This window comes from Protopterus annectens, chromosome 9.part0, assembly GCF_019279795.1.
Source record: "Protopterus annectens isolate FY-2018-M chromosome 9.part0, PAN1.0, whole genome shotgun sequence".
Classification (NCBI taxonomy): domain Eukaryota; kingdom Metazoa; phylum Chordata; order Ceratodontiformes; family Protopteridae; genus Protopterus; species Protopterus annectens.
Genome location: NC_056743.1, coordinates 472875250 through 473019428, shown reverse-complemented (window position 1 = coordinate 473019428; position 144179 = coordinate 472875250).

The following is a 144179-nucleotide window of genomic DNA, read 5'->3' as shown; positions in this document are numbered from 1 at the left end:
AACATTGCAGGCCTGTCAGTACTGTCTCCCTCTAGGTACGATTGCTATTCAGACAGACAATATGTCAGTGGTTTGGTACATCAACAAACAGGGGAGAACCAGATCTTACCCCCCTTTGCTGAGAAGCAATGAGAGTCTGGTAGTGAGACACCTCTTCCAACCACTTTCTTGTAGCAATGCACATTCCAGGGAAATCCACCGTCTTAGCTGAAAAGCTCAGCAGATCCATCCCGATGCCACTCAAGTAGTCTCTCAATCCTGTAGTGATGGAAATGATTTTTCATTACTGGGGACAACCTTGCTGTGACCTCCTTGCCTCTCCCCTCAACAAGTGCAGCAGGTTCTTTGCCCTAATTCGCCTTCAGGAGGAGTCACCAAGACATGTTTTGGCCCCGTCTCCTGTATGCTTATCCTCCCCTTCCCTTAATACCCAAATTTCTCCAGAAAGCACAACGGTTGAAGAGCAAGGTAATCCTCACTGCTCCCTTACGGCTTTGGCAGGTATGGTTCCCATTCTTATGGTCTCGTCATCTGTGTCCACCATGGACTCTAGTCCAGATCTACAATCGCACCCATCAGGAACGATTCATCTGGACATTCAAGACCTTAAGTTAACTGCATACTTTCTCCAATTCCAGTGATGGTGAGAGTCCAGGATTTCCTCTCCAGTTTGTTGGATTTTATCCTCTTCTCAAAAACCTTCCATCCAGAAGATTTACAAGAGTAAATGGAAGAGATTTTTATACTGTGCAGAACAAAGAAAGATGGATCGATCTCTTCACAGCTCCAATTCCTGCTATATTAGATTTTCTGGCTTCAGTTTTTCATAACGGTGCCACCTTCTCCACTGTAAAGGTCCAGCTTGCAGCCACCTCTAATTACCATATAGGACATAATGTCTTCTCCCTAGCTTCTTCAAAAACTTGTAAGGCTTTTCTGAAGGGTACTCTTCTGCTTAGATTCCAGTAAGAGACCCTTCTCCACCCTGGGATCTCACTGTCTTGTTACAAACTTTAACCCAACCCCTCTTTGAATCTTCGGCTAAGTCAGACTTGAAATCTCTATCTTGGAAAACATTTTTTTCTTGTTGCCATTACATCAGCAAGGCAAGTTTCTGAACCCCAAGCACTCTCTTCAAAACATCCCTATTTGTTTTTTCACAAAAACAGAGTGACCTTATGTACAAACCCTTCCTTCCTGCCAAAAGTTGTTTCTGTGTCGAACATGAATCAAGTAATCAATTTACCAGTCTTCTTTCCAAATTTGACAACTTGGGAGAATACATGCTACATCTTTTAGTTGTACACAGACAACTTTGTTTATATCTCCATGGAACAAAATGATTTAAAAAAATGATAAATTGTTTGTTTCCTTTGCTAAAAACAAATTGGGAAAACCAGTATCTAAAGTCACCATAGCTAAATGGATAACAGATTGCATTTCCTTTGTATATTCCCTAGGAGGATTGTCCTTACCTAAACCTCCAAAGGCTCATTCCAATAGATCCATGGCTACAGCATCTGTTTTTTTTTTTTTTTAGCCAGAGCTTCAGTTGATGACATTTGTGCTGTGGCCACTTGGTTCAATTCCCATACTTTTATTGCTCATTACAAGATGGCCATCATATCCAGGAACAGGGCTGCTTTTGGCTCCGCGGTTCTCCGAAATATCCTTCCATGAGGGCCACCCAAGATTATCATAGCTGCGGACTCTGTCTCATACGTCGAGGAATGAATGAAAAGGACATCAGATATTAAAGTTAAGCACTCACCATAACTATGCATCTCTGTTGTCCGTTTTCATTCTTCCTCAAATCCCCACCCTCCTTATCCTTTGGGAGTGACCTGATGAGGTATATGGGAACCACTGTTTCCAGTTTGAGCCCCTACTCTGTTTCTATCCTGTGTTTTGTTATAATTATAGTTATTATTATAAGTATTTATTCCTTCTAGCATATTTAGCAGCAGCAAACTTGATCTGACAAGTAACGGGCATTATGGTTAAAGGGAGGAGCTTGAGAGTTAGATCCAAGAATCTAAAGAGATTGGCCGAGTCAGATCCATGAATCGGATGAGAGACCCATAAGCAGAGGAAGAATGAAAACGAACAACAGAGATGCATAGTTATGGTGAGCACATAACTTTAATTTTTTTCAGCTTTTAAAGCCTTACCACACTTAGCACTGCCTTACAGACAATGTTCAGAAGCATGGTGCAGCTGATTCTGAAACACCTGCAAAAGCCATAATAGACTTTGTATTGTTAACACAAAAAAAAACATGGCAGTCCACAGTGCATTAAAACATTTAAAGTTGTTTAACACATTTATGTTAAATTATGACTTCAGGCATAGCTACAGCTTTTAAAGTTGTTTTGAATTTCACACCACGGTTCCATGGCAGCTAGTGTTTATGCCTTAGCATTAAACTTGACCGTGTACTGGAAACTGAGAGAGTAAAAAAAAAGGTGAAAAACAACTGTGACATAAAATTTTAAAACAAAGCTCAATCATATGAAAAGAAAACGAAAAGAAAGCCTAATCAGAAAACAGTATGCAACTATTCAAGAAGCAAAAAGGCAAAAGGGAAGAGGTAATATACCCAAAGTACCTCGACAGCTACAGAAAACTAAACAGCAGCAGGGTGTTCCTAGAATTGAGAGCTAACAATCTCTGAGTAATTTATTTAATTTATAACTAATAAATGCTTTTTGCAGTAGGTTCATTGTTATCACTAGCATTAATAGTGTGTGCGTGTGTTAGAATTTCACATTCTGGTGCGACACATTTTTACATCTGCATGTTTATTCACCCATCCCTTTTCTGTACCACAGAATCTGAAGCATCTCCTGGTACAAAGTGAGAACCAGCTATGGATGGAGCATCAGTCTATTAAGGAGCACAGAGATTCACATATCAAATGCAGATCTGGTATAGGAAAAATTCAGTATCACCTATCATCTGCCAGCATGCCTTTGGAGTGCAGAAGGAATCTGAAGATATAAGTGGAACTCCATGTGAACAGGAATAGAACATGAAAGGTGTACACAGAAGACATCCAAGCTAAGAACTGAATCAGAGGGTCTCAGAGCTGTGAGGCAGCAATGCTAACAGTTGCACTAACTGTATTCACACTCTTTTTCCCTATTTACTGAGTTTAGTTTGGTTTTATTAGTGTGCTTGTATGCATAGCCACTAAATATACGACATTTTGAGCCCAATTTTTACAGTCCTAAGAGAATGTAAATGCTTTATAACCTACTGTTTCATTTTAAATTCTGACTTCCAGGGGCAGCTGGTGACTTAAAAGCAAGGGTGTCTGCAGGAATCAACTGAATGGATGAAGCTAAATGGAATGGGATTGAGCTATATTATGGTAGGTCAATGCCCATTTACCTGCTGTCACACAACAGATGGTATCAATCAGTTTAATCCTCAGATTGTCAAATTACCCACTAATTCTACCTACTTTATTGACTGTATACCCTCAGATGTCTTACTCTGTTCAACAAGGCTAGCCTTAGGTGATTTAAGTCCTAGCTAAAGGAGAGCATGGGACCCCACTGTTGCATACTGGTCTGTCCTGCACCCCTCTCCTATCTCCCCCATCCTGGTCCAACAGCATTCAGAATGTTTACTTCTTTCTTTCTTCTCTATTCTAGACATTGTCTTTTTTAGCTTTTTTATCCATCGTTCCAGAAAAACATCCTGTCAAAGCTTACAATTCACAGCTGAAAAAATATTTTCCAATAAACAGAAGATTAAGTGCTTGAAAGGACATATAAATCCTATATGCCTGCATTGCTCCCGCCACCTCCAAAAAAGAGAAAGACAGAATGAATCTCATCCAAAAATGGAAGCACTGAATCACGTCAGATGACAAAGCTACTCACTGTGCCAGTAATGATTTGCTGTTAATCATTTCTGTAATCACTTGTATACAATCCACACTTACAAACATCCGTGACTATAATTACAACCACCTGTATACCTGGTACACCTCAGATCTCTGCTTGCAATTAAATAAATAAATACACAAATAATATACACACACACACACACACTATACATCTCAAATGTTCCTGATTTTGGCTCAGATTTATTTTCTGTTCTTCCTAATCCCTCCTAAAATTGGAAATTTGGGTAGAAAAGGTGGACTACATTTAATAAATAATGACAGTTAATCTGATTTATTTCAGAAAATGTATGTTAATTGACGTTCTCATTTTCAACTTTTCAAGTTAATAGTACTAATATTTCCAAAAGTATCCCTAATATGCACTTTATTATTTATGGTCCTGTTAAATATGAGTAAATAAAACAAACTGAAAAAAATATATTACTCTCGAATTTGCAAACAAGGTCCCCGCCCACTTCTTTCCCCTTTATTTAGGAATTAGCCAGTATTTGTGTGTGTAGTTGCATGTGTGCGCGTTCCAATTCCCAGGAATGGGAACAACCACTATTTTTTTTTTTTACTTTAAATGAAAAAAAAAAATATTAAAAAGTAAAAAAAATGCACTACGCATTTGGAGGGGCTGCAGCCAGTGTGATGAGTCATCCTTGCTGGTTTCTACAAATCAAAATGACAACGATGTTTTACTAAGCTATATGCTCGAAATTACATGACAAGTTTCTTCATACCAAGTAGTGTTAGACCAAGTAGCCTGCCGTCTCACTTGTTCTGAAGGTAACAGAAAATAACAGGAACCACTGCAACTCTCTTACTGAACTGAATGTAACTTTTATTCAGTTTTTGTGAGTGCTTTCTTCAATTACAGAACTTTTATAAGGGACAAAAGTGTTTTTCTGTTATTTTATTATGTTTGCAGAGTCAGCTCTGTATTGTATAGGGCTTGCATTGATTTTATTTTCTTTTTATGATCTGTATTTTTTGTCTGGGTTTTGAGGATATGTTGCTGAGAAGTAATAATGTTAAAACAAACACGTCATTCTATAATACAGCTGGGTGCATTATGATACAAGATGGGCTGTTTAAATTTTAATAATGGTCTTGCATTGTGGCACTGCGGGTGCTTTCATCCTCCTACATATTAAACAACGGCAGTTTGTCACACAGTTTATATTCTTTTTTTATGAAGTGGCCAACCATTTTCCAGTGGGCTCATCCCAGGTAACTGCACATTTAAAAAAATATACTGCATAGGTACACAAATAATTTCAGCCACAGGCACCTTTATCCATGTCATTTGCATAAGGCCTCTTATAGCTGTGCAGCAAACCTCTTTCTTTCACACTCTACTGTGGCTTTTTTTATTTACAGTACAAAGAAACAAAAATAATATTAGCTAAGAGGGAAAAAATCTGCTAATAACTATCTAGCAAACAGACAAGAGAATATTTCTGTTGTGTAATGGTTACAAAGGAAAGATAAAGGGAGGTATGTGAAAGGTTATTGGAATTCCACTCCAAATTATATGGTAACAGCTATGTTAACATTCAATTGTACTACAGTAACTCTGACAAATACTTACTCGTATAGTGATCAAGCTACGATATTTTGACAGCCCCACCAACACACATATACACACACACACACACACACTGACCACATATTTTGAAAAGTTTCCACCTTTTTGTTGCTTCATCAGATCAAATGTCATAGGAGACAAAAGTAGTGTCTATCTGACTGCAAGAGCACTGCCAGCCTTAATACCATCACCTTCAATGATGTACTGCTGCAACATAGTACTTTAATATACAAGTACACCACAATGAGTGATGGATCACCTTCAATGATGTACTGCTACAACATAGTACTTTCATACTTGTATAAGTACATCACAGTGGGTGATGTAGTGGTACAACATGGTACTTTCATCTGTATACAAGTACATCACAATGGGTGATGGATCACCTTCAATGACGTAGTGGTACAACATGGTACTTTCATATGCAAGTACAGCACAAAGAGTGATGGATCACCTTCAATGATGTACTGCTACAACATGGTACTTTCATACATATATAAGTACATCACAACGGGTGATGGATCACCTTCAGTGATGTAGTGGTACAACATGGTACTTTCATATGCAAGTACAGCACAATGGATGATGGATCACCTTCAATGATGTACTGCTACAATATGACATTTTCATATACAAGTACACCACAATGGGTGACAGATCACCTTCAATGATGTAGTGGTATATCACTGTACTTTCATGCAGAGGTACACCACTATGGGTGATGGATCACCTTCAATGATGTACTACTACAACATGGATTTCATATATAAATTACACCATAATGGGTGATGGAACACTTTGAATGATGTACTGATGCAACATGGCGCTTTCATATACAAGTACAGCATGATGGGTGATCGATCACCTTCGGTGATGTAGTGGTACAACATGGCACAATGGGTGATGGATCAGTTTCAGTAATGTAGTGGTACAACATGGGACTTTCATTTATAAGTTCACCATGATGGGTGATGGATCACCCTCAGGTACATTACAATGGGTGATGGATCACCTTCAATGGTGTAGTGTTACAACATGGGACTTTCATATACAAGTACATCAGAATGAGTGACGGATCACCTTCAATGGTATACTGCTACAACATGGTACTTTCATTTATACGTACACCATGATGGGTGATGGATCAACTTCAGTGATGTAGTAGTACAACATGGGAATTTCATTTATAAGTTTATCATGATGGGTGATGGATCACCCTCAGTGATGTAGTCATACAAAATTGGGACTTTCATATATAAGTACACAGTAATGGGTGATGGATTACCTTCAGTGATGTAGTGGTTCAACATGGTACTTTCATGCACTTTCAAAAATAAGTATATCATAGGTTCATAGGTTGATAATAGGCTATCTGCCCTAGGGCATTTATAAGCCTAGCCAGAGTGTGTTTGGCTTTCGCCACCCTTTTAGATTAGTTGACTGTGCCTCTGTATAATAGGTCACAGAAGGTAGCCCTTTTAAGGTTAGTATACTGTACCTCTGTCAAGCAGGGACACAGAAGAGATCCCAGGGGTAAACGTACAATCTCCCATCCACTCGTCAAGATTTCTCTTGAAGAGTGTCAGTGAGGGGCTCTGCCTAACATGGATTGGGATTTTGTTCCAGAGTGAGGGGAGCCTCTGGGATATGAATCTGTCCCTCCAGCATGTCCTATTTATTTCTGTGCTGAGGTTCAAGTCCCTGGAGCATGCAGCTCTAAGGAATTTGAATTTCCTGAGGTGAAGCATGTCCATTAATTCTGGGTTGGACATGGCTTTATACGTTAGACGCAGATCGCCTCTGAGTAGGCGGTACGCAACTGAGTAGAGCTGGAGTTTCTTTAGCCGAACTGCATAGGGCATCTGTTTGAGCCCCTTGAATCTCTTGGTGAGATACTTCTGGGGTCTTTCCAGTTGCTGCAGGTGTCGGGTAAGGTACATCCCAAACAGGGCATTGTACTCAATTATGGGCCTGATAAGTGATGAGTAGAGGGGCACAATGACCACTCTTGATCTAGATGTGAACCCTTTCATGATAAGGTGGGCTATATAGGTCTTTCTAACCACTTTGGGAACGTGATTGTCAAAGGAGAGACTGCTATCTACTTGGGTCCCCAAGTCCCTAATTACTTCTTCTGTACTTAATGGATTACCACCTATGTGGTAATTTGTGGGCACTTTGATTTTTCCCAAAGGGGATGACTATGCACTTTTTGGCATTTAGCTTTAGGCCATGGCTCTGGCACCAGTTATCCGTCTCTGTGAGACCCTTTTGGAGGATGCTTGTGTCAGCCGGAGAGTCGATTATGGCACCCAGTTTGCAGTCATCTGCGAACTTGGTCAGCCAAAGTCCACCTGTGTTAGCCTGTACCTCAGAGAAATATATACAGAACAAGACAGGTCCCTGGACTGAGCCTTGTGGGACGCCACTTGTAACTGGTTTAGAGCCTGACATGGCACCTGCTATTCTGACCATGTGGGTTCTATCCCTGAGCCAGTTTGCAACCCATCTTGTGACATGGGGTGGATATTTAAGCTGGTGAGCTTATTTATGATGCCCGAGTGGGGTATTGTTTCGAAGGCTTTTGCAAGGTCCAGGTAGGCTGTGTGGACTACCTTCCCTTCATCTACGGCTTTGGTAACTGTTTCAAAGAAGTCGACCAGGTTCAAGAGGCAAGATCTGCCCTTAAAGCCGAATTGGGTAGGATCCAGTGTCTGGAGGTTCCTAATGTCTGTTTATAATTTCCATGATGATATGCTCCATAGTTTAACAGACCAGGCTAGTCAGGCTTGTAGGGTGATAGTTTCCAGGGTCTGTTGTGGCACCACCTTTGTGGAGTGGGACCACTGTTGCTGTACACCATTCCTTGGGTACATATCCTGTAGTAAGGCTGAGATTGAACAGTGACTTTATATGAGGGTTCAGTTCTTCTTGGAGCTCGTGTAAGACGCAGCCCGGGACACCGTCTGGTCCCATTGATGCTGCGTTTTTTGCTTTGGAGGGGGCAGCTCTTACCTGTGCATCTGTGATCTCAGGAAAGCTACACTCTATTGGGATAGACATTTGCTCTTTTGGGGGGGGTGAGGGGGGGAGAAGTTTGCACTGAACCTTTCTGCCAGGATGTTGGCAATGTCTGTGGGTTCAGTGTATTTTTTCTCATTTTGCACTAACTCAGAGCATATCTGGGAGTTGCCTCCCAGGTTTCTGACATAACTAAAGAAGCCCTTGTGATTATCTTTAGTGTCTTGTGCAATTTTCCTTTCGAAGCTGGCCTTAGATGATTTTATGAGGGATCGTAGTTTCTTGATAGTACTGATCAGTGACGCCTTCCCTTCTTAGGATTTTGCTCTGTCATGTAGTAGCTTTCTCCTTCTGTTGTATAGCTTACTTATGGCTGGGGTCCACCAGACAGGTCTCCTGCCTTTGGAGGAGTGAGTCTTGGTTTTATATGGGATAGCATGCTCCATGCATTCCTGTAGGTGTCCATAGAATGCCTTTGTAAAGGATTCTGCATTTTGGGCTGTATTTTCCACTGGCCCGGGGGCTTTGAAGGATTCCACCTCAGTTTTGAGAAGTGTGAAGTTTGCTTTTGAGAAGTTCTTCACTGTGATTTCCTTGGCTAGGGGTGGGGACGGAATATGGATGTCCATTGAGATTTGTTTATGGTCTGATCTTACCAATGAGGGGTATACCTCTGGTGTGGAACATAGAGACCCCATGTTGGTGATGACCAGATCCAATATGTTTTCCCCTCTTGTGGGAGTGGTGACCAATTGTTCCATAGCATTTGAGTTTATAAATTCTAGGAACCGTTGGGCGAGGGTGTTTGGGCTTGAGTAGTTTTCCCACTCGATGTTTGGGTAGTTGAAGTCACCCAATATAATAGTGTTTGGAGAGACCTTCATATTTTCCAGTGTTGTCAGGAAAGCCGAGTGAGGATCCTGTGTTTGGGAGGGTGGTCTGTAGCAGGCTACAAACTGAAAGGCAGTTTTACCCACTGTTAGTTGCACATGGATGGTCTCCGATGCTTCGTGCAGTGCCACTACCCAGGAAGTGTGGGTATCTTTGATAAATATGGATACTCCCCCTCCTTTTGTGGTTCAGTCCGAGTTTTGGGGCTGGAAAGCATAGTATGAAGTATAACCTGTTAGTGCTGGGGTGCTCTCGGGAGCCTTGAACCAGGTTTCTGTTACTGCACAGATATCAATATTCTCCATACTGAGGAGAGTCTCGAGTGCGTGCATCTTGAGGTTTAGATTTCTGGTGTTGAGCAGCATTACCCTTAGTTTTTTTTTCTTTGTGTTGTCTATGGGGGTGGGTTTGTCTTTTGAGCCTTGCCTAAAAAAGGCACTATGGGGGAGGGAAGAGCCTTTGCCAGTATTCAAAAACCCAGGGGTGACGGGTGCAAGCTGTCCCCAGCGAAGCAACGTGGCTTGTCGAGCATGTCATCCCAGGCTGACAGACACTGGATCCCCCTTGAATGACACCAATACTTTAGCCAGTTGTTAAAATTGATCATTTTGTCTTTATACTGTGGCATCATTCTTGGTGAGGGTAAGATGCTACTCAAGGTCAGGGTCATACCGGCCTGGGCTACATGATCAAAGAGCTCCTGTACGTCTTTTTTCATGTATTCCAGGGAGGTACGTCTCGGGTCATTCACACCAGCATGGACAATGACGGAGTCATATTTGTACTTGCTTTGGAGTGACCTGAGTGCTTGTGTTATGTGGCGGATCTGGCATCCAACAGGCAGCTTACAGTGACCTTCTCCTTGTTCAGCCTGATGAGTGGGATGTCAGTGTGTCTGACAATAGAGTAGGGATACCACCTGTCCCACTTTGGGAGGGTTAGTCCCTTTTTGGGCAGTTGTGTCCTGACCAAAAATATTAAAAATGGCAAATGTCCTGAGATTGTATGGCATAATTATGCTCCATATTTCATGTAATAGTTGCATAAAATTGTTATTTCTGTATGTAAAATACTTAAATGTTACAAGAAACAGAATAAGCAACTAAACTGCTACAAGAATAAGCTTTCATTTAGGCAAAAAAGTAAAGTTCTATCTTTTGTACTGACTGTGGGTATGTGTCAGCCTGTAAAATCTGATGTGTGTCCCAAAAATGTCCCAATTTGGCCATTTGAAAAGGTGGCAACCCTACAATAGAGTCACCTATTACAAGTGTATTAGGTGTGTTGTTAGCCTTAAGGGCTGTGACTGTGTGGCACACTGACTTTGTGAGCTATGTGTTACGTGGATCTTGTTTTGTGGTAGGTGTTGCTTGGATGTCTGCTTTGGAGGTCTCTGCTTAGGCAGATTTTTATTTAAAGCCTCCGAGTATGTTTTTGTGTGTTTATGTGTTTGGTTTGCTGATGTGATAAGTCTATGTGAGACTGGATTTGTGGTGTGTGTGTGTGTGTGGTTACCTTCTCCTCCTGACAGGCTGTGCCAGTACTGGGTTGAGAGAGCTTAGCCTCCAGTTTGGCTGTATAATTGCATCTCTCACATATATTTGAGCTTGTTGGGAGGAGGAGGGTGGTCTGCATACATAAGGCAGTTGTAACATTGCCTCAAGATTCCCAGATTCACCAGCTGGACTGGAGAGTAAACTCGAAACTGACCTTTGGACATGCCTGAATAATACAGGGAACTACTTACTGACTGATCAGAAAGAACCAATAGGGAGCAAGTGCTTAGGAGGAGTATAAGAGAATGTAGTGCTTTAGTTTGTGTTTACCTATGAGATTACTTATACGAGCAAGTGCAGGACTTTAGAATGAAAACAGAGTGCTTATTTATAGATTTAGAGTAGTTCTAAGGGAAAAAGTGAAGAGCAGACTTTGTGGAGCCGGGAATACTTTAAGCGGCGCTGCCCAACGCTGCTCTGTGCGCAAGACTGCGCAAAAAGAGAGTTGCAGGGTTTTAAGAGAGAGAGAGATCAAGGAGTTTGGAATTGACCCAAAATGGCCAATAAAACTACAGCTTCTAGGCAGTAACCACTCCTACAGGGACAGGCAGGCTGCTCAGTGTTAACCACTGCCACTGGTGAACACAGAGACTTCCCTTTAGCCCAAGCAAGCACTGGCCTCCAAGAAACTTACAAACAGTTCAGAACAGCAAATCTGTAAATGAACTTTGTTAAATTTCAGAAAGTGGGAAAAAAAGCAAGATTTTTTTTTTTAGTTTAAAGGTAGCAGAGATACACAAGTATTCACAACAGTGCAATAAATGACCCCACACTTGAGTGTTAGTCCAAAGTCAGGTAAAATGCAATTTTAAGAGAAAAAAACTATTTTAAATTAAGTGCAACACAGGAAATAAAGTAAACATACTCTAGATGTGTTCTAAATACTGTTTCTAATACAGATATAAACTTTAGCAAGCCGGAAAACGCCGAAAAGACGGCGGCAAAGCAGTAATTCTAAACAAAAAAAATCAGAAGAAAATACTTAAAATCTCAAAAGTGTCTCCTTTCTTCTCTCAGCGTTTTCTCCCCTTGGTAGGTGCTTCAGCAACAACTAACAAGCCTGGAAAGACGCCAAAACCACGAGGCAGCAGGGTTTTGATGATGGAGCCCCTTTCAATGATGTATGCTACAACATGGTATTTTCATAAGTACATCACAATGGGTGATGGTTCACCTTCAATGATATATGTAGTGGTACAACATGGGACATTCATATATAAATACACCACAATGGGTAATGAAAAATTATCTACAGCCTGCTTATTGTAGCAGACAAACTAAGTCAACATCATCTCCATCATCAACCTCCTTTTTCCTGTTTTCACCATGTCAACTGTCACTTCTCAATTCAGTGCCACTCTACCTTTTTCGACAGTTATGCCTGAATGCTGCAGATCTTTTCTCATGCAATCCACCCACCTATTTTTCTGGGCATCCCTATTTCCTCCTACCTTCTTCCTATCTCTCACAAAATCTTCAAATTGTCTTCTGTTTACTTTGTGACATGTGCCTGAACCACCATAATATCTTTGATCTTCTTCCTCTTTGATATTCTCTATCACTAGCAGCTACTTTGACTTCTGCTCTGACATCATTTCTTTGTCCGATGCACAATTTGCATTCTATCACCCATTTCAGGCACTTAATCTACATCACATCTAGCTTTGTCAACTCCTCTACCTTCACTGACCAGGTTTCTATATCATACTGTAGTAATGAAAGCATCACTGTTTTATACACCTTACTTTCCAGCTTCTTTTGCATTCTTCTATCACACACCATCCCTGACATTATGTGACAGTTGGCTGCAGCCCCTCTGATTCTAGCTTCAACCTCATCGGTCAGACCTCCCTTCTCCTCAAACCCCCCCCCCCCTCAGATACTTGATATTATTAACCTGGTCAACTATTTCCCTTCTGTCTCAATTTTCAGCTTCTTCTGATATTATCCATTTGCTGCCATGAGAACTCTTTCATCCTGTGTGTTTTTAGTTTTGCAGTCATTCCCTTATTACTTGGCTAAAGTTGAATCTGCATGTAATGCTGTATCATCTGAATACAGCATATTTGTTAATCTGTCCCCTCTGAACTGTTTGCTAATGCAGTCCATCACCAGTATGAACAGTGGGCTCAGTATATCTCCTCCCACTGGGAACCCTTTTGTGAATCCAAACACTGTTTGTTCTTGTACCATTCGGCACTTGTGCACAGCCTAGACTAATTCTACCAATGTTTACAGGACTTTGAACCTACACTGGACTACCCAAATAAGCTTTCTTCAGACCTTATCATATAGGAATGCCAGGTTGGACTCTTTCTTCATCTCTAGCTTCTTCTCCACTCTCAGTCTCATTGCAAACATTGGGTCAGTTGTGCTGCATCCTGATCTGAATTTGAACTGCTCGTTTCTTATCCCACTTTCCACTACTCTACATATTTATCAATCAGCCTCTCCAAAATTTTCATGTATTGTGACGGGAGTTTAATACCTCCATACTGCCCACAGAAAGACCCTTGTTCTTGTACACTGACACAAAAATGCTTACTGCTGAGTCATTTAGGAGACACCTTTCTCTCCATATTGTTGTGAATACTCCGAAGCCATTCCTACCTTAACTCACAGATCATTTTGATCATATCTGCATGACCTCATCTGAGCCTGCTACTTTCCCTAACTTAATTTCCTTAGTGCTATTCTTACTTCTTTCAGGGAAGATTCTTCTTCCTCTTTCATCACAGGCTGTGCTTGGGCCAGTACAGTTTTTGTGGGGGCTTTCTTCGTTCAGAATATGCTGGAAGTACTCATTCCATCTGCCTCTGATGTCATGTGAACTATTGAGCAGGCTGAAGACAAATAAGTTTGTACAGACAGGTCCTAAGATATGTGCCATAAGACCATATCTTATGAGCAGCAAAACACAGAATGTCTATATGGATTGCCTTGTCTCCTAGAGGTCTCCAACAATTAGTGTTTAGCTTGGCCCACCATACAAAATGCTGGACTTTAATAAGAGAACCGGCAATGCTGCCAGGGGCATCTTCTCATCTTCCAAGCTCAGAAGGTGTCCATTTCATTTGTGACAGATCAAATGGAGGCTTGTCCAAAATATGGGCTACATCTAAAATACAGTATGTACCCACAGTATCAGATGACAATTAATCTAGCAACACTTACTTCTGATATATTGGCTGAATATCTTTGCCTGTGCATCAGAATGTCTCACATGCACAAGGACCTCTTCATACTACTTATGGACACCAACATAATTTTATTTTACATTTGATTACTGGGGTGATACGCTGATCACAACTGACAATTTGCAGGTACTGCCCTGGTGAAATAATTCACAAAGAAAAAAAATGCATACATCAAAGAACAAAAAAGTAACAATATATAACAAAAACTGTACAGTAGGAGAAATGCAAATTTTACATTTCACATGTTTATACATCCGGTTTATATGATGGTGGAATTATTGTGTGGTAATGAGAGTCAAGTCAAGGGATGATGGAGGAGTTAGGAAGTGTGAATAGTTGAAGACAGTAATGCTAGACGTTGGCAGGCTCTAGTTATGTGGTAAATACAGTCTGATATGGTGTAGAGGAATTTTTTTAAGTTCATCTCTGAATGTGGAGAAGGGGGGATCGCAGTTCCTTTCAGTGGCTGAAAAGGAATTTACATATTTAAGGATCAAGAATGGAGAAAGAATGGTCTGTGCAGGATAACTTGATTTGTGGGGGGGTGCTTGGGAGAAGTGTCTGATGTAGTGTGTGTGTGTGTGTTTAGTATAACAATTTGCAGAAAGTGGTGAGAATGAGCTGTTGGAGAAGTCTGAAAATGAGACAGCCTGGTAGCAGGTCTACTCTGTGATGTACTGGGAACCATCTGGCTTTTTTAAGGGTGATGCAGTGAAGCTTATTAGAGGGGGAGATGACCACAGAAGGCCTGTGATCAAGAACCACGGAAGACCTGTGATTAGGACCACCACCACAAATAATCGTTTCTTCCTTCCTTTTGGTCAGTACACAGTAACTTCTGCTCAAAAACTTGCACAATCCCATAACTGTGTGGAGAGCTGCCCCACATAGCTAAGATGCCTGTTTAGATCCAGATGTGTTGGCCTGCACAAGCTGCTTTTGGTGATATGTAGTAAACAGAACTGTATTACCATCCTTTTTGACGTTGTTCCGCACAGAATGTCATTGACAGTGAAGAAAAAGAACTGTTAGAGAAGAGTCACTACTCCGTGGTGTCAGGACAAGGGTAAGTATGGATGTACAGGACTGCCTGATGGCAGTTGCACACAACTTGCAACTCTATAATGGCAGTCTTCAAGCAGATGAGATCTGTGTTACAGCCCAACAATGACTTCTGGTGGTATGATCTGCCCTATACTCTACATTCTGCTTCTCGTGTCGTAGAATAGTGAAGCAATGCAATAAAATTTGTGTGTCCCTACATTTCGATCAAAAGTGATTCTTCTCTGAGCAGCAGGTAAGGCAGTCACCTGTCTTTTTTAATTTCTCCAAGTCTTTTGGGTTCCTAATACTATGACAGGAATGGACCACATTCCTAAGTCAAAGTATGATTAAAGTTCATGAAATTAGTATTGTTTCAGTTTTTGATGTCAGCCAGTATTGCTCTTCACAGCACCCATAATGTGCCCTGTAATGACTCCTCCTGCAATTCATATGGAGTTACATATATTGGTAACATATCTAAATATGATTGTAAATTATCTTTTATAAGACCTGTTGCTCCTACTACTATTGGAACTGCCCGGGTATCTTTCTTCCACATTGCTCTTATTTCTGCCTGCAGATCTCTACGCAAGACACTGTAGTCACTGGGTGTGGCAATTTCAATGATCAATGCTACTCGTCTTTTTTTCTTGAACCACTATATCTGGTTTTCTAGCATCTATGTTTTGAACTGCTGGTAATGGATGATCCCATGTGATGTAAACTTTGTTTTCTATGATGCTTTGTGACTCATGTTTCCTGTGTTTTTCGGCCACTTCAATACCATAATATTTGCAACAGTCTTGCCTCGCCACATTATTATGCCTTTCAGTATACAGGCCTTCTGCCATTAGCATGTCACAACCAGCAACGAGGTGTGCAACTGTTTCCAATTCTGTTTTACAAAATCTACATTTGTCTGTTTCTCATCTTATCTGTAGTGTGTAGATTATATCTATTGTATATCCATACTGCTGTAGATTATATTTCTGTTGCAATATGCCACATGTACTTGTTTTCTGAATGGTTTCATAAAAACTTCCTCATCTTGGTAAATATGTTTCCTATCTTGGCTGTTAGCTTGAGTTTTTGCAGAATGTACACAACTACCTTATGCATCATCTTCTCATCATTTAAATGTACCATCAACCTTTATTTTGTCATATTTACCATACTGTAGTTCATACTAACTGTCTGCATAGATAATAACACTGAATAGGTGGTCATTTACATACAGACACTGCACTTAAGCATGAGAAGGAGGATGTATTCAATGCACCATAGGGCTACCCCTTAGTACTGCAACAAAGACTACAGGCAGTACAGAGGAGGACAAGAATACATATAAAACAGGCAAGAAGAGCTTAATATCTAATGTTTGGAAAGGAAAAGCACAAGGATATACACTTTAAAGTACCTGAAAGAAATGCAGAGACTCCAAACCATCTTGTTTACAAAGAGATGCATGTGAAGATGTGATCGCAATTTAAGGTTATAAGGCAGCTGGCTCAGGGGAGAAACAAAGGTATATTATTTCATAGACAGAGAGGGGTGAATGAATACAACTATCACAGCAATATACGGCAGTCACAAACTTTTAATGATGTTTGAGAATACATTTGCCAACATTTTCTGAGTCAGACCATAACAAATCTGTGAGCCCCACTTAAAACCTTATAAAACCTGCAGAAGGTGAGCTAAAATTTGTGACTGAATTTTAAACTGTTTTTTCAGTGGCATAAAAATATACAGGAACATGTGGACTTTTTTTTCTATCCAGTGTATAAAAAAGTATATTGAGTTTGTGATTGCCTTTTGCTGGGCAAATTTCAAGACCTGTGACTACTCCTTGGCCAGCAAGTTAACTCCAAAAGTGCACTCAGAAACTTCTGCTAGCCAAGAGAAGAATAGTTTTATCAGGTAGATATTAAATTATGCTTAACTGCATCTGGGAATTCTGTATGTAAAAGATATAAGTCAATTAGCTGAATGAACAAGTCAGACAAAAAGAGAAGGAACTACCATGGAGGTTGTGGTGTATAGATCTACGAGTTTGCTTCTGCTCTCATGTCTCTACCCTTCATGTCTTCTACAAATTCAGGCAGTGTAGCTTAGGGCTCAGTAATTCTCTTAAGAAATAGCAAGGAAAATTTGTGTGTGTGTATATGGATGTTTTTTCTTTCTTGAAATGAATTAGTTTGGAATGACTGTCCTCTGTTTTCTTTTTGGAAGTTTGTATTTCTCTGCATATTTATCAGTTAATCGTCCTGCATAACTAACTCTTCTTTATAGAAAATATATTTATCTACTCAGTTTTAAGTGTGTTGCTGATCATCTGTTTACTTATTTATAATTGATAACATAGTACTTACTGTTGAATGGTGCTACTGGTATCCACAGCCAGACTGAGTTGCTATACACCGTCATTTATGTTTATAATTATTTGACTTATTATCAAGAGTAGAAACAGTAACTGAGACTTACCCAGTCATGTAGTCTTGGTGAGCGGCAGTTCAATACTTTGGCTCAGAACAACTGGAAATGTTGAAGAATATTACCAGACTTTCCTAGAAATTAAAGTGTGTGTGTGTGTGTGTGTGTGTGTGTGTGTGTGTGTGTGTGTGTGTGTGAGAATCTAAGAGCATACTGAAACTATGGTTACTGTGGGCAGATCAGCACGGACGCCGACTGAGGGGGGGGGGTGAGAAAGGGTCTATGATGCTAAGCCAAAAACTCTGTTTGGTAGAGTGTTTTATTTGAAGACTATTTTTGACTATAGTATACGACCATAGACAGGGTAACGATGCAGGTTTCCTACATGCACTTGTGGCCAAGCTGCACATACTGAGTAGTTCAGGGATTCAGATTTATATGCCTTTACTTTTTTAAAACTTTAATCTGTTTATTACTAGTACTGACATCCCAAAGGCCACTCACCTGTTAGCGTTCAGATTTTTAGATTTAGATAATTTACTTGTGGGCAGTGGAGCAGATCCAATGACCATAGCTCCTCTCTACTGTATGTCACAGTGGTGAGCAATGAAGTGCATATTCTAATTGGGCTTCTTTAGCCTGTAAAGTAGTTTTCTTACCAAAGGAGTTTGTACTCTTGTAGTCACAAGGTAAATATGCAGAGCTACAGATTACATCACTACTGTTTTATTTTTTCAGTAAGAATAGTTTAGGAAATGGGCATAAATTAACTTTGAAGACTACACCAGGATGCCAGGCCCACAGCTGACTAAGGAGTGTAAAGGAATCCTACAGGTCAAGATGGCCAAAGAGGAACAGCTGGAATGTAGCCCACTAAAGATGCAACCCTGGCAGATGCTGTGGATTTGCAAAATGTAGGAAAAGGACAGTTCATTCCCTTCCAGGTGACCTCCAGTCACAGTTACAATTAAACAGACTTGAGCCAAAGATGAAACATCTGGAGCTTGAGGCAGCTAACAGAACATGACAGTTTCAGCTGCAAGATAAAAGCAAAACCAACATGAAAGGAAGTGCTGGTTCTTTCCCAAAGTTACATGATCCCCCTGGGTCCAACACACCACTTAAAAAGACAGTGGCCAACACACCATTTAAAAAGAGAGTGGCCAACACACCATTTAAAAAGAGAGGGAAAAGCAGAACCTTAGATACCAAGGTCAATGCAAAATTATTTCCACAGTATTCATTGGAATGACTTTGCTAGTTTCATTTGGGTTTTGAAATGGTGCATATTCAACACCAAATTGACTACAGAAAGACTGGACAGTAATAGAGGTTTTTAGCTCCTCTGCTCATGGGTAAGCCTACAAATGCTGTCTCAAAGTTAAATGACTCAAACTGTTTAAAGTTAAACTATGTTTACTTATATAAATTTTAAGCTGAATCCTGAAACATGTTTAAATAAATTCAGAAAGTGCAGATGAAAGGCAGCCAACAGTGTCGATTAAAGAAATAGTCACTTACTTTCATAGGTGGGATAGCAGATGTCAAGTCACTACATCTGAAAGGCTAGTAGACTTTTTGGTGTGGGAGTAAATGCTCGGTACTCTACCACAGGACATGAAAATCTGGTTGGGTGTGTAATGTTTAAGTTCAAGTTTATTTTAATGCTTGTTTTCTAAGCAAATTACAAAAAAACAGAAAATCAATGTTAATGGGCATGTCAAATCCAAAACAACAAAACGTAGTGAAATGCATTTGTCTCGTATAAATCTTCTCAAACATGAAAAATACCATAATAATAATTAAACACTGCACTATAAGCCATCACTGCTACAGTACTGTCAAAGCTAGCAAAATTCAAGGATGCCTTACTTCCTGGATATTACATTTAAAAACTGGCAAAACTAAAATAACAAATATGCCCAGTACCAAAACTGTTACAAGACCAGTCTATAAATAAGGTAAACTCAGTGGCCACAGTTCCTATAACAAAACAGGTTTAACAACACTATCAGAACATTTCAATCCTTGGAAGGTGATCTACAAATCCAAACACACAAAATGCTTCAAATTTTATCAGACTACCAAAATATTTCCACTGTCAATAATAATTGTTGAAGTGTTAAAATCTCCCCGATATGGTTGTGCAGTAATGCTCTCCTTCCCATGAACAATCAAATCACTGATTATCTCGGTCATCAACAGACCAGGATACAGTTCAAGAGGCTCAAAAATACACTGTTCTTCCAGGAAATAAAAAAGTCCATAATAAGTAGCCTGCTCACCTCACCAACCATAATCAAAACTCCATACTGACCTCTCCAACTCTGCAAATAATCAGTACTGAAAAAATGGTATCTTGAAATTTAAAATTAAGGCCTGAAAGGCACACTGATTTATGATTTGATAGAGCAGCTAGTGTAACTGACAGCTAAATCAGCTTAAGGAAAAAACTCAAAGCAAATATGAAATGAATAAACAAGTAAATGCACCCTGTTGCATAGTCTGGCAGCCACCTGCTGCCATTGTCAGGAGCAGAGCTACATAATGGAAGAAGGTGGGGAGGAATAGGGACCTCTTTTTAGTTGGCAGGCCCGAAATGCACATGAAGGGGTTCCCAGCACTACACGAGAGGAACTAGAAATCACAGGTTAAATCATCACAGCAAGTTTCAGTGGGAAAGGGAGAAGCCACCAGTTGTAGTACACATTTGGATCTGGGAGTCAAATATTTCCAGTGTAACCAAAGGGGGCATGTGCTACACCAATATCCACAGAGACAAGTGGGGACAAAAATCACAGGAGGCAGCAAACAGTGGTGGTTTGTCTGGAGAAAACCATCACACCAAACAAGTACAAGAATATGTACCCTATCCTGGCAGAGAGGAAACAGTAATCAAGAGGAATACAGTATCAAACACAGCTACTGTTAAGCCTGTAGTGGTAAAAAGGGAGCAATACTTACCTATGCAGCTTATTACAGTCAGGGCCTTGGGAGGTAGACCTTTTCAAGTACTACTGGACAGATTTTTACATTTAGATAATACATCTGCAAGCAGTGGAGTAAATCCAAGAGAAACAGCCTCTGCCCACTATATGCCCCTTAGTGAATGAGACATATAGTTAGTTAGCTTATCAATTCCTGATACAATTACAGTCATTCTTACTACCCATACAAATCACTGCTCAAATTTACAAAGTTGGCAACATCTGAGTGTCATCCCTCAGTAACAGTATCCTGGTCATTGCACTCAGACTGCTCTGACTACTCTCAAGATTGTGTGGACACTAGCAATAGTATGACCATGTATGTCTTATTAAATGAGCCATATTTAAATAGCCATTAAACAGAGAAATTGTTGGCTTTGGCATTGTCCTCAGTGCCATCCTGTGTACCTATCTTAAACAGACATTCTGCAAGGCCTGCATTTTAAGTATAATGTCCTGAGGAATAATTTTACAAATATAGCTTATTCTGGTATCTCACTCCTAAAAGTGCTGTATATAAACAGAATACCTTAGCATACAGTATCGTAATCAGGTCTTTTGTACAAATAAATGCACACTGCTTAAACTGTTTAAAGCTTGGTTACATTTCCAGTTGCCTTTATATACTTTCTTATATTTCCATGTACTGCATTATAAATCACTGCAAATATGCAATGTAATATCACCAACTCATATATTCCTCATATATAGTAATCATCACTGTCTGTGCATAGTATTCAAACAAACCAGTTTGGGGTCTCCAGCTCCACCCCATAGTGTTGTGCTGTACAATATGGCACAGTATTTATCACATTTTTATGCTCTGTTGTATTTGCACCACAAAGCATTCAGTTGAGGATGATGGCTGTGTGTTGATACTGGCAGGATATTATCTGCGTATACAACATGCTGTATTCATTACACTTCAAGTAACCTGCTTAAATTCACAGCCGGCAAGGCAAGGACCATTATAATAATCATTATAAAGGATCATTATAATCCTGACTAATAAACTGAAAAGTAATAATTGGTAGAATAATTTTAATCCATCAAAGCTGCTTTATGTATGCGTGAACTGTGACTGGGATTGAGAAGGGGCCACTGCTGATAAGCCCTAACATGGCCATTTTCCTGCTGGTGATGGCTCTTTCCAGTTCAAAAAGACAAGCACTCCATGGTGATTCTACATGGTTTGTAGAAACACTGCAGTGGGTTGTCTCCATAGCTGTACTCAACAGTAATGAGTAATTCCTGGGGAGCAGCCTATGCTAATCAGCAATGTGCTTCCCCCCGGAAATGCTGTGTAAATTAGCACTGCCAGCTGTGGGAATAAGCATAGCCAAAAGATGCATTCTCCCACAGTAGTCAACTGGGAGACCATATAAAAGGAAATATCAAATTAGCACTGCCAGCTGTGTGAATAAGCATTGCCAAAAGATGCATTCTCCCACAGTAGTCAATTGGGAGACCATATAAAAGGAAAGATCTAAGTGTCTGTCAAAAGGTAGTGGGGGCAGTGTGTGTATTTGTGTCAGTGTGTGCTTGTGTCTGTAGAGGTATAACTGAAATCAAGTGTGTGTGTGTGTGTGTGTGCGCGTGTGTGTGTATGACTGTGACAGCAGGTGTGTGTGTGTGTGTGTGTGTGTGTCGTGTATTGTGAAGAGTGTCTGTGTGTGTGTGTGTTTGTGTGAATGCTTGGATGTGTATGAATGTTTAAGTGTGTATGTGCATGTGCCTCACACCTCCCTCAACTCCCCTAGACTAACATGCAAAGCCGTTAATACTAGAGGGGTGTATTAGTATTACTAGAAGTTCATAATATGGTTAGAGGGCACTAGACATTATGAAAGTACATAATATAGGGCAGCAGACACCAGGGACACTTATTAAATATTAATGGAAGTCATTATGGGGGTGGGACTAAACACCAGGGATAGTCTCTCATATTATTCACAGTCACTTAAGAAGTTAATATAAGTACAGGTTTTGCAGCACAAAAGATGTAAAATGTATGGGGGACACTAGACTCCAGAGGCATTCTTTATTACCCTGAACTACTTAAAAGTTAATAGAAGAACAGGAATTATGGGGGGAACACTAAACACCAGGACACTCTTTAAATGTTACCCCAAGTCACTTGAAAAGTTAATAGAAAATGTTTTTTTTTTTCAGGGATGTAAAATGGTTCAGATCCTGATCATTGGCACAAGAAGCAGCTCGTTACCAAGTCAAAACGACACTGAGGACTTAGAGGAACAAGTCTTGCATCATGATGTATTTTCTGAAAACGAAAATAAATGAAACTCTTAATATGTCATTGAGTGATTGTAGTAGTCTGGGAATTACAAAGAACAGGGCAGATATAAGAGGCAAAATCAGGAATGCTCTGCAAATCATAGACAGCTGAGAGGGATGGGGGTGTCCATACCACTAAATGTCTCCCATTTGAAGAAAGCCAAGAGGAACACAATCACAGCAGAGAGAATTTTTACATATTACTCAGAAATTTATAAAGTTAATAGAATAATATTGGCTCCCGATTTTTGCTTCTGCCTCCAAGAAAAATGCTGCCACACTCCAGACTATCTCTAACAGCATCTGCTGATACATTACAAATTTGCCTCTCTGTGAGCATCACTGTATCACACTAGAAAATGCCAAATGACTACCCATAGAACAAATATCTAACCTACTTTTAGGATCCCAACTTTACAAACTACTCCAACTCCAGACATTTATTCTCCTTGCAACTAGACTTCATGAAAAAACCTCCTCATAAAACCTCAGACACTACTCACAAGCTACACCAACTTCATTACCCCAAGAACCAAACTCCACAGCACTGTACATTATTTCTCCTTTCAGGTACCTGCTCCTTGGCAAGCTCTTCTCATAGACATTAAGGAAATCAACACTTATTCCAAATTCAGAATGCAACTCAAAAAGCACTTCTTCATCCAAGCCAAAATGCTCCTGGTTCAACACAGGACATATCACCTAACCTATCTCCTTTCTGAATCTCTTCTCCTAAGACTCACAGAAAACTGACCCACTTCAGAAACTAAAGTACGTACTGTACATTACACTCTGCTCGATTGTTTGTTGAATTGTGTTTTTTCGCTAGACTGTATATACAGTTACTTCTATGCAATCAGTCTGAACTATTCAGTTATTGCTCACATTGCTGTATCTTTTGTTTTTGAAATGTTTTGCATTTCACCCAGGTTGAGTCTGAAATTTGTCAATACTGATCAGTGCACTATCCCAGTAATCAAATATAAATTAATTAATAAATAAACAAACAGGTCTTGCATCACAAAGCATTTTCTGAACAATAAGAACAATGAAGCTCTAATGTCAGGCATTATTAACTGACTGTAATCTTCCATGAGTTACAATGGGCGGGGAAAAAAATTAGACACTACATCAGCGAAGTTCTGTAATCCCAAGGACAGGTAATATGTATGGCGGTGTGCCACATTGTGTGTGTGTCTGTGTTTCTGAATGTGTGCATGTGCATAGCAGAATGTATGAGGAGGGTGCCTGTGCCAATGCCATGCACTGGTTGCCGGTAGTGATTACCACAGAAAAGTACTGATTGTCATTACCAGTAAACACCACACAATTCAGTGACGTGCAAATTAGCTGATGACGAGGTCTTTCCTCATTACAGACAACATATTTCTGAATCGCATTCCCTGTGATAGAAAAATTGCTACTTTTGGCTGCAGCAGTTTCCACAAGTGCAAGGAACCCTGTTTAAAGCTTGACCCATGTTTTCTGAAGGGACCTAAGAACAAACAAATACATGTGGCCATGCAGGTTAATATAGATGGTCTACCTATTTCTATATGGTTTGCATGTTCTTTACATTATTTATATCTATATGATCTATGTGCGAATTTGGGAATGAGATTCTTATACAATTAATGAAAAGCTGTCTAATAGTACAACTCTAAGCGATGACACTGAGCTGTAACCAGTGTTTTCATTTTTCTTCCCCTACCTCCAGCTAACTCTAGCAGACAGCCTCACCAGTTTATCTAAGACCTTTTAATTTCTGTGTTATTCTTCTCTCTTATAAGAAAAGATAAAATATTGGCATAATTTGTCTCTCACACATTTTTGAAGGTTGCAAAATCTTGAAAACCTTACCATCACCCACCTTTGATGTCATGCCAGTGGAATATATTAAACCATCTTTCCAGGGTAGAACACTGATCTCCTTGGACCTTTTTCAGATCAGCCCATGAGCAGTATCTGGTTAAGTGACTTGCTCAGAGTCACACAATTAGGCAATGGAAGCAGAGGGAATCAAGCCGAGCACCACTGGACCACAGGAAGCAGCTGGTTAACGGCTCTTTAATCCTCTAAGCCAACTGCCAGACAAATATTGCAAACTGCATGGCCTACCACGTTTCAAGAAATGTGAAAAGCATTATAAGTTTTAAAATAATATATAAAGTTTTGTTACTGGACAACCGAGTGAGGAGAGTCAGAGACAGTGAGAGAGAGAGTGGATCAGACAGAAATACACACACGCACACACACACACACACACACACACACACACACACACACACACACACACACACACACACACTAACATTCTGACAAACACTGAATCATTACCAGTCATAAGCTATTTACTGTTTCTGTGATAATGGCAAAGACAGATACTCCTATGGGGTGAAGGTGCTCACTTTGTCTTGCCATTGTCATAGTATACTCAGAGATATCTGGTATACAAGACTGTCTGACATTTGGTTAGCTTAATGGTATCCTAAAACATCCAGCACTGTATCTGCAAAACTAACTATAAAGATGATGAAGGAAAGAGAATTTAATTAAAAAAAAAAAAAACGTAAGTTACAGACCAAAATTAAGACAAAGGAAACATCCATACTTACAACCAGTGTTTGCTGCCAATAAACTGTGTAAAAGAACTGTTGAGCTTATAGCAAAATAAAACAGATGCTATCTCACATGCTCAATTGTTGCATTTCAAATGCAAATGAATTTAAAACTGTTATGCTCTTAATCAGTGACATTAACAATAAACACACTGGCCACTCTGATATCTGGCACTGCTACCTTTTTTGCTCAAGAGTTGACTGGTGCATCTATGGCATTAGTATTTTTTTTTCAACTAGTGATTTGCGATGTAAGAAACTTGGATTATGAACACACACAAGGAATCAGTCACTAGAACAGATGGACTCAAGTGATGAAGCATGCTGTTTCAATGAGCACATCTTCTGTAATAGAATAGGGGAATAAATTCACTGGTTGGCGACTTTTGCTTATCTGAATTTAGATAAAGCATGTGACAGAATAAGGAACAAGTGCACACCTATGGGATGTTTGCATTCATACCTGACAAAGAAAACCTGACAATGGTTCCATTTCCATCTGTGGCACAAAGAAGGGAAGACACACACACAGCTGACTGACTCCATTATTTATTAAAGCTTGGGTCTCCTGTAATGAATTGCAATGTCAGTCAAGATTATAAACATGCCTCAGTGCTCATTCCCATCACAGAATTTGCCCTCACAATCATACTGATTTAGTTTTCCTCTCTCCGAGCAGAAAAACAGAGAGAGTGAAAAAGTAGAAAAACGTGATGTACAAATTAACAGCTGAAGTTGTTAGGGGGAAGCTTTGCTCTTCACACAACAGCAAACTATCTTACCTCTGTAGTATAGGCACAGTTAATTTCAAGAGGCACTGTAAAATCAAAATGACATTTATTGGATTTAGCCTGGCCATGTATACATAGCTGTAGTACAACTATGGTTACTGTTACTGTTAACTAGATTGTTATGGATTACAATACCTGACATACTGGGATAAAAAAAAACAGAGCCACATACAGAAAGAGAAAGACAGAAATGGAAATAACAGAAAATACCAGATGTGTCTGTCCTTACTGAGCATGTAATCACAACCAAGATGCTATAAAAGTTCATTTCATATTTTATTTTTAATTTGTTTACTGAGAACACTTTTAAAGAGGGAAAAATATCAAGATGAGAACAGGAAAAAACACATTATACAGCAGAGTGGTGCAGCAGAAGCGTGCTGGGCCCATAACCAAGAGGTCAATGGATCAAAGCCATCCTCTGCAATGGGGAAAAAAATCTTTGGGGTTGAGGAAGTTGGTATTATGGTTAACGTGCACAAGATCCAAGGTTTGATTCTTACCCTTGAAAGGGAAACTAGTTAGGCTTAGAATAACTCACAAGAGCAGCCATTCTAGTGCTTTCCTATGAACCTATACAAACAATGCATTGATGCAACAAATGTAAACATGAAAATTAACTCGTGCAGAACCACAGGAAACAAAAGAACTAGGCAAAATGGTTTGTAATTGTGCATTATTAGTAGCAAATCTATTTTCTTGCTTTTCTTTTTAGAACTGCTAGACCTTCATCACTATAATTATAAAATTCACTTTATCCATTTGTACATTACCACACAGACGGCATTCATGCAGTTTGCCTACTCCCACAGCACATGTTGCACATACATGCACCCGTCTTTCCCTGTCCTGAGCAGTTATGAATCCTTCTGATACCTCGCACTATATCAGGGTCTCATGCAGCATACTTCCAAAATTCCATTACCCTCATTGTGAAGTAGAATGTTGTCAAGCCTGACTTAAAATACTTCCCCTCCCACCTACAACAGGTGTGCCCTTTTCTATTTGCCCTTTCTCTTCAGCTCCACCCCTTTAACTTGTCCTGAAACAAGGTACATTTGTATCATATTCTCCCTTTCACTTCTCTTTCCTATTGTATACATGACTACCTTTCTAAGTCTCTCAAATATGACAGTGTGGGATCCAGGAATTTACACATGGTAGGGGACGTAATCTGGAATATAGGTAAGCGGGGGGGTGGAGAGAAGAACATTAACTGGAGTTATGGAAAGATCAATAACAATTGAATAATTAGCATAATTTGCTAATCAAAGACAAAGTAATACATAATAATACCATACAAAGAACTACTGCAATTCCCCTTACAATAAACCAATACCAAAATTCAATTCCACAGAGCTTCTTTTTTCCTGATGTTAAAAAATTATACACAAATATGTATTACTGTTCTTTACATCCCTCCTGGCAATAATTCAGCTATACTGGACAATATCCTACATTGGATACCCATAACAATTCCACAAGAAATAATACTACTAGGTAATGGGAATATCAGTTAGTTGGACAAATTCTAACTCCCTTAAATCTAGCATGAACTTATTTGTTTTCACACAACTAAACAATTCCCTATTAGACTGGATCCTAGTATCAGACCCTAGAAAATATATCACCCTTTCCCACTAACTCATCACTCAAAAACACAATAAGTTTTAACTCTTATTTCATAGCTAGTATAGCATCTCTAACCAAGGATTTCTCAGTAACAAATGCTAAACCTGCCCAGCAGCCACATATCACCACATAGGTTCATAGATTAGTACTAAGCTAACTGCCCTTGCGAGCCATTTTAAGCCTAGCCAATTACCCCTTGTGAGACTCAAACCCTGCACCTTGTGTTTGTAAGGCAAACACCTTAACCATTAGGCCACCCTCCACTTTCATCTTCAAACCGGTGCCCACATCCTATATAAAACTACTCAAACTCAAACCATGCTCTACTTCAGCTGATGACCTTCCAAGTGAATACCTTAAAATAGCAGCCAACAGCATTGCTTACTCTGTCTCAATCCTTGTAAATAGGTCAGTCGAGGAATAACCATGTTCCCTCTCTCTGGAAAAAGTCACATTATCCCGTGTACAAAGGAGGAATTTCAACTGACTACTAACCTTACATCTATAGCAATCTTATCCCCTCGCTCCAAAATACTTGAAAAATGTATTCAAAAGCAACTACTAAATTATCTCCTGTAGGAAGAACTCCTATCCCCGACACAATAAGGCTTCCATCCTTCTCACAGTACCTATACTGCACTTCGAACCTACACAGATACTGTCAACAAAGCTAGAGATAATGGCAAACTGGTCTCCTCCTTATTTCTAGACTTGTCTAAAGCCTTTGACATAGTTTGTCACAGCAAACTTCTACTTCAAATGTCCTCATTAGCTCTCTCTCAGTCCACCCTTCTATGGTTCAAAAGCTACCTATCCAATAGGTATCAGTCAGTAAAATGGCACTCCACCCTGTAATCCATACCTCCCAGTCACCACCGGAGTACCACAAGGCTCTGTCCTTGGTTCTCTTTACTTTAACATTCTCACAAACACCCTCCATACGTCCATACAACAGGCCCCCCCAAATACAGCATGCAGATGACTCCACACTCATTTGCCCATCTGATAATGTGGCACACCTCCAAAAATAAATAATTACTCAGGAAGCTTTAACACCAACTGAAAAATGGTTCTATAGCTCAACTCATGCTCAACCTTAAGCAAACAAACTACTACTTTTTATCCAAATTCCTCTCCCATTTGTTTGTGTCTTTCGGCTTTTCCCAGTTAGAGGTCGCCACAGCGGAACTTCGGTCCGCTAATGATTGGCAGTAGAGTTTTACGTGCTGGCTTGCCGGGCCTAATGCACAACCTTCAACGAAGGAATGCCCGTTCATGCATGTCGCCACACAGAAGACCCTCTGACTGAGAATCGAACGGGCAACGTCTAACTGTGAGGCGACAACGCTACAGCAGCACCACCACCGCAGTGACAATTCAAATTCCTCTCCCATGAAAAAGCAAAATCTCTCTTTATGATTCAACCACTAAATTTACTTTTCATAAATTATTAGCTTCTTACCACCAATAAAATTATCCAGAATCTATCTGCTTGTCTGGCACTAAATAACATGTATGTTCCTAGTCAGTCGTTATGAACCAAAGAACAAAAATTCCTGTCTGTCCACAAACCTATCAAATCTGTTGGGCATTGTCTGTACTCATACCAGGTTTCTAAGGTCGGGAACTCCTTATCTCTACCAATCAGGTCAATACCCCCCATTCCATCCTTCAAAACCATTCTGAAAGACATCCTAGCCAAAAGCTGGGTCTGTTCCTCATACCAGGAAAAATTATATCCCTAAACGTGAGCAAATACCTATTCATACCTTACATCTCCTTCCTTTCCCTTTTTCACTCACTTCCTTATTTCTATCAATTTCACTCTCTGGCTTTCTCTCTAAATATATGATGAGCCTGCTTTTCTCTCACTTCGTATTGCAATTCCTGTTTGTACTATACAAACTGATCTTTAACTTCTCTATAAACTGGCTAAAATGTCTCTAACTATTAAATCATTGTCTGTTGAAGTGACACCTCGATTCCATGTGCAAAAATGGGAAAAAAGGCTGTGGATGGATGGATTTAAACAGTAACTGTTTTTTTTTTGTATTATTTTAAAGACTGTAAAATTATTGTTTTTAAAACGTTTTGTAATACTTTGGAGCTTTTATCCGTGGGCTATGGCTGAAAATCAGCTCCTACCTCGGACAGCCTGCAAAAGGGCCTCACTGAGACAGATACCTAGTGTCAAAGCCATGGCCTGAAGCTCAGTGCCAAAAAGTGCATTGTCATCCCTTTTGGTAAAAACTCTGTACCCATGAACTACCACATAGGCGGTAGTCTACTTAACACCGAAAGTGTGATAAGAGACCTTGGGACACAGGTGGACAGTAGTCTCTCCTTTGATAATCACATCGCCACAGTAGTCAGGAAATCCTTCTACGTGGCACACCATCACAAAAGGGTTTTCATCTAGGAAAAAAAAGAGGTCATTGTTCCCCTCTACTCATCACTCATTAGACCCATTATAGAGTACAACGCCCCTTTTGGTATGTACCTCACAAGACATCTACAACAACTGGAAAGGCCGCAGAAATACCTCACAAAGAGGATTACCGGCTTCAAACAGATGCCCTACGCAGACTGTCTCAAAAACTCCAGCTTTACTCTGTCGCATAGCGCTTACTCAAAGGCGATCTCTGCCTAACATACAAAGCTATGTCAAACCCAGAGCTGTTGGACATGCTCCACTTAAAGAAATCACAATCCCTCCGAGCTACATGCTCTAGGGACGTAAACTTTGTCACCACAATAAACAGAACATGCTGGAGAAATAGATTCCTGTCCCAAAGACTTCCCATACTCTGGAACAAACTACCTATCTGTATCAAACAAAGCTCCTCATTAGCACTCTTCAAGAAAAATCTTGATGACTGGATGGGAGATAGGAAATTCACCCCGGGGATCACTTCTTTGGCTCTGCTTGACAGGGGCACAGGAAACTAATTTTCTTGGGCTTATATAGGTCCTAGAGCCAATAGCCTAGTACCTACCTACGAACCCAGATGTTCCCAGTAATCAAATGTCAATAAATAAATAAAAAATAATACTAGGCAAGTAACACGCAAGGCACTGTAATAGTCCCATTAGACACAGAAAGAATGAGAAGTGTTTCATCTTTTGATCAGATTTTAAATTTGTTTTAGTCTGTATTTGCTTTAGCTAAGGTCTTTAAACTTATGTTATTAATTCCAGTACATAGCTGCACTAACTTTTTGCTGTTTAAGTTGTCTAACTGTTGTTATTAAACCCTAGTTTCATTCTCATGCACTGAGTGTATGCCAGGCTAGTTCAGGACTTTTCATTAAGGCAGTTCACGTCAGTCATCTTAGAGCTAAGGGTTTAAGAATTCTAAAGTTGCTGTTTGCTGGGATTGTTTAAATTAATGTTGCATTGTAATAGGTCCATTACACAGTGAAAAAGAAAGCACGATAATTGTTTCATTTCTTGATCTGAACTTAAAAGTCATTTAAACGACATGTATCTGCTTTAACTAAGGTTTTTAAGTTTATATTAGTGATTCCAGTACATAGCTGCAATGCATTTTTGCTGCTGAAAGGGTTTAACTGTTAATAATCCCTAGTTTCAGACTTATGTACTGAGTGTATGTACATACAATATCCTTTGAGGCAAAAATCTCACACACAATAAACTCAGTCAACAAAGTTGTCAGCAGTACACCACATATCACACCTCTCTACAGCCATCACAATTTACATAATCCATCATATGCTGAGGTTCTAAAGATTATTAGTAGTACTTTTCCGTTATCAAGGCAACAGTTCTAATGCGCACACACAATGATCACACAGCTATTAGCCCTGAAGTGGATATTTTGAAAGAGAAGCAGTTAATACTATTATATATTAGAAAGGCAGGGTTGCGGGAGGCTCATTTCCTATCTTATAACGTTATTCTTGTCCAGGAAACATGCATAAATGGAATGGAAGAACTGAGGGGAAAAAAGCTAATCTGCTACATCATGAATGTAGTCTCATTTTAATCTTTCAAAAAAATGCCTCGTAGTGAAGAGCGTTTTCCTGGGATTTTTGGAGGACATAATACATGTTAAAGTTTATGAATTAGACATGGCGGTATTATTATCACCGCAAAATCTGGCGTTGCTCCTCTGACATGTACTAATTTTCTTCATAAAACTAGAATGGTTTAATGTTGCATTTATTTTAAATAATCTAATTATGGGTATTGTCAGTAAGTGTACAGACTACTGTTGGAAGATCTTCCATTATGAAAAGACGCTGTTTGAAACTCGAATGTCTGTCTTTATTTATGGACTTCAGTCATCAATGACTTCCCAGAAAACCACAAAATTAATTACTATAGTCACCGGATGCAATCCCCAGTGATTTATCAGAAAACACATTTTAGGGGGTTCAAAATAATCCGTGGGACAATCGTGCAGGATCTCATATCACTACGCAAACAAGGCCAAATAAGGGACGTCGCTACACCACCCAAGTTGTGTAGACCATACTTCTCAACTGTTCAAATTTTCACCTCAAAATTTCGGCATGTTCCTCATAATTTTTTTGTTTTCTGGCAAATCACTGGGATAATCTGAGGAATGACATTAGTAAATAATTGTTGGGTTGTGCCCCTGTAATAAACCTGACTGATCAACTCTTCTTACTTGGTTCAACCTACCCTCCTCTTCTCAGTAATCAAGTTCCTTTTCTTAATAACAACTTCCCTTGTCCTTCTACACTATTACTTACATCTTCAGAATCTCATTAAGGAGACTACTTTTACTAATATATTGTATAATTTCAGCTCCTACTTTTTCTTTATGACTACCTGTATATTAATATATAATTCAGCTGCCATCTTTTTCTTTATGATGTACTGCAACTACATTTTGCATTGTACTAATTATATCTGTATATTTTGCACGGTTATGAACGAATGATCTCTGATTATTCTCTGTCCTGCACCTGTAATGTTCATTGTATGCACTCATTTTTGTATATGTGATTTTGTTTGTGTCCTCGGAGCTTATCTCCCAGGGCCTCTACTGAAAATGGACATACATCCAGTTAGACTAGCCCGGTCAACAAACGTAAAATAAATAAAATGTCATACATTTGAGTTTCAGAATCTATATCCTTCAGAAAAAGGAATACCCTTTCATTCAGGCAACTTTAAGTTTATAAGAGCAATATTTAAAACCGGTCTCAAGTTTTGGCCTTTGTAACACCATTATGACACTCTTTTCCAGATTTGTTGGGTTAAGAAATTGGTAGGTATGGTGTGGAATGCTGCCGATGAGCCGTTGGGGGGGGGGGGCGTAGGCTCCCGACACTTTGCTGGGGTTATGCAAACTATCAGGCATAGGTTGGCATTACTCTAATCCACCTAACAACGCTTCCTTCTCTTTCAGCGACTCCCTCTCTCAATAACTTCCGCGGGGAGACACAGCTGGAGGAGTCACTCAGAATCTTATGAGGTCATCTGACGGGCACCTCCAATCGCGTCTCCCATTGTGATCCGGCCAGTAACCTAAAAATTAAAATAAAAAGACGTCAGTACAAACCAAAAACGTTCAGCCAAACGAGGTCACTACATGCTCAACTGTTCACGGTTTTGGCAGTATACTTTTGGGATTTCAACTGAAAAAGTTAGAAAAATGGCGCAGGGTGTACCGTGGCTTAGCTAACGGGATGGGGGGGGGGGTCTAGTCAATTCCGTTTTGGTTAACTGTATTATTACATGCTGCCAAACTAATTTTCTTTTCCTTGCAGTCTCCAAATCTGTACACAGACGTCCGCGAGTGATCCACCCTACCTGAATCTGTTAGAAGGGATCGTGACCTCAGGATTCCAGGCCTAGTATTGTGGTCGTAAGTCGCTGCGATTACTAACTTTTTCACCCTGTATAACACGGCTCAGTAAAAGGGTGATTATTACCCCCAAATCAATGCGTAATGTGTAACTCATTACTGATTTACCAGAGAGGTAAAACACCCATAACGCTTTTAGCAGTAGGTGTAAATTTTCCCTCTCTTTCTTAGCCCACCCCTGTCCTACATTACACTTGCCTTTATTGGCGGCTTATCAGCGAGGCTTCTGGAACAGGATTGGGCTGTGAGAATTAGTTCCAATCCTGACAGTCCAATCACATTCCAGGAGCCACTCCAGAGGGGTAAAAAGTAATTACAAGAGTTTGACTGACTGAAGTTTCAACTTGCTGGACTTTTGTTGAAGAGGTAACACCTCCGAAATTCTTATATTAAGAGTTCTGTCCGCAGTCGTAAATGATGGGACGTGCGAATGACCAAAATAAGGGATAATTTTTAAATATTATTCTATACTTTAAATGGTTAATAAGGCACCGTGTTTTGTATTAAGGTTTGTTTGATTGAGCAGTTAGAAGAAGTATGAAACTCTATCAGCTGGCATTATTGTCTAATTCTAAACCTTAGATATTCACTAGGAAATTAAACATCTAAAAGGGACACGGAAACATACAAGGCAAAATCAGAGACTCTCTGAGAAATCAGACTGTTCGTAAGTGCGTTTAGCTAGGATTCTATTGTGGTTCAATGAAGCCTGCCAGAGATAAGAGCAACATTTATTTCATTAAGTAAGTAAATGAGCTACATTTTATTTAAATTTAAAGCTTCCTAGGTGAAGCAATAAGTGTTCCACATTGTGACAGGCAGTGTTACACACTTTGCTGACAAGGTTGAGAGCTATCAATCTTTTTACTATTTTGCAGTAGTGGAACAGTGTGCTGCAGGGGGGGGCTTGTGTTACCCTTTGGACAGCATATGCAGCTGTCTAACAGTAAATATGGCTGAACGTCCTGTTATGAACAAGTTAGACAATCATTATTCTGGCTTAAGCAGGGCTAATGTGTTTTTGTCTGAATCAGGCGGGCACTGCTGTTATTTTTTTAATCTCAATCATATATTTAAGGTGTGCACAATAAACAGTGTGGTTACAACTGATGGATAGATGGGCTTTTTGTGACTGTAAGTAACTGACTTTGTTTAAACTGAGCAAAGGACATCAATCATAATGGCCATTTGTGTGAAGCAGTCAACAATTGTTTTCTTTTTCGTAATCACAAATAGACATGCAAAGTGTGCACATTTAACACAATGACTGCAACTGCTGGGTAGTGTAGCTGCCTGAATGAAAGTGACTGACCTTGCCACCATTTGCTCAGTTTAAACTTTTATTAATCTGGATTTACATGACTAGTGTGTGTTTCAGTTAAATACATTTAAATCCATCCATCCTCAACCCCTTTTCACATTTTGCACATGGGGTCAGGGTGTCACTTCTGCAGTGACAATCATCTAGGGTTGCCACCTCTCCGTTTTTTTTCCGGACTATCCGGAAATCAAACTGATTTTCCGGTAGTCCAGAAAACACTGTACAAACTCCGGTATTCTGTTTCAAAAAGCAAACAGACTATCGGAGTTTGTAAATTGGCTGATTTACTATGCTTTTTTACAAAAAAGCATAGTAAATCAACCGAAAGCTGGTAGCAGGAACAGAAAATGAGGGTGTTCTGCTCCGGGTGGTGTCATTGTGACATCACAAAATGGGAGGAATGTGGGCAGAAGAGGGGGTGGGGCAGGCGGGGTTACTGGTGATGCGGGGAGTGTGGCTTTACTCCAGATTTAGCCACGGCGAAAGGTGGCAACCCAGACTCAAGCCAAGGTTTATACAACTGGGTGGCTAGCCCTGCCACGGTAGTTCATTCGTACCATTCACTTGTGCACACACTCACATATGACCAGTTTAGAGTGTCCAGTCCATCTACTGCATGTCTTTGGGATGTGGGAGGAAACTGCAGCATCAGGAGGAAATCCACACTAACGCAGGGAGGACATGCAGACTTCACATAGAAGGCACCCCAGCTGAGAATTGAACCAGAGAACCTCTTGCTGTGAGGCGACAACACTTACCTCTGCACCACCGTGGCCACTCTGTAATTCTAGTGTGTTGATGTGTAACAAACTAGATATATATTACTGTGTATTAGACATCTGAGGTGTACACAGTAAACAAAGTGACTACAATTGCTGGTTATGGAACTTTCTGATTATGAAAATGGCTGATTTTTCTGTTAATAATCAAGTTAATTAGTCATTAATCTGACTTTGTAGGACTAGTGTATATTTGTGTAAATCAAGTTGTAATACGTTTCTGTGGTGATGAAGTGGCTGTTACCCATAGATGCAGGCATGTTCTTGGATAAAAATGATGCCTCTACTGTTGTCTGATCGCAGTTGAGCAGTCACTGATCTGGCTTGGTAGGAGCAGTTTCATGCAATGTAGTATATTTGCTGAAATCCATTCAAAATTGCTAGTGATATGACTTGTGTATGCACATATGCATGTGTTTATGTACATGTGTTGAGGGTTTGCAGTGTATCAAAAATAAGTTGGTAATAATTTCTTTCACTTTCCCTCAGAGTCAGACATCAGCACTACACAAAATTATAGTCCGTCTTTGACGGTCTGGGCAGAATGTGTATGAAAACATCTGATCATTAGTACAATGAGTAGCACTGTCATCTCACAGAGATTGGTTTTCTAGTTGAGGTTTTGGCTATGGCTCCATCTGTGTGGATCATAGGAGGTTACTAGGCTAATGGCCCTTACTAGCCTAGCCAAGTTCAACCTTTGTTCCTAAGGGTGTCAGGTTCAAGCAGACACCAAAATCAGGACCAGTTACCCCTGTCCAAGGTGGAACCCCTGGGGTGAATTTCCATTTATCCATCCAATCATCCAAACTGTGCTTAAATAGGGCCAATGAGGGTCTTTGTTTAAAATGAATAGGAAGCTTGTTCCAAAGATGGTGCAACCTCTGTGAGACAAATCTGTCCCTCCAGCAAGTTCTGTTGATGTCACATACCAGGTTAAGGTTCTTTCAGCGAGTGACCCATATGCCATATGACTTGCAAATGTGCAGCATTTCCATTAAAACTGGGTCAGAAATTGCTCTCTATGCAAGGCACAGGTCCCCTGTGAACAGTCTATGTGACACAGAGTAAAGTGACCATGATTTCAGTCTGTCTAGATAAGACAGATCTTGAAGACCCTGAAGTTTCTTTGTAAGGAATCTTTGTGGTCTCTCCAATTACTGCAGCTGTTTGGAAAGGAACATACCAAAGGGAGTGTTGTACTCTATTACTGGCCAGATGAAGGAAGAGTACAGGGGGGGGGTTATAATTTCCTTTTTTCTGGAGGCAATACCCTTACTTATGAAATGAGCAATGTAAAATGCCCTTCCTACCTCTGTGGAGACATGGTGATCAAAGTTAAGGTTGCTGTCAACTTGTGTGCCCAGATCTCTTACCACTGATTGTGTGCTTACGGTATTGCTGTTGATGTGATAGTTTGCAGGAACATCACCCTTGCTGAAGGGGATGATAAGTTTAAGGCCATGACTTTGGCACCAGTCATTAGTCTGCATAAGACCTTCTTGCAGGATGTTGACATTGCTAGGGATTTCAATGATCACTCCCAGTTTGCATTCATCAGAAAACTTTGTCAGCCACAGTCCTTTAGTTTTAGCCTGTATTTTGGAAAAGTAGATTCAGTACAGTAAGGATCCCAGAATCAATCCCTATGGAAGACCACTGGTTACGGGTCTGCTGGAGGAGGTGGAGTCCCCTATTTTGACCATATGAGTTCTACGGGTTCCTATTACATGATCAAAGACGCACTCTGTCAAATGTGTCTTGATCAACCGTAAAAGAATGAAAAGGCAAAACAGCGAAGCAGCTTTTAAGTGAATTCTTTCCCTGGGAAAGAATTTGCTTGGCCGCTTCCGTTATTTTGCTATTTTCAGCACTGTAGTATGATCTTGGAGTTGGTATATTTAAGTAGGGGGTGTGGGGGGCAAAGCACTTACTTTATGTGCCGTTTTAAAGGTTTTTTTTTTTTTTTTTTTTTCCTCTTGGAAAAAAATCGCTGTTCTGGGGTTTCGACATTGTAAGCTTTCACTTACATGGGGTCGATTAATCATCGTTCGCTTATTTAAGCGTTCGATGATGTAATATAGACCCGAGTTCTATCAGTGACCCAGTTTGCAACCCAACTGACACTATATGGGCTGATATCCAGCTGGGTGAGTTTATCAATGATGCCTGAGTGGGGGATTGTGTCAAAGACCTTGGCTAAGTCTAGGAAGGCAATATGCACAGATTTGCCTTCGCCTAGAGCTTTGTTGACTGTCTCAAAGAAGTCCACCAAGTTTAACGGGCATGATCACCCCTTGGCAAACCCAAACTGGGTGGGGTTGAGCATTTGGAGATTTCCTATATCTTTGTTAATAAGGTCCGTGATGATTCGCTCCATAACCTTACGGCTAATGGATCTGTAGTTCCTGGAGTCCTTGAATGCACCCTCCTTTGTGCAAAAGGATGACGGTAGCTGTTTTCCATTCCACTTGGACAAAGCCAGTGCTTAGGTTGTGATTGAAAAGTGTGCTCAGTGGCGATGCTAATTCCTGTTTTAACCTGTGTACAACACAGCCTGGGATGTTGTCTGGTCCCATAGAGGCTGTGTTTTTGGCCTTGGAGAGGGCATTTAAGACCTGCTCTTCAGAGATACTAGGTGGGGGCAGATGCTAGGGATGCTTTGGGGTATATGTAGCACAGACAAGGTAGTGAAGTTTTCACTGAACCTGTTAGTCAGCAGGTTTGCTATATCCACAAGTTCTATATATGTAGTACCATTAACTATGAGTTCATCGCAAATCTGGGCCTTACCTTTGAGGTTATGGATGTAACTAAAGAATGCCTTGTGGTTATCTTTAGTTAGGGAAGCTAATTTGGATTCATAGTTAGCTTTGGAGGATTTCACTAGGCGTCTTATTTGCTTAAGTTGAGGAGGGAGTGTTTCCAGTATAGAGACCATTTCATATTTTCGCTGTCTCCATCTCTGTATGGGCTTTATGTACTCCCTGTCTTTGTATGGGTTTTATTCAAGTGCTGTCTCTATGCAAGTATCCCAAAGACATGACATATGTGAATTTTCATTCTTCCAGTTTGCCTGTTGCTAAGGGTTCAGTGTGACAGACGTGTGTGTGTGTGTTCGTGTGTAAATAATATCGCTGGTTTTAATTGTGGGTAGGTGGAGGTACATGCATGACTCTTCTGATAGCAGTAGAAATTAGTTAAGTAATTATCTTATAAAAATAAGATAGGAAAGTACATCACAGAACATCTCAACCCACAGAGTAGCTGGAAACCTCATGCCCCCCTCCCCAAGCTGTATAAGGAAATTTTGACACAGGCATAGTAGAGCAATCCCATCTTTAAACTCTGTCCTGGGCTTCAGTTAATCCAAACTTTCCTCTGCTTATAGGTATGCACAGAAAATTATTACTTGAAGGACAACAACAGGATTCTGTTATTAAATGCTCAACTTCTCTGTCTTTTTTCTCCCTGTTTATTCACCCTGCTATGAATAAACAACAACACAGCATTTACAATATTTTAACTTGACTGTTTCTCTCCAGTAGAACAGTACCTTACTGTACTGTGGTGGTTTCACTTTCAAAAACTTTTATCCCGTCCTGGAAAAGCTTGCTGCAGTCTCCAATTCATTGATGTCATCAAGGCCACTGAATACAGGTAGTTTTCTGGCCAGTTGCCGCCCCAAACTGACATTACCATGACTCTCCTAAAAACCCACCCATGCTGTGATGTCACAGCTCCCTGGCCCTTCCCCTACCCATACAGAAAAGTAAAGGCTAGAATCACACCAGTAACAGCTCAAATTACCCTTAGCACTTTGACAGGTTGGGAAGTTAGGTGTGAAGGGGGATGGAAGATGAGTCAAAGTACTACAATTCAGGCTTCACAAAAAATGCAGTTTAGCCATTCTGAGAAAAAGCAGCATTAAAAAGTCTCTTCCGTGGCATTTGCACTGTTTGTGTTTTAAGTAGTCATTGAATAGCATGAAATGTTGCTTAAAACTAACTGACTGAAAGACAGTAGTGTATGCATGTAAAGTCAATGCAGTGACAGGAGTTTAGGAAGAAAGAGACCTGCATGATGTTCAGAGGTTCATAGCTTGGTACTAGGCTATCGGCCCTAGGGCCTGCACAAGCCTAGCCATAATAAATTCCATCCAATTATCAAGGTGCCTTTTGAAGAATGCCAAGGAGGCGTTCTGCTTGACTTGTATGGGCAGTCTATTCCAGAGTATGGGGAGTCTCTGGGTCAGGAGCCTATCCCTCTATCATGTTTTGTTCATTGCGATGACAAGGTTTAGATCCCTGGAGCGTGTGGCTATGGGGGATTGGGATTTTTTTTAAGTACAGCATGTCTAACAGCTCAGGGTTTGACATGGCCTTGTATGTTAAGCAGAGATCGCCTCTGAGTAGATGATATGCCACAGAGTATAGCTGTTTTTTTTAGACGGTCAGCATAGGGCATCTGCTTTAGGCCTGTGATTTTTTAGTGAGGTATTTCTGCGGCCTTTCCAGCGGTTTCAGATGTATTGTGAGGTACATACCAAACTGGGCATTGTACTCTATAATGGGTCTAATGAGGGATGAGTACATTGGGACAATGACATCCATTTTTCTGGATGAAAAGCCCTTAGTGATGGTGTGCCACATAGAAGGATTTTCTGACTGTTGTGGCGATGTGGTTATCGAAGGTGAGACTACTGTCCACCTGTGTCCCTAAGTCTCTCATCACACCTTCAGTGTTTAGTGTACTGCCACCTATGTGGTAATTCATGGGTACATGTTTTTTCCCAAAGGGAATAACTATACATTTTATGGCATTAAGCTTGAGCCCATGGCTCTGGCACCAAGCATCTGTTTCTGTAAGGCCCTTTTGTAGAATATCCACATCATTTGTGGATTCAATAATGGCTCCCAGTTTGCAGTCATCTGCGAACTTTGTTAGCCAGAGTCCCTTAGTGTTGGCCTGTACTTCAGAGAAGTAGATGCCAAACAAGAGCGGTCCCAGGACTGAACCCTGAGGTATTCCACTTGTCTGGAGCTGGATTTGGAGTCGGCTACTTTTACAGTGTGGGTTCTGTCAGTAAGCCAGTTGGCAACCCATCGAGTGACGTAGGGATTTATGCCCAGCTTAGTAAGTTTATGTATGATTCCAGAGTGGGGGATGGTGTTGTAAGCCTTGGTGAGGTCCAAATAGGCTGTGTGGACCGCCTTACTCTCGTCCACAGCTCTGGAGACTGATTCAAAGAAGTAATTCAGGTGACAAGATCGGCCCTTCACGAACCCAAACTGGGTGGGGTCCAGTGTTTGAAGGTTGCCAATGTCTTTGTTTATAAGTTCCATGATAATGCGTTTCATGCCCTTGCAGATCAGGCTCGTCAGACTGGTGGGACAGTAGTTCCTAGGATCCAAGGTGGATCCCCCCTTGTGGAGTGGGATAACTGTAGCTGTGCGCCACTCAGTGGGCACGAAGCCTGAGGTGAGGCTATGATTAAACATGACACTTAGGTGAGGTGCCAGTTCATTTTGTAGTTCATGTAGTAGACAGCCCGGGATGTCATCTGGTCCCATGGATGCTGTATTTGTAGCTTTGGAGAGTGTGGTTTCTACCTGTGTGGCTGTGCTTACAGGAATTTGGCAATCTTTTGGTATTGAGATGGGCCCTTTAGTGGGTGAGAGGGGGGTAAAGTTGGCACTAAATCGATCTGCCAGGATATTAGCAATATCCTTGGGATCAGTGTATTTAATGCCATTCTGTTGTAGCTCAGAGCAGATCTGAGCATTGCCATTTAGATTCTTGACATAACTATAGAATGCCTTGTGGTTGTCTTTGGAATCTTTGGCAATTTTATTTTCGTAACTAGCTTTGGAGGATTTTATGAGGGATCTCAGCTTCTTACTGAGGCTGGTAAGGGAGTTTTTTGCATCCTGGGATTTTCCTGTTTTCTGCAACAGTTTCTTCTTTCTGTTGTGTAGTTTGTTTATGGCAGGGGACCACCAGATTGGCTTCCTTTTTTTGGAGGAGTTCGTCTTGGTTCTATTTGGGATGGCACAATTCATGCACAAGTGGATGTGCTCATACAGTGCCTTAGTGTATGATTCAGCAGTCGAACTTTCAGCTCCCGTCATCATGCGTGTCATGAAGTTTGTCACTTCTGACTTGAGTAGCATGAAGTTGGCTTTGGAGAAGTTTTTTTTGGAGGTTTCCTTACTGGGTGGGGGTAGGATGTGGATGTCAAGGTGATTTGCTTATGGTCAGACCTGACCAATGAGGGGGTAACCACTGGTGTGGAGCATCTAGCTCCTATGTTGGTAATGACCAGGAATAGGATATTGGAGCCCCTGGTGGGACAATGGATTAGTTGATCCAGGGCATTGGAATTTATGAATTCCAAGAACCTTTGGGAAAAGGTGTTGTTACCTGAGTAGTTTTCTCAGTTAATGGCAGGGTAGTTGAAATCACCCAGTATTAGGGTGTTTGGTTGTATCTTAATATTTTCCAGTGTGTTTAGAAAGGTGTAGTGAGAATCTTGGGGCATGGTGCGGGATCTGTAGCAAACTACAGTTTGGATTGCAATCTTACCTAGTGTTAGTTGCACCTGGAGCATTTCAGATGCATTGTGTTGGGCAACTAGCTTGGAGGTGTGAATATCCTTGGTGAATATGGACACTCCTCCACCTTTAGTGTTTTGGTCTTGGTTTGGTGGCCGAAAAGTGTGGTAAGAGTTGTAGCCTGGTATTGCAGGGGTGCTCTCTGGAGCCTTGAACCAGGTCTCAGTTACTGCACAGATATCGATGTTCTCCATTTTTAGGAGTGCCTCGAGAGAGTGCATTTTGAGGTTTAGACTTCTAGCATTGAGTAGCATTACCTTCAGATTTTGCATGCTTGTATGTGTTACGATGGTGGTTTTCTCCTTTGAAACTTGCCTAAAAAAGGCAAGTTTTTACAGATGAGCACTGCATTTTGGGATACCTAGAGGCAGACTAAACAATTAGAATTACTTCAAGATGCCAGACCCCATGTGGTCATACTCAGAAATTACGTATAAAAATATTTAAAAACTTGTAAATAGTCCCAGAGTGGTGTTTAAAGGTAGGAAACACCAAACCATGATGAAATAAACATGTTTTTTGAGTCTGTGGGTGCAGTTGGTAATAGTGTGGTCATTTAATCTTCCTCACAATCAGACATCAGAAGGTTACTACACCGTGTCTACAGACAGTGTACTGTCTAGTATTGATGAGTTGGGCAACATTGCTGTAATCATTATTTTTTTTTTTTAATTTTCCTTATCAGACATCGGTATGTATTATATTTTTGGGGAAGCTGTATGTATATACTTCGGACATCATAATTTTGAAATATATTTCTGTGGTAATTTTGTTTACTTTGTCCCAGTTTGACATTAAAGGGGTGCATAGAAGGGGCTTTCTTTCAGAGTTAGCAACTTGAAATATATGATTGCTTATTGTTCATAGGTAATTACTATGTTATTGATCTGTGTGGATATTACATTTCCATGGTAGTTTTAGCCCTTATATTTTGCATAATAATCTAGAGATGGGGTAAATAATATATGCTGAATCATTTGCATGTTCCCCTACCCATAAGGGACAGAGATACAAAACTAGAGGTGAATTTGTGATTACCTATCCTGTTAGAGGATCTTGGTGTCCTCTGGGGAGTTTATGATGGATTTTTGATATTTGTTCTTTCACTTTCATCTCATTGTACCATCACAGGGTGCATAAAAGGTGACTATCTTTTTGGGGCTAGGGAGGCAAGCAGTACTTCTGGATACAAAGTATGTACCCTTATAGGTATTTGTTCAGTCTTTTGGGAAATGCTGTTTTTGTTGGGTTTGAACACTGAGCTTTGGACACAACTTATTTCATCCATTAAAGCAAATAAGACTGAATTTCTTTCCTTAGTCATGATTTCTGTTCAGGGCATCCGTCAATAGATCAGAAGGTTCTAAAAAGCTCTACAATGAACCTCAGAGCATCTATAATCCCAAAATCCCTTTTGTCCTAGCTGTCCCCAGACTCCTGACTTAGTTCACTTATTTCAGGCCAGCTTTGGCCATTTATAGTTTGTTGACAGGATGGAGGAAAAAGCTGAAGAGTAAAAATAAGGGCTAGACTCATTTACAGCTACACAAAGTGCTGTGATCGTGTTGGTGCTGTGCAGCATCTCCAACACAATAATATGCTATTTGGTATTTATTAAGCAACTCTGCATGACATGTAGAATTGCCAAACAATGGGAAATGGCTGAATATGCTAGTGAAAGTATAAAGAGCCAAAGTACATGCTAATTAACCAATCCAATATGGCAGAGCTATTCAGGAAATTATAAAGCAATTGTGTATGCTTGGTGTTGGCTTTTGTCATGCACACCAAAACCTTTTGGACTGTAGGCACAATTACACAAAAACATGTTGGGGGTTGCTGCTGCCATTATTATACTGTATGAAGAACAAATTTTAAATCAGGGTGGCTGCTGTTATTACTGCTGCTGCAATCTCGGACAAAAAGAAGAGTGTTTAGACCAAGTTTAACTTATCATGGACTGCATGAAACAGAAAATACAGGGTGGACAGGGAAATACTGGAAGAAATATGCAACCTCTACCACTCCTACTTCAGGCCACATGGAAATCATGGAGAACCCATCCCAGTGGAAGCAAAGGTATGTTTAGCATTATGTATACTAGCTTCTGGTACTTTCCAGAGACCCACAGGGGATCTTTTAGTGGTGTCACGGGCATCAGCCTCAAGAATATTGCATCACTTTTTAAATGCAGTGCTATACATGCAAGGGAGGATATGTGTTTCCCATGAACACCACAAGAGAGAGCAACAACCATGCAGGACTTTTATGCAGTAGCACACTTTCCTGAAGATTTGGGGGCCATAGTAAAAGCCCGACCTGGGGAGCAAATAAGGAGGAACATCATCACAAAAGGTTTCCGCTGTATAAACTATCAGGTTGTCAGTAATGCCCAAGGGATCCTCTACAGTGTCTGTGCAGGTAATCCAGGCAGTTTCCACGACTCACACATATGGCACACTTGTGAGCTGTACACTAGGCTTGCTAGGGGTGACATTCTTCAATGGCATCTAGTGGGAGATGCAAGTTATTCACTGGAGCCCTAGCTCATGACACACATGAGAAACCCACACAACCCCGCTGAACAAGGGTACAATGAGGCCCACACTCAAATTAGGAATATCATAGAACGTGTGCTTGGTTTACCTAAATCAAGGTTCTGGTGTCTAGACACATCAGAACATACACTGCAGTACAACCTGGGCATCTGTGTTGAATTACTTTCAGTCTGTGCCATGTTACACAATATTATTCTCACAGTACAGCTTCAACAAGGACAGCAAGAGGCAGGACCACAGTTTCAAGAACCACAGCTAGGGCCAGCAGCAGCTGCAGGCACAGATGAGGAGTCTGAGGGAGAACCACCAGCTGCAGATGGTGCTGGCAGGCAGAATTTTGCACACCTAGGAGGAAAAGGATAGCACACACAACCACTAGTTAGCTCAAAGCCTAAGATCCCACACATATACACATTGGAAAACTGATGCCTGTCAGACACCATAATCTCTACTTAACAATGTAACGGCTGTGTTCTGATTGCATCAGATAGGGACATCCCCCAAGCACACAATTGTTATCTGCAGTGATGGCAAAAGATAAGTCTGGAACCTGTTAAACAAAGTTATATAAATGAGTGCTCTTTTAAGGCAATAGTCTGAGGTGTACAGTTATGTCAGTAATATCTCCTCTGTAAGATGTTTGCAACATAACAGGTACATGTTAGAAGCAATAGTTTGCATCAAGAATTTCAATTGACCACCATCCATAAAACATGGAACATTTCAATTATACCCTCAGTTGCACAGCTATACCAAGAAGAAAAACTGAAGTATGTAAGGCTTCTAATGCTGTAATGACCATACTAACTGAAAAACGATGTGGTACGATAATATAGCAGTAAGCCAGTCATAAATTAGTAGGGACAAAAAAAAATAACTTTAGCTATGTGATGCATACTGATAAATCCAGTCTTGTAAATAAGCAAGCATCAGCTATCCACTGCATGAGTCAGCCTTTTTATGCATCCCTAAGTCGCAAAGACATGCAAAGGGCAGGGCACAGCCATCATTATTTGCACACAGTGGGGGGGGGGGGGTGTTGGTGGCTAAGGCTGACGCCAAAGAAATGAGTGTGTGCAAGTAAGAGACACATGCATCTCTTAGAGGATACAGTGTTCAGGCCTAGTAACAACAGATGTGTAGCACTCAACAGTACTGTTTGGATAGTTGGCATGTATGTAAAGTGGTATGGGCAAATTAATTTTTATCTGTGTGTGTGTTTGCATGAACACAATCAAGCACTGTACTAGCACTATGCTGTGGCGTCAAGGATGGGTGTGAGCCATGCATGGCAGTCTACTCAGTTCAACATTATTAACCCCAACCAGTGTGCTGTTGCAAATTATCATGGCTTGTTTATGTATTTCCAAATAAACATTTGTTTAAAGTAGACAGTACTGTTATGACATGTTTATAATTATCTGTTATTTTTTGTTTCCCTCCCCACCCTTGCCTTTTTTTTTGGGGGGGGGGGTTATAATTTATTAACAAATTGTTGTTTGCATTATTGCTACTGAAGATTAATCAACAACATAGAGAGGTACACCGGCCACTGCTGCTCGGACTCCATACCTCCACAGATGGCAGCTCAGACACCTAGCACTTCAGCATCACAATCTGTCAGTGTTGCCTACAAAATCCCTGTCCTACCTGCTCCAAGTACTTCAGGTAGGTCTGCTCTGGCTGCTGGTTCAGTGATACCCTCCAGACGCAGTCACCCAGCAGGAGCTGACAGGGTTGTTGGAGGATATAATGTTGAGGGGCCTTGATGCACAAATCAGCTGGGTTGAAAAGGTCCTATGCCGCATTTGTAAAGATGATGACATGTCCAGCATTGACCCAGGGAGCTCATGCAGGAGACATGACAGTTTTGAGGGTGAGGACTAGATTCTCACTGTTATCATGCTGGACATGGGTACACCTCTGATGTCCACTTCCCATGTTCAATCATGTTGTCCTCCAGCCTTTTGTCTTCATCACTTTCCCTGTCTGTCTCATATGTCCTGATTGTCTGTAGATGCTTCCTAACTTACCCAACCTACCTGACCCTCTCATTCCTTCCTTTTTCCCAACATCCCCCCTCCTCAAAAAAGAAAGTAAAAATAGGCACTTGTCCCACAAAAAGAAGTATGCCCCATACTTAGCTCTCCACGTTGACTGTCATTATGACACTATTGATTAGATGCAATTGGCCATGCATTTTTTTTATTTTATTTTATTTTACATTTGCTAACCGGGAAAGTCCGACTGGATACATATCCATTTTCAGCGGAGGCCCGGGGAGAAAAGCTCCAAACAGATAAACATTTAAAACATGGTATGCAGTAATATTTAGCAATTTAACAAAAATCAAAAGAAAAATACAAATAGGTTACATATTTAAGAGAATGTCCTAAGTAAGGTAATATTTACAGTGATATTGAGGAATTAAAAAAAAATCAAAAGACGACTACAAATAGTTTCCATAATGGAGAGGTTCAAAGTAAGGTTTTATTTAGGTAAGAGAATGTTAACAACAAAGTGGGAGATGGAAGGAAACTATAAAGGGAGAAAAAATAAAACATACAAGAGAAATGAGGGTATAGGAAGAGGAGACAGGAAAAGGAAGAACGTTTATAAAGAAAGAGAGGAAGAATGAGATTAGAGAAGGGTAGATAGGGTATAAGGCAGCAGAGGCTGAGAAAGGAGGTTGCAGTTCAGATAATGGAAGCTATAGATAATATAAAGGGGGTAGAGAAAATTAATTGAAGGAGGGTATGGAGAGAAAAAGGGAAAATATCTTTGTTAGCTAAGATAGATTAATGGATTATATAAGTAATGTTGGGTTTGACTGGGCCTAGGTAAGACTGAGACAAGCTTTGGTTGAAACTCGCGTCAGTGTAGTAACTCAGACTGAGTAATTTGAGCTTTAGTCAGGGTTTAGACAATGATATAGCCAGTTATTGTACATGTGTGTCTTTAGTGATATTTTGAAGTGAGGCAAAGTGCAATTGGTCGTTAGTTCAGCAGGAAGGGAGTTCATATTTTACCAGCAGTGTTAGAGAATAAGGAATCTCTGGCTGAGTTGTTGGCTTTGGTAGGTTGTACTAGCATTTTGCTGGAAGAGTGAAGGGATGCTAGGTTGCAATGTGGGGTAATGATATTAGCTAGACTGGCGGTGTAGGAAGGTTGGTAGAGGATTTTATGAGTTACTATGAGTTGGTTATAATAGATCTGGTTGGGTAGCTCTAGCCAGCCTAATTTTTGAAGATTATGGCATTGGTGAGTTCTGTATTCTGAGCCTGTAGCAAATCTTGCTATTTTGTTGTAACATTTTGTGATTTTGTTGAGAGTTGATTTGGATAAGTTAGTGAGGGTGAGTGAGGCATAGAGAAGGGATGACAGAAGATGTGTGCGAGCTATGGCTGTTCTGGCAGTTGGAGTTAGAAATTTCTTAATCCTATACATGGAGCCTATTTTTTGTTAACTGTTTTTATAGTTTTGTCTATATGGGCATTGTAGTTTAGTTTATTATCAATGATTATACCTAGCAGTTTAGTAGATGGTTCTGGTGAAATTATGGTGCCATTATGAGAAGAGACTGAAAATGTTGGTGGTGTTATCTTACGGGTGGAGGAGAATAGTAGAAGTTTGGTTTTGTTTGGGTTCAATAAGAGCTGATGATTATTAAGCCAGTTCTCTACTTTGTTGAAGGTTGTTTGGGATAGGGATTGTAATTCTATAGGAGTTGCGGCAGAGCAGATTAGTGTGGAGTCGTCTGCAAACTGTATAGTAGTAGCATGAGGGATAGCTTTGGGCAGGTCATTTATGAAAATAGAGAAAAGGAGGGGACCCAGAATAGAACTTTGGGGTACTCCTAGAGTGACCTGTAAAAGAGGAGATAGATGCTCTTTCCACAGGACTGCCTGTTGCCTACCGTGTAAGTATGAGTGGAACCAGTTGATTGCTAGGTTGTCTATGGACAGGGATTTGAGAGAGTCTAAGAGCAGGTTGTAGTTAACCATGTCAGATGCTTTTGACAAATCAAGGAAGAGGGCAGAGGAAAGCGGGTTTTGATTGCGGTTTAGATTTATTTCATGGAAGAGTGTGAGAAGAGCAGTGGTAGTAATGTGGACTGGTCTGAAACCGTGCTGGGATGGTACTAGGAGATTATTATGGGTCAGGTGGTTTAAAAGTTGTTTTTGTATGCATTTCTCCATTATTTTGGCTAGGGGAGATAGTATGGCGATAGGTCTATAATTAGAGAGTTCAGTGGAGTTTCCACCTTTATGAAGTGGAATAATATGAGCTATTTTCCAAATGGGGGGAATGTAGGATTCCTGGATAGAATGATTGATTAAGATGGAGATTAGATAAGCTATTACATTGGCAGCTTTTTGTAGAAACTCTACGGGAAGTTGGTCTGCTCCCAGGGAGGTAGGTTTTAATTTCTTTAGTAAGGATTTGATATAGTCTGTAGGGATATAATTGAATTTTAAGGGGAGGGGGTTCACCTGAATAGCTGTGCTAGTAGTCGAGGAAGAGGGAGATAGATTATTAGCTAGGGATTTTACAGTTTCGGTAAAGAAAGTGTTAAATGTCTTAGCTACAGAATCAGGGGGTAGGTGTAAGGTTGTTGATGGGCTGGGGTAGCAGATTTACCGGGGTGTAGTAGTTTATTCTTGCCTGACCAAAATTTTTTAGGTTGATTTTGGTGTTTTTGCTGTAAGTTGACATAGTAGCTTTGCTTGTCTAGTAGGATAGATCTTTTTGCTTCATTTCTTAATTGTTTGAATAGTTGGTGGGCTTGAGGAGATTTAGTGATTCTGCAAGAGGTCCATGCTGCATTTCTGGCTGTTAGTTTTTGCCTAGTAGTATTGGTTAGCCATGGAGCTATTTTGTTTTTGGTTCTGATTCTGCGTATGAGAGCATAATTGTCTAGAATGGCTAGGAATCTGGTGTTGAAATATGAAACTGCTTGGTCTAGAGGGAGAAGTTTAAGATTGTCCCATTTGAAAGAGCTTAAATCAGATAAGAAACTATTTAAGTTAAAGTTTTTTTTTTGGATCGGAGAGTTTTAAAGGAGGTTTGGTGGGGCAGGTTTTCTCTTTTTCTCATTATATAGGTTAGCAGGTGATCGCTCATGGCTTCGGATTGAATGCCTGATTTGTATAACTGTGGTTTATTTATTAAGATCCAGTCTAAGATACTTTCCTTATTGCTGGGTTTGTTGATTCTAGTGGGGGTAGAAATTGTTTGGGAGAAGCCATGTTCTGTGTTGTCACCCATCATTGATGTGGTGACTCTGCAAAGTCATGAATTGAGTGTACAATTGTACATTTACATTTTGAAGACGTGGATAGCTATAGTGCTCTCCCATAACCATCCTGCAAATTCCTATATTTCCCACCGTGTGCTATCCTCTGCTTGCCATCCCTATTTTCACCACTGTCCTAGCCAGCTTTTTTCACATTTAATCGGGTCAAAAAATAGATTTCTGCAAAGCACACAACACTGACATAACCAGAAATGGCCCATGAAAAGCTTTCACTTTATGTTCTTGGCATTTGTATGGAATTTGGCATGGCACAATGCTGAGTGACTGTTAACACTGTTTAACTTCTTATTGCAAAAGCTAATGATTTCAGTTTAATCTGTAGTTGTCTGGGTACTGTCTCCAAATGTGCTTAAATCTGCTGCGTCATGGGAATACAAAGTAATACCATACTAATGGCAGTACTGTGGAAAAAAGTGTAACATTTATTAGGCTACTGGAAGTACAAAACTAGGAGTTCCTATTTGGCATGTTGAGAGAATTACCTTGCTTGTAGCATGATGTTTTGGCATAGTGTCAAGGGTTCGTTTACAGCTGTAAGTTAATTACTTCATGATAGTTCATTTTCCTATCATATATTTACTTGTAAACATCTGTATTGCTCTACATATCTGACATTTCCCTAACATAACATTGGAATAGCGCAGAAATATATCATTTTCAAAAACACTGCAGCCCAACAGGTAGGTTTAATAAGCCAACCTTAACCTGGTCAGATATTTTGGTTTATTGCAGTCACCCACCAATATTTGTACTTATAGCAACCAGTTTATTGCATAGAGCATGACAGATTAATAATTTAAGAACATGTTCCTACATGCCCTCCAAAACATATATTTTCTATTCCTCTCAGTATCTGCCTGAAATTGTCTCTTCACTCCTCCTTCATTCATAAGTTTTCACTATGCTTCAGTAGTGTTATTTTTATGCTGGGAAGTAGTAATTTCTTTGTGGAGTGATGGACTAATACTCACGTGTAAAAAGATTTTAATGTCATGGGTTCTATTCCAGCCATTACGTAAGTGTTAATGAGTGTTTTTTGGTTCCGTATTTAGGTGTACCTGTTGGCTACATATTGTTGTGAGTCACCATTATCCTTATTCATTGATAATTTACTTTGTCCCTGCCTCCATGTCACCCTGATGATGGATATTCTTTCTTCTGTATCATTATTCTTCCACCTATGCACTTGCGCCAGACAGCAAATGTAACGAACTCTAAATGGAAGTACAGTGCTTGTGGCAATATCTTTGTATCTGGTTGCCTTTGTCTGCATTACTCTGTCTCGCTTTACACCCCTGTGCTAAGCTATGTTTATTCAGTTTGGCACAACTTTAAACAAGATGAGGAACTGGATGTGCAGATTACTGTAGTCAATAGGGTAATAAAGATGATTACATATATTTATGTTTGCTGAAGTCCGCTGTCAACTATTAACTTTCACAACTATGAATTTCTACATATTGTACTAAGATAACAACTCAGGTCTAAGTTACTTATTGGCATGTTTGAATACATATTGATGACAATATGTTTCATGATGTTTTGTATGACTGCTGTTTCTGTACATATTGGCTAACCTTCTTTACTTAACACGTCATTATCCTGCTAATACACTAATCTGCGTGCTATCTATTGTGAATGCTGTCTTTGCACAAAAGTCGTCACACAGCAACGTAGAGTACTACTAACTACTATTGTAAACTCAGCACTTGAAGACATGATTACACATGTGCTAACACTCTGCCATCAGCAGTGCAAATCAGCTTATCAGTGCTGTGCTTAAACAGTACAAAAAAAAGAGGAGATCAAAGAATTAGAGTTTTCTGCTGCACAGCATTCATATGTCTGTATTACTGCTGCCCAAAGATGATTGTGAGTTTTAAATGATGGGAGTTTTGGCTTATTATTAGCCAACCACATGGAAAATTAGGTGATTTGCTTTTAGGTAACAACCTGTTTTGTGGTGGTGCAGCGGTTAGCGTTGTTGCCACGCAGTAAGAGGTTCTCTGGTGTGATTTTTGGCTGGAGTGCCTTTTTTGTGGAGTCTGCATGTCCTCCCTGTGGTTGAGTGATTTCTAAAGACATGCAGGTAAGTGCGTGTGTGTGCCTTCTGTGAAAGTTAGGTGCCGGGCTGGCAACTTGACACCGTAAAAACACCGCTACCAATCAATCTGTGGACCGGTGATCCGCTGTGGTGAACCCTAATCGGGAAAAACTGAAAGATATTGCTTTTCTTTTACTTTTAGGTGTCAACCTAAGAAAACTGTCACAGATTTGAGGCAAGTTCAACATCTGAATTATGCAAGTGGCAGATGTGATGTGCTAATGTGATGCATGATTTTACGGTATGTATAAATATAAGGCATTCATGCTTCCAGTCAAGGAGCTTCAAAGAAAAACAAATGCCAGACTGGAATGAATGGGTGAATAAACCCACTCACACTGACTCACTGGATAGGGTTCCTAATGTAATATTCCGTCATCACTCCTAACTTCCATTTATACTACTATTCAGAATATAGCCACTACTATTAATGATGCTATTGTGAACCAAAATTAGGTTAAAAAAAAAAAAGCATGAGCCACAGATGGAAGGTAATGTCTTAGTAATGGGGACTCTAAAATATAAAGGACTAACAATTTCCTCATTGGTCTGAACAAGCAAAGGGTTAAAACTACTTGCATATCATAGGCTAAAACTAGTGATTTAAGAAGCGGGAGTAAACCAGCTGCACACCTATAATGAAAAATATAAATTTATAATTGTATATGTGGGAATAAATAGTGCTGAATATAGTTTCTTGATTTATCTGTGATACATGAGCACTAGTAAATCATTTTGTTTTGCTTGTGTTAGAGCAAAACAGGTGATTCCACAAGACCTCTCTGCACTGTTTATGAGTATTTCTCTCTTCCCAAGTGTTGTGCAAATGTGAAGGTTTTGTGTATATAAATTTTGGGAGGAGCCTTACCTCAGTATGGGGGTACAGCTGGCTTTCACAACAGAATAAAAACACACATTGAGCTGGTTCATTACATTACTTGTAATGGGCACCCATGGCTAGCCTTACTTATAGTCTTACTTGGCATCTGCTCAGGACACCTTTCCACATTTCTTTATTTTTAAAAGCAATGAAACACATAATTTCTTTGCTCTACAATGTAAATAAATAAATAAATCTAGAAATGTCCTAAGGTATCTCAGCCACAAGAAAACACACCCATGGCTTGTTGGGTACCCTGGGGGTGGTGCTGCAGTTGACTTAACCATTCAAATAATTTTATACTTCAGCAATGTGAGGTTTCTGCTTTGTGGATGGGATAGAGCAGAAGGCTAACAACATTTGCATTTAAAGCGAACAATGCTTGGTGTGAGTGCAACATTGTGAAGAGAGAAACTGAAGTTTCTGCAGTCAGGTAAGGGTGTTTTTAAGCTAATAGCACCAATTAACCAGATATTTTGGGCAGTTCACAACTGAAGGATCAGGACAAAGCCGACAGTAATGAGGTTTGGGGTGGGTGGAACAAAGGCCCAAAATCGGGTACAAATTTTAAACTTTACTTTAAAGATGCTGGCAGTGATTAACCAGTTATTTTAGGTAGCCTTCACCTGAAAGATCGGAACGAAGACAATAATAATGAGGGGTGGGGGAGGTGGGAGACAAAGTCTTTTAAATGGGAACAAACTTTAAACATTAATTTACATAAAAAGTTAATAACATGTTTTGTGCATCAATATACATTTTCTGAAGAATGAGAAGTGGAAAACTCTCTAATGTCCGACACTCTTTTGATTGTAATCCTCACTTATTTTCCAGAAAATCAAGTTTACGAGGACGTGAGAAAAACATTAGTCAGAAGCAGTGAGAATTGAGAGGTATGGTGGGCATTTTTTTTTTTGCAGGATTGGGACAAAACAAAAGGAATCAACTTTTTTTTATTTATTTATAAAAAACCTGGTTATCCGAGATATGCAGAGATAAAATAGCTGTAATTTTTGAGGCTACATGGGAGGAAAATGACTGGCTGACTGCTGTTTGCTCATTATTCTGGCTTTGTGATTTGTCTGAAGCAACTTGGAATACTTTAATGTGTGGCAATTGTTTGGGGGCTGGTGTTGCTTGGTTGATGGCAACTGACCCATTAGTCATTTGCTCAGTTTAAACTTGTTACTGTTTGGGTTTGCAGAGCAGTGTGCATTTGTATGAAGTAAGATGGGTTGTTTAATTAAACAACAAGACTGACAGTGTCAGTGTGGCTCATGAGGTAGCACACTTTCCTTTGGTACTAGAAGACCAAAAGGCTGTGGGTTGTATTTCCACTCCAGGTGACAGGATTATTGCTCCACAGTGTCAAGAATCCAATCACCAGAAAACTGTGGGTCGCATTCCTACTCCAGCTGATTGGATTGTTCACAGTGCAGTGCATCATTGGGACGTGCTACACTCCTGAGTTTGCAGTTCTTTGGATGAGACATTAAACCATCTCCTTGAATTGGTAGTAGCTCAAATGGATATAAAAGATCATACATCACCTTTTGAAAAGAGCAGGGGTCCCTTATTTATGTATAAAAAAACCTCTTGTTTACAATATATCTACAAACTTACAAATATTTCAAATGCATGAATATATGGATATGCAAATCTATTTACACATATTAATTTCCTTTACAGTCATACTACATTTTCATCCCTATTAGACCACCCTCCTTTTTCCATAACCACCATCTGATTTTACTTTATACTACTGTTAAAATCCTTTACCATTAAACATAATTTCATTTATTCTTTCATTCCATATAATCCATATGACATAAAATAACTTTTTATCTATTCTTTTAACATATTCTTTACTTCTTTTTTTATAACATTGATATTTAATCATTGACAGTTTATTTTATCCACTTATTTTACATCTTTGAAAAAAAATCTTCTTTACATAGTTTTCTCCATAACTTTTTTACTCTTTTTTTTTTACATTTCAAAAACACATAGGTTCATAGGTAGGTACTAGGCTATTTGCCCTAGGGGCCTATATAAGCCTAGCCAAAAAGGTACCCTGGCTTTCGCCACCCAAGAAAATTGTTTTCCTGTGCCCTTGTCGAGCAGAGCCACAGAAGTGATCCCTGGGGTGAATTTCCTATTTCCCATCCAATCATCAAGATTTTTCTTGAGTGCTAATAAGGAGCTCTGTTTGACATAGGTAGTCATTCCAGAGTATGGGAAGTTTTTGGGACAGGAATCTATCCCTCCAGCATGTTCTGTTTATTGTGGTGACAAGGTTTAGGTCCCTAGAGCGTGTAGCTCAGAGGGATTGGGATTTCTTTAAGTGGAGCATGTCCAACAGCTCTGGGTTTGACATAGCTTTGTATGTTAGGCAGAGATCGCCTCTGAGTAGGCAATATGCAACGGAGTAAAGCTGGAGTTTTTTGAGACAGTCTGTGTAGGGCATCTGTTTGAGGCCAGTAATCCTCTCTGTGAGGTATTTTTGTGGCCTTTCCAGTTGTTGTAGATGTCTTGTGAGGTACATACCAAAAGGGGCGTTGTACTCTATAATGGGTCTAATGAGTGATGAGTAGAGGGGAACAATGACCTCTTTTTTTCTGGATGAGAAGCCTTTTGTGATGAGGTGAGCCACAGAGAAGGATTTCCTGACCACTGTGGCAATGTGATTATCAAAGGAGAGACTACTGTCTACCTGTGTCCCAAGGTCTCTTGTCACACTTTCGGCATTAAGTAGACCACCACTTATGTGGCAGTTCATGGGTACAGAGTTTTTACCAAAGGGGATGACAATACACTTTTTGGCATTGAGCTTCAGGCCATGGCTTTGACACCGGGCATCTGTCTCAGTGAGGCCCTTTTGTAGTATGTCCACATCGTCAGGAGTTTTGATGATGGCTCCTAGTTTGCAGTCATCTGCAAACTTTGTTAGCCAAAGAACTTCTGTGTTAGCCTGTACTTCAGAGAAGTAGATACCAAACAGGAGAGGACCCAGGACTGAACCCTGTGGTACTCCACTTGTCACTGGTCTGAAGTCAGATTTGGAGTCTGCTACTTTCAGTGTGGGTTCTGTCCGTGAGCCAGTTGGCAACCCATCTTGTGACATAGGGATTTATACCTAGTTTAGTGAGCCTATCTATAATTCCAGAGTGGGGGATGGTGTTTGAAAGCCTTGGCGAGATCTAGATAAGCTGTGTGAACCACCTTACCCTCATCTATGGCTTTGGTGACTGCTTCAAAGAAGTCAATCAGGTTTAGGAAACATGATCTGCCTTTTACAAACCCAAACTGGGTAGGGTCCAGAGTTTGGAGATTACCAATGTCTTTGCTTATGAGTTCCATAATGATACGTTCCATGGCCTTTCAGACCAGGCTAGTCAGGCTAATGGGACGGTAGTTCCCAGGGTCCATCGTGGCTCCCCCTTTGTGGAGTGGGATAACCGTCGCGGTGTGCCATTCAGTGGGCACAAAGCTTGAGGTGAGGCTATGATTGAACATGATACTTAGATAGGGTGCCAGTTCATTCTGTAGTTCGTGTAGAACGCAGCCTGGGATATTGTCAGGTCCCATGGATGCTGTGTTCTTGGCTTTGGAGAGTGTGTTTTTTACCTGTGCAGCCGTGATTACAGGAACTTTGCATTCTTCTGGTATAGAGATGAGCCCTCTAGGGAGTGAGAGGGAGGTAAAGTTAGCACTGAACCTATCTGCCAGAATGTTGGCAATATCGGTTGGTTCTGTATATCTAGTGCCATTGTGCTGTAACTCAGAGCAGATCTGAATGTTGCCATTGAGATTCTTGACATAGCTATAGAATGCTTTGTGGTTGTCTTTAGAGTCCGTGGCAATTTTGTTTTTGTAACTAGCTTTGGAGGATTTTGTGAGGGATCTCAGCTTCTTACTGAGGTTGACCAGGGAGTTCCTCCAGTCATGGGATTTTACTCTTTCTTGCAACAGTTTCTTTCTTCTGTTGTAGAGTTTGTTTATGGCAGAGGACAACCAGATTGGCTTCCTTTTTTTGGAGGATAGCATCTTGGTTCTATTAGGGATAGCATGATCCATGCACTCGTGTAAGTGCTTATAAAGTGCATTTGTGTAGGATTCAGCAGTCATACCTCTATTGTCCGTCTGCATGGGTGTCATGAAGTTTGCCACTTCTGTCTTAAGAAGTGTGAAGTTGGCTTTGGTGTTTTTACGGTGGTTTCCCTAATTAGGGGTGGGGGCGTGATGTGGATGTCTAGGGTGATTAGCTTGTGGTCGGATCTGACCAACGAGGAATTGACCTCTGGTGTGGAACACCGGTTGCCCATGTTGGTAATGACCAGGTCTAGGATATTGCTGCCCCTGGTGGGGGTGTGAATAAGTTGATCCAAGGCGTTGGAATTTATGAATTCCAGAAAACATTGAGCAAAAGAGTTGGTACATGAGTAGTTTTCCCAGTTAATGGTGGGGTAGTTGAAATCACCCATTATTAGGGTGTTGGGTTGTACCCTAATACTTTCCAGTGTATCAAGAAATGAGGAGTGTGAATCCTGGGGCATGGTGGGGGGTCTGTAACAAGCTACAATTTTGGATTGCGGTCTTGCCCAGAGTTAGTTGCACTTGGATAATCTTGGATGCATTATGCTGTGCAACTAGCCTGGAGGTGTGGATATCCTTAGTGAATATGGACACGCCTCCACTTTAATGCTTCGTTCCGGGTTAGGTGGCCGAAAGGTGTGGTATGAATTATAGCCTAGTAACACAGGGTTACTCTCTGGAGCTTTGAACCACGTCTCTGTCACTGCACAGATGTCGATGTTCTCCATTTTAAGGAGTGCCATGAGTGAGTGCATTTTGAGGTTTAGACTTCTAGCATTGAGTAGCAATACCCTCAGATTTTGCTTGCTCGTACCTGTTACGGTGGTGAATTTGTCATTTGAACCTTGCATAAAAAGGGCACTACAGGGGTGGCAAGAGCCTTAGCCAGTATCATCCCATAGGCGACAGGTGCAGGCCATCCCTGGCAAAGCATCGTGGTCTGTCGATCATGTTGTCCCAGGCAGACAAACATGTTCCATAGTTTCTTCTTATTGACAATGTAAACATTCTCTCACTTTTCTTTTTATATGGAATGTTTTCCTGGGTTCCTATTACATTTTCAAAGATGCATTGATCGACCGTAAAAGAACGAAAAGACAAAATAGCGAAATGGCTTTTAAGCAAATTCTTTCCCTGGGAAAGAATTTGCTTGGCCGCTTCCGTTACTTTGCCGTTTTCGGCACTGTCATGTGATCTCGGAGTTGGTATATTCAAGTAGGGGGGTGTGGGAGGCACCCCCCCCCACGTCGGGGTGTGTGGGGGCGAAGCTCCCCACTTTATGTACTGTTTTAAAGTTGTTGTTTTTTTTTTTTTTTTTTTTTTTTTTGGAACAGCAATTTTTTTCCCTTGGAAAAAAATCTCTGTTCTGGGGTTTCAGCATTGTAAACTTTTGCTTACATGGGGTCGATTAATCATCGTTCGCTTATTTAAGCGTTCAGTGACGTAATATAGACCCGTTTTCTTTTACTGGTAATTTATCTATTACCACTCTCCACAAAAAAAAAAAATCTTGACGTTCTACTTTCTGATTACACAATGTGTTTCTTATTTTTATACCTTTAATTTTTTATAAGTACATGTACAGTGTCTTTTGAATAACCCCGTCCCAGAATATTTTCTTTGCATCTGGCACATAGATATTTCAAGTCTCAGCAGTGGAACTCAACCTTCTACTCTGATACAGTGAGCTTTCACAAAACTTTGCATCATGCAAAGATGGAGGAAACTACCTGTTCATAATAATACATTTTGGCTTAGGTTGTCATCTTCTAACACATTGTCAGTCTGGTATCACAGCAGAGAGCAATATGGTTATCTGAGCTAATGCATTGTGGGAATAGTGGTGTTAATTTACATACCAGAGATTTAATCTGTTGGATTTTCCCATTGTTTTACATACTAATGTTTTATCATTACATTTTTGTACCATACATTTTTTCTATATCATCAATTTTTATTTTCCACAAAAATATTTTCCTTGATAACATTCACTTTTTTCATTTATACACTTTTTCTCTCTTACTTTTCTTTTACAATATCCTACAATTGATAATACTTGTATTTATACAGTTTTACTACTAATCTTTCATTTATCCACAGTAACACTTTCTAGAAGTTTAATGAAGCAGCATATACCACTGGATTAATTAACCCTAAACCTCCTTTCTCTTTATTTACATACAAAACTCTCTTTTTTTACTGGGTTTTATCTGTAACCCCATATAAATGAAAAAAATATGCAATAATTCCTTTTTAAATACTGTTGGCAACTTAAATACACTTGTTAAGTATGCTATTTTTCCCATCAGTATTGCATTTATCAAATACGCCTTCTTTCCGGATGATAATTTGTATTTGTAGAAAAGGCAGGTTTGTTTTATTTCTTTTGTTTTTCCCATTGAAGTGTAGTTGCATCTTTATTCTCAAATGTTATATCTAACTCAGAAATTTCGTTCACAGTAAAATATATACCCCTATCTTTACTACATCACTTAGACCTTTAGTTTTCTCTTTATTTAAAACCACTCCTATCACCTGTAGCCACTCATTTGTGCAAATTACTTCTCTTTTATCCAAATTTTGTTTTTTTGCGGTTATTATAACATCGTCTGCACATGTTAACAGAACATGAATTCTTAACCATTCAGGGGTTATATACCCTGCCGCCTTCATTTTGTGATTTATTTCACATACTATCACATTCAGAACTAGTGCAAAGAGTATAGAACTCATTGGCCATCTCTGTCTTACACCCCTCTTCATATGTACCTCTTGACTTACCCAGCCATTGTCAACTATTTTTACTTGGTTATTACTATACTCTGACATGTGTAGTTTCCTAACTTTCTCCCTTATATTTTATTATTTTCATTATTACCCATAATATTTCATGTCCATTTGTGTCAAATGCTTTATTACGGTCTCCTATCATGATTTTTGCTTGTTCTTTTCTATTCATAATATCATCCACAATTCTTCTATCATTAATAATTCTTAACAGTCCTTCCCCTTTATGCTATACATACTATTTTCCATAATATTTTCCATTTTAGTTTCAAATCTCTTTTGCATTATTTTCACAAAAATCTTATAATCGTTCAATATAATCTGTCTCCAGTCTTTAATTGTCTTCTGTCTTCCCTCTTCCAAATGAATTTAAGTATTCCACTACACAATTATTTATACATAAAGCCTTCATTTAACAATTCATTCAAAATCTTTAGAATTTTTTTGCCAATCCCTTACATTTTTATACATTTCATACCCTATGTGACAAAAGGAGGTACAGCCAGCACAGCTAGCTGGAATTTTGTAAATAATCATATGCCATTTGTGAATATCAACATGATTCATATGGTTGTGTTACAAATGTATTAGAACTGTATGTCATATAGGATGGTTTGTACAGACGTGTGCTGAAGAGATATTTTGTAGAGTACTCAGCTTAGATATGTGTCCGCAGTATACTGTACTGGAAGAGAACAGACATGTACATAAACTATTTTAACTTAGTAAATGTATATATTTTAACAGTGGAAACAGAAACATAGAAGGTTAACTTGCACAACTACAGAAAAATTGTTGAAATTAAATTACTTTATAACTGCGCCATAAAAATGGTTTCAATGCAGCAAGGAGACAGGATGTCTAAAACTAGGGAGCCTTCTGCATTGTCTTGTTAAGTGTTTTATTGTTTTATGTCTTCCAGCTGCTGCAAAGATATGAGAGCTATGTATTTTCACAGGGAGATTTTTATTTATTTATTTTGCATTTGTTGACTGGGATAGTCCGAATGGATGCATGTCCATTTTCAGTGGAGGCCTGGGGAGAAAAGCTCCATGGAGAAACAATTCATAACATGTCACATATTACAAATAACAAATATATTATTTACAGACATTAGACTGTCAGACAAAACAAGTTACATATAGAATATTTTCAGTGATTAAAAGAGCAAACATTATAACAAATTGTCAGGTAGTGTTATTCAGTGAGAGAATCAGATAAAAATTACATAATTACATAGTAGGCTACATAGCAGATTTACACATTCCAGAGACAGGTTAACCAGGCTTGATACAGTGACATAGCCAATTTGTTCTCAGGTGGTGTTTGTCTAGTTTTGAACTGACCAAGTGAAGAAAGTAAGGTAATATCAGCTGGTAGAGAGTTCCATGATCTACCTACAGAATTTACGAAGAGTAAGTCACCGGCTGAGTTATTAGTTTTACATATATGAATATGGAGTTTGTTGGAGGAGCACAGCGGTCTAGGATTATTATAGAGGGTGACAAGATCTTTATGTGCAGGGGTATTGGGTTATATATGATTTTATGGGCCATAACCAGTGGGTTATCTAGTATTAGACTGGGTAGTTCAAGCCATCCAAGCTGGATTAGATTGATGCAGTGATGTGTCCTAAAAGGTAGCCCAGTGGCAAACCTGGCAATGTGGTTATAACAGATTGAAAGTTTGTTCATGACAGTCTTGTTAACATTAGAGAGAAGAGGGGGTGCATACAGAAGAGTAGAGAGAAGGTGAGATCGAGCTATGGCAACTTTGCCTGGGGGGTTAGGAAGGCTTTTATTCTGTAAAGTGATCCTAGTTTTTGTTGATGGTTTTGATCAATTGGTTAACATGTAGGTCAATTTAATTTTTACATTATCTATAATGACAACTAATAGTTTGGTGGAGAGGTCAATGGAGATTATTGTTCCATCATTTGCTTTTATTATAAAGTTAATGGCAGTAGATCTTTGTGTAGGTAATAATAACAGCATTTTAGTTTTTTTAGGATTTAGAATCAGACGTCATTGGGAAAGCCAGTTTTCTGTTGTGTTAAAGGTGGTCTGGGTGTTGAACTCTAACTGTATTGGGGATATCGCCGAGCAAATCGGGGTAGAGTCGTCAGCATATTGTTCATGTACCTTGTTATTAATGCTTCTAATATTAAGATGACAGGTTAGGAGAGAGTTAAATGACCTGGAAATTGTAGGTTTGTAGCTTAGGTTACAGGTAGAGGGGGAGTATGTGTCTAAGGTGGATGGGCTAGGGTTGGGGTGTATGTCTCCACCAAGTAATAAGCTAGGCCTAAGCTTGGAGATAAGTTTCAGGAATTTGTGTACAAGTTTGTGGTAGAGTTTAATTCTAGTGCTAATTTTCCTAGAGTTGATGTGTAGGAAATGAGAACAAGATGTTGGATATGTCCTGGTGCTGTAGGTATGGTTGAAGGTGGGATGACTGACAACTTGGGTGATAGTATGGGCTTTTGGAACTTGAAGTCCTGTGTGAGACTGATTTTCATATAAGGTAAGGAAGTATGGGGTTAATAGGAGGGGTAGAAAAAGCAGTGCAACATTGTTTGGGATGTGACTTGAGAGATAAGAAACTGTTATACCTAGAATTGCAGTACCAGAAGATAGTGTGGTTAGGTAACTGTATTGGAAGGGGGTGGGAGGCTGCCAGATGAAAGTTGATAGGTGCTGATGAGATGTAGGTAGAGGGTTTAGATGGGGAATAATTATCACAGCAAAAGGTGATAGGAGCTAGTAGGTGCAGGAGTGGCTAATCCGGTAGAAATGTAGAGGTATTGGGGGCGGGTGAGAATTGGGGGCAGGGAGGGGAGCGCAGTGAGCCCGAGCATAGCGAGGGTGAACGGAGCGGGGCTATTGCACATCCCAAGGTTTTCTAGTCTGCCTTAGAGCAGTTAGGTAGGTATTATGGCACTTATTTTATGCATTTAATTTTGTTAGCTTATAGGTTCAATTTATAGGAAGTGAAGCCTTTAGATTATGTCCTTTTGTATTACACTTTTTAAAGTTAGTATGCTATAGGTAATACAATTTTGGGGTTGCTTTGATGGTAACATTTCAAAGATTAGAGGGCAGGGGTAAGCTACTTTTAGGTAGGGTTAGGAATAAGCCAATTCAAATTCTCTAATGAGAGAGAGAACAAGGTAAAAAGAAAGCTCTAGCAGAAGAGCTGCTAGACGGAAAGGAGATTTATAACTGAGTAGAGTTCAGCAAATTCAGAAGAAGACAGCAGTAGAAGGAGTGAGGTACAAAAGGGGAGGGCAAAAACAGAAATAACTGCAGAGCCAGGTTCTATAACTGCACAGCAAGGAACAGTCACTTAGACTACCAGGTACTGTGAAAAGTATCTATGCAGCTGACAATTTTGTAGACTAGGAATTCCTAGAGAAATAGAAACCTTATGCCAGGAGTAAGTATGGAGTGGGAGAAATATGGACAAGTGCATTGAGAAGGAGAAGACTGAGTAAAACAATGATTCCAAACTAGAAAGTGTTGGGTTTAGAGAGATCTCTGGTGGGGGTGGGGGGTTACCAGTAGTGTGCACGCCCTGAATACATTCTAATGAAATTTACAATCATAGAAGTGTTAAATTAACATACACTATAATGTTCCTGTACTTTAAGTAAAGCGGCCACAGGCTTTTGCAGATGCAGCTTGCTGGTAGAGAACTGCTATAGGGATGCCCCACAGTGTTTGTATTAGCTGACCACTGTAAATGGAAATAAAAAAAGAAGATGATTAGGAAAAGCTGATAAGGGGAGTGCTAGAGGAGGTAGGACTGTATTTATAATTGGTGCAATATAAGAAAGGAGTGGAAGGAAATAGGTAAAACAGCCTAATAACACTACAGTTACTGAGTTAAATTAAACATTCTATGCAGTAATTTGACACCAAAAATGTGTTCAAACAAATACAACAAGCATCTAGGCATACATATAGTGTTCAACCAAGTTTAATGTACAATGTCCAGCTTGGCCTGGGTGAAACTGTCACTGTAACATATGACAGTATTAATAACCAAAAAAAGCACAGTGAACAACCAAACAAGATAAAAAACGGTCACAGCTACTTGTCAAAATAACAAAGCAAAGAAAATCTTTGTTTTACTTAAATTTATTTGAAGCGCTTTTCGTTTGCACGATGTGCAAATGAAAAGCGCTTCAAATAAATTTAAGTAAAACAAAGATTTTCTTTGCTTTGTTACTTTGACAAGTAACAGTGACCGTTTTTTTATCTTATATGACAGCATTACCTATAATAAAATATATAGTACAAGGCATTACTACACTATATCAGCTGAATGTCTGCAAACTATAAGGAATTAATTACATCCCAGTTTAAGCATATAGTAAGTAGTTAAATTAATTTGCTGTTTGTTGGGAATACAGATGATAAAGCACAGTATCTTCCTTTAAAACAGTGATAGTTACACAATAGTTTCAATAATATGAGCTAAATGGTCAATAAAGTCACAATAAAAATAAAGAAGAGTAAACCATCTTAAAACAGTAAAGCATAAGCAGAGTTCAGTTTGATACCAAGACCAGGTGTCGAGCATAACCTTTTAAATATATACACTTGTAAATGGTGGCATATCTTACTGCTTATAACAAATAATTAGCACATATTCTGAGAATCTTTGGATTTCTACAGAGAAAAAAAATACATTTAACAGAACGTACATGGACGTCACACTACTGGAAGATGCCAAACAGCAGGCAGAACAGGCTTCTAGCAATGGGGGTTTAGCTTGGGAACTAAAGTCATATGACAAGTGATGTCATCCTGCAAGCAGTAATATTTGAGATATTAATTTAAGAACTCTCTCTGAGAGAAGACTGAGCATTCTGTATTTTGTCTTTGACCTGACAAGCAGACCCATTCACCACACACTTGCCTTGCTCTGAGTACATGTTCTAGGGTACAGTGTAAATCTTTTAGATATAATCAGGAATATAGGTAATCTTTTTGAACTCTGATGTAACTGATTATTTACTGAGTATTTTCTTGTTCTTTTATTATGTATTATTAAATATATTCTCACCGTGGCTGATATTTGTCAAGACATATTTAAGTACTGAGAGTACTTGCATATTTATTGGGTGACACTAAGGTCCACTCCTAATAGCCTTGCTTTTGGTCAAACTACCATTTGTATTGATAGTAACATTATACAGTAAGATTGGACACCCTTTGTTAAGGGCCTTAAAGTAGCTGGTAAGGAGTGACTGGTGGCAGTAATAACTACCTTATAGTCTGGGCAGAAGGGGGCATAGCTAATAAACCTGTGACAGCCTTTCCTAGGTGTGTGTGTGTGTGTGTGTGTGTGTGTGTGTGTGTGTGTGTGTGTGTGTGTGTGTGTGTGTGTGTGTGTGTGTGTGTAAATCAAACCTCAAAGAGTGTGTGTGTGTGTCAGCTACTTGGCAGGGATGTAAAGCACTGGTTGGACAGAGAGGGGGGGCTGGAGGCCTTGGATTGGTCAGTCAGCTGAGATTTCAACTCTATAGCTGTGCCAGTGGGGAGTCTTATTAGGGATATGGAGAAGGAGCGAGAAACCAGCCCCAGACTGACTGTGGTCTCTGTGTGCTCTTAAGGGAAATTGCCCTTTACTGTGTGTGTACTTGCCATCCTCCCAGTGTGAACATCCCCCACTGTTGCCAGTGGTGAGGATTGAGGCTCCTTGATTACAGGCCCCGTGGTGGGTTGTCACATATTTATTGGTTGGCACTGGTGGGATATCCACATATTAGGATTCAGTGGTGTGGATATTGAACTCCTGTAGCCTGTAAACAGTGGTCACTGAAGAAGATGCTTGTAAACAGTGGTCACTGAAGAAGATGTTTGTACTCTCAATCAGCCACACAGTGAACACTGCGTTTCATACTGCAGTAGTTGTATTTATTTTTTGTTAGCTTAGTCAGGGAGAGCAGGCAAGGCTGTCAGCAGAGGAGTATGGCAAGCTGACAAGGAGCCAGTTGGCTGAGATGTTTCAGGCCAAAGGACTGGTGCATGCCAACCTGACTAAAGCTGAAAAGATTGTAGCCTTGGGCACAGCTGCAGCACAGACCAGCAACCAGGAGGGCAACCAGGCTGGCCTTCAAGATGTACAGCTCTCAGAAAATGGACAGTTAAGCAGTTCCACAGAGGACTTAAAAATCTGTCTGGAGTTGAAGAGAATTGAACTGAAGGTCAAACGGTTAGAACTAGAATCAGCAGAGGACTGTGGTGTTTGTAGGCTGATGAAAAGGCGAAAGAGATGACACTAGAATCAGCGGCGAGACTGAGACGTCTGGAAGCTGAAGAGAATGAGAAGCAGAGGCCACATGAGATCCTGATGCTGACTCTTTGCTAGGGTCATGGAGGTAATGGGGAAGGGAATAACTGAACCCCAGAAGCCACAAATGTCAGTATATTTCTTCCACAATTTACAGTGGGTGATGATTTTGATAGTTTCATTCATATGTTTGAAAGACTATGTAAACAGTATAATGTTGATCAAGGGCTCTGGGTGCGGTTCCTGACCCCCTTACTCCATGGTAAAGCTTTAACTGCAATTTCTAAATTGTTTGATACTGATTGCTTAAATTATAATACTGTCAAAAATTGTTTGACTGTTTTAAGTTAACACCTGAAGCTTATAGGAAAAAGTTTCATGAGCATAGACTCAAGGTAGATGAAAGTGTGTGCGAATATATTGTTGAGTTAAGTACGTATTTTCATAGGTGGGTGAGTGGGTATCAGGTCACCACTTTTAAAGAGCTGGCAGACCTTGTGGTGAGGGAACAAGCCCTTAGCAATTTACCTGAGAACATGAGAATTTGGTTACCAGATAGGCAATGCAATACTGCAGATGAGTTGGGGAAGAAGAGAGACCTATACCTAGCAAGCAGGCCATCACTGGACAGGAAAGGAATACCCAGTGCTGCTCATGGGTCTAAAGGAACCGTTGGTGGGCAGCATAAACCACCTCAGCAGAGTCTGCCAGTAGCGGGGGAAGCCACTAGTCCAGTACACGTCTAGGATCAAGGGTTAAATGTTTTAAATGCAACCATTGGGGCCATGTAGCATATAGATGTCCACGGAGGCAAGGTGGGGAACAAAAGGTGGGAGAGCTAGTAAGTGGGAATGACAGAATGCCAGCAGTAAGTGGTACCAAACTACCGTATCTTAGTAAATGGTAAACAGGCCACTGCTAAGAGAGAGACAGCCTCTGACCTAACCATTATGAAGCCTTTAATGGTTAAAGAGGAGCATTACTTGCTTGTGCAGTCTACTCCAGTCAGAGCTTTAGGAGGGACCCCATTCCAAAAACCTTTGACTAGGGTTCACCTTGACTGAGAGGGTGGAAGAGGAAGCAAGCAAGTAGGTGTGTTTGAGGATATCCCTGCAGATGTTGTGATAGGGAATGATTTTGATAATACAGTACCTTGTGTACATGCAGTGACATGCAGTCAGGCTTGGAGACAAGCATGTGGGTCTGGCAGCCTGGGGGGAACCCAGACAGACCACAGACTTTAAGCCAGGACTGGTGTGATGGTTACTTCAGGGAGGGAGCTACCATGTACAGTGAGACTGAAGGTGAGCCACAGTTTCTTGTGGGTACTGATGTTCCCTTGGACAGAGTGACTGCAAGGGTAAAGGTGAGTAGTAGTACCCAGGCTGACTGTAAGGCACTGCTGTCAGAGGATACCAGACTTCCCGTGGAAGGGGAACTGGGAAGGGTTACCAAGAGAGAGAGTTGAGACAGGCTCAGCTCTCAGACCCTACGTTACAAGGCCTGAGGGAGGTAGCCAGTGAGGCATCTGATTGTCAAGGAAAGGGGAATCTGTATACTGGGACAAATGGTTACTGTTTAGAGAGTGGACTCCTGAAGGAGGGCTAGAGTGTGAGAGAGAGTACAGCAGTTGGTAGTGCCCAGACCCTACGGTCAGGCACTTCTAACCATAGCCCATGATATTCCTTTTGCACGTCATATGGGCATAAAGCAAACAAAGAGATGTATTATGCAGACCTCTAATTGGCCTGGGATTTCCAGAGATGTAACAGAGTACTGCAGGACCTGTGAGCAGTGCCAAAAAGTAGGCAAGGCAGGGGACAAGGTCAAAGCTCCTTTGATGCCTTTGCCTGTGATAGAGGAGCCATTTCAGAGGGTAGCTATGGATATTGTGGGGCCTATGAGTACCCAAAGTTCCACAGGGAAGAAGTATATCCTAGTGGTAATAGATTATGTTATCAGATACCCTGAGGCAGTGGCATTGTCCTCCATTGAGGCAGAAAAGGTGACAAATTCTTTGTTAGAGATTTTCAGCAGGGTAGGTTTCCCAAAAGAAATACTGACTGACAGAGGTGCCAGTTTCATGTCAGATCTGCAGGCTTGTCTATGGAAGCACTGTGGGGTGAAGCACATAAAGACCACCCCCTACCATCCCCAGAATAATGGTCTGGTGGAGTGGTTAAACTCTACACTAAAGACTATGCTACTGGCATTTGCAGACTAGTTTAAGAGGGAGTGGGACAAATATTTGCTCCATCTGTTGTTTGCTAACAGAGTGGTGCCCAGGAATCCACAGTTTTTTCAGCCTTCAAGTTACTGTATGGGCATAGGGTGAGGGGACCTCTAGATTTGATTCAAGATGAGTGGGAGAGTGAGTGTGAATACCATGAGGAGTCTTGTGGCATATGTCCTAAACCTCAGGACAAGGATCAGGGAACTCATAGGCTTGGCCCAGGTGAACCTGGCAGAAGACTAACAGCAGATAAAGGTCTGGTATGACAGAAGTGTTCGAGCTAGAGAGTATTCTGTAGGGCAGCAGGTAATGGTTCTCATTCCTGTCAGACACAGCAAGCTGCAGGCAGTTTGGGAGGGTCCCTTCAAAGTGGTAAGGAAGGTCAGTGATGTTAACTACTTGGTAGAACTGCTAGGCAGGAGGCAGGGGCACGAATTGTACCATGTTAACATGATGAAACCTTACCATGATAGAGAGGCCCTTGTGCTGTGTATTGGAAGTAGATGGCAGGAGTCGTCGGGGGGGGGGGGGTCTGATGACTGCTGTCCCTCAGTGAGGCTCAGACTGACACCTCAGTGGAAGTGGTAGCAATGTCCCAGCAGCTATTTCCCACCCCGGTTTGAGAACTCTGAGCAGTGTTGCAGGACTTTGGGGGCATGTTCACTGGGAAACTAGGGTGCACTCACCTGGTGCAGCACCATGTGGATACAGGATCCCAAAGGCCTATTAAGCAGGCCCCTTATAGGGTGCCTGAGAGAGTCAGTCAGACTCTGAGAGAGGAGATATAGGAAATGTTGGAACTAGGGGTAATCCAGGAGTCTAGCAGTCCCTGGGCCTTGCCAGTGGTGCTGGTACCAAAGAAGGATGGCAGCACCAGGTTCTGTGTGGACTACAGGAAATTAAATAGCCACACAGAGTCAGATGCTTACCCCATGCCTAGGACAGATGAAGCCCTAGAGCAGCTGGGTGGGGCTAAGTATCTTACCACTATCGATCTTACCAAGTGTTACTGGCAGGTGCCCTGGACTCCCAAGGCTAGAGAGCGTTCAACCTTTGTGACTCTTTTCTGTTTGTATGAGTTCACGAAGATGCCTTTTGGGATGAAAAATATCCCAGAGACTTTCCAGAGGCTGGTAAATCATATCCTAGCAGGAGCAGGAGATTTCACCCTTGCTTACCTGGATGATATTGCCATCTACAGCTATTCATGACAAGAGCACCTTCAGCATGTCAGGGAGGTGCTGGGCAGACTACAGAGGCAGGGTTGACCATTAAGCCCAGTAAATGTCAGGTGGGTATGGCAGAGGTCTCTTCCCTGGGGCATAGGGTGGGGAGTGGTAAGATCAGGCCAGAACCTGCCATAGTGGAAGCCATCCAGATATGGCTTGCCCCTTTTACCAAAAAGCAGTGAGGACATTCTTAGGGACAGCAGGGTACTACAGAAAGTTTGTCCCCAATTATAGTACTATAGCTGCTCCCTCACAGACCTGACAAGGAAAAACAAGCCAGATAAGGTAGTGTGGACCACACCATGTGAGCTGGCATTCCAGAAGCGTAAAGGAGCTTTGGGAGGACCCCCTGTGTTAGCCAGTCCAGATTATAACCAATAATTTCTTGTGCAGATGGATGCTTCAAACCAAGGGGTGGGGGCTATACTCTGCCAGGTTTCCTGAGAGGGGGACGCCAGTAGTATATCTCAGTCGTAGGCTCCAACCCTAGGAGGAATGCTATGCAGCTGTTTCCAAGGTGATTAGTTTGTGGTCGGATCTAATCGGGGAGGAGTTGACTATTGATGTAGAGCAACGGTCGCCCATATTAGTAATGACCAGGTCAAGGATGTTGCTACCTCTAGTGGCTGGTCCAGGGCATTGGAATTAATGAATTCCAGGAATCGTTGGTCAAGTATATTGGTACATGAGTAGTTTTCCCAGATAATGGAGGGGTAGTTGAAGTTGCCCAGTATGAGAGTGTTAAGTTGTACCCTAATATTCTCCAGGGTGCTTAGAAACTTAGACTGATAGTCTTGGGACATGTTTGGGGACCTATAGCAGACTATGACCTGAATCGCTGTCTTACCCAATGTTAGCTGCACCTGAAGTATCTGTGATGCGTTATGCTGGGCTACCAGCCTGGAGGTGTGGGCATCCTTCATGAATATGGAAACACCACCTCCTTTGGAGGTTCGGTACAAGTTATGAAGCCAAAAGGTGTGGAACGAGTTATAACCTGGTAGTGCAGGGGTGCTTTCTGCTGCTTTAAACCAGGTCTGTGTTGCAGCACAAATGTTGATGATCTTCATTTTAAAGAGTGCTTCGAGTGAGTGCATTTTGAGATTTAGACTTCTAGCATTTAGCAGAATGACCCTCAGATTGCTTTTGTTTGTAGCTGTTACGGTGGTAATTTGGTCTTTGGAACACTGCCTGAAAAGGCACTATATGGGTAGCAAGAGCCTTTGGCAGTATCCAGAAGCCCAAGGGTGACAGATGTACGCCATCTCTGGCAAAGCATCGAGGTCTATCAATCATGTCACCCCAGGCAGACAGATACTCGATCCCCTTAGAATGACACCAGAAACTTAGCCACTTGTTGAAACCAATCATTTTCTTCTTATACTGTAGTATCATTCTGGGTGATGGTAGGATGCTGCTCAGGACTAGGGTCATACCCCCCTGGGCTACATAATCCAAGAGCTCCTCCATGTCTCTTTTTATGTAGTCCAGGGAGGTACGTCTCAGATAATTCACACCCACATTTACAATGACGGAGTCATATTTGTACTTGTTGAGGGACCTGCATGCGTGCGTACATTATATGGTGGATCCTGCCAACTTACAGGCAGCTGACTGTTACTTTCTCCTTATTCAACCTAGTGAGTGGGACATCAGTGTGCCTCACTATTGAGTCACCTATGACTAGTGTGTTGAGCATGCTGTTTGTTCTTAGGGGCTTTGGCTGAGTGGCACACTGTTTCTGATAGTTATGTGTCTTGTAATTACTGTTGTGTTGTGGTTGAGTGCGTTTCTGCCTTGGAGGTCTCTGCTGTTTGGGTAGATTTTTATTGAGAGCCTCTGCGAAGGTGGGTGTGTGGTGTGTGGTTTGTGTTTTTATGTAAAGGCAGCGCTTTTGTGTGTTCTGGAGGGCTATGTGTTCCATGTGATGTGGTTCAAGTGTTGACCTTCTCCTCTTGACCATCTATACCAGTCTTGGCTGGAGAGTGCGTGGCTTCCAGTTTGGATATATACATGCATCTCTCACAAGTCTGAGGGTTGGGAGGTAAGAGGAGGGGGTTGTCGGTGTACATGAGGCAGTTGCTAGATTGTCTCAGGATGCTCAAGTTCACCAGGTTAATAGGAGACAGCACAGTCAACTGACCTTTAGACATGCCTGGGGGGGGATTAATAATAAGTACTCAAGCTGTTTTGTTGTAGAACGTGTAGTGCTGGTAGCACTTTTGTGTGCTACAATAATTGCTACAAAAAGTCTGGTAAAGTGCTAGACTAATAAGCTAGTAAAAGTGCAGGAAAGGAGAGAACTAGCAGATGTAAGGGATAAATTGCAGAGTAGTCTTTGGTCCCACTCAGAAACTTACAAAGAGTCCTGGATACAGCAAATCTGTATCTGGACTAGAGTAGTTACAGGAAAAGCGGGAAACAAGCGCAAATGTGGGCTTTTAAACCAGAAAGTTGAAAGAGGTGAAAAAACTGGCCAAACGGCCAATAAACTACAATTTCTGGGGCAGAAACCACTCCTCTTGTGGTAGATTGGCTACCTAGTGCTTACCACTCCCACTGATGAGCTAGAAGGCTTCCCTCCAACACAGAAAGACTTTGAGGCTCAGAAGCTTGCAAACAGTCCTGGATACAGCAAATCTGTATCTGGACTAGACTAGTAACAGGAAAGGCAGGAAATGAGCATAGAATTTTTTTTTTTACAGAAAAACAGCTTAAACAGCACTAAAAACAATTAAAGTGCAGTGCACGCTTGCACACTTTTGTGTGTATAGCAATATTAAAGCAAATACAGTTTAAATAAATGGAATTTATTCAAACTGTATTCTGAACTGAATTCAATTATTTTACTCAACTCTGAACAGTTAAAAAGTGGCAACAAATATATGTATCAGCTGAAAAGCACACTCAGTCAGAACACAAGGAAATTCTAGCAAAGTTTTTTTTTTGTTTGTTTTTTAGTAAAGCGGAAAGGGAGAAAACGCGAAAAGAAAATAATTCAAGGTTAAGAACATAAGTGGGTTGGCCTTCTCAAATGTTCTGTATGTATTAGGTAGAATGAGCTAATGACACTAGACTGGGAGGAGTGTCACATTTCAGATTTACAGTAAGCAGGCAACTGCAAAGCCATCAAGTATAAGAAATGGACAGCAATAAGGGGGGACTATTACAGCTAATAGCTACATTAGGCAGAAAACACTGCAGAAATGTTTATCACAGCAGAAAACCAGCAGTGAGCCACTAAATGAAAGTTTTAAACAGATAAAAGAGCAAGGAGACTCTAGAGTATGCTTTTAACTGCAAGCAAATCAAACAGCAGGCCTCAATCCAGAAACCTCAAAAAATGCACAGAAAAGCACAGATAGATCACTCACAAACAGAAAATACAACCCTTAGTATAGAAAAGCAGTTTACAGTTAAGTAAGTCAGTAAAATGCAATTACAGTAATGAAACACTATCTAGCAATGAAAAATACAGTTGAAACAATATAAAACCGTACACAAATGCAGTGAAACAGTAAAAATAGGTTTATAACAGTGCAAATGTAGTAAATTAGCCTTATAGCACAATTATAAATGTTAAAGAAGTGCAATTCAATGAAATAAATGTAAGAAATAACTTATTCTGCTCTTAGAGTCTTAGGGAATTTCTGCTTTGTCCCAGTGATGAATCACCACTCGACAGCCAGTATGTTCTAAAGCTTCCCAATGTATCACTATGTTTTTTATATTTCCTTTCTCTACTTTCCTCACATCATATTGCTACTATAAAAAATATTTTTTTCCTTAACTATCATCCAACATTGAGACCAATTTTTATAAAATGCTATCATAGTAACATGATCTTTCCATAACTGTATTACTAATCCTTTCCTTCTTCATTCCATGCTTTCTCATTTACCCTTTTTATTTCTTTGCCTATTTTTATATATGTTCACTGTTTTCCTTTATCTTTAGCCATATTGCAAGATGATCAAAAAATCCTGTTTCAGCTACCTCTCCTTCTCCTATAACTAAACATTCTGATACTATAAAATAATCTATTTCTGTTCCCCTTTTGCCTTCTTCTAATTTCTCTGCATATGTTTTCTTTGCCAACTCACCACTATTCTTCAGGATTATCTCTGCATCCTCCTTTTGCATATTCTCCATAATGTCCCCCCAGGAAACATCTCCTTCATTTTCTGGCTCACTCTGCATCACTGTTTCTTTAAATAAATCACCCCGCAACCCTTCCAACTGGAGGGTTCTACTTATACATCCATCATTTGCTGACTTATCTCCATGAAACAGGTTTCTTTGAAACATCTCCTCCGAGTCGTGCACACATTCTCCAGTCTCGATATCTGTTTTCGTCTCCATTTCATCTCTTCTCTCTGCATCTGCCTCCCTGTTTCTCCAGGCCACCTCTGCATCCACAATGGAAATATGAAGTGGTTCTGCAAAATGGGTCCCACTCGCAAAACTGATGAGTAAGGGAAGTTCCCCAATACTCTGCCAAATTTTTCCTAGTAGTACAAATGCCACCTCAGGTATTCCCAGAAAAGAGGCCACTTGCCTGGTGAGGCTAACCCGGTCAGCAAAGGATAAATAAAATAAAAATGGTATGCAAAGCTGATGTAATTGCTGGGACTGAAAGCAAAGAAAATGACTAGTTGTCTGCTGTTTGCTCATTATTCTGGATTTGCAGGACTAATATGATTTGTGTAATTCAATTTGGAATACGTTAATGTGTGGCAACTATTTGTGTGGAGCAAATGTGAAATACTATGTATGGTAATGCTCCATTATCACAGTCAGATCTCGGAACTGTTCATGTAATTGGCTATAAACACTTGATTGGGGTTGTCTGGATGAAAGTAACTGATCCTCTTATAATTTACTCCGTTTAAACAGCCAACTTTCAATAAAAAAGCCTAAAATGAATCGCAGAACATTTAGACCTTCAGAGGGCCTTGCAGCCCCTGTACTCCAAGGCTGCATAAATGGATTTTGACACAGGTTTAGTAGTCACCTCTGCCTTGAACCCACCTAGTCTAAAACTGGCCTTTCTCAGAGATGTGCACACATGGTTGGTGTAGCTTGTGGGGTGGCAGGGAGAATGTCATTATTTCTTTAATCCCCCACCCAAATCTCAGAGGTGTGCACAGGACATCATATGTTATGTTTGGGTAGGGACAGTCTGGACATTACTTCTAATTTCTAGTTTCCTCACAGACTTCACAGGTGTGCACAGAAGGTCACTGTAACTTGTATAGGAGCAGAGTAATGTTGGGAACATTACTTTGATTGTTTTTTTCACTTTCCACACAAACATCAAGTGCATATACAGTTGGCTATCTTTTGGGGAAGGTAAAGAGGCATGCTGTTTATAGATGTCTGACAGCAGCAGGTTTGATCATTACATTTTTTCCCCATTTTGTTTAGAATCAAACATGAGATATATCTTTAAGATAGCTATCTTTTGTGGGAGGGTAAGGAAGCATGCTTTTTATATAGCTCTGACAGCAATAGGTTGAAATATGTTAGGATTTTATGTTGTCCCCTCCACCCATTTTGACTGCTTGGGTCAGTCCACCCCATGGCTCATCTGCACCGGCAACTTTCAGGGCTTCAAAAAAAGCTCTACCTCTCCCATAATGGTATGTGCTAGGACACACCCGATCTCATTTACATCTCTAACATGCACATTTCTGCAGTTCTCTGATTGGAGTTTTTCAATCACATGAAAATTTTAATTCAGATATATTTTTTTGATTTAACCACTCTGTTCACTGTTCTGTTTTCTCTTTTATCTGGGCTTTTCTTAGCTTTTCAATAAAGTTTACATGGAAGTTGTTTCAGTTTCTCTTCCTATCAAGGTCTACGTAAGCCTGTCAAAGTACTGCATGGATGTCTTCCATCTTATTTTTTATTTTAAGTGTGGATAGAGGTTCAGGCTTTAAGTACCAAATGTGTGGGCACAACATTCCACCTCAGAACTCCCACTTTCAGTAGGTGGTTTGTCTTGATCCTGAACATCTGGATGCTTAATGTGATATTTGTTTTTCTTTTAGCCAATGGGCTTTATTTGATGAGAAGAACAAGTTGATCTGAGGTCCTTCTCTCTAGTTCTGTGGGAGATTTGGCAGGTTCTTCTGCTCCAGCTTTGACTGCTGAGCAACCCATTAGAGTTGAGAAACAAGCTTTGAAGTCTACAAACAAGGACAAAGATAGAGATAATGATAAAGAAAGTGATAAAAATGAGGACAGAGATAGGAATGGAGGAAAAGAAAAGAGAAAAACGCCAGCAGACTCCTCAATTTTGTCTACTCCAGCCCTTAAGATCTCTACATCCATGATATTATCTCCCTCTATGTATCTAACAAATTTTGTATCCTACTAGACCTTGACATCTGGTGCCTTCCTCCAGTGACTTTGAAACCATTTTTATTTCCGATCATTCACCTGAGAGCCTTTCCTCTATGGCCTCACTGTCTTCTCAAAGGCAACGTTCTAGATTTGAGATTTCCAGGCCCCCATCTAAAGCATCCATCAGGTCTGTCAGATCCTTCAGTAGTTTATTTGACACTGATTGGGAATGGATGATGAGAGCCTTCAAGAAGACTCGCATACATATGGGAGTCATTCACTCTCCCTCCACTCAGAAGATTGACAGGGCTGGCCCTTCTACTTCCCTTACATTTGCTCCTTCCCTGGTTCTACTCTGAGTCTGTGGGTTTGGAACCAGTATTTCCACCATTTTTTGCTCTGTCAACACTATTAGTGTCTTCAGCACTAATGGTTCCTCTGACTCCTTTGACTCCAAAGACTTCTGCACAAGGTTGTTCCCAGAGCCAAGGAGCTGAACCCAGTTGCTTGGAGCTGGAGCACTCTCTGACTCATTCAAGGCCGTCTTTGTCCTTGGATGCATCATTCTTTAACACCTCTGCACCAGTCTTGACCTTAGGTCCAGCAGGCTGTTCAACACTGGGGAAGCTTTCCTCAGACACTTCTATTTTAGACTTGGCTCCTGATCAGGGGATGCTTTCCTTGGTGCCGCTGGTGCTAATGTCAGACTTTGAAACATTTGAGAAGATCTTAACCCATTAATTGCATGGGAAGGGGAAGTTTCTGGTACAGGGTCTCTTCTCAACTTCCACATGTACTAGCAGCCATCAGCTGTCTTCATCCTTCCCATGGACAGCCCAGCTCTGATCCTTCCCATCCTCGAGGGACTAAAGACACTTCTGAGTCTTCAATTCCCTCCTTACCAGAACAGTAAAGACAGGGCAGGTCATGCCTACTCAACCTGGTAGACTTCTTTGAGAAGGTCCCCAAAGCAATGGATGAGGGCAGAATGGTTCACATTGCCTACCTTGATCTGGCCAAGGCATTTCACAGTACCCCACTCAGGCTTTGTTGACAAACTCAAGAGGTTAGGTACAAACCCGTACATCACTTGGTGGACAGCCAACTGGCTCACAGAAAAGACCCAGGAAGTGAGAATTGGAGAGTCCACCTCTACATGGAGGCCAGTCACTAGTGGAGTCCCTCAGAGGTCAGTTCTTGGGCTGCTTTTTATTTGACGTTACTTCTCTGAAGTCAAGGCCAATGTCAGTGGTCTCTGGCTGACTAAATTTGCAGATGATTCAAATGAGGAGCTGTCATTGAATTTCACACTGACACAGATGTTCTCTAGGAAGGTCTGACACAAACAGAGTTGACCCAGTAGTCCGGGACTTAGGAACTGACATAGACAGTAATCTAGGAAACTATTCTGTGCTGTGCAACTTATAAACAAATGTATGGCATCTGGGTCCAAGGAAGTCAAAGTTCCTCTGTATTCAGCATTAATCAGACCTATTATTGAGTACAATGCCCCTTATATTATGTACCTATCCAGGCATATCCAACAACTGGAATGTCCACAGAGGTTCCTCACTAAAAGAATACAGGTCTTAAGTAAAATGTCCTATGCAGACCGTCTTAAGGCCCTATCCCTGTATTCTGTCTCCTATAGGCTTTTGGGGGAGATCTATACCTAGCATACATGGCATTGTCATACCCCACTCTGATGGACCTTCTGCATATATACAAAACAAACAGCATCAGAATTACCCACTCTAAACACTTATGCCTTGCCTGTGATATAAAGAGGACCTGATGGAGAGACAGATATGTATCCCAGAGACTATCCTGTCTCTGGAACAGTCTCCCCATCGATGTGAAGCAGAGTTCCTCTCTAACCCAATCAAGGAGTAACTTGGACAATTGGATAGGGAACAGGAAATTCATCCCTGGTTTGGCAGTTGTCTTTTAATGGACACAGGCAACCTGTAAATGGATTATATCCCAGGCCCCTGCTTGTAAATGTTTCATCTTCCAAGTCCCTGCTAACCATTATCAAGGGTACCAGAACTTTTTAGAGATTTGGGATGGATGGCTAGGCTTAGAAAAGGCCACTGGGACCATTAGACTAGTTCCTCCCTAACCCAATTCAGGAGTAACGTGGACAATTGGATGGGGAACAGGAAATTCATCCCTGGTTTGGTACTTGTCTTTTAATGGACACAGGCAACCTGTAAATGGATTATATCCCAGGCCCCTGCTTGTAAATGTTTCATCTTTCAAGTCCCTGCTAACCATTATCAAGGGTACCAGAACTTTTCAGAGATTTGGGATGGATGGCTAGGCTTAGAAAAGGCCACTGGGACCATTAGACTAGTAAACACCCATGAATCTATGAATTTATAAGTGTATGTATAAAATGAGGCACAAGGATTTTCCCCATTAATTTCTTACTGAGGAAACCAAACTTGATGAATGGGAAGTATCCTCTAGAAGATCTCCTGAGGACATCATCTCTAGTGAGTTAATGGAAAAACTGTGACAAAGGGGGAACTGGCCCACTGATAACCCTTTTCCAGATTGGGATGTGTTCTTTGAGTCTTCCATAGCTGGCCCATCTACTACCTGGGTAGTCCCTCCTGCTGATTGCCTCATTGATGTTGTCTCACAGAGGGCATGGCTGAATCCAGAAATGGATGATTCAGTTGTGATTTCAGCAGCTATCAAAAGAGTACTGTCAGAAGAGAGCTCCAGGGTCTGTCCACCTAAGAATCCAGGGTGGTGGATAATTTCCAGACCCTTGTTTACACTTTGGGAACTTTTTCCCATAGGGCACTGCATTATATTTCACACATTACCTGGTTCAAGTGGAAACTGTCAGATCAGATACTAGATTCCTTGTGGAGGCCTCCGACAGCTGACAGTAGTAAGACCATGGAGATTTAACTGACTACTATATTTTACATCACCGATGTTACCGTGAAGATTATTTCTAATGTAGCTGATGACACACTTAGAGCAGCAGGCATGTGCTATCTGTCTTCATGCCTAGCTAAGATTGCATGACTTTGTGGATAACTTTAAAGTGCCTTTCCTGAATGCTTCTTATGACAGATCATATCTTTATGCTACTAAAGTTAAAGATACATTTTTGAAGAGTGAGCAAGAGGGCAAATACTGCCTTCAGAGTTTGTTTTTCAAACCCTCAGCAATCTTATTTTTGGAATCAAAGGTGAGGAAAGCATCTCTGGTTCAAAAAAATTAGCATTTTTCCTTTGACATAGCCCCCTGCTGTGGCATAGGAGAGAATTCCAATGGATGCTATCCCTGGGACAGAGGGGGTTTGCAGAATCAAGGGCTGAGGGGCTCCTTCTGTGATAAACCCTTGCAGCATTCCTGAAAGCTTGCTTATCTTCTTCCCTCTGGAGTCGCTTCTCTGTTCACCTTCAAAACTGGATGCAAGATTTTTGGGTGAAGAGAATCATATCCGGAGGCAGTATAATTCCATTTTTGTCTAAATCCTTCCAAATGTCCTACCCTGTCAAAGAAGGGCTACAGCTCAAGAAATTTCTTGGCTGCTAGAAAAATCAGTTATCCATGAGGTCTACCAGACCACAGGGGATCTCTTCAAGGTTTTTTTTTTTTTTTAGTCCCAAAGAAGAATAAGTATTTCAGGCTCATACTGGACCTTAGCAAGTTAAATACATATGTGAATAAAACAAAGTTCTGGATGGTTACGGTGCAATCCATCCTACCTGTTCTCAAGAAGGGAGTCTGAATGTGCCCTTTAGCCCTTCAGGATGCCTGTTACCACATAAAGATTGTGAGACAGTACAGAAAGTTTCTCCACTTTAGGCTGGGAGCCAGTCATTTTCACTTCTGAGAATTACCATTTTGTCCCAACACAGCCCCTTGAGTGTTCACCATGTGCATGGTAATAGTAGAAGTACATCTCAGACTGCAAAAGTTCTGAGTGTTCCAGTACTTAGATGACTGGCTCCTCACTGCAAGCACAAATGAATCCTTAATTCAGATAAGTAATTATCTGAAGTAGTTAACTTCATTTGATCAGCAACCTGTGGGTATCGGATCCGATTCGGATCAGAGCCGGCAGCTTTCCTAGCCAAAGATCCGAGCTCCAGGCTCCTCCCCCAACCCATAATGCCCTGGCACCTCCCTCTAACCCTCAGATCTTGTTTGCCGTGGCTTTGTAAACATCCTAGAAAGAGCTCCAACAGCGTGGGTACTGTGAGTTTAAGGGTTTTTCTCTATTTTTTCTGTCAGAAAATTGCCTTTTTCTTCTGTGTGTGTTCCCACTTACGCCCTTAGTTGTTTTTGAATAGTCTTTCTATTTTTCTCTGTGTAGTTAAATCCCCCCCCCTTTCTGTGTGTGAAGACGTGTGCGTGTGGGCCTGTTCTTCTTTCCTTTCTTTAATATGTCCGAAGGCCCAAAATCTATTTTTTCGAAATGCTCCGAGTGTGGCCATAAGCTGTCCCCAGCGGATGGCCACACTCGGTGCGTTATTTGCCTGGGTGTTGATCACCTTTCTTCAGGCTGCACTATTTGTGCAACCTTCAACCCCATGGCTTTGTGGGATAGAAGGACGAAGTTAATCCTTGCGGGCCTCTTACCCCCCCGATTCAGCTTCGTCCTCCTCCCCCTCTGTGGTGCTAGCTGCGGCTGCTCCACCTCCCGCCTCCGATCCCCTGGCCGGGACTCAACCTCCCTCTTTGGCCCAGGAGGATAGGGACGGCAGGAAGAAGGACAGGAGGGAGCGGGGGAAAGATAGGCACCGTAGCCACAAGAGGCGGTCCAAATCTGCTTCTTCGGCCCCACTGTCAAAAAGGCTAACATCTCCCCTCAAGGTTCTCGGGTCTTCCCCCTCCTGGCTTTGTTCTCCACGTTTCTCCCAGGAGCCGGAGGAGGAGACCCGGTCACCTTCGAGGTCATCTAGTTGGCCTTCCGGCTGGCCTCGGTGGCCTCATCTAGATCGACCAGGAGTATGTCCGACGCAGATGTGGACCAGATGATGCATCGATTTCTTTAGGCCCAGATGCAGATGGGAGTGCTCTTGCCTCCCCCCCCCCCCCACGGGAGGGAGCTCGACCCCCTTTTTCGCCCCCATTGCTCCTTCTCCGACCTGCTATTGGGTTTCGGAGCAGTCGGATCCGAGTAGCTTCGGAGGCGGGGTGGCATCGGCGCTGGCAATGTTTCCTACTTCAGCGCCGACTATACCCTCGAGTCTGTCTGATCCTTTTTCAGATCCGAGCTCCCGGGGCCGTGAGTTGGGCGTCGGATCCGGAGGAGTTAGTGGGCCTTCGGCTCCGTTGAAGTCGGAGCGCACTACTCTTTCGGATCCGATTGGATCGCCTCCGGCTCCGATCTGCACGCCGGATCCGAGGGGACTGCTTTCGGATCCTAGGGAGAGCAGTTCACCCTCGGCATTTGACATTGTGGAGAGGGTCCTTTTGAGGAATTCGAGGCTCCAGGCTCTTGCTATGGATCCACCCGCCATTCCCTCTCAGATGGGCCTTTCTTCCATCATCCGGCCCCAGGGACAGCCTGTGCCTACGTCCCAGATGGTTCCTGTAGAGTAACAGGACATTGTGGGTGAGGCCTCTTCGGACAGCCCCCCCGAGGAGGTACCCCACAAACGTAAGTGCAAGAGGAGGCACTTGGACTCACCCGAGTCCCTCACAGAAGACACAGACTTAGAGGAAGGGGAAGGTTCTCCAAGGTCACCCCCCCAAAGACGTCTCCTTTGGACACATTATGGAAATGTTGCGCATTAGAAGGGGGGTGGTCTGCCCAAAAAGATTCCTCGGATGAGTCTGTGTTTCTGGAGGCATTTGACGCAGGCCCATCTACCTCTTGGGTGTCCCCTCCCGCCGACCCCCTGGTGGACCTCATAACTACCAGGGCATGGAAGGAGCCGGACACTGTCGAGCCAATACCCAAGAGACCGGACAGGATCCTCAGCCCCCAATGGACAGGACAGTTTGGAGCAAGGGTGCCCCAGTGGATGCCATGGTGGTGGCAGCTGCCACTAAAAAGGAATTAGCACAGGAGATTTCCTCGGTTCACCCTCCATACAAGGAGTCTCGGGTAATGGACCGCCTCAGGAAGTGGATGTTTGCTTCAGCGACCTTCTCTGTAAGGTCACTGAACTATATGGCACACGTAATTCGGCTCCAGCGGGACCTAATCAAAGAGTACGATGGATCACCCCCAGAGTCCATGTCGGCCGAGGACAAACGGACCTTCTCGGCTCGAATGGCCACTCTTAAGTCAATTACTAACACATCTATGTGGCTTCTCTCCCATCCCACGGAGGGAGCGGCTAGAGTCAGTGGAACAGGTGTTGTCTTGCGTCGACAGGCCTGGCTCCGTTTCTGCGACTTTGCGGAACCCTTCAAGGCATCCTTCGTGAACGCCCCCTTTGATGGTTCTATGCCTTTTGGCAAAACCGTCCGCGATATGCTTCTCCAGCGCGAGAAATATGGGAAGACGTCTGCCGTCGGGATCCGCTTCTCGGCTCCTCAGAGGTCCATCTCCAGGAACCAAAGAGGACAAAAAAGATGTGGTTCCAGAAAGCTCAACAATCCCGTTTCGCTCTGGATACTTCGTCCTCCAGAGGCAGAGGAGGACAAGGTGGACGCCGGCCCAGAGGCAGAAGGGGATGAAGAATTTCAGGTCTAGGGAAGCTTTTTCTGATCGACCCGTGCAGCAACCTTGAGGGGCTGCCCGACTGCTCCTCTCTGGAGGCAGTCGGGGGGCGATTCTCGGAGCACCTAGCATATTGGGAGTCCATCATGACAGATCGCTGGGTGCTCCGAATCATATCCAGAGGCTATTCTATTCCATTCCTAACATCTCCTCCCCAGTCAGGGAGCCTCCCCGATGTTCCAACCAATCAGAGGGAGGCAGCAGCCTTCGAGATAAGAGAGTTGCTAAGAAAAAGAGCCATCCAGCACGTCCCCCTCGAGCAATCCGGATCAGGCTTTTACTCCAGGTTCTTTTAGTGCCAAAAAAGACGGGGGACTTACGGCCGATTCTCGACCTCTCCGTACTGAACCGGTCAGGAAAAATTCCGGATGGTCACTATTCAATCCATTCTCCCACTTTTACAGGAGAACAACTGGATGTGCTTGATAGACCTCAAGGATGCGTACTACCACATTCTAATGGACAGGCGATCCAGGAAGTTCCTTCGCTTCCAGCTGGGAGCCAGCCATTATCAATTCAGGGTCCTATCCTTCGGTCTCACCACAGCCCCGAGGGTGTTCACCAAGGTCATGGCAGTTGTAGGGGCCCACCTTGGGCTTCAGGGAATACAGGTCGTTCCTTACCTGGACGACTAGCTCCTAACCGCCCCCACCAAGCATCTACTATGTTCAGGCAGAGACTACTTCTTACATCTAGCCCGCCATCTAGGCATCACAATCAACCTCAAAATCCTCCCTTCAGCCTACTCAGATCTTGGATTTCATAGAGGCCAAGATAGACACTATACATTGCAAAGTTTTTCTGATGGCGGACAGACTCCGCAATCTAAAACTTCACATTTTGGCCCTTCTTCAATCATCAGCCCCCCAGCGGAATTAGTCCTGAGGGCCTTGGGGTGCATGGCAGCGGCCATCAATCTGTCACCTATCGCAAGTCTGAAGATGAGAATCCTTCAATGGACCTTACAGGTCCAGTGGTCCATCATACATCACCCCCTGTCTAAACCTATTCCCCTCAGCAAGGTTTGCAGGGAATCTCTACTTTGGTGGCTCCATTCCAGTGACCTCCGGGAAGGGCACCCCTTCTCCATGTCCCCACCCCAAGTCACAGTGCCCACAGATGCATCTCTCGTCGGGTGGGGGATGCATTTCATGGGCAGATCCGTCCAAGGCACGTGGACTCGCACAGAGACCAGTTTGCATATCAATGTGCTGGAGATGAGGGCGGTGCTTCTAGCGTTGCAGGCTCTTCATTCCCTTCTTCCTCCAGGGACTATTGCAATTCAAACAGACAACATGTCAGTAGTCTGGTACATCAACAAACAGGGGGGGAACCAGATCTTACCCACTTTGCCGAGAGGCCATAAGAGTGAGGGAATGGGCGATATACACCAACCGCTTTCTCATAGCAACGCACATACTGGGTCGGTCAAACCTTTTAGCGGACAGGTTGAGTCAAACTATCCTCTCACCTTACGAGTGGTCTCTGAACCCAGTAGTAGCGGAACAAATCTTCCTCAGATGGGGTCAACCTTGCTGCGATCTCTTCGCGTCTCCTTTGAACACAAAGTGCAGCAAGTTCTTCGCTCTAATTCCCCCACCAGGGGAAGTTCCCAGAGACACTCTGGTTCATGCGTGGCCATCCGGTCTTCTTTATGCTTATCCTCCTCTTCCGTTGATGACACAATTCTTGCAGAAAGCTCGTCGGTTGGGGAGCAGAGTTATCCTCATAGCCCCATTCTGGCCTCGCCAAACCTGGTTCCCATGCCTACGGTCTCATCTAGTACATCCTCCTTGGATCTTAGATCCCATTCCGGATCTCATTTCTCATCCCTTGGGATTGAAGACCCCTGACCTGGACAACCTCAAGCTCTCGGCTTGGTTGATCTAGTCCATTAATGGCCAGGACTCCCAGTATCTTCCTCAGTTAAGGCCATTCTGGTGGCCACTCATGAGCCTTCTACCAGGAGAATCTACAAGAGTAAATGGAAGTGTTTCTCTGTCTGGGTGGAGCATAGGAATTTGGATCCCTTTACGGCTCCTATCCCAGCAGTCCTTGACTTTCTATCCCATATTTTTCATCAAGGGGCTAGTTCTTCTACTGTTAAAGTTCAGTTGGCAGCTATTTCCCACTTCCATGTTGGAAACAGTTTTGGGTCCCTAGCTTCCTCTAAGATTTGCAGGACAATCCTGAAAGGAACTTTCCTGTTAAGACCCCCTGTTAAAGATGCAGTTCCTCCATGGGATTTAACCCTGGTTCTCCAGGCTCTGACTGGTCCCCCCTTTGAGCCTGCAGCTTCAGTCGACTTAAAGTACGTATCTTGGAAAACTGCCTTCCTGATTGCCATTACCTCAGCTAGGAGGATATCAGACCTTCACGCTCTTTGCAGTAAGCCTCCATACATCGTCTTTCATAAAGACAGGGTTTCCCTCTGGACTAATCCCTCCTTTCTGCCTAAAGTAGCTTCAGAAGTCAACATCAACCAATCCATCAATCTACCTGTCTTCTTTCCTAATTATCAGAACAAAGGAGAGTATAGACTTCATTGTCTGGATGTACATAGACAGTTGCGTTTTTACTTAAACAGAACAGCTGAATTTCAAAAATCAGATCAACTTTTTGTTTCATTTGCTAAGTCCTGTCTGGGTAAGCCTGTGACTAAGGTAACCTTAGCTAGATGGATTTCCCAATGCATCCTTCTTGCATACAGAAGCTCTGGTCGACCTGAGCCCCTGAGGGTTCGAGCTCATTCTACCCATTCTGTGGCTACTCCTGTGCCTTCTGGTCAAGGGTGTCTTTAGATGACATTTGTGCAGCAGCTACTTGGGCTTCATCTCATACTTTTATTACACATTATAAATTGGATTTAATACCCAGAGGACGCGCATCTTTTGGCTCTGCAGTGCTCCCGAATATTCTTCCATGAGAACCTCGCAAGTTGTGGTAGCTGAGGACTCTGTCCCACAGGTTGCTGATCAAATGAAGTTAACTACTTCAGATAAAGAAGTTATGTTCTCACCATAACGTTCCATTTGAGTAGGTAACTTCATTTGTCTGCACCTCCCTCCATCCCCCGGACCTTTAGTTCGTTCTGGAAGGATCAGGATTTGTCACTTTCCAGATGACATCAGGTGGAACGTTCAAGTAGTTTCCTTGTGTTATAGTAATGTTCTATGATACTATGGCAAACTCGATCTGAGGGTTAGAGGGAGGTGGCAGGGCATTATGGGTAGGGGAGGAGCTTGGAGCTCGGATCTTTGGCTAGGAAAGCTGCCGGCTCGGATCCGATACCCACAGGTTGCAGACAAATGAAGTTACCTACTCAGATGGAACGTTATGGTGAGTACATAACTTCTTTATTTACTCCACTTGTGTTGATCTGTGAGTATCTCCATAAACCACAAAAAGTCAAGTTTACAGCCCACTTAATCCTTGGAGTTTATAGGCTGCCATTTGGATATCTCAAACAGCAAAATTTCCACAGTGAAGGCAGACTTCTCTTTGTCTACAAGTGCAGGAAGTTTTCAGTTCGCACAATTCATCAGCATCTCTCACTCTTGTATTACTGGGCTCCTTGGTGCCTTCAGTAGCTATGACTTTCATGCAAGATTCACCACGGCAATCCTTCAGTGGACACACAGTACTTTTGTTACAGTTTACTCATCTTTCTCATTATCTGATCAGGTTGTCCACTGTGTTTCATCATCACATAACTTGATGAACGAATTCTCCCTTGTTTCGTCAGGGATCACCATTTGCGTTTCCTCTTCCCATCACTGTGGTTATCATAGACATCTCCCCACTGGGGTGGGGGTGGCATATTGAAGGGGGATTAGTATGGCTGTCCATCTTCACGTCAACATTCTGGTGATGAATGCAGTCCTTCTCGAGTTTCAGGCACTTCAATACTTCCTATCCCAGGGTGTGATTTCAACCCAGAAAGATAACATATCTGCAGACTGGTACATCAACAAACAAGGGGGAACCCGATCTTACCCAGTATGTGGGAAAACTGTGGGAGTGCATCAATGGGCATTATCTCCACACTACTTTCCAACAGCAGTGCACATTCCAGGTTGAACCAATATTCTAGGTGAAAGGTTTTAGTTGATGATTTCTCATGCTTCACAAGTGATCCCACAACAAGACAGTGGCAGCAGAAGTTTTCAGCCTCTGGGGCCAGCCTTGCAGTAACCTGTTTGTATCTCCAACCATTTTGAAATGCCTCAACTACTTTGCCCTCATTCCTAAACAGAGACGGTCACTAAGGGATGCTCTAGTCCATACTCGACCACTTGGTATCCTTTACGCCTTCCCTCTTCTTTCACTAATAACAAGGTTCCTTGTGCAGGGCAACAGTGATTCTTATTGTGCTCTTCTGTCCCCAGCAAATTTGGTTCCTGTACCTGTGGCCTCATGTTCAACAGCCACCATGGGACCTGGATCCCAAACTGGATCTCTTATCTCACCCATCCAGTAAGCTTCATTTGGACCCTCAGCCTAACCACATGGTTTCCTAATTCCAATGATGGCCAGTGATTTTCATTTCTATCCAGAGTGGTTCATATTTTGTTTGCTAAACAAAAGCCTTCCATCTGGAAAATCTACAAGAAGAAATGGAAAATGTTTTCTGTGTGGGCTGTTGATAAGGACTAGATCTGTTTACAGCTGCTCTTCCATCTACAATATTTTTTACATGAGGTTTAAAGTATTACACAGTGAAGTCTCTAGCTTAGCTAGGTCTTTCTTGGAGATTTTACTGAATATCTTGTGTGACCATTTATTTTATCCTTTAATTTGGATGCTATTTGGGATATTTTGCAGGCACCTTAATGTTTATGGACATCAAGCCTGGTCTTAAGCTCTGTGTTTCCGAGGTATTAACGATCAACTTATGTGCTGTTAACATCAGAATAAGGAAAACAAAGGCAAAACATGGTGTGTTTGACCTGAAGGTGCCAGTAAAGACTTAAAAATACAGTCATGAGCATTTAGAAATCATGTAGCTGAGACACTGTTATGTCCCTAATGTAATAATTCGCATGTACTCCAATGACTTCCACTACAGAAGGTTTAAGGTATTACACAATAAAAAGTCTAACTTAGCTGGGCCTTTCTGGAAATTTTTACTGAATAGTTTGTCCGTGTGACCTTATTACTATTTGGATTGGATTTTTTATATATATATATATATATATATATATATATATATATATATATATATATATTCACTTTATAACCTCGAAATGCTGAAATATCGAAATTCAGTATCTCGAGACTATAAAACCGAATCCACCAAACACCAACAAACAAAAACCGCGAAACCACATAACCGAAAACACCGCACACACTACACTAAACATACAACACAACACCCACATCACAACATAAACAAAAACAACAACACACATACACAACTCACACACACATAAGCAAGGGGGCAAGCCCCCCTGCACCCCCCATGTAGGGGTCTGCACCCCCCACCCCCCCCCACTTATATATACTAACTCCGAGATCGCACAAACACAACACAAAAGCTCACTCACACACGCACATTCTCCAATCCCTCACACACACTCTAACTCCCACTCAAAACCCTTACAAAACACTCACTTACCTGACATAACACCTACATCCAAACACGGCACCGCGCACCAACAAAACACAAACCCAGACATTACATAGCGCAACTTCATAACCGCAAAATCGACATATTTTCAACATACGTCAAATACGCGATTATGAACATTCGCTATTTTTAACATTCGACTTTATAGGTTAGAGATACTGAAATTCGACATTTCAGTATTTCGATGTTGTTATAAAGTGAACCTATATATATATATATATATATATATATATATATATATATATATATATATATATCTGTATTTTGTAGACAACTTGGAGATCTTCAGCATATTATATTGAAGTAATTATTCGCCATGTTTAGTCATCAGCATATATGGTTATACAGTGCCAGTTTCCAATTTTTATGTCTGAAACGAATATTCAAATAAGAATTGACTCCCTGTGCGGTATGACTGGTAACCTCCATCGAGAGAGGCGACCCTCCCACCATGACTTGTGTTCTGTGTCTTAACAAGTGTTTTAAATGTGGAATGAGATATAATGCTTTAGCGTTGTTATTTCCTTACATGGAACAGTGCTGAATGCTTTAACAAGGTCAGGGTAAGCAGAACTGTCATTTCTTCATTAAGTGCTTCTGTAAACTCTTCAGAAGATGTTGCAAGAGTCAAAAGGCAAACTTTCCAATTAACAAAATCATGCTGTTGTCATTTTGGATAAGCTCCATTATGACTCTTTCCTTGATTTCACTTATAATTCCAGACAGACTGATGGGTTTAAAATTGTTTGGCGCTGTTATCCATATATTCGTGTGACTGATGAAAAAGGTTAAAACATATTGGCCATTGAAGAGCTTGATGCCCTGTATCCCGTGTTAGAATTTTTGGACACCTATGTAGCCATCCATTTTGTAAATTAAATATAATGATGTGGTACACCAAGACCACAGTAGGATGGTCTGTGATATGCTGCGTGTGGGCAGTCAGGCATTGTAAATAAAATTAGACAACTGTCTGCAATGAAAAAGTATAAAAAGGCAACATGTTAAAATAAATCTAAAAGGAAACAGAAGCTGTTGAGCAAACAGAAGAGTAGTTAAGATAAAAAAGAAGAAATTAACTGTCACCACTATCACTGTTCCTGATTGATCCCAAGAATGTGGAGCAATTACATCTGGCTAGTCTGTCCTATTTGTCTAGCTACAGTACTTCAGAACCTTCCTTCAACCCACTTCCAATTGCAGGCCTTCTTGGAAAACTCTTTAAGACTTTATTTTCACTACTAGCTCAAGTAACCTATTCCATTAACCTATAACTCCTTTTATGAAGAAAGTACATTATTTGTTAGTAGGAGATTGAATCATATGTGACATCAAAAAAGAGGCTGATTGTTGTGAGAAGCAGATTTAAAATGAAATAATTTGATTTATTTACATGCACAGAGAGTGAAGCTACTTAATCCCAGATGAAACAGGGAATTGAAGAATTAGAATAATGTTAGCTGCATGTGAAAAATAAATTTTAAACAGTAATACTTTACTAAAACGAGTTCTGATAGCAATGATTAGCATGGAATGCTTGAGAAATATGCTATACTTCTTCCCCTTTTTACAGTTCTGCATTATGACTTTATTTAGCAACAAATGATCCTTTGTTCTGTATAGTTTATACGTTGTCAGAAGATAAGTTATTGGTCTGTAATTTTTAGGATAACTTTCAGGTTCACTCTTAAGTAGGAGCATTGTTTTTCCTTCAGTGTGGATTTTCTTATGGATTCTGAAGTAGGCATAGTGCATGCAACTCTTGTTCCGTGTTGGACATCTATATAGCCTCTCCCTCACCTGGACAGCTGTGTGCTTTGTTCATATACAAGCCCCTGTGCTGTTCTTGAGATATGTACTGAATTCACATGGTTTCCGTCCAGTCAAAACTATGGTTCTTGCTTCTATTCTGCGGTTACATTTCTCCCTTTTAACTTGTCTAATAGATCTGAAATTATTAAAGTTGTGATGCGAATAAATCCCATTCCTGCTTCTCTCTGTGGTTTTAGCTTGATAATTTGCTCTGGTGGCAAATAGAGATTTTAAACTCTTTTTGTAGTTACCATAACTGTGTAAGTTCTTTATTTCATGAGTTTCCATATGATTTGACTGACTTTTCTCACTGTGATTTATATCACACTCTACACGTTGACTGTTAGGACTTCTTACATAAAAAGTCTCATTTATTGTAACTTTCAAGTTATCTTTGAAGATTTGGAAGCACTTGGAATTTGCAAAATCATTTGATAATGACATCTGTCTTGGCATCTTGCATTTCACCCAGCTGTTGACTTAAAAAAACATGTTTAGTTAATTTCAAATCCCAGCCTAGCAGCAGTTTGCTAGTAATACTGTAATATTCTTCTTCATTGTTTCATCAGTGCAAAATAAACAGTATTTCAGTTTTGCTATGTATTCTAGTGTGTGTGTGTGTGTGTGTGTGTGTGTGCTTGTGTGTATACTGATGCATGTTTAAGGTTCCTTCGTATCAGTAATTCAACAGTTGCCCTCATGTTGTATCTTTTTTTCGTAGGTAAAAGAAAACTGCACCCAGCAACTGAAAGAAATGCTGCCATTATGCTGCACTGTAACTGTATAGCAGGAATGTAGACCCCATTTTCTTGGTTGTGTCCAGTATCAGTTAAAGTAACACACTGAAGTGGAACAACAGAAGTAATCGGAACCCAACCTGACAGATGTAACAAACCCAGAAAAAGTTTATTAACCAAAAAACGTGATAAACCAAAACTAGGTGGAAATATAAAAAAAAAGTTTAATTCAAAAGTTAAACAATGGGCAGCTCAGTTACTATTGACAAGTTAGAAAAGCGAGACAAACAGTTATTATCCATGTATTACTTACTCATGCGATCATAATTTTCATATTTTTGCAAAGATCTCAACATTAGACAAAATGAACAGAAATGTCTGGCCTCAAATAAAATCTCTCTAAAATGCTGGAGGCAGTAGATTTGGAACTTGAATGGTTATGATATACTGAAGCTGTTATTTTACTAAAATTATCATTTACTGAGTTTGAGGTAACTTAAAAAATCCAATTTATAGAATGAAATGTAATGAAGTATTACAACTTTAAAGGTGATTTTTTGTTGAACACTTCAGCTGTTTATATTTCTTCATTATTTCTTATGGTCTTGAAGACCAGAACATTTGTTTGCAATGCAAGTTTATAACATGATTATTATTTTTAAAGGTTCAGGATGCAACCAATGGAAGACTAGAGGACAACCTTGCAGAGCTCCTGTGGAAGCAGAGTTACTGTATTTAAAGTTAATTTGAGCAATGGCCTATGGTAAGTAAATATCTGAATGATATACCAGCACATTTTTACTGATGTTTCCACCTCTGGATAATTTCCATCATTCTGGAAGATATATTCATTTAAAAGTTAAGCTTGCTGGTAACAGTAACATAAGTAATCATAATAGTGTTGTTCCTGAGGTCCTTATTTAATTTATAGTATATTTTAATATGATTTTACAAGCACATCCTACTACAACCACTTACAAACAAGAGTTACAAATCTAGTCTTGGAAATCTGTCATTCCTTGAAAAAAGGAGGTATGGTATTGGCAAAGCATAAATGGCCACAGTGCCCATCTGCCTTGTATTTTATATGACACTTTGAAAGGTTTTTAAGTATTCTGAAAATCTCAGGGAAACAACAAGTAAGTATTACTTTTAAATGAATAATGAAATAAAATCATACAGAGAGTGTAGATATAAATGAAGTGGATAAGGGATAGACAGTAGTGGTTGATGGGGAAAAAAGAGGCTGTTACTAACACACACACACACACACATATATATATATATATATATATATATATATAGTAAATAAACACTGTGGAACAACATAATATTTTATGTACTCATACTTCAGTCAGCAGAAAGTTAGATGCTTATTTTTATATTGATGGAATTATGTGTATCTCAGTACAAATATTTAAATGCTGAAGTCACCAGATCTCCATCTTTTATGGCAACAGGCATTACCAATGAGTCAAACATTTGGGGTAGGAGATATTTTATTGATGGATATTTTGATGAAGCCCATTCTAAATTCCTTAGCTGTATGTTGAAATGTATGTTCAACAGCCAACAAAGCAATTTAAAGTTTACGCAACAATTTATTGTAGTCTATAAATCATAGTGCCATTACTGAGATAGAGAAGTGTTTACTGTGCAAGACTCCATCTCATTATCTCATTAAAAAGTAAAATAATGCATGATGAAGTACTTGAGCGTATTCATTTATTAGTACACTTCTCATAATGCAATAATATTTTATTGAAATCTTTGTGTTGCACTAGTTTGCACTTAAGTATAACATACTCTTTTACAGTGGAAAATGCTTTCAACTTGTTGCATTGGAATAACAGTAGTTTTGACATCACTATACCCTTATGTTGCATTGAGTGTTCTGGGCTTCAGGATAAAATATTTTCAGATGAGTTAAATATTTCAAATGCTGCATTAACTATTGCTTTTTTATTTGGAATGGTAGTGCTAAATTATTACATAAGATGATAAAAGGACACTGGTCTAGCAGACTGAGAACATGCTAATACCTTTGTGGTGCGAGTATTTGTAAGTCTGAAAATGTTACAGAAAGCAAACTGTTAATGCAGCAGTAAGCAAACTGCTATGAAAGGATAGCTACCAACCATTTTATGTCAACAATATCTGTGTTAACTGATTTTTGAGGGCTGTACAGGTATATTTCTAAAACAGAATTTGGAAAATATAGAGGAACACTTTTTTGAATATTTCTTTTTTATATTACAGATGTTTTTATCTATATGTGTTTACATTATATTTGTTTATATAGACTTTGTATATTTCTTATGTGTTACCTGATATTTTAACAGTTCGTACTTATTTTCTATTTATATATATGTATGCAGATGAATTATTTATACAGCGCATATAAAGTTACACGTAGAGTGTGCTGTTATGGAGTTGACTACTACATTAAGTGTTTTTAACTATATGAGTCTTCATGTATTGTTAATTAATTAACTACTTAATGAGATGTGTAATGGTATATATAGGTGTATTATGGGCAGTAGTGGTTAGATCTGATGAAGCTCATACCTGAGTGAAAGCGCTTATCGACTGCTTACATAGTGTATTGTATGGTTGTATTACAATACTGTGGATTACTGAGGAATAAATCGTTGAATTAATCCAGGATTTACTTGTTTTTCTTGACCTGCTATTCTTGATCACTCTAACTGTGTTTGGTTCCTGATTTTCTACTTTTTTGAATATGTTTACTCTGTATGCAGTCTAAACATCATATGACCGAAAGGGTTTTCGTAATATGATAAGGGAATTGTTAGTTTGTGTCAACATTTGGCACCTTTGTCTCTAATGCATACAGGTAACCTGTTCACCTCCCAGGCCCATGCTTACACTTATCAAGGGTATCAGAGCTTGTCAGATTTGGGATGCATGGCTAGGCTTAAAAATGCCCTTGTGATCATTAGCCTAGTAAACACCTATGAACCTATAATACAAATGTTGTTTCATAAGATGTCAGTGTTATTTAATGGGCATAATTTGAAAGCAATAGGTGAGGAAATTATTACACTAACATGGATAAAGGAGTATCTGCTGGTTTCATGTCATGCTGTCATTCTGTCAGAAGGAAGACTGAAAATATAATTTGCAATAACTCTGATATTTTAACAGGTAACAGTAAGACTCCAAATAATCCTCAAATGTAATTTACAAACACAAGAGAAATTTAAAGAATTTATGAATGGCCATGGACAAGCTACAAAAATGCAATTGCAAAAGGACTTCTAAATGCTTCAACTGTAGCAATGTCACTGATAAGTTAGTTCATTCCTAAACAGTTAAGATATATCATCATCATTTTTGGGACTGTAAAAATAAAGGGGTGATATATATTGCACTCTTAACACCTTGGGATATTCTGACACAACTGACAGAATATTTTGTATAAGGTGTTTAGAATATTGCACAGTGCATTTAATTGATGTCTGTCAAAGCACTTTTAGAAAATTATCATGAAGCCAAATTTAAGTTTCAGATTAGGTAAAAAGTGTATAAAATCCCTTGGGGCAATTTATTTACTTATCTGGTGCAATACATTGATCACAAAGATTAATTTCAAGCATTGCTTGAGTGCCAAGCACAGATGAAAACAAAAAATGTAGTCAGTTTTCACATATAATTTGAAGTAATAGTACATCATGTGTCAAGAACTGTAAACCACATACACAACAATATATCAAGCAGGTCAGAAATTTTTTGTGCATAAAGTAAAATATCTGGAACTAAACATGATAAAACCTACCAAATAATATACTTTCTCACATGCTAATATGTAGTGCATTTGAAATAAATTTAGTAAGGTGAGAAACAGGTTGAATGTTTGGCTGAATGTTTATGGAATACATTAAGAAATGAAAGTACAAAATGTATGTATGTAAATGAATTATTAAAAAAGAAACAAAATGATTAATTATGTTATACTTACATAAGTTCCTGTCTTAAAAGAGAGTTGCAATTTTTTAAGACACACAGACATCATCATCAGCCTCCTTTTTCCCCATTTTCTCCATGGGTCAGGGAATGGTGTTAATTGTCGCCATCTCTCTTGATCCGATGCCACACTCCCGCCTTCTTCGACACTCATGCCCAACTGTCACAGATCTTTCACATAATCCATCCTCGATGTCCTTGTTTCCCCTTACCTTCTTCCTGACTGTCCCAAATCTTCTTCACCAGATTGTCTTCTGCTTTTTTGCACATATATCCTAACCACCATAATCTGTTCTCTTCAATCTTTTCTGCAATTGGAGCTACTTTGGCTTCTGCTGTTATATGTCCCACAGAGTGCATCCTACCACCCTTTGCAGGCTCTTCATTTCCATCACCTCTAGCTTCTTCATCTGCTCTGCCTTTACTGTCCAGGTTTTTGTGCCATGCAGTAGTACTAGTCGCACCACTGTTTTGTCCATCTTACTTTTCAGTTTCTTTGGCATTCTTCTGTCATAGACTACACCTGACACACACTGCTAGTTGGCTGCAGCCTCTCTGATTCTAGCTTTGACCTCTTCATCCAGACTCCTGTTCTCTTCAACCACCCCTCCCAGATAAATGAAGCTATTTACCTGTTCCACTATCTTTCCTTCTATCTCAATTCTCAGCTTCTTCTGATTTCCCCAGTTTGCTGCCATTACCACTGTCTTATCTGTGCTTAGTTTCATCCCATGTGCCTTCAGTTTTGCATTCTATTGCTCTTTACTTTGCTGGAGGTCTTGCTCAGAGTCTGCCTGTAACGCCACATCATCTGCATACAGTAACTTTGTTGACCTGTCCCCTCCAACCTCTTTACTAATGTAGTCCATCACCAGTATGAACAGCAGTGGGCTCAGAGCTGAACCTTTGTGTACACTGACTCCCACTGCAAACCCCTCTGTGAGGCCCAACACTGTTCATACTTGAGTCATTGGGTTCTTGTACATAGCCTGCACTAATTCTACCAGTGTTTCTGGGACTTCGAACCACCACAGTACTGCCTAGAACAGCTTTCTTGGGACCTTGTTGTATGCTTTCTCCAAGTCTGGGAATGCCCGGTTGGACTCTCCTCATCTCTAGCTTCCTCTCAACTATCTAGCTCACTGAAAACATCGAGTTGATTGTGTTGCATCCTGATCTGAATCCAAACTGCTCATCTCCCATCTTACATTCTACTACTCTGCGTATCCATTTATCAGTCACCCTCTCCAGAACTTTCTTGCAGTATGGTAGGAGTTTGATGCCTCTGCACTGCCCACAGTTGTGGATGCTCCCTTTGTTCTTGTACACTGGTATGAGTATGCTTATTCTCCAGTCATCTAGGATACACCTTTCTTTCCACATTGCTATGAGTACCCTCAAGAGCCATTTCTCCCCTATCTCATCCAGCATCTTTAACATATTTGTTGTGAGCTCATCTGAGCCTGCTGCTTTCCCTGACTTCATTTTCCTTAGTGCTGTTCTTACTTCTTCTAGGGTAGTTTCCTCCTCATCTCTAATCGTAGGCTTTTTCTGGGGAAGTATAGCTTCTGTGGGACATATGCAAGTTAAAGTAATGAGCATTTATTGTGCATCAATTGATTTTATTTAATGAGACCATCAAATCAGCAACTCAAATATCTGAGGGTGTGCAGCATTTGGATGTCATATTTTAATCAGAATAAAGGTTCTTCCCTTTCTGGATTGAATGTTTTTATATTCATACCCAAATTTGATTTGCTACCTTTTGTAGATAACGATTTTCATTACTTTATCTGTCAGTTTCTAATACCAAGACGGGAATGGACTCCATCACTAAGTCAAAGTGTGGTTAAAGTCCATTAAATTAGTATTGTTTCAGTCTTTGATGTTAGCCAAAAGTGCCCTTTGTAGCACCCGCAATGGGCCCAGAACTGACTCCTTCTGCACTTTTTCGGAGTTACATATATCAGTAGAATATCTAAATATGACTGTAAATTCTTTTGTTATGAGACCTATTGCTCCTAATACTGTTGGAATTGTCCGGATATCCTCCTTCCACGTTGCCATCATTTCTGCCTGAAAATCCTGGTATTTTATGACTCTCTCTGTCTACATAAGACACTGTAATCACTGGGTGTAGCAATTTGAATGGTCAATGCTAATTTTGCCTTGTTTTCATGGACCACTATATCTGGTTTTCTGGCATCTGTTTTTTTAACTGTTCGTAATGGGTGATCCTTCCCATGTGATATAAACTTCATTTTCTATAATGCTTTGTGGCTCATGTTTCTAATGTTTCTCAGCTACTTCAGTATTGTAATGTGTGCATAATCCCCAATGCAGTGGTCTGCTTTTAGTGTATCCCACCCCACAACAAGATGTGTGACACTTCTGTTTGACAAAAATCTGCATTTATCTGTCTCTTTGCCATGTTCAATGGACTTTGTAAACCAATATGTATGTAGTCCACTATCCTGGGCAACCAGTATCTGCTGTGCAGTAATGCTGATGCAATACCACTGTTGTGTTAAATATATTATCATTTGTTACACACACACACACACACACACACACACACACACACACACACACACACACACACACACACACACACACACGCACACACATAAAAAGAGTAAAACAGACTGCCACAACAATGTGCTTTTTTATCTTTCTTTCCAAAATGTGACAGCATTTATTTTATTTGTTAACAAGGGCAGATTACTCATCCCAGTAGACCATTTGTAGGTTTTACGTTATTCAATTATAATCAGCATATCAACTACCTACATTCAATAAGTCAAATGATTTGTTTCTCCATCTAGATATAACAATATAACAATATTCTTGTGTCTAACTTGGCTTACTAGATTGTTTCTGGAAACAGTATCAGTGCTTCCTTTTTAAATTAATTAAATTCAATCTGACCTTACTGCAATCTACTAAAATGTCTTTCAACAGTGCATGTATGTCTAATTCCATACAAAGCAGATAAAAGGCATGTTTTAATTATGTAGACAAATTGTAGTTAGCCAATATACTTCTATTCCTTTCTTGCCTGCTAAACTTTGTGGATGGCGATGGTTGTTCATATGGTCAATGTAAGAAAAGGATGTGACTCAGCAGTGATAGATGGATAAAAACTGTAGGAAATGGAGTGGGAGGGTAAACTGAGAGAAACTAAGAAAGAGCTGGTGGAAAGTAAAAGGGAGGGTGAAAGGAACAGAGGTGCAATTAATAAACAAGATGATGTTTAAGAAAAAAACAACAAGAGACTCCTGAAAGTATTGTTGTTTTTCTTTCGGCTTTTCCCAGTTAGGGGTCGCCACAGCGGAACTCCGGTCTGCTAATGATTGGCAATCGATTTTTATGGTGCCAAGGTGCCAGCCCGACGCCCAGCCTTCAACGAAGGCACGCCTATTCACACATATCTTTCGAACGCCACTCGACCGCAGGGAGGACATGCAGACTCCACACACAAGGCGCTCCAGCTGAGAATCGAACGGGAGAACCTCTTGCTGTGAGGCGACAATGCTACAGCTGCACCACCGCAACTCCTGAAAGTGTTAATTATCTGGAATTGGGGTGGGGATCGTATACAAACTAGTTTATTTACTACATATATAATTTTTCATTTGCTGTGTTAAAATATGAATTGTAAAACGACTTCCTGTGACAGCACAGTTATTCTAGACAGTGAATTACTTATTTTATATCTTGTATGAGGATTGGGGAGGGTAGAAAAAAATCCAGTTGAGTTCAACTGCAGTAGTAAAATATTTCCCTTAACTTAGATTTTGTAACATATATTTTTCAGTGGTGCATTCAAGAGAATGGACAAGTATAAAAATGTTACCAGATTTGTTTTCTTATTCTATATCAGTGAGATAAAAGTTGATGGAAATGACTGGATATTAATGTATTTGTATATTTTGCAGACTCTGCTGTACTGAAAATGTATTTTAATATAGCCATTTAGTAGCACTGGAATGAGCTACTTTTATACTACACACTGGCAGAAGGTGGAATACAAATCCAACTATTACAGCAACTTTAAACATGCAGAGCAGTCATTTTATAAGATGCATGCAGGCAATAGGTACAATACTGGTTCAATTATAATTTGCATACAAGCACAGAGGTCAAGATGATAACAGAGAAGAATGGATAATATTCTAGGGGAAATCACCCCATTTAGACTAGTAGTATCTGCAGGAAAAAAATAAATGCATTTCTATTATTTTAGGAACTAAAATTAAACATTATTACACGAAATACTTTCATTAAAGATTCTTGCCACTTTTTAAGCAAAGTGAGTAGTGCAGTAATAGACAATACCTGGAAAAATCCAGTTGTCGTTACTGTGGATATTACTTCAGTTTACACTGTGAGGGGTTTGAAAATGGCTAGAAGGTTTCTGTCCACTGTTATGAATTTTACCATTCAGAAAATTAACACATATTGTATACTGTTAGATTCGAAGTAATAACATCTTTATTTTTAATAGTATTATTTATTATAGAGATGTAAGGGGTAGTGATGGGGGCAAATCTGGCTTCCACTTTTGCTAATTTAGTTTTCAATGAATTGGAAAAGCATGGTTATTTAAAGTAAATTTTTTTTTAAGTATATAAAGATTTATGTTCATTTTATTGACAATCTTTCTTATGGAAAGACTGGGTGAAATTGTCAATAATTTTGCGAATATTTTAAATACCAGTAGTGATTTTTTTACATTTTACTTGTAAGATGGATGCATGTAATATACAACTTTGGATGTGGATATTAATTTTGATAAATCAGCTACATGTTTTAAATCCAGCATCCATAGAAAGCCTATTTATATTAATAATTGTATACATGCTACTAACTGATATCTTAAATATGTTGAAAAGATTGTGATTAAAACCCAAACAGTTAGAGTTTCTAGACATACCACAGAAGAACATGATTTTTTTCTGGGAGGGGGGGTCCGTCTACTTAGTGAAATGTGCATATAAAGAGGTTATAAATTGGATTACATCAATGAGGTTTTTAGTGACAATAGTGACCAACAAGTCCGAAAACTATGTAAATGTTTTGAATTTTAATAGTAATCATAACAATAAAATTAATGACAAAGTATGTACCTGTGGGGGTAATAATGTGGACAATAATTATACAAGTTCATTTATTTTAATTTACAGTACTGATGACAGAGATATTAAAAATAATGTTAGTAATTACTGGAAAGTGTTTTTATAGTATACGGATGTTTTGAACAAGATTGGTGAACACCCATCCTTTATTGAAAAGGATGGTTCCCAAATATAGAAAGTATGTTAAAAATACAAGATAGTAGTAACTGAAAGCAACACTGGTAGCTAATAAAGGGTGTATGCAAATGGTGCACATTTTATATGCAAGACAACATGTTGCAGTGATAAATTAATTACTGACTGATTTTTACTGAAAAATATACCTGTAAAATACTACTGTGCATTATGAGAATCTTGTAGTAATTTTTATATTATTTATATATATTTATTATGAATTTATAAATTTAAAATTTTAGCATAGGGTAGATAGTATAAGGGACCCAATAATGAAATGTATCATGCACTGTATAAAAGCACTTTAGTACTAGTATATAGTACATTTTATGACAGTGGTTAATATACATATTTTTGTGACTTTTTTATTGCATTTTAATTAATTCACAACAAATGTCAATTGAGTGATTTTGTTTTTAATTAACAATTTTGTTTTTAACCAATTATGTAATTAACTTTTTGGCGCCAAAAATTTGTGTATATAAAGGAAGTGACATGTTAAGGTAAATGGTTCTGAAGAAATCTGGTAAATGCAGATGAAAGCGCTCAACCATTCTTACTAGATGTACTTTGTGGTGCTGGCAGTTATCGAATAAAGTTGTGTGACAAAAAGCAACAGGCGAGTTTGCTTCTGATTCACGGCTCGAGTCCAGGGGATCTACGCTTGCTATCCTAAGAGTTATTATTTTGTACACCATGATAAATGATGTCATAAACCTCACTAGATGCTGACTTATTACAGCAGATGCTCTCACCTCAAAAGGTTAGAACCCTAAACTGCATATGGGTAGTTGGTTAAATCAGATTTTGTGGGGGGAGCAGGAGCTCATATTTTAGGTTGTTCTGTTGATTAAGTTAAAAAATTATCAAGCTGTTTTTTTTTTTTTTTGTGCACAATGTGAAGTTGTACGCCGATTCAGTAATAGAGGACCTAGTATCCTCTTACAGGAAAGAAGAAACCCTGAGAAAGTGCAGCTTAGTCAAGTGGATACATGCGGCAGACTAGTACCAGAAAGAAGGATGTTGGAAGAGACAGAACTGTTGCTGGTGACTAGAAGAGAAGAGGCAATTCTTAGCAAGATGGATGAACATATTATGCACAGGGATGTCAGTGGTTTTATGAGCCTAGTTAAAGAGGCATGACTTATGATGCTTATGGGTCAGGACAAAGTACGATGGATGGTACTTCAGGCAACAAACCTGGATCAGGAGGAACCAAATAATTTACTCCAATTTGGGTATAAAGAATGTTTTTTGCAGGCTGTGGACAGGCAGCAGTATGGGTGGATTCTGCTTCTGATTTCTACAGCCTGCCATATGGTAGTACAGGGTATGATTTAAGATAAGGAAGGAAGTGTAGGGACACCAAAGAGGTATTAGAATAAAAATCATGAGTATTTAAGTTCCCCCAGGAACAAAGTAAGGAGGCTTAATGAAAATTTTAATGGAGATTGTGGCTACTGGGGATGACATGGCGGAGAGCTAGACGAAGATGGAGGATGTCAGTGGTGAATCTTCTCGCATACAGATTTTGTGAATTGGGTGGTTATTAATGGTGCATAATAGGATATTTGGGTTTGCAAATGTGAGTGAGGTGTTTGGTGGAACACTGTAGTGTAATTTTCATCTAGGTTTTAAAACATGACCCTGAATAGATATGGCTTATATAACTCAAGAACATACAAGATAATCAAATATGTTTGACTGCACCACAAGATGATATACTGAAGAGGAAGCAGGCTTTCACTTCTGCTTGGAGCATCTAAGACCCTCTTCAGTTCTCCTACCACTTTTTTCTCAAGGTTCAGCCAGCCCCAGAAATGAGGAAGACTCACTGCAGGTCTAGGAAAGCACTAGGTTTGATCAAGGTTTGCTCAATGTACTGCTGGCTAAGTCACCTAAAGGAGTAATCCTGTCAGTCTAACAACTACAGTCCTAACTACTATCTTGGGCTGTCTAGCCAGGGTGGGCCCTCTGAGTCTCTCCTGAGTATGAGACTCATCACAAAGAACCAGTGGGTTCTAGATATGGTCAAGAGTCGCAGATTACCTCCATAGAGCTCCTGTGATGGAACCAGGCTTTACTCTTAAAATAGTGAGATAGAGATTGTCCCTCCATCAGAATGATGTTATAGGCTCTACTCATCCTTTTGATTTCAAAGGGACAATTTTCTTCTCATACAAGCCTGCAGTAACTTCAGTGATCACACCTGGTGCATCATGTTCCATATACTGACTGTCCAGGAAGTTATTCTTTTGCCATGGGTTACCTGCATGGGGTCCTGCACATGAAGGATTCCTTATAGTGCGTCAGATTGTTGGTGTCCACAGCTATTTGGACTTTTCTCTGTATCTAGACTGTTTATTTTGATGCTAGCTGAAGTGTTGTGTGAAAGCCTTCTTGTGTTCTCCGGTTTGTATGACTGACTCCTGGTAGTGAAATCAGGTGGGAACATTAAGGTTTATTGAGTGATGTTCAGTCCCAGTTTAAAATATCATAACTGCTAACAATGTGGACATGTCAGACTGATTTATTATTATAAGTAGTGCACTGTATTCTCTGAGGTTATATGACTGGAGATGACAGAAAAGTGATTTTTTTTTCTTTGTAAATATCTCTGTTCTCAATGCTTGTGTAACATTGGGGGTAATATATAGAGAGACTTGAGTTTAAGCTCACAGCCCCCATATCATGGGGTGACCTCCTAAAAAATAGAAGTTATGTTCTTACCATAACGTTCCATGTTAGTTGTCTTCTTCTCGCCTTCTTTCTTGCTGGATGGGTTCGGAGCCGACCTCGGCTCCGACTCGGCCACTCTAAAAGCTCGAGAGTTGGTTCCACTGGCTCGAGGCTCCCCTTATATCCCACAATGCTAGGCGGTATTACCTCAGATCTCGTTTGTAAGCTATGCCCAGCCAAAAATAACTCCAGAACCACTGGAAAAGGGAAAAACCCACCTCTATAAAAGGAAGGGAAGAAGGTGACCTGAAAACCTGAAGAAGGAATATATGCACGGTATAGCATATACCTATCTACAATAGAGGTGGTAGAAAGAGAGGTCACAATCAAACTCCTCTAGGTCTGTCCAGGCTAGGGGGAAGGAGGGTGGGATGCAAGAAAGAATGCGAGAAGAAGACAACTAACATGGAACGTTATGGTAAGAACATAACTTCTATATGTTAAGTTGTCAATCTCGCCTTCATTCTTGCTGGATGGGACCGCGTCCCTAGCACCTTGTCCCGGGTGGCCTATCGGAACAGACTCTTGAGAACAGTGGAACCAAAGTTAGCTCTATGTCTAGAAGCTAAATCCAACTTATAATGAGAAATGAAAGTGTGAGGAGTAGCCCAAGTAGCCGCTGCACAAATGGTATCAATAGGCAGCCTGTCTTGGAAGGCTATAGAAGTAGCCAAAGCTCTGGTGGAGTGGGCCTTAGGTTTGTTAGGCAGCTTTTGGTGTCTAATTTCATAAGCAAAGGAAATCAGAGATGTTAGCCATCTGGAGAGTGATACCTTGAAACTGAAAGTCCCTTTCTGCCTTCTGCATAAGAGACAAACAACTGGTCAGTTTTCCTGATCTGTTTGGTTCTATCCAAATAATACCTTAACTGACGATGAACATCTAGCCAATGCAATTTTTGTTCAGACCTGTTAGAAAAGTTAGGAAAAAACACAGGAGGTCAATGCTTTGATTTAGGTTAGACGCAGAGGCTACTTTAGGTAAAAAGGATGGATTGGTTCGTAAGGACACCCTGTCTTTATGAAACAATAGATACGGTGGTCGACTGCTGAGTGCATGAAGTTCTGAGACCCTTCTAGCTGAAGTAATGGCTACCAGAAAGAGAGTCTTCCAGGATAGCAATTTCAATGAACAGGAAGCTGCAGGTTCGAAAGGGGAAGAATCAAAGATGTGAGAACTAAATTAAGGTCCCAAGAAGGAGGAGGATTTCTTATAGGAGGTCTGAGAAGAAAAACTCCCTTCAAAAAGCTTTGCAAAGCTTGTGAGACATGATGGCAGAATCTGAGATGCCCACATGAAAGTTAGAAATAGCTGCCAATTGAACTTTAAGAGTAGAAGGAGATGAACCTGCATGGAAGAGTTCAGCTAGAAAATCAAGGACTATTTGGATGGAAGCAGTGAAAGGATCTATGTCCCTTCCTTGAGCCCAATAGGCAAAACGTTTCCACTTACTAAGATAAATCTTCCGAGTGGAAGATTTATGCGAAGCTATCAAAATATCTCGAACAGAGTGAGATATTTGAGGAAGCCTGGCTAAGGTTGGAATTGGAGGAACCAAGCAGTGAGGTTCAGAGAGGGGAGGGAGCGATGTAACTGACCCGATTGATGGATCAAAAGATCTGGAACTAGGTCCAGATGCCAAGGTTGCTCCAACAGAAAATGATGTAGAAAGGGGAACCAAACCTGTCGAGGCCAGTAAGGAGCAATGAGGATCAATGAGGCCTTCTGAGCGATAGCTTTCTGTATCACTTGAGAGATTAGTGGGAAGGGAGGAAATGCATACAGAAGTCCCCGGGGCCAAACCTGGACTAGAGCGCTTCTGCTGGGCTGGCCTGGTAACGGGAATAGGGTGAAATAATCTCTGCACTTGCTGTTTTGGGGAGTAGCAAAAAGGTCGCAGCAAGGCTGACCCCACTTGAGAAAAATTTTCTCCAGAATAGAATCTTTCAGAGACCACTCGTGAGGCATGAGTATAGCTCTGCTCAACTTGTCCGCGATTAGATTGGACTTCCCGGGGATGTGCGTTGCTATCAGAAACCGCTGAGAAGAAATCGCCCATTGCCACAGTCTGAGTGCTTCTCGACATAGGGGATAGGACCTGGTTCCGCCTTGTTTGTTGATATACCACACTACAGACATATTGTCCGTCTGGATTGCTATCGTTCCCAAGGGAAGAGAGTCTTGAAGGGCTTGCAATGCTAAAAGCACTGCTCTCATCTCTAGAACATTTATATGCAAGTGGCATTCGTCTGGTTGCCATATGCTTTGGACTGTTCTGCCCTGATAATGCCCCCCCCCACCCGATCAGGGAGGCGTCCGTTGTCCAGAGTAGCAACCGGAGGGGAAGGAACAAAGGGTCTTCCCAGGAAGAGCTGAGGGGAAGAAATCCACCAAAGAAGATGATTCTTGCATGCTTGCGTAATCATAATGGTGTGGGACAACGGAAGTTGCTGGTACGACCATTGTGTGAAGAGCATCCATTGAAGGATTCTCATGTGGAATCTGGCTAATAGAAGTAGAGGGATAGCAGCCGCCATAATCCCCAGTACTTTCAGAACTAATCTTGCTTTGACTCTGTTGCTGTGGAAGAGAAGGGAGACCAGTTTGCGTATGTCTGCTATTCTTTGGTCTGTTAGTCTCGCAGACATGTTGACTGTGTCTAGATTTGCGCCTATGAAGGTAATAGCACGACAAGGCGACAAAACAGACTTTTCGCAATTTATTGAGATGCCTAACTTTTGACAAATGCGAAAGGTGTAGTCTCTGGCCATTAGCAGAAGATGCTTGGTAGGAGCTGTGAGGAGCCAGTCGTCCAAATATGGAAACACCTGGAATCCTTGACGTCTCAGGTGAGAAGCTACCACTGCCATGCATTTGGTAAACACCGGGGCAGTGGTGAGACCAAAGGGCAGGGCTCTGAATTGAAAGTGACTGGTTCCCAGCCGGAAGCGGAGAAATCTCCTGGAGCGTCTGTTCATTTTATATGATAGTACGCATCCTGGAGGTCTATAGAGCACATCCAGTTTTCCTTTCCCAAAAGGGGTAGGATGGATTGTAGCGTGACCATCCGAAATCTTGTTTTCTTGACCGACTTGTTCAAGATACTGAGATCCAAAATGGGTCTCCAGTCCTCTGTTTTCTTTGGAACCAAAAAGAATTTGGAGTAGATTCCGGATCCTTGCTGGTCTGCTGGCACTGGCTGAATGGCTCTTTTTGCAAGCAACTTTGAAATTTCCAACGCTGCTTGATCCCTTTGAGCGGGTGGAACATCTGGAAGGGATTTTTTTGATTGATTTGGAATACGAAAGAACGGAATGGAATAGCCTTCGGAAATGATGGACTGTACCCACTTGTCTTGAGTTAGGGATCGCCAGGCTTCTGGGTACAGTGACAATCTTCCCCCAACTGCCTCCGAAGGTGGACAGTCGGGCAACACCTCAGGGATGCTGAAAGGGCTTATCGGAAAAAGTTTCTCGATTGCCCTGGTTCTGGACCCCCTGCCTCTAGGGCGACGTCTACCATTATTGTTCCCCCCTCTGCCTCTGGAGGGGAACCGACTCTGTGCATCAGGCAAAGTCCCTTGAGATTGTTTGCGGAACCACATTTTCCCACTTTTCTGGCCTTTGGGGTAAGGCCTAGAAGGAGTAGAAAAACGGACTCCGACGGCAGAAAGAGTTTTGCCATCCGTCTCGCACCTCGTCAAGGTTTCTTTCACTTGAGGACCAAAGAGATGATCCATCAAACAGGGAATTAGTGAAAGACGTTTTAAAGGGGTCCGCAAAATTGCATAGCCGCATCCAGGCATGCCGGCGTAAGGCCACACCTGTCCCTGCGGCTCTGCTCGCTCCATCAGCCGCATATGAAAGGAGGCGCATGGAGGAGTTAGCTATAGAATTTAGGGTAGCCAGCTGAGTGTTCCTCTTGTCCTGAAAACCCGCAGCTGTAGGATCCTTCAACATGTCACTCGCTTCCTTGATCAAATCTCTTTGAAGACGAGTGAAATGGCATAGGTAGTTCAGCGAACACATAGCAAAGGTCGCTGACGAAAACATCCGCTTCCCGTACCTGTCCATAGACCTAGATTCCTTGTTAGGAGGATGGACAGGCACCGAAGGATCAGCTAGTTCCTTCTTAGTGGCAGCAGCTACCACCATAGCATCCACAGAGACTCCCTTGGTCAGAAATTGTTTATCTGCTGGTGCTGTGATAAACTTTGAAGGTCTCCTGGGGGTGGGGTCCACTGAGTTAGGAGCCGTCCAAGCCTTTTTTGCTACCACCTGCATGAGGGGGTCAAGGGGGACACCCAGGAGGTGGAAGGGCGAGAGCCAAACGCCTCAAGGTACACAGATTCATCCTCCGAAGGGTTAAGGGCTGGCCAATTTCCCCTCTGTTTCAGGATTTCTAGAATGTCTGCAAAGGAGACATCTTCAGAAGGGGAACGGGGAACCCTCGAATCCTCTAAATCTGTGTCAGAGGTGACAGACTCAGGTGAGTCTATGTGCTTCCTCTTACACTTTCTCTTCCTAGGGGGCTCCCCTGCCAATTCAGGAGAGGCCTCGGAAGAGGATGAGATCCCCACAGGGGATTCTTGAGGAGCTGGCTCTCTGCGGTCTGGGATGAGGGAGTGAGTAGACATAACCTGAGGCACCGAAGAGGGAGGGGCGGACGGAGCCGACTGTGGAGTTGAACCAGGTTCCAACACACTCCGCATGACCTCGAACGCACCCCTGTCAGGCAGAGCCAGAGGTCCCCGCCCGAGCTGAGAACCCCCCTCGGCACCGACAGTGATGGCTCCGAGGCCGATGTCGGAGCCGAACTCACCAGCGCCGAGGCACCGAGAGGGAGAGCGGGGTCGGACAAGGGTCCGATGCCACTCACCCCCTCGGAGCCGACAAGGGAAGTCCGGCACCGAGATTCTTCCAAAGAAGAAATCGGAGCCGACGACGGAGCCGAAGACAATTGTATCGGCTCTGACGCTACCACAGTCTCGGTTCCGAAACGCCCCGGCTCCGAGCTCAAAGGAGTCGGAGGAGGAACATTTTGAGGGACAGGGTCAAGCATCGACTGATGAGTCGGGCTCTGAAGCATTTGGGCCAGTGCCTCGGACTTAAGAAGTCGACTCACTACCCTCTGAAGGTCATGATCCGAAAGCCTCGATGACCTAGAGGAGTGAGATCTATGGCTCCGTTCAGACAGCAAGGGAGATGCTGGAGCCGAATGAACGGGGCCAAGGGACGGTGACCTAGACCTCTTTCTAGATGTCGGCTCCGATGGTCTGATCGGAGCCGACACAGGAATTTCCAATGCCTCGGCTCCAGCCGGAGCCGAGGGAACCACAGAAGCTGCAGTCTGAGACTCATCGGCTCCAGCCGGAGCCGATGTAGCAGTAGGTTTTGAAGCCTTAGACCTCGACTCAGAAGCTGGAGTCGAGGACCTAGAAGCCTTAGAGGGTTTGCCCGAAGTAGCAGTAAGGGAACCCTCAGGCTTAAGCAAACCTCTTAGAATGAGTTTGTTTTTTTCTTTCCTGCAGGACTCTAGGGCTGAAGCCATGGCATACAGCACAAGAGTCCTGCAGGTGTAAAGGTCCCAGGCAGTACACACAAGAAGTGTGACAGTCTGTCAGAGACATTTTCTGACAGCACGAGTCACACTTCTTGAAGCCTGAGACCTTCGAATCCTTGGACATATCAAGGAACAAGTGTAACCACACACAAACACAAACACACCGATTACACTATACACAAAATAACAGTAAGTTAAATTAAATAAAATTAGTTTAATGAGAGTCCCTACAGAAAAAACACACACACTCCGAGGGAATAGGAGGGCCCGAAGGCCTAAGGGAAGAACTATAAGTTCTTCTGGTAATAAAAAGGATGAAGAACAAGGAGGAATGGGATAAAACCTTAAAAATAAGGGGAAACTGATTAGAAAACTAATTTTAAAGGGTTTTATGAACTTTTTAAAACTATTTCCTACACTAACCTGAAGCCGGTGAAGCAACACGTCTCGATAGCTGTAGCGGCAAACGAGATCTGAGGTAATACCGCCTAGCATTGTGGGATATAAGGAGAGCCTCGAGCCGGTGGAACCAACTCTCGAGCTTTTAGAGTGGCCGAGTCGGAGCCGAGGTCGGCTCCGAACCCATCCAGCAAGAATGAAGGCGAGATTGACAACTTAACATCTATCATTTACTAGTATTTTATGATTTGTTTTGCAATTTTATAAGATGCAATTTATTTGTGATTAAGATGTTTCATTTATGATGATGTTTTGCATCTTGATCAAGGGAGGTATGATATTTCATTTTATATCCAATCAAGCCGCTGTATGGAAATATTGCTAGCAAAGTCAGTCTCATGGTTGTACTTTCTGGGCTGATATCGGTTCCTACTGATCCTGTGATCCCGTCTCATAAGATTTCCATCATTCCTGCTAAAGAGGGTGTAGGAGGATATGAACTTGGCAGCCTATCTGAAGACTCAGTAGAAGGTCTAATCTCAGGCCCTTCTGTGTCTGCTGGGCAAAGTCTGCCATGGTCTTCATGATGCCATGTGTACACCCAAAAATGTAAATGTTTCAGCAAAGTGAAATTCAGAAACTGCATAGCTGTCACATGATCTTACATCTTCTTCTGATGTTGGATACACGTTGCCAGGTCAGGCAGTGGCACACATTCACAAGTCTCCTGATTTATGATTTTCTACAAAGCAGTATATTCTATAAACTGCTTCAAGAAAAATCTTGAAGTAATTTTCCTTTTACTGTAAACTCCGACAATTTTTTAGCATCTCCACAACTTAATCTCCCCTAGATTTCTTTAAAACTAACATGGTTTGCCTTCTGCCTAAACCTAGTAATTAAAAACTAAAAAAAAAAACTTTAAATAAAATAACTATAAAAAAAAAAAAAAAAAGAGCGAGAGAAACAACGTAAGTGATGTCTCTTGACTGATTTTTAAGCCAAATCATTAACTACAGGTCAGCATGATTTAGAGGAATGCCAGAGTTAAATGATCTCAAAATACTACATGACCAATTTCTAACATCATTTCTAAAACTGCATCTTTTTTGACAATCTTGTTTAAAATCAACAAGGGTGGTTTCAAGTTAATGAAATCTGAGCTGTTACAAAGTATGCAAAATAAGGCATGTGAAGTTTTTGTATTTATTTATGCATTATGACTTAAAGGACTGTAAACTATGTGTTGCTGCTACAAAGTAATACATATAAGAATTGAAAGAGAAAGTTGCACGTTAAACTGATAGTTGCAGATTTTAGAAAAGGCACACTTAAACATATTGATATTACCTGGCATAAATACAAAACAAGCAATTGTCTTCCTCTGATTGTCATTAAATTCTTATCTACATCACTTACTTGTATTTATTGCTGATTTTGAAAATACCTTGAAATAAAAAGTCTTGTATTTGATTTCCTTGTATGGCATGGTTGAGCAGGCACTTTCCATATTCCTTTTTCTGATGTCACCAAATGCTTGGCTGTCTGCTCTTTTAATGTTTACTTCATGTTCAGCACTGCATGATTAAATGCAACCAAATCTACTACATTACCTCCAATGCAAGTGGCAAAGGTTTAAAAAAATCACACATAGTCTGTTATTGGCTGAATGAATGCACATGCCTCAATAATAAAAGTATACATCCTACAACCACATCAATACCCATGAGTGCTAGATTAGTTAAAGTGAAAAAGTAATTTTAAGCAATTATATAGCACAGATGTTAAAGGCCATAACACAGTGGTGTATCTAAAGTACCTACCTCTGCTTCGAGATGAAATATTGGCGGTCAGACTTAAGGAACATATGCATATTGAGTAAACTGCAACATCTGCATTCAATTTTTATGAGTTTTTGAAGTTCACAATCCTATTTTCAGATAAGACAAATGATTTTATGTGAAACCGGGACTATCAAAACACAGCACTGTCATGACCAACACTATTATCTGTTTGGAGGTGCAGCTGTGATGAGCGTTCCTTTGTTTCCTGCAGTCAGGAGCTGAAGCTGAGGCAGGAAGCTTCCTCCCATAAGGATTAAGCTGCCATCTTTCCACATTGATATATGCATTTTCCCTGTTAAAAGAAGAGCTAGTTTATAAGGGGACATGGGTATGTCCCATCCCTCGATACTGTAACTGTGTACTGGCTGTAGCAATAAAATTATAGACAAAGAATGGCCACTCGGATAAAAGTAAGACTTAATGAGTGTCCAAGTATTAGGCATTTGCAAGTGGCAGTTTTTTTCCCCCTCCATTTCCCACTAGACAGGAAATGGCTGAAAACCCAACCTCATGCCATCACTATGCTGAATGATGATGCGGGTTCACACAGTATTCCACAAGTTCAGAAGAAATGGTGTATTTTTTAAGTACAATTAAAAAAAAATAACAAAATACTTTTTTTTTGTGGCATCTGCACACCACAAAATCATAATCCCAACTCCATGAGGGTGGCAGGTGTGCCAGATATTTTACCAGTAAGGGAAAACCATTATGCATGGGGCCAGATTAAAAAAGAGTTTATCTCCGTGCCTATCTATAATAAAAGTGGGAGGTTGGCATAATGGTCAAGGTGTTTACCTTACAGACACAAGGTGCAGGGTTTGATTCTCACATGGGTTAATTACCTAGGCTTAAAATGGTCCACGAAGGCAGCTAGCCTAGTACTAACCTATGAATTTGCACAGGGAGCCAGATTCCACAACAGCTGCTGTAAGCCTGTTCTCACTGTAAGTGGTAACGAAGAGCAAGTCTTTTGGAATCAGGCCCATGATCTTTAAAATGTTAGTGTTTGAACACTGCTTGACTTCTACTACAGACCAGTTGAAAGATCTGTCAAGTTCGAGAACATATTCCATTTTTGTTTCTTATTTTATGGGGTATGACTGAGATTTACTAATTTCCCCCCAGTTTCATCTTTTTTCAGTTGCTTAATGCTATTTCAAATGTGGTGTATAGAATGGTAAAGTAATTTATTTATTAGCCATTTACTTATTGATTTTGGACTTTCAGAAGACTGACTGGAAGGATTGTCACATTCTCATCCTTAACATTGCACATAAGTTCATCAAGCTTTTCAATTAGCTTTAAAAGTTGTTCTACTGAGATATTATACCCTCCAAAAAATTAAACGGATTATAAGGTTAAAATATCACCCAGGGAATGACATAATTGTTTATCTATACAAATATATTACTGAAAGTGTTACAGAAACAAAAACTAACTGGCAAATCAGAAACCACTTTCATTTACTTAAGAAATTAGAATGACATTATTAGAACCCAGTAAAATATTAAAAAAAAAGAAATTAAATTGCAGATCTTTGAATTAAGTCCAACATGGTCAGAACACAGAAACCCTAAAGATCTGAATCTTAGAAATACTGATTCTTTCCACAGTACATAATAGCGATTTACAATGTCTCTGAATGTAATAAAGGGATTAAGTATGTATACAAATACTCTATACATGCAAAAACTCAAATTGTTATAATGGCTCTTCAACATGCATTTGAGTTGCATAAAAAACATTAAGAGAACAGATGTGCAGCTGAAGGAACAAAAAATATATGACATCTCAGGGCACATATTTCCTCACTTAATATACATAAGTGAAATAAGATAATGTTTCTTAATTATTCAACAAGATTTGCAAGGGTAGCCCTCCTTTAACTCCTATGTAGGTAGGAGTCTGTGCCTCCTGCTTCATATGTCCAATGTTGCACAACCTTGGAGATAACAGCAATTTTTCCGATATGCAAAATGAAATTTTTTGCAGTTTCCGCAAGTCTGCCCAAGCTCATAGCTGTAATACATTAAATTGGGATGTGGTACAGGTCTTCTACTTCCTATAGTCATAGTTTCATCAAGTTTTAACATTTGCACTTTTGCATCACAATATTTTAAAGAAATGTGAAAGAATGCTTTTCACAATGTTTCATTTGTTTCATATTTATATGTAAGGTATTTGGCTTTTTGCTGTTGTGTGATTTGAGGTTCTAGTTTAAAAGTACTGAGGTCTTGTTAATGTGGCATTGAGAGATGTATAGGACGACACAGTAAAAAAACACATTTACTGTTATACTGCAGTAAACTCACTGTATATGAAATATGCACAGGATAAAACATGCAAACAAACTGCATATAGAAGTAACTCTGATAAATTAAACATTTCTACTGAAGAAAAACTCTTCCACACTGTTTAAACTACATTCATATTTTGAGTTTTTTTTGGTAGGGCTGATGAGATGTGTTGCAGTAGTATGGGTTATCGCATCTGAAATGAAATTGCTTTGGTTTTTGAGCCAGCAACTTGCACAGCATTCTATGTCCGTTTGTATGAAGCTGGTTCCATTTTCCTTTGGTTAAGACTAGCTAATGACTGCACTGCACCAACGTGACCCAATAACTTCTGCAGATATCAGATCATGGAGTGAATGTCTGCATGTCAGTGACAACTCTTCACTCACAGATCCAAGGTGGCGAAAATGGATTCTGGTGGCAGTTAAGGATCATGTAGTGCTGGTGGCCTGTTGATTTTTATTTGTTAATCTAACTTGATAACTGCAAAGGGCCAAACACCCCTCTTCAGTTATAACATTTTTTCATGTAATCCAAGAGCAGACACTTCTATTACATTTATTTTTAAATGCACTTAATACCATCTGATGCTTCTTCTATACTCTATATATCCATTGCCATCTACCAAAAAAAAAAAAAACTCGTTCACCCCTTTCCCATTTAGAAATGGTTTAGTTTTTCTTTTGTATTACTCTGTCACTTTTTTGTGAACAATATTTTTTTTTCTGAAAGATGGACCATTTAGGTATGGGCTGATTTTCATCTTCAGACTACTATGTGTTCTTGTTGTGTCTCTGTTAACACTCTAATCATATTTTTTTGTCTCCCAGGTGCATTGCTTATATTTATATGCAGTAAGTTTGAGCGCCACATCTGATATTTCTTCCGTTCTTGGCAAATCCTTTTTCCATTCTTTGTTCTTGTGCATCCTCTGTACTACAAATCAGAGTCATCCACAAATATTTATTTTTCCGTACAATACCTTCTGCAGTGTCATAAGTAAAGACATTAAGAGGAACTGACCCCGAACTGAACCATGAGGTACCAAACAGGAACCTTTCTTTCACAAAGCAGACATTGTTACTTTATGTATTCAAATGTTATTTCATTTGCCATTTGGTAGCTACATAAATGAAATGAAACTTAAAAATATATATATATATATATATTTTTACCTACAACTTGAGCAAAAATGCAGAGAGGATGCAAAAATTCTAATTCAGGGTTACCTCAGGCTCTTTGCAGATTATCAACTTGCAAGATGACAGAAAACCTATGTCATCTACCAAACTACACATTATCAAAGGTTTGGAATTCTTATCAACTTAACTACAGGTCTTTTCAGAACTATACCAGCCTGTCAATATTTTTTGAGCTGATCTTTTTTTCAATGCCCAAACAGACCTTTAATGTAACTGAGTTATGATGATGTGGTTCCAGGCATTGTGAGTTCCAAAAACTTGCTTAGTAGGACTGTCTATATATTAAATCTTAATGGTAAGCCAGTATTTTATCAGATTTAAATTGGTTTCTTTTCTCTTTTTTGGTTTCTTAGATACAACTTGCATACACTACATCATCAAAATGCATTGTGCTTTGCTTCTATCACCACAAAGTGGTTAATATTTTGTTAATGGAATACAACTCTTCTCCATCCATTTCTGTTGTATAAGTGATGGTGTTGTAAGTGGGTGCTGTACATTTTGAAAATTTACTGTAGTAACAGTTTACCCCACAGGATCCTAAGCAATTGGGCATAAATAATGAGCCTGACAGTTTGGGCGGCCTTTTAAGTGTAAAATGGTAAGAAATAATTTAAACAACTTGTATTACTTTTCTCTAATGATTTTTTAAGAACAGTATGAAAGTAACATCTGTGCCTTAACTTTAGATCTGGCTGAACAGGTCTGTCCTCATCAACAATCAGGACTAAAGTTGGCATTCTTCAGTCTGCGTGGCATATAACACTTTCCCAGGCTACCAATCCCTCCCCTTTACCAATAATGCTCTGCAACTATGCTTACAGATTTGTCTCCATGGTAAAGTGAAGCATAAATAAAGGGTAAAGTCAAACAGTATCTCTCTAGGCCCTAAAACTGGTCTTAGGCAGGGGATACTGAGAGCATGTAGTAAGGATGCACCTGCTCATTCGGATCTAACATTACAGGTAAGCATCCTCATCAACAATAAATGTAGGATTACAGACTTAACCCCCTTGATGGGTCTCATCATGGGAACATATCCCAATGACAGTGGCAAAAGAAAAAAAGACCTATATCTAGAAATCACATCCAGCTTCTAGTATCTTGCATTAGTTCATTGAATTCTACTCAGTTGCTGTACAAGTATCATCAAATTAAGCATTGTTGAAAAAGGCTGGAGAAGGAGCTATTGCTTTCAGCATAGAAGGCAAAGGCTTATTTGTATTTCTGATAGCAGAATATAAGATCATAGTAATTACAAGGAACATGAGTCCAAAGACCATTTGTACCTTGCCAATGTCCACACTCAAAGTGTAACCACCCCCAAGGTCTGGAAAGGCAAAGCAGACTTGTTCAGGTATGAATTCACAGATAGCTATAGAGTTATCAATGTTTGATGTGAAGGATGATAGGGTGTCATCCTGTTTAATATGTGGAGTAATTTATTTTAGAGATGGAGTATACACTGGATAATAAATCTATACCTCTAACGGACTATTTGTAAGATGGTGAGATTTAAATCTTTAGTTCTGATATTGGTGGAGCTTTTGGTCTTGCTGACATGCATGAGATCATGGAGAGTTGGGTCCATAATGGCAGAGAGAACATTTGTAAATCTGTTAACCTGTTTGATAAGGTGATTTTACAAATTTTGGAGCCCAATCTATTAAGAAAATAAATAAATTAAAATCTATACATTTTTTTCTAACAGGCTTATTTCTGTCCAGATAACAAGGATAACTTGGGAATACAACAGGCAGGTTTGGGGACTATTTAAGATAAAGTTTCAGTTGGTATCTTGGGCATGAAAGATGGAATAGTTTGTAACTGAACTTTATCCTCATGAAAGTCTCACAGTAACTGCACAGGATTAAGGGTATGAGCTGTTAAGAAGCTGTTCCCTGTGACTGACAGTTTAAGTCCCTCACACTTCATTTACCTAGTATACAACTCTGGGAAAGTCACTTAATCACACAATCTTCTCAGTCCGTGTGAAGTGAACCAGGGCTCTGCCATGATCAACAAATGCAACTAATTAACTAAATAAAATATAGAGTAAGGAGGACTGACGCACAAAGCCTGCAATTCAGATTTTTTTTCTGGTGGAAGTAATGGCAACCAGAAAGAGTTTTTCAAGACATATTCTTTAAATCTGCTTTGGCAACTGGTTGAAATGGAAGAGGAATTAGTTTTTCCATTAAAAAGTATAAACCCCAAGGTAGGACAGGATCCCTTATACATAGTAGATGAGAATGACACATCTAAGGAAGGCCTACCTTTAAAGATGATAAAGATAGAGTTAGCACCATCAAGAAAATCCATATCCAATATTTATGACATGTACTTTAATGGAGGAGCATTTTAAACCACTATCAAAAACCTATGATTGGTGGTCTGTTATATCTATTTACCATTCTTGTGCCAGCAATAAATCATTTAAAATTCAAATAACCTGTATAGAAAACTGTTTATTTAGCTCTGTATTTTTCCTGGTATTATGTCTCTGGGTGAAAGTAGGGATCTAGATGAGTGTATGGAAGAGTCCCTGGTAATCAGTGGAAGTGCAGCTCTTATGCAGTTAGTTGAAGGGAGAGATGATTTGTATGATGTTGCTGTACAGATGAAATGGGAGAGTTCTGAAAGGCCACAAACATACCAGCCTCTCTAGAAGATCAAGCCATAGGAGGAAATCAAACCTGGCAAGGCCAGCATGTGGCTGTGACTTCCCTGCTCTGGGCCAGTAATCAAAGAGCCTCAATCCTCATCACTGACATCGGTATGGGACATTCACTTGGAAAAAAAATAAATGCACACAGTTTTTCAGATGCAGCTCTCTGCACCAAGCACAATTTCCCTTAAGTGCATAGAGGACACTAGGTAATGCACTTCAGATAAGAACCCTGTCAAACACCCTTGGTATTCTGTGTCCCACTTGGGTGCATGTTGGAACTTAGACAAATATTCGAAACCTAGAGCTAGAATCCCAATAGTGGTAATTGTCGAGTCGAAGTTGCCATTTGGTATTCTATTGGACCCTTATATGTAAATTAAGAATGATAAAATAAAACAAAGTAAAAAATACTAAAAATAAAAGTAACAATAATACTAATACAATAACTCAGTGTTAAACTTGTAGTATCAAAGCTTGAAATCAAATGTCAGAGGAAGTGAGAGTTGTACAACTACAACTCTCACGTCCTCTGACTTTTGATTTTAAGCTTTGATACTACAAAGGTATCACTGATTTATCGTATTATTATTATTATTATTATTATTGTTACTTTTATTTTTACTATTTTTTTACTTTTGTTTTATTTTATCATTCTTAATTTACATATATGGGTCCAATAGAATATCAATTGACAACTTCGACTGGACAATTACCACCATTGAGATTCTAGCTCTAGGTTTCAAATATTTGCTTAAGTGCATACAGGGAACACACTGAGTCCTGGGGCAGAGTTTTTCTCTCTCTCCAGGCCTCAAATAGGACTTCTCACTGACACAGCTGTAGAGCTATGTCCTTAGTCGAGTGTTCCAAGCCAAGTCCTCCATCACCCTAACTGTGAAACCAGTGCTCTGTGCCCTGCTCCAAGTAGCTGAAACACACTCTCTGAAATTTGATTTTCACACACCCCCATACACACGGGAAAGGCTGGCACAAATTTACCCGCTATGCCCCATCTGCCCAGACTATAATGTAAATACTGCTACCAGAACACTCCATTGCCAGCTATTCTAAGGCTGTTGCAATGGTACCCAATTATACTGAGTAAAATTAATACTAATACAGATGACAGTATTTGACCAATGCAGCAATGCTTTCAGGAGCAGCCACTGTGTCACCAAATAACTATAAGCACTCTCAAAGTTGAAAATATTCTCTAAAAGACTAGCCACACTGAAACGTTTAAATATATTTAATAATGAAAAACCATGAACATACTAAATATCTGTTTACAATAAACACCAGAGTTTCAATTACAGGAAATATTAAAATAACACTGATGGAAAGATTCACACAGGTGCAGAAAAACAATACTTAACTAATGTTATTATATTTGCCCAACTGAGTTAATTAATTACTGTTCCCTAGTTCACTTACTAGAACAAGGCAAGATGACGTGGGTGAGTAGTCCTTCTTTGTCAGATTTCACAAACAGACTGGTGAGAGCTAAATGACATCTATTACTTGTATCTAAACATCTTTTCAGTCCTGGCTATAGAATGACATCACATCTGGTCATTTGACTCTGGTTCCCACACTACTCCCTTTACTAGAAACTTAGCCAGAATCTTGCACATATGTCATCATACACACATAGAGCTTTGCAAAGAAGTGTTATGGTATCTGAAAGCTATAAAATCATTTGAAAAACTTCCACCCTTCCAGGGTAGCAATTAGTTCACCCCTAAGGACAATACAGTAGGATTCCTAGTCCTGGTTTTTACAGACAGTTTATCTTTGGCTGCAATCAGACCCATGAGATGCAATCTTTATGGCCTAAACTAGGTAATTTAATTTCAGACTATTTTTTTCAAAGTTAGCTGGACTGAGATTAACCTTGTCTCTTCCAGTATTTTCTGTTGCACTATATTCATTTTTACAGTTACAATAAAGTCTGACATACAGGTGTATTTCTTTTCTGTCCACCAGGACCCATTGTTGGTACATTTTTAACACAAGCAGCTTTACAAATACATTTTTCAACACAAGCATCTGTACAGATCAATTTGATATACAAATGGCATAAAATTCTTTACAAAACTCCTGCTAACTATGCTGGCACATGTTACACATCAACTGCCCTACTTCTCCTGGCACAGCTGGCAATACCTCACATCATCACAGAGGCTTTGAGTGTGACCTTGGACTTATTCAGCCTAGCTTTCTGAATGAACTTTGTGAAAAGAGGAAATGGGCAAAAAAAGCAAAGATGAGGCCTAGGAGACATTTCTGTATGAGTGCATGTCTGGGACTCTCTTCGCTCAGAGGACGAAATGAAGGAGTTGAAGTTTATGCACTTAGCACTGCCCATACTGCCTTCAGCAAAGAAAGACTCTATATACTATGGAATGCCTGTGGGGACTACACGTCATATTAGTAAACAATGGCTAACCCCATCTTCTAATCTTCAGAGGCTGATGGACCATTCTTTCTTCATTAAGTATGCAGTGACAGAGCCTGTCCACCAAAGAACTGGGGGACCAAAATATGATTAGCTACCAAAAGTCTACTCCATATGTTCCATTCCCATGCCCTCATGGGTTTTGAGAGAGAAGGGGGTAGGAGTAAGTGCCCCCCATCCCTTATTTATATATCAAACCACAGCCATTTTATCAATGTGGAGGGAAATGACACCTTGAGGAAGGGAGTCCTGAAAAGCTTGCAGACTGAGAGGAATTACTCTTATCTCTAGAATGTTGCTGTGCAGAATGGCTTATGTCTGTGGTTATGTATAGTCTGCCCTTGTTAATGTCCTGTAACTACAGGGCAGAAGCATCCGTGATGGCTACCAGTGTGGTGGGAACTAAGAAAGGATTGCCCAGAGTCATGTCTGAAGTGTGCATCTGCCACCTTAGATGAAATTTGCACGTTTTAAAAATCCGTACAAACTGAAGTATGGGTTCTGTTATTTGACACTACTGAACATTTAGACTCCAGTGCAATCAAATCATATAATGTCTAGCATTTGGAACCACATATATAATTGCTGCCATGAGTTCCGTGACTTTCAGGCAAAGAGAAGTAAGGAATAAATAAGCTGATGTGACTCAATGTTCTGCAAGGAAAAATTCCTGCTTGCTGAAAAAAAAGGCCTTGCAAGATAGTGTGTTTCTAAATATATACGAGTGGCTAAGTAGGACTCCATGTGGTTTTATGGGGTGTTCAATGCATCTCTTAGACTGCTGGAGTCTCAGAAGCGACTCCCTCACAGAAACTAGGTAGTTAGTTGCCAGATCAGTTTTAAGCCAACTGTTCAGGCAAACAAATACTTTGACTACTTGCAACCGCTGATTCCCTGTAACCGCCGGCATACAGTTAATAAAAACTCAGAGGGCTGAAGTATGACCAAATGTGAGCATCCAGAACTGATGATGGTTGGCTCCAATCTGGAAGTACAGAGACCATCTGGTCTCACCTGCAGTCTTGATTTACAGATAGGCAACATGTAGGTCTAAACAGCACCTCCAGTCTCCTTCTGACAAAACAAGGCTGGATTGCACCATCACCATACAAAAGGACTCTTACAGAATAGAATGGTTTAGGATACTCAAATCAAAAATAGGCTTAAGATCCTTGGTCTTTTTGAGAAATAAAAGGAAAAGAATCCTGAGTATAAACTAGATCCTTTCTACTTTGTTTGAACGTCTTAGATTACTCACTTTTGTAAGAGGCTTAACATCTTTTTTTTTTGTTACACTGTTTTGAGATAAGGAGTGACTTCTGGTGATGAGAGACAGTGGAGATGGAGAGGAGTATGAAAACGGGTTATATAATCTCTGGGTATCATTGCCCTGATCCACTTGCCATAATTGATGGACACATGGTGAGTGAAAGGAGAAATGAAACATGACTGCTTGCAGAGGAGGACAGGCCAGCAGGTCTTCAGGGGTTTGACTGCTGCCGCCTCAATGGAGGGTCAGGGTCTATCTATCTATCTATCTATCTATCTATCTATCTATCTATCTATCTATCTTTACCAGGAAAAGTTGGCAGAGACCTGGAGAGAAAAGCTCTACATTACCTCAAGTTTTGACAGATACATAAAATATAAATACATATCAGAAGGAATATAAAATAAACCAAGAAGAAACTTCACAGTGTGGAGGATGTGATGCTCACTTCCTAAATTATGTTAAGCACTTAGTTCACTTAATAAAAATCAAACTGTAAAATATGTGCTACAAAATAATCAAATAGAAAATAGTAGGTAGTCCACAGTTGAGTTAAAAATGGAATATCCTTTATTAAATTGATCCTAGTTGAATGTAATGAAAAGCATCAAAAACTTTCCTTATTTATATATAATCAGGTTGTTTGCAGCAAGGGAGTAGTTACAGAGGGTGGTTCTGTTAAGAGCAATAAAAGCATTAAAATCATTCCTTAACCAAGTCCCCCTTCCCCATAACACTATAGTGTAATCAGATATTGTGCTACCTAAAACTGAGACTAGAGACAAATTACAGTCTTGAGACCAGTTTCATAACACTTTGTATAGGCTAAACAACTAATCAAAAAGTACAGTTTTGTACCTACCATAAATGTAGATGTCCGATAGACATGCAACTGCAGTCATAACATGTGGGTTGTCCAGCCTCAGGCAGCCCTCGGTCGGCCGGATTCCAAAGTCTGGGTCCGACGTCGTCTGATGTCGCATTCCTCTCCAACGTCAGAGTGGCTGGAGTATATAAGCATCAGCCGACGCCATTTTCTTCAGTGTTTCTTGCCCCAGATGCCAGGTGCCCTCCAAGGAAGGCTGTAATCAAATTGGAAGACAAAAACAGGATTCCAAACAAATAAATGAGCAATAAAACAAATACACCATAACAGATATCCCCAGCTAAGAATAACAGGGATAGGAGTGGACTCTAGGCATAGAGGGGTATGGAGGGAGGGAAAATCCGACTGCAGTTGCATGTCTATCGGACATCTACATTTATGGTAGGTACAAAACTGTACTATGTCCTTCAAGAATGCAACTGCAGTCATAACATGTGGGTAGAATACCATAGCTTAGCTGGGGGAGGAGGTATGCTCTAGGAAAGGGATGGTGTAGCAATCAAACCCTGCAGGACTGCCGAAGCAAAGCCTGCTCTGGATCTGGAATATAGAGGGAGATTGTAGTGTTTGGAGAATGTATGCACGGAGCTCCATGTAGCAGCTTCTAGAATGTCCTTGGTAGGCACCCCTCTTAAGAATGCTGTAGAGGTGGCTGTAGCTCTGGTGGAATGTGGTCTGACATTGGCTGGAACAGTCTTTCCATGAAAGGAATAACAGAATCTGATGCAATGTCCAATCCATTTAGAAATAGTCTGTTTTGAAATTGCTTTTCCTTGGACTGCAGGGGCGTAAGCTACAAAAGTTGTTCAGACTTCCTACTGGCCTTGGTTCTGTCCAGGTAGTATCGAAGTTGTCTGTGAATGTCCAAGGTATGCAAAAGTCTTTCCCCCTTATTCTCAGGATTGGGGAAGAAAGCAGGCAGATGAATGGCTTGATTTAGAGAAACCCTAGATACCACCTTTGGCATAAAGGTAGGGCTGGTCCTTAATGAAACCCTGTCTCTGTGGAAAATAATAAAGGGTGGTATTGCCATTAGGGCCTGTAGCTCCGAAACCCTCCTTGCTGAGGTAATTGCCAACAGGAAAGCTGTCTTCCATGAGAGAAATTGCAAGTCAGCTGAAGCTGCTGGCTCAAAAGGAGGTAGAGTCAGTTTTTCTAAGACAAAATTAAGGTCCCAGGCTGGCACTGGGGCCTTTCTTGGTGGCTTAATGTTCTTGATTCCCCTGAGGAATTGTCTTAGTAAGGGGTGAGAGAAAACAGGAGGAACAGTGTTGTATCTAGCTGAAATAGCAGATGCATGTATCTTTATGGAAGAATATGAGAGGCCGTTCTTTAACATATTTGCCAAATATTCCAAGATGAGTGGGATGCTCAACAATGATGCATCATGTCCCTTGCTGGTATTCCAATTGCTGAATCTTTTCCACTTTGCTAAGTAAACCTTTCTGGTGGATGGTCTTCGAGCCTCTGTTAGTATCCGCTGAACTTCCTTGGAGAGAGATAAGCTGAAGTTATTTATGGGATCTCCCAGGCTGTTAGTTGCAGTGTCTGAAGATTTGGATGCAGTGTTTCGAAATTGTGTTGAGTCAAAAGTAGAGGCCACTGAGGAAGGGCCCGCCTCCTGGTGTGACATATGCTCCGTAGTAGTGGGTACCAGTGTTGTCTTGGCCAATCCGGAGCTATTATGATTCCCTTGGACTTCTCTGCTTTGATCTTTAGTAATACTGAGGTCATCAGTGGTAGAGGTGGGAATGCATAGATTGCTAGGCAGTTCCAGTTGAATGAGAGGGCATCTATTTTCCAAGCTTTTGGATGATATGTCCTTGTGCAAAATTTTGGTAGAAGATGGTTGAGGTGAGAGGCAAATAGGTCCACTTCTGGCTTGCCCCATGTCGAAGTGAGTTGTCTGAAGGCCTTCGGATGTAACCTCCACTCGTGTGGATCTGTGAAATTCCTGCTTAGGCTGTCCGCCAACACATTGTCTTTTCCTGGAACAAACTGGGATTGTAACTGGATGTTTAGGCTCAGTGATTTCTCCCAAAGCTGCATTGTCAGTCTGCAAAGGGGATAAGAGTGGGTGCCCCCCTGCTTGTTTATGTACCACATTACAGTGGTGTTGTCTGTCCGTATCATTAAATGGCCTTGCTGGAGTTTGTGTTGAAAAGCCTCGATGGCATGCATCACTGCCAGCATTTCCTTTTGGTTTATATGCAGATGTGTTTCCTTTGGAGACCATTGTCCTTGTATACACCTGCCTTCCATGTGCGCCCCCCCATCCAAGGTCTGAGGCGTCTGTAGTCATGGTCTGTGTTATCTGTGGTTTTTTGAATGACATACCTGTGTTTTCCTGGCTCACCGAGGCCCACCATAGGAATTCCTTTTGTAGGCATGGAATGAGTGGTATGATTGTCTCCAAGTTGTTGCTGTGTTGAGACCAAATGCTTTTAGGTACCATTGAAGCTTTCTCATGTGTAGTTTTGCTAATGGAACCAGTAGAATGCAGGATGCCATGTAACCCAGGGCCTGTAGGAATCTCCTTGCAGTCATCTGGGTGAGTTTTGCTAAACCTTTGAAGTAATGAGTTAATTTCTCTTGCTTGTCTTCTGTCAGGTAAGCCATCTGAGAAGCTGTGTCTAGTTTGGCTCCTAAGAAGATTATTTGCTGGGATGGCTGCAGTCTTGACTTTTGGAAGTTGACTGTGTATCCCAGAGCTTGAAGTAATCGTATGACATAATCCAGGTTTTTGTCAACATCAATTTGTCGTCCGCTTGTATGAGGCAGTCGTCCAGGTACGGGTAAATTTGTATTCCCTGGAGCCTGCAATGAGCAATCACTGAAGCCAGGCATTTTGTAAATACTCTGGGCGCAGTAGATAAGCCAAATGGCAATGCTGAGAATTGATAATGCTCTGGCCCTGCAAGAAATCTGAGGTATCTTCTGCAGCTGTGTCTGATAGGGACATGCAGGTATGCCTCCTTGAGGTCCAGAGTAATCAGCCACGACTCCTTGCCCAGCATGGGAAGGAGTTGCTGTAGAGTCAGCATTTTGAACTTTGGTACTATGAGAAAGGTGTTTAATGCGGACAAGTCCAGTATTGGTCTCCATTGAGATTCTTTTCTTGGAACAAGGAACAGTCTTGAGTAAAACCCTTGGTCTTGTTCTTGCTGTGGAACTCTTTCTATTGCTTTCATTCGAGTCAGCAGAGTGATTTGCTTGATAGCCTCTTCCCTCTGATTTTGTGGTAGGTTTGGCATGCCTTGTTTTCTTGGTAAGGTATGAAAATGAAACCTGTACCCTCGGTCTATAATGTCCAAAATCCATTTGTCCTTTGTCAGTCTGTGCCAGTTTTCTGCAAACAGAGATAATTTCCCGCCCAAGGGAGCTTCTAGTTGTTTCCTGGCAGGCGGTAGTAGAGGAAAGTCATTGAGTTTGTGGTTGTTGGGCAGGTGAAACCCCTGCATCACTTCTTTGGTTTCCTGGCTGCCATTGTCGTCCCCTGTAAGGGCCTCTGTATTGGCCTCTTCCACGGCCACATCTGTTCTTACCCCTTTGAAACTTTTCTGGATTAGGAAAGGACCAGTTTTTTGAAGGCCAATTCCTACTGAACCTGGGGGGGTTGAACCTGGAGGAAATCTTTCACAGTCTGAACTGATTTTGCTTCTTCTTCGATGGTCTTTAAGACATCCTTAGCATTTGCACCAAAAAGCTTGTTCTTTTCCAAAGGAGCATCCAGAAGCTTTGCTTTTACATGATCTGGTAGAGGTTGATCCTTTAACCAAGCATGTCTACGAATCACTGCCCCTGTCATAGCTGCCCTACATGAAGCTTCCAGTGCATCATATCCACACTGCAGGAAGTGATTGCTTACTTGCTGAGTGTTATGTACAACTTCCTGCAAAGTCTTCCTGTCTAAAGGATCAGGAGAAGCTAATGTTTTTTGTAAATCTTCTAAGAGATAATCCTGATATTGTAACATATGAAAAAGGCAATTTAAAGCTCTCATAGATAAGGTAGTGGATGTGTAAACCTTTTTATCCCATCTCTCTAATGACCTCGCTTCCCTGTTGGAGGGCAAAGGATTTTTTGAGGTGGAGGCTGAAACTCCCTTAGGCCCCTGTGAGATAGTTTCCAAATCAGCAGTATGGGCCCTGAATAAATGGGAATGAGTTTCAGGGACCCTGTAATACCTGTCTGGCTTGGCTGGAGCAGGAGGAAGAGAATCAGGGGTAGCACTAGAGTCAGAATACAAATCATCCAGAACATCAAGTACAGGAGGAATAGCTAAGGGCCTGTGCTGAGGCTTCTTAAGGAAAGTCCTAAGGCGTTTCCTAGAATCAGAATATTCCTGTCCTTGCCACTTGAAATGTTCCCTCATGGTGTGCAGAACTTCCCCAAAGGAAATATCCTCAGGAGGGAGGCCGAAGGGATGGAATCTTCTGCATCCGAGTCCTCATAGGTCTGGAAGAGCTCTTCCTGGCTATCAGAGTGGACAGAGCCCTCATAGTCTTCATCTGAAGGAGTAGGGTCAGAGGGTTCAACCCGGGGCCTTTTATCAGGAGGAGGCTGGGATGCTCTCTCAGGATGGGCCTGTGAACCTCTAATCATGGAAATTAAATCAGCAGCCATGGACATAATTTGTGTCTCCGGAGTCGGCTGAGGTAAGGACTTAGCAGTAATATGCTTTGTTTTGCTGGCTGCCTTAGCCCTAGTGTAGGCCTTAATAGACATGGCCATAGGAGGCCTGGCCGCTACACGTGCCGGAGTGACCTTGTCCACAGCAATGGTCTCTGGCATTTCCTCGGTTTCGGTATCCGGAGGAAAATCTATAACTTGCGTCGGAGTAATGTCTGGAATCGGAGTCGTCGGTAATGCGGTGTCTTCGGTTCGGAGCGGTGGAGAGACCGTCTCAGAGGGAACCGGAGCACTCGCACTAGGTTTTGGCGTGGAGTCGGTGGTAGACGCGGGCCGAGAATGTCGGTCCCGGTCTTTTCGCTTTTTAGGAGTTTGCGATGTCGGAAGATCCGTCGGCATGGTGTAAGCAAATTTATCGCCGAAAAAATCTTCAGCGAACTCCGCCCGGCGCCTGAGGGTGCGCTTGTTGAAGCGATTACAGGCTACACAGGCCGAGACGTCGTGGTCTGGGCCCAGGCAAGGGAGGCAGTAAGAGTGGAAATCCTTATGAGGTATTTGTTTTCCACAAAAAAGACAATTGTTAACTTTTTCAGTAATTTCTGACATCGGCTGAGGCAAGAAAAGGTCCCCAACGGGGTACTTAGCTTTTTTGATGACTTCGGTATCGTAGAATACAGGAGCTGACAGACCGGCACTTGCGAACCGCTTCTGCTTCGGGCACCGCGCGGCAAGAAAGACTGGAGAAAATGGCATCGGCTGATGCTTATATACTCCAGCCGCTCTGACGTCGGAGAGGAATGCGACATCAGCCGACGTCGGACCCAGACTTTGGAATCCGGCCGACCGAGGGCTGCCTGAGGCAGGACAACCCACATGTTATGACTGCAGTTGCATTCTTGAAGGACATCTTTATTAATTAAGAAACTAACTAAAAAAAAAAGACTGACTGACTAACAATAGGATATACCAATAGACATTTACCAGAATAAATATTACTAAGTATAGAACTTTTAACAAAGATCACTATCATATCAAATACATACTTCATCAGGTTTGTGTGTTAAAAACAATATGAATTAACATGTGTATAAATATACAACTGAAAACCTAAGTAGGTTGAAAAAACATAAAAGTAATAGCTAAGCTGAAAATATAGTGCTAAATGTTAAAGCTAAAGCACTAAGGCCATGATGATATGTTAGTGTGGCATCTAATTATGAAAACAATTAGTCTGAGGGGTTAAGAGTGCACTCGGGAGCAATTGCAACCTTTTAAAAAGAGAAAGACTAGCCCCCAGATTTAATAAAATCCATGTAGGCAGAGTGTAGAGCTTACACAGAAGTTACAGTGTCTGTGTTAGAGCTTCCCCCTCGGTAGCTCGCCATACATATTAATGATGATGTGTTGCTGAGGAACAGTGTTATTGAATCAGTGTAGGGTGTGTGTAACTGTGTCTGTAGATGAGTAACACACCCCCTGCACTGTCCAAGTGTATTATATCAGTGCTAAGCATTGGCAGTTTAAGCACCGCTCAGCTCAGCTGTGCTTGTCTGCGCAGTGCCAAGCAACATGCTGCATTTTTAGAAACTGCCCAATGGCATGTAAGGGTGGGAAAACAGGCTATATTAAGCTCAACAGGCTGGAATACAGCATAACTAGTTGGAGTTTGAACTGTGCAGGAACTATGGCAGGCGTTGGAGAGGGTGCACACTTCCGGGTGCAGCGGTGGGACATTTTGGAGTCCAGGGTCATGGTTGGACTCCTGGTGAAAGACCATGAAGACGACTGCTGAAGGGGTAGTTCTAGGACTCCGCATGCAAGGTGGAGGCATGGTACTGGCTGGCATGCAATCTCACCAGTGGTACAGGTATCCCCTGCACAGGTGAGCAGGTCCGTTACCACTATGACAAACTGAAGCATCAGAAGGGGGATCTTCTGGATACCCGGATACGGGAAGCTCGGGCTGGGAATGCCCCAAAGGTTTGTAAGTACTGTTAGCATTGTTTTACCAATGCCTAAGCTGAATGTTTGATAGACAGGCATGCATAATGGTGTGCTTCTCTCCCTACAGCTGCAGAGGAGAGAGCTTGCAACCTAGAGGTGCATGCTGGGCACTTGGTAAGGTTGCACCATGAGTGTGGTGAGTATGGATTAATTTGCAATCTATAGTCAAATAAACAAGAAAGAGTAATGCATTAACTGCCAGTATGTACATACAGTAAAGATTTGTGTATTGGAATGAATGTGGATGTAGGCCTGTACTGCAGTAAGTGACATCTGCAAACTATAGTGCAATAAACAGGGAAGACTAAAGCATTAACCCTGATAATGTAAATGAAAATTTCTACTGGAATAATTGTGGAATTACAGATGTATTGCAACACTTGCATTACATCAACTGCTGTGCAATAAAGACTCAAAACTATGCCAGTAACTGCATGAAGGTACCCCTAATAGAGCTGTGTTGCGCAATATGTGTGTAATTAGGGCTGTTATTGCATGAAATTGATTATAACTGCTCTGAAGTAAAAACACAAAAGAATACCGCTAACTGCCTCAAGGTATAGCTAATAAAGAGTATTATGCAATAACTGTAGATTCAGAGCTGTATTACAAGAAATGCATTATGACTCCTATTTTGCAATAACATCTGAAGCAGTAGCATTAACACCCAAGGTATGTGTATAACATCTGAAGCAATAACATTAACACCCAAGCTATGTGTATATCAGGATTGTCTTGTGTTAACCATTGCATTTCAGCTGTATGCATTCATGCTGTGAGGTATAGTGCTGCAGGCAAGTATGACAGTATAATAGCTGTAGACTGCAAATATGCTATCTGCAACTGTGTATGGGTGAGGTAGCCAACCCAATAATCTGATATGGTTTGTAGACTTCATAGATATTTCCACCCACTAAGAGTATAATGTGTACATCTACATTCTATGTAGTACTGTATAGTTTACCTAGCATCTCTGCAATGCATGAATCTCATGCATGCATGTTCAACTGTCACTGCAGTCCAGTATAAAACTGTAGTACTATTACCAGGTCATATTTTGTTTCCAGGTTGGCTCTTGGCAAATATCAATCAGTCAATAATCAGCAGTGACTCAGTATCTCAATTTGTTAAATGCTCTGTCTGAAGTACATTTTACCACACAGACCCGGGTTTGAATCCAGTGACGTAGTAATAAATATTACTGAATCCGTTATGTATTGATGACAGATGTTCTCTCCACAGGAAATACAGGTAAATGGGTGAAGCAGCCCTTATTATGAGTAAATAATAATCTGTTACATCTGGACAACAGCATTGATCAGGAATGTGATAAGGCTTCATAAAATAAAGGCCAAAAGTACAATAAAAATGTGTAATCTTGGTATGGCTGTATGCCTGTTGTGTCTGTGAAAGTCTGCTGAAGTTCTATCCCCATGCCTGCCAGAGAAGGCATGATAGTTGTTTACTCTCTGTACTGTACACATACATGTCTCTCAAGTGTCCCTCTGTTACGGAATGTAATTACTGATGCTTAATCCCTGTGTCACAGTTGAATCATCGACATGATTATGTCCATAGCACAATCACACTACATCAGTTCACAGTACACCTTGGTAGTTGTATAGGTCCACCTGATCTTTAAGTGTTCTCTGTAGTTGTGTACCTGCAGGTGTTGCAACTTGGCCCATACTGTCTCATGCAGATAGCTTGTGAAGTATGTATGTGCTACAGCAGCTATAGGGCACTGTTATACATAGGAAAATTATATAGCCTATACCGTATTAATGGACTGTTTTTCTCTCTCTCCCCACCCCTTATCTTCATCTAAATTTATTATTGTTATTCACTGGTTATGGTTTACTATTAACGTATATTGTCTATTGTATATTTTGGGGCATGCGTTTTATTATGGTTATGTATTACAATGGTTGCATATTAACATATCTTGTTGAATTACGTTTGTTGGCCATTTGCCGTAACTCTTACTGGCATGCTGTTAATATACTGACTGTTATGTTATTCATTGTTGTGTTCCATATATTATGCATTGATATGTTAATGGGTTATTTCCATTGTTCAGGCATTCTGTTTTAACTAATGAAATGTTTTGTTCATAACTAACCTATGCACATTGCTATACCTCTATCACCTCAGCATGACAGAGTAGGCCAGATCCTGGTCATCCGCCTACCTTACCTTAGCCGGCCATGGCACAGAGTACCAGCACATCTGGGACCCAGGCTGGTGGTGCCCCCATCACCCCCGGATGGAATCGCTTCAGAGGATGGGGCCTATCCCTCCCAGGAGCGGTGGCGGAGGGGCAGTAGTCACCCAAGATTAACTACCGGGCATGGTGCATAGGATTGTGCATAGAAGCTATGAATGATACATGCCCCGGATTGAGAGCAGACTCGGCAACCTGGTGCGGCCTGGTGGCCCTGGCGCCCAGCCTCCAGCACAGCCACCTTCAGGGCAGTGAAGGAACAGTGTTGACTGCCCATGGCTGGGGAGCTCAGTCACACTGCTGCCATCTGGGGGCACATACATCTGATTCCACAACACCCTCCCCATCCAAGGTGTTTACCCCCCTCATGTGTCACACACTGCCCCTGTACACTATCTTGTCTATCTGCAAATGCAATTTCTCCTACCTAACTTACCTCCTCACACATACATACATCCCTTTCCCAACATTCCGCTCTCTCCTTAAAAAAATGAGCACATGTCCCACAAAAATATCACCCCATATGCATCTCTCCATTTCACATGTCCACTGGGCACAGGTAATTTAGTCCAATTGGCTTGACAACACATTTATGTTGTCCTCACCCCTCTCTCTGGGATTTGAGGGTCTAAATTCATGTACAATACAAAAGCATAGCTGTTGCTGTACAAGAAATGGAAAGCTATGGTCCTTTCCTACACCCTTCCTACACATCCCTGCCCACCTTTCAGTATGTTTTTCCCCTGCTTGCCCCCATTTCACCACTTTCCTATCACCCCCTTTTTCTTTTCTTTTTAAAATTTTTAGCGTGGGTTTGTGCAGAGCTAAGTGGCGCACCTAGATAAACCCACGCAAGCCCGCTTAAATGTGCTTTAATGATCTTGTGTTTCTCACAGTGTTAGGCACATCTGCAAAATAATCACTTCTGCCAAATCTTGAACCTAGGCCCCTGTCAACTATAGCATAGTGCATTAGCCCACTAGGCCACAGAGCTCTTAAGTAAAACAGGTGCTGCCAGCAAAATACACTGATTGCCACAGACAGACTGCAAGTACATCTACTGAAAAAAATGGGAATGTCCTGGGACTCTCATGCAAAAAAGTACACAGCCAAATAAATAATAATGGCTGTACGTGATGCCTGGGATAGCAGGTAAATGTACCCTTTTTTTAGCAACATCTTTGAACACACCTCCTAAGGCAGCAATGCAAAGCACACGTGTACAGCTGGGACCCTGCTGCAGAACAACTGTCTGGCAGCCGTGCACATAATGATGGATGCAGACGTGTGTCACAGACTGTATGTATGCACCTATATCTTGCAAATATACCTACTGTAGCAATGACTCAGTAGCTCAGTCTGTTAAATGATTTGCACACAGTACATTTTGCCACCCAGAGTCCTGGGTTCGAATCCAGTGTGTTGCACTTAAATTACATTGTTGTGAACACAGCAAGTAATGACTGAGTCATGCAATTTTAACCCACACAGGTTGCTGCTACTGAATTAACTGCTATGCATGTTTGCAAGTCAAAGGCCTGTAGGTAGGGATACAGTGCACATATTCATATAGCCTAACTGTATGTCGCCTACTACTCTGTGATTGGCACTGGTACATGACAGATGTACCTTAAGCACATGCCTTGACTGGACTGTAAAGGGTACCCTTACTCTACCTCTCCTGTAATGACAGAGCTGACACTGCTGACTCAATTACAGGTACAGCTTGCTGTCCTCCAAAGTGCTCACACTCCCTTGTATGTGTTCTAAGCTGCAGCAGCAGTTGTCGCTGCCTGGAACATATGCAGTTGTATGTTAAGCTAGGTGCTACAGACCTACCATACCTCACAATCCACTAGAACAAAGGATCCAGACAAAACCATGCATAAAGGGTGGGGGGCAAAGGTCCAGTGACAAGGACATGTTTCACTGTTTGCCCCTACAAAGATAGCTGATAGAATAGCAGCTACTGCATCAGCATGCATATTCTGATGGGTATGACGTCTAACACTCACGTGTTAGTCTCTCTTCTTACTGACCGCAACCCACAATGTTTACCACTGAACTGCCAGATAATCACAATGTCATGGTACAATGACCAAACATATCATGCAAAACTTTGGACATACATCAGAAATTTCAACAGTGGACAGTATTTGTACCTGCACTCTATGATGCTGTAGTCTCCACACCTCACTATTGTCCATCTCAAAGACTAAGAAAGGGGCCAAGACCTACATGAAGCCCTTAAATATTGCACTGTAGTGCTGTTTTAGATGCAATTAGCAAGTCTGAGCCACAAATCGGTACACAGGCAATCACCTGTTAATGAGCATTACCTACAAAAGGCAATCAGATGCTTATGGGGAACAGGTCTGTATGTTGCTTTACTTAGACAATGGTTTTACAAGCTGTTTGCAGAGGTTCTGGTCAAAATAGGATTACTTCACTACCAGGTACAGTATGTAATACATATCCCCATACAATGGGATGCAGATGGGAGGATGGAGGTATGGGGAGTAGGGATTACAGCACTAGGCCTGTAGTACATCTGTGGTATTGACATGATGATACTTTGCTGTCCAACAGCTACAGACAGGCCTTTCAACTGTCCATGCTTTGAATCAAATCACAGCTCTGCCCCTGTTACTCCCTCCTATAATGGTAGGCTGTTGTAAGAAAGCTAGTGGATTATGAGTTAGACATATTGACTGTAAGTATGGGTGTACACAACAATAATATGAAATAATGAACTGTAATTCACCTCCTCTCAAGTCTGTCAATGTCACACAGAAATAGTTCTGACATTTAAAAGGTATCCCTGACTGCTCCTAATGTACGCTGGCTATGTCAGTGTTTTGTTGACATTCGTACCTCATTGCATGAAAGCTATGGCTAACATAGCTGTCAGTCCCTTACAGCAGGAATTCTTGTCATAATTAGTGGGGGGCAGGCCCAAACTCAGCAACAGAGTATATATATTGGCCATACAAAGTATGAGTATGAATAGACTAACATATATTACTGTAGCATATACATTTTCTGAGGGGTCTGACATGTGACAGCCAGAGTGTCTATATTCTGACAGCAACCATCAATGATTGGCCAACCATTTGTCAGCCACATGTGTGTGACAAAATGACCACATCTGTAAGGCACACACCTTTTGGAAACATCTGTGTAGTGGAGAGGCAAGATGCCTACAGGGAAGATATACTACAGCAGGTTTGCATTGCTATCTGTCTTTGTGGCACACTGGTGTTGCTGCATTGTCCCCAGATACTTCTAATAGTGCACAGCTATTTGTCTGCCAGTGGCTGTATGACATAGTAGTGGGACTTTGCTCATAGGGGAGACATCACAGCAGACTGCAGTGATGGGTGTAGAGACATACAGCAGACTCTGTCACGGCACACAGGGACGTAACCGGTATTGCTGCTGTCTTGGTGATAGCCACACACGTAGTGTGTTGATAGACTGCGGGGTATGACGTGTAAGGGAGCAGTGGGTAGTGCAGCCCATTTAGGATGTGCAGTCTGTACATTGTGGACATCCACGTATCTGGTCCAGTAATGTATTCCCCTGTTTTTGTCTTGCAGGTACAATGTATCGACAGATTTCCTCCGTTTTCATCTGCAGAAAATGACCCTATAGCGGATGCCCTCAGACTCAACCATCACATCCTGCTGTCAGGGGGTTGCCACAATCAAGAACAGTGGGCAGTATTGTGGGCTGGCATTGTGAGTGCTGTTAATGATATTGGCCAACAGGACAGGACCTACGAGCAGGTTTGACACTGGGCCACAGACATGGTCAATGCCACACATCAAAGGGCAGCTGCTGTTGCCGGTAATCCTACTATCACCGGTGGAGGGCCTGCAACCCAACAACCATTCAGCTACAGAAATTCCTAACGAACCTAGGATCAACCCACAGCTCCCAGCCAACCATCACACCATACAGCCTGGAGGTGGGTGCCACAGCGCCCACATCAGAGGAGCATCCAAGTAAGCTGACTCTGTTCGCCACTATAATACATTTACAGTCATTGTGGCAAGCTCTACATACCAGTACATGGGTATCAGGTCTATCTGCATTGGAGGGGGGGTTGGCCTTTCACCACAGTTGTGCACACATACTCAGAATAGCAGCAATATAGCTAGAATCACATTAGCTACTGTACATGTGGATGTACGCACATATTATCTTGTAACACCCCAACATTTGGTGTTGCTGACAATAACCTCACACACCTTTTCACATATATATAGAACATTGTTTCAGGGACAATAAGGACAGTCAGCATCAACATGCTTTTATACACTGTGACACACTGCTACCCTTGATACATATCACTTGGGTAGTGTGCATGTACAACTGTAGATGGTGGTGGACATCAGTTATGCTTATGTAGAGGCGGGCAGTTTAGGACCAGCATCTAGTCACAGGGCCATAAAATGCATAACCAATGCACAGGGTAGGCCTCATTGGCACATCTCTAGTGCTTTCAGGGGACATATTTATACATACACACACACACACACACACACACACACACACACACACACGTTGGATGCTGTGAGAGTAGAACCCCTACCTATCTAGTATTACACACTATAGCTCGCAGTCTTTATCACATACGTCACACTGTTCATCTGCTACTACACTCTCAGCCAGTGCTGTTAAGGTGGATGACATCAGCAGGCCTTGTAACAGAGGCCTCTGTTGAGGCCAGCAGCTAGTCAGTGGGTGTAAAATGCGTAACCATATTAATCATGGCGTGCTGCCAAGGGAGATCATAGTAACACGGATACGGAATCCGTGTAGGCAGTAGCATAGGATCCTGCAGTTGTGGATTGTCCTGGGAATTCCTGGACAGATGTTCTATACAGGAGAAGAATTCCTGTAATGTACCCTATTAATGTAGAAATATGTGTAAATTTTAATATGCTTTATTTTATTTTTATATATAGTTTTTTTTTTTAAATGCCCATTTTCGCTGTGTGGAGTGTAGTTGCTGAGCTGTGCTTACACATACACAGCTGACAACTGCCAGACATCTAAAAATAGAAACTGGATGTAATTAAGTTTGCTTTCTTTTAATGCCAGTTTGTGCAGCATGGCACAGAGTGCAGCAATGCCAAGCTGCGCTTACACATGCGTAAGTGACATCTGCCAGACATCTAAAAATAGAAACTGGATGTAATTAACTATGTATTTTTGTCTGTGTGTTTATATTTTATTTTCTTTGAATGGCCATTTGTGAGGTGCAGTGCTTAGCAATGCTATTAGGTAGCTTAGTGGTGAAGGTATACTGGTTTTCTTAATATCCAACTAATTAAATAGGTAGAGTCATGGCCTAAAGTGTTGTAGGTCCCAGGTTTGAGTCCCCAGCAGTCATACCTTTTTACATTTATTGCTGTGGGAATGTATGAGGTGACCTAAAGGGAGGTTTAATTTAAAAACAAAATTATTACATTTGGAAAAGCTGCACAGTAATAAGCACTGCTTAAACATGGTTAACTGCTACTTCTGTTTGCTAAGCTTTGCTAAGACACAGTTGTGCGAGCTTTTCTGCGATGCTCAGCTCTGCTAAGTTGGTTTGCTCAATGCTAAGCAATGGGATGCTTTTTTGAATGTTACAGTATGACATGTAAGGGTGGGAAAACAGGCTATATTAAGGCCAATAGGCAGGAATTCTGCAGCATTCGTTGGAGTCTTGTTAACCTGTTGATATGCCTGGTGGTGTTGGTGAGGGAGTGCGCTTTCAGGCATAGAAGTGGGATGTGCAGGAGTCCAGAGTGTTTTTTTGACTCCTGGTCCGAAACTATGAACCCCGGCTGCTGCAGAGCAATTACCAGGGCTCAAAATATAAATCTGAAGCCAGGGATCATTTGGCCAGGGATCTTACCAGTGCAACTGGTATCCCCTGCACTGGTGATCAGTGTCATCACCACTATGATGACCTAAGCAAAGGATGAGGGGAACCTTGGACATTTGGGTCCTAGAGGCTAGGTCTGGGCAGGCCCCACAGATATGCAAGTATGTTTGTTACTATACTAAAATACAAGCTGAATTTGTGCAAAACTGGTATGCATAACAGGCTTCACAACGTCCATTCTCATGACTGGCACCAGGACAATTTACAGTGGTGTGGAAATCATTCTGTCTTGCGCAATGTATAAACAAAAGTATGGCATCTAAGTCCAAGGAAGTCTTTGTTCCACTGTATTCGGCATTCATCACACCTATCATTGAGTACAATGCACCCTTTGGTATGTACCTAACCAGGCATATCCAACAACTGGAACATCCACAGAGGTTCCTCACTAAAAGAATACAGGGTACAAGTAATATGTCCTATGCAGACCACCTCAAGGACCTAACACTGTCTTCTTTCTCCTACAGGCTTTTGAGAGGAGATCTATGCCTGGCATACAGGGCATTGTCAGAACCCACTCTGGTGGACCTCCTGCCTATCCACAAAACAAACAGTACCAGAATTATCTGTTCTAAAGACTTAAACCTTGCCTGTGATATAAATAGGACCTGCTGGAGAGATAAGTATGTATCCCAGAGACTACTCCATCTATGGAACAGGCTCCCCATCCATGTGAAGCAGTGTTCCTCCCTAACCCAATTCAAGTGCAACGTGGACAATTGGATGGGAAACAGGAAATTCATCCCTGGTTTGGCACCTGTGTCTCTGATGCAAACAGGTAACCTGTAAATGGTTCATCTCCCAGGCCCATGCTTACACTTATGAAGGGTATCAGAACTTGTTAGAGATTTGGGATGCATGGCTAGGCCATAAATGGCCTTGTTGTTGTTAGCCTAGTAAACACCTATGAACCTATGTGAGTGAGGTAAGTACAAATATTTTCTGATAACTGTAGTGCAATAACAAACAGTAACAGTAAGCAATAAGGTGTAAACCAGGATTTTGGTAATACTAATGTGTTGAAATAAGTGCAGTAGGGCTATATTCACTGCATATCTGTTCTAATGTTGGTGCAGTCAACTGTAAAATGTAAATAAAGGATGCAAATGTAATTGCCTGATAAATGTGTTGCACGACACACGGTATGGTTCAGGGCTGGTTGCAGCCCACTTTTAGTCACATAATGCTCTCTATTCCTCCCACTCCAGGAACAAGGTATATGGGTAAGTTAGCCCACGTTCTGGGCAGATATCATGTGTATACTTCATAGATTCTAAGGAGCAACAACAATAAAGTGTAAAGCAGGACTGTGGTTTCATAAGAATGTGTTAAAATTAGTGCAGTAGGGCTGTATTCATTGCATGTCTGTTGTTACATTATGTGCACGTCCCCTTCAGTCACAGCTTTTGGATTCTACTCCTGTGGCTGCCAACTAAGACATAATGGCTGTCTAGTCTACTTAATGTACACAAACATACCTCTCAAGTGTCACACTTTTTCATAATTTAATGACAACTGCCCAGTCTGTCTGATCCATGATTATCAGCTAAATGATTACCTGGAATGCAAAGTATTTGCAAATCTGTTTACAGAACATCTTGGTAGTTATGTACATGCACATTATGTGAAACAGTTCCATGTAGTTGTGCACCTGCATTTTTAGTGCTTGGCCCATACTGTCCCATGCTAATAGCTTGAGAGGTATGTACAGGCGGTTCCCATTCAGAAGCCTGAAACATCATAAGCCTGAAAATCAAAATCCTGAAACCAAAAGCCTGAAAATTCAGAATCCTGAAAACTCAAAATCCTGAAAGCCCAAAATCCTGAAACTCAAAATCCTGAAAACACAAATAATGCTAATATGTCACTATAAAGACATTAATATCTACCAACTGACCCTGACCCTAACCCTAAGGTCCGTCACTATCGCACACTCACCTGACCCGCGCCCTAACCCTAACTCACTTAAACCGCCACTAACCCCAATATTTGTCACTATTGCATACATGCCTAACCTGCGCCTAACCCTAACTCACTTAAACCGCCTAACCTAACATAAAACCAACCGCACACTTACCTGACCCCAACACATGACCTAACACCACAGGGCTAACAATAGCAAAGCCACAATGACATCAGTATGTCTATTTTGTGTTTTCAGGATTTTGGGCTTTCAGGATTTTGAGTATTCAGGATTCTGAATTTTCAGGCTTTTGGTTTCAGGATTTTGATTTTCAGGCTTATGATGTTTCAGGCTTCTGAATAGGAACCGTACAGGCTATATCATCTATAGAATAATTTGAGTCACTGTACTCACAACTGACTCTGCATACCTGTAAAAGTATGTATTAGCAGTCTATGTATTAATGTCATCTGCAGCTTCACTAATGGTATGTTTCTCTCTCTTTCTCCACCCCTTATTTGCTTTAATTTATTAATGTTATTGATTATTATGATTTAATATTAATATATTCTGCTAAACTGTTTTGTTGGAGTTATGGGTTATTTCATTCTGGTTTGCTGTTAGCATACTTACTGTTATGTTATTTCATGTTGTGTTCCACGTAATATACCTTAATATGTATTTGGATTAATCAAAATTATGTTCCATTATATTAATACTAACATTGATTTGGTTATTACTTTTAACCTCTTGTTATAACTAATTTACTACAGCGTGACAATATAGGCCGGTTGCAAGTGATCCACCTACCTTGGCTTCTCTGGCCGTGGCACCAGGGCCCAGCACGATTGGGTCCCAGCCTGGGGATGCCTCCTCTGCTGCCTTTGCACTACCTGCAGTGTCGGGTAGTTCTGCCCCACAGGACATGGCTTGTCCCCCCATAGGAGCGATGATGGAGAGGGGTATTGTCACCTGCGATGAACTGCCAGGATTGTTTTCTGTGGTTTTTGGATGCAACCTATGCCAGATGGAGGGCATGCTAGCCACCCTGCTTGTGCAACCCCGCCCCGAAGCCCAGTCTCCATCACTGCAACCCCTGGGGCAGTGAAGGAGCAGTACTGCATTCCCATGGGTGGGGACATGAGTCACACTGCTACCTTGTGAAGGTAGCAGAGACTGCGATTCCACAACACCCTCCCTATCCAAGGTTCACCCCCCTCTTGTGTCACACACCACCCCTGTCTGCTGTCTTCTCTATCTGCAAAAGCTTCCTCATCTTGCCAACTTACCTCCACCACAGGTACCTATGTCCCTTCCCCCAAAAATGGGCACCTGTCCCCCCCCAAAAAATTGTCCCATACATAGCTCTCCAGTTCACATAATTTGGTCTAGTTGGCTTGACAATGCGGATATAATGTCCTCACACCTTTCTCTGGGGGTGACAGTCTAAATTCAGCTACAAATTCTGTCAAAGTGCACAGTTGTTGCTGTACTAGAAATGGATAGCTATGGTTCTTTCCTACACCCTTCCTGCACATACCTACCTGCCTTTCACTATGTTTTTGCCCCTGTTTGTGCCCATTTCACCACTGTACTATCTCCCAATATTTCTTTTCTTTAAAGATCTTTTGCACAACACAGTGTCACACAGCATTGCTAAGCTCAGCTAAATGGAGCTATATTTATATATGTGTTTTAAATGATGTTGATGTTTGTGTGCTTTGGCTTTTTCCGGTTAGGGGTCGCCACAGCGGAACTCCAGTCCGCTAATTATTGGCAGTAGATTTTTACGTACCAAGTTGCCGGCTCTGATGCACAACCTTCAACGAAGGTACGCCCATTCAAGCATGTCTCCACACAGAAGACGCTCTAGCTGAGAATCGAACAGGACAATGTCTTACTGTGAGGTGATAACGCTACCGCAGCACCACCACCGCAGTTTTATAATAAGCACAAAATAAAAACCTGTCCCCTATTTTAAACCCAAGACCATCGCACCTGTATACCACTGCATTAACCTGCCATGCCACACAGCTGTTAATTAAAGCAGGTGGTTTAAGCAAAACATAGTTAATTGCAAGTTAATGTCATTAAGCGTATTAAGCACAGCTGTGCATTGTGTCATGGCATGCAAACTTGCTGAAAGAGTAATGAAAATACTGGGAGTGTAACTTGGAGTGTGGTACAGGACTACACCACTAGAAAGCCAGAAAAAGACTAATGGATATAACTGATGTCTCTTAACAGCAGGCAAATGGGCACTTTTAACAGCAACAAGTACAAGTACACCTGCTAAAACATGAATGGCAAAATGCATGTTCAACTGGGACTCTGGTGGAGAAATACATTCCTATAAAGCCAGACCCATAATAATGGAAGTATGTCACTGACTGTATGTGTACACTTACACCTTCAGAAATACACATGGTGTAACAGTGACTTAGCAGCTCAGTCTGTTATATGCTTTACAAACTCTCAGTTTTGCCACAGATAGTCCTGGGTTCAGATCTAGTGATGTGTAGCACTTAAAATTGAATTATTGTGAAGCCATCAATGAATGACTGAGACATGCACTCTTTATCCACACAATGCATTTCAAATGAAGTGTCTACTTTTCACTGATGGAAGTCACATGCCTGCAGAGAACACAATTTATATATCCCTATAGCAGCACTATAAGTGTATAAAGTGTCAGGTCATGCATTAATATGGATTCACAGAGGATTTTAACTTGGGTAATGCAAATGAGGCCCGCTAATGTCAGAGTGCAGCACACAATCATTTCATAATATTACAGATTAGCACAGCTGCACAACTAACATGCATGTATGGAGGTCCTGCTAGTAATAAGGACTGCCAGTACGCACATTCCAAATCGCTACCATAATGTAACACATGGACTGACAGTTGCCCAAATGGTTGCATAATGGTATATTTACCCCCTATGTTGCTCAAGGACACAACGAACATGCTGCCTAGTACTCTGTTAGTGATATTGTTGCCTAACATACTTACCTCAAACACATGCCTTAATTTGCAGTGGAATGGGTACCCTCACTCTGGCCCTACCTCTACAGCAAGGCTGCCACAGCTCCCACAGTTACTCTTACAGCTTGTTGTCCTCTACAGTGTTCACACTCTCTGGCTATGCCTATTGCCTGTAGCATCAGTTGCAGCCTGTAGCACACACATCTGTATGTAAAAGTAGTGGCTATAGACATACCCTCTGCGATGACATAGTATCTTACCCCAGGAATGTCCAGCACAACATACCAGAAAAGGGCTTGTAATCCACACGAAGGTCTTGTATCTTGTTCAGTGGTCACATGTCATTGGCTGATTATACTGCAAATCAGCTGTGTTGGCTCCAGTTAGCATTTCAGAACCACAGATTGGGTAAGAGACAATCGGCTGGTAATGAGAACCATGTTAAAAAGGCAAACAGCTAACTAGGGGAACCAGTCTGTATGAGACTTTCTTCAGACAGTAAACATGTAGCCAAAAACTTTACATATCTGCTCATTATCAATAGAGGATTATTGTACTGTATCAGGTATGTAACCTTTTTGTCTACAAAATGATGCATGTGTGTGAATATACTTGGAGGGAATGGGGATTACAGTATTAAGCCTTTCTTAGAACTGTAATGATGGCATGTCATTGATCTCCAGATTTGTTACACCTACAGTGGACATACAGTACATCAAGGTTGGAATGTTTTTTTTGTCAATGTGGCACACTGGTCTTTTGGGAATGTCCTTTTCTAGTGGTTGTAATATCACACTGCTATTTGGTACTGTTGTTTTGACATATCAGGAGGCTGCCCCAAAGGGACACACTATAATGGACTCCTGTGTTGGGTGTGTGATCATACAGCAGTATCTGTCATGGCACACACAGGAATAGCTGACTTTTGCTCGTATCTTAGTTGTATCCACACAGTTAGTATGTTTGCACACTGTGGAATATGACATGTGTGATCAAGCAGTGGATAATGCCAGCCTATCTGTTCTTGCTGTATCTTTACATACTGTACTTTCACGTATGTGATCCCGACATGTGTTCCCATTTTGTCGTCTTTCAGTTAATATGTATGCTAGACGCCATGCCCCTTTTACAGATACTGAAAACGATATCATCCTGGAAGGCCTACATCAACACCATGAACTCCTACTGTCCAGGGGGAGGCAAAACAGGGAACTGCAGGCAGCCTTGTGGGCTGACCTTATCCATGATGTTAATGCCATAGGTCACCAGAGCAGGACATATGAGCAGGTTTGACACCATGCCACAAATATGACTAATGCTGCACACAGAAGCGGTGATAAGCCTGCAGCAGAGCAACCACTCTCAGCCACTGAGGAGTTCCTGGTGAACCTAGGAACACACGACAGCTCCCAGGCATCCATCACACAGTATATCATGGATGTGCATGCCACAGTTTCCACACCAGAGGAATGTCCAGGTAGGCTTAGTTTGATTAGCATTGGAATACTGTTGCATTCAGTGTGTCAGGATATAGATATTTTTATGTGGTTGTCAGGTGTTTGTTCTTTGGGAGGGGTTTAACTGCAGTTTGAATCTCATGCTCAGATTTTGATTAACAAAGTAACTAATGTAAATGTGAGATATATGGGTGTATTACTGTTATAGTGCAACATGCAATGGTGTTTACATTACCTCTCCCTCAACTTTTCACATGTCCTTCAGGAATCTGACAAGGCTGTGGTCCTGCTCCTGGTATGCACAATACTATTTTGTAACAGATGTAGATTTACTGCAATGGATTCCCTAAGATGTTACCCAAGGCCTGCTGGCTGGATTGCTGTACTGTCTGCATGATTGCCAACTGCACAGATATTTTCTGATGGTACACACAGAGTCATACCTTTGCCTTGCAGGTGTGACTATACTGATAAATGTTACAGTATTGAGAAGATATTACAGATTGCTATGTGTGTCAACTGTGCAGAGTCTTCACAAATCTCAACAGTGTACCTCGTTGTTACTGATAAGATTACAGTGTAGAGCTTTTATTTCCAAGTAATTACAGATATTTGTCGGCAAAGTAATGTTCTCATGTCCTATTATATGAGGTTGGGGTTGAACAAGTCTGTAATAGTGACAATAGTGTATACAGCTTTACATATATTGCAGCATAATACTGCAGAACATAATTGTGCAGGTATTAATGTACTGCTTTTCCCTTTCTTAACAAAGGTGACCGGGGGGGGTTGGTCTCTGTCCCCCACACAACTTGATGTCAGTTCTCTTCAAACTCTGATGATAATGGTGGCCAAAGTGAGGCACAAGTGGGGATTTCAGGGGCTGAATCTGGCCCAGATGTTTACAGCCCTCTTCTGCCCTCATCACCGCACAGTCAATATGCCTACACATACCCAGTCTCTGGAGGCCACTATATTGGACAGTCAGAGGGCGGGGACATTGAACAGGAAAGTGTGGCAACTATGGCTCCAGTGAATGTAGACACTGGCCATAGCCAGAAAGCTGGCGAAGTTTCACACAGGCGGATTGATAGGGGTGTTCATAGGAAGCCTGCTGTCCTTCCATCACCTGTTGCA